At 46.2% G+C, this 142484-nt stretch overlaps 1 protein-coding gene and 1 long non-coding RNA gene across 9 annotated transcripts; one reads left to right on the top strand and one right to left on the bottom strand.

Moving 5' to 3' along the window:
- Nucleotides 1-28917: 28917 nt before the first annotated feature.
- LOC139039519 (uncharacterized) lies at nt 28918-33956 on the bottom strand. The gene is made up of 2 exons (XR_011492844.1): nt 33883-33956; nt 28918-29110 (listed from the first exon to the last, which is right to left on the bottom strand). It is a non-coding gene; the product is annotated as an uncharacterized lncRNA (long non-coding RNA).
- On the top strand, nt 33038-140660 carry RBM33 (RNA binding motif protein 33). 8 transcript variants are annotated; one of them, XM_070480328.1, is made up of 19 exons: nt 33038-33521; nt 45177-45255; nt 51877-51925; nt 55013-55089; nt 56400-56709; nt 60318-60434; nt 72454-72625; nt 77930-78138; nt 82342-82591; nt 87540-87598; nt 103985-104117; nt 104465-104808; nt 105989-106261; nt 107678-107965; nt 111310-111945; nt 125827-126036; nt 127952-128140; nt 134462-134550; nt 134683-140660. In XM_070480328.1, exons 1-19 carry the CDS (start codon nt 33479-33481, stop codon nt 134729-134731), a joined length of 3576 nt encoding a protein of 1191 aa, XP_070336429.1. In that variant the 5' UTR covers nt 33038-33478; the 3' UTR covers nt 134732-140660. The 8 variants fall into 8 exon arrangements, with proteins under 8 accessions (XP_070336429.1, XP_070336399.1, XP_070336469.1 ...); XM_070480298.1 differs by having other exon boundaries at nt 82309-82591; nt 125830-126036; XM_070480368.1 differs by having other exon boundaries at nt 82309-82591; nt 125827-125964.
- The last annotated feature ends 1824 nt before the right edge of the window (nt 140661-142484 follow it).

Below are 142484 nucleotides of genomic sequence, written 5' to 3'. Positions count from 1 at the left end.
CGGAGGCCTCCAACGTGGACAGACCCACCCCAGGAGCCCCCAAGCTGCCCTCCGTTGGGGTGTCACCCCTGCTTCCTCTGGTCCAGGTGAGGGACAGCTCTGAGCAGTGGAGGAGAGGCTGGCATCCTCTTTTCATCTCAGACTGTCTACCTGGACACCAGAGCATCACTTCTGCAGGGACATATTCCTGGATCTATTCCTGGCATCAATTCAGGGACATATTCCTGGCATTCAAACAGCCACCGGCCCTTCCGTTTCCACCTGTAGTGGCCTGATCGCTGAGTTCGTGGGGCTGGGTGTGGGCTGAGCCCTGGGAGCCGGTCCCTGGGGACTGCCCTGTCCACTCAATCTGCTCAGGAGTCAGACAAGCCAGGGCCCCGCCCTCAGACCTGCCATGAGACCCGACAGTCCTGGTTTAAACAGCAGAGTCTTCAGCTGAGCTGTGAGTTGAGTCCCTCCTTCTTCTGAACTTGATCAACTTTCCAGGATGCAAGGGCCTCACATGGAGCCTTCGGAGCCGTGACCCTGTCCTCGTATCACAGGGCGGGGCGTCTATCCAAGACGCTTCTACCTTTCCAGAGGGAGCGAAGGACCCATTCCGTGCACCAGGTCCTAGGGAGGCCTGCACGAAAAGGCGCAGCTCACAGGCTGCTTATCCACTGACCTCTCCTTGAGCCCTGAATCCCTGACTTGGTCTGTCATCTCCTGCCAAGAAGAGCGAACTCACACTGCCCTGTGGGTGAGCGGGCGATGGAGAAGGAGCCTCCCTCGTCGCCCTGGTCCGCAGTGAGTGCTGGAAGGGGACGCACTCCTGCTGCCTGGGTGCGTCTGGCTATACAGGCTGTCCTCCCTTCCCCCTCGTGCCGGGAAGAGGACCTCACGTGGCACCCTGGAGGTGTCACCGTGTTGTTCAGTCATGTCTGACTCTTTGCGACCCTGTGGACCGCAGCACGCCAGGCCTCCCTGTCCATTACCAACTCCAGGAGTTTGTTTCACGTCCACTGAGTCGGTGATGCCATCCCAGCATCTCATCCTCATAGGTGTCGCCTAGGCTGGGGGTAAAACCTACTCATGGTGCCATCTGCGTAAGTGCTGCTGGAGGAGGCGACAGGGGAACAGTGGAATTTTCCAAGGCATGGAGCATAATGTCTTAGGTCCCACTGGCTGAGTTCACGGCCTCCCCCAGCTCTGGGCAGCAAAGGCGATGGCCGATGCTGGAAAAGCTGGCAGGCACCAGACTGGGTCTTCCCTGCCTCCCTCTTCCCATCCTGAAAGCTGCTGCAAGCCTACAGTTCTGCCTCCAAAGGGGGTCAATGCCAGACAGCCATTTCCATTTAAAATCAGTATGTTCCATTTTAACTGGAGCCCTTCAACTAGTACCAAGATAGCATTTCACATTTAAAGGGTTTCTGTGACAAGATTGTGTTGAGAGTTGACCCTCAGGGCAAAAAAAGAATGAATAAGAGAAACCAGTGTCCTCCCCCCCCCCCCCAACCCCTGAGATTTAAGGTACCGTCTCATTTCCTGGGACAGATATTTCTCTTCCACTGAATTGTTTCATCTGTTTTACTTAGACTGGAAACCTCCTGGGTTGGCCTGCGTGACCCCTGCCCCCAAGCAGAGCAACAACCACCACCAGCTTTAAAGAAACACATGTGGGCCACGGGGGCCTTGCGCCTGATGGAGGCGGGAGACAGTGCGGGCAGCCCCCCGGCAGGGCCCCCCGCCCTGTGCAGATGCCTCGGGGTGTCCTGGGGACCCCTCGTCTGCACCTGCACAAGCTTCGGCTTCTAGAAAGCACCGTCCTTAAGCTTGGCAGGAAGCCACGGAGCCACAGTCCTGGAGAAGGGACTCAGCTGAGACGCCGAGGATTGTGCTTTCCGCTTTGGGCAGGAGAGAGGGCAGGAAGGGGCTCTCTCTCTAGCTCCTGTCTCCTCCACGCCTCCATCCCCTTCGCCTTTCTAAGATGCATTCACCCGAGAGGCTGAGGATTTGGATGGGGGCTGTTTTTTCCGGGAGAAATCCTGCTGACTCTGGAACCTGTCACAACAGAGTAGGTGAGCTAGGGACTGGAGATGCAGCTGGAAACTCAGTCCCCTTGGGAGCAGTGCCCAGGGGCCAAGTGAGGGGTCCCAGAGGAGCTGAGGGTTCAGGGGGCACGGTGGGGGGCAGTCACTCCAGGGCTGAGCTCCTATCCCCCCCCCACACCAGTGCTGGACCCAGGTTCCTCAGGAACCCCACAGTAAACACACAGCGGGGGAAACGGGGTGTCTCAGGGAGAGGTAATTGAATGGCTGGAGCAGAGCTTAGGCGAAGTGGGTTGGGGGATGTTGTAGCCACAGGGCTGTGACCAGCCCTGAACCCAAAGCGGGCAGCTGGAACTCAGGAGGGCATTTGTAGGGAACACAGCTATTGAAAGTGACGTTCAACACAGCCGAACTCGACCTTCAGCGGAGGACCGCCTGCGACCTGTACCAGCCTCGGAGAGGGCACAGGGCAAGCACCCACGCCGTGACGGCCGCCGTCCAGTAGAGGGCGCCACACGTGAGGCCACGCGGCTGCCGCTGACAGCTCATCAGTCGGTTCGGTTCAGTTCCGTCACTCAGTCGTGTCTGACTCTTTGCGACCCCATGGACCGCAGCACGCCAGGCCTCCCTGTCCATCACCAACTCCCAGAGTTTACTCAGACTCAGGTCCATTGAGTCAGTGATGCCGTCCAACCATCTCATCCAATATCCCCTTTTCCTCCTGCCCTCAACCTTTCCCAGCATCAGGGTCTTTTCAGATGAGTCAGTTCTTCACATCAGGTGGCCGAAGTATTGGAGTTTCAGCTTCAGCATCAGTCCTTCCAGTGAACACCCAGGACTGATCTCCTTTAGGATGGACTGGTTTGAGCTTCTTGCAGTCCAAGGGACTCTCAAGAGTCTTTTTCAACACTACAGTTCAAAAGCATCAGTTCTTCAGTGTTCAGCCTTCTTTATGGTCCAACTCTCACATCCACACATGACTACTGGAAAAACCATAGTTTTGACTAGATGGACCTTTGTCAGCAAAGTAATATCTCTGCTTTTTAATTTGCCGTCTGGACCGATCATAGCTTTTCTTCCAAGGAGCAAGTGTCTTTTAATTTCATGCTGCAGTCACCATCTGCAGTGATTTTGGACCCGAAAAAATGAAGTCTCTCACTCTTTCCACTGTTTCCCCATCTATTTGCATGAAGTGATGGTATCAGATGCCATGATCTTAGTTTTCTGAATGTTGAGTTTTAAACCAGCTTTTTTACTCTCCTCTTTCATCAGGAGGCTCTTTATTTTCTCTTCACTTTTGCCATAAGGGTGGTGTCATCTGCATATCTGAGGTTATTGATATTTCTCCTGGCAATATTGATTCCAGTTTGTGCTTCATCCAACCCGGTGTTTCTCATGATGTACTCTGCATATAAGTTAAGTAAGCAGGGTGACAATATACAGCCTTGACGTACTCCTTTCCCAATTTGGAACCAGTCTGTTGTTCCATGTCCAGTTCTAACTGGTGCTTCTTGACCTCTTAAAATGTTCTTTCAGTTAAAACAGTTGAGTGCCTCCCACATGCCAGGCAGTGTTGTAGGTTCTGAAGATTTGGCAGTGAGCAAAACTGACAAAGTCCCTCCCTCATGGGGCCTACGTTTTAGAAGGTCTCATCCACACTCGCCACGAGGTCCAGAGGGAAAGCAATCTGGCTTGAATGGCCATGTGTTTAAGCAATTCCTACATTGATGAAGGACAGTCAGCCTCCTTTGGGGTTACAGATGATTTCCAGAAGAACAGAGATGGAACACATAGAGAGCTCTTTTGTGTAGAGCTTTGAGAAAATGACCCAAACCTATGAAAAGTGGGACCCATGCTACTGATTTGACAGGAGAGAGGGTTTCCCTTGTGGTTTCAATCCATGTCAGAAAGATCTCCTGGAGAAGGGAATGGCACCCACTCCAGTATTCTCGCCTGAAGAATTCCATGGACAGAGGACACTACCAGCTAAAGAATGTTGTTTGAGGCACTCAGAGCCCCCCATGGAACCCCACTCCCCGGCACGGTCACACCATCGCCAGGGAACCTGTCTGTGGGGTCCCAGGCTCCTGGCACCCTCTGGACATCCTACTTTACATGTAACACCCTCCCCAGTAGCCCCCAAGACTGGATGCTGTGGAGTCTCTTTTTGAGACCATGTAAAGTTAAAGTATCTTGGTAAAGTATCTCAGTGGTAAAGAATCCACCTGCCAATGCAGGAGACGCAGGTTCGAGCCCTCACCCAGGAGGATCCCACATGCTGCAGGGCAAGTAAGCCTAGGTGCCTCGAGTACTGAGCCTGGGCCCCAGAGCCCGGGGCCGCAGCTGCTGAGCCCACGTGCCTGGAGCCGGGCTCTGCAACAGGAGAAGCCAGGCAGTAAGAAGCCCGTGCACCACAGCTAGGGGGTAGGCCCCGCTCCCCACAGCCAGAGAAGAGCCCATGAACCAACACAGACCCGGCCCAGCCAGAAAGAAGGAAAGAAGACCGCTGTCTTCTATCCAGTTCCGCAAAAATCAAGTCATTAAGCCACTGCGATGGCCAGCTTACAGAACACCCTGCGTGGAATTCAGGGCGGAGACCAGGATGGGGCCCTCTGGAATGAGGTCCTCTGCGCTCTGGGAGAACCGGCAGAACAGGCCTTCAGAGTGTTAGGTGTTTTCAGGAGGAAAGTTTATGAAGCAAGATTCTTGCATCGTCCCGTGCTTAGAAAAGCACCGCAATCAGTAACTGAACTTTCTTTTCCATGTGACTGACAGCGACCTTCTGCTGAGACGAGTGCTAAGTTGCATGGACCCCTTCTCCAAAACCACACACGCACTGACCCCCACCCCTTTCAGAGCCTGTTGCTCAGAGCTCTCTGAGAAGTTGTCTCCTGGGCCGTGGCCCTCGGTGAGACACCCCAGGTAGAGTTAAACTCACGACTTACACTTTGAGTGGGTTTTTTTTTTTTTTTCAGTTGGCAGCGCCAAACTGATGGTGATTCCCAGATTAAAGACCCTGATTCCCCCAGCGATGTCTGAATTTCCCTGAGGTCAATGCCCAGTCTCCTACAGGAGCGGACTCTCCCGCTTCTCTCTGCTGTTTCTGCCAGGCACCTACCACAAGTTTCCTGAATGCATCGTGCATCTTCAGACCTGTGCACCTCTGCCCTTCTGTCCGAGATGCTGATCCTCCTTCACATCTTTATTCACCCAGCTGCTCCTGGTCCTTCGAGACTTGATCCAAGTGTCACCTCCTCCAGGAAGCCTTCCCTGAGCACTCGCCTGCCCTCTGGTCTGAACCCAGCTTTGGCGCCCCCAGGGCGGCACCCCTCCCTCCCTGTGTCGTGACAGGGGAGCCCCCGGGGCAAGCCTGGCCTGTTCTGTGTGCCCCGGCTCTGGACGCCAGCACAGAGAGAGATAAAAGCAGGTAACTGGGAGCCGAAGCAGCTCACAGGACCCGACTTCCCCATCACAGAGGGAGGAAAGTGGAAGTGTTAGTCGCTCAGTTGTGTCCAGCTCTTTGTGACCCCATGGACTGTAGCCCGTCAAGCCCGCCAGGCTCCTCCATCCATGGGATTCTCCAGGCAGGAATACTGGAGTGGGTTGCCATCTCCTTCTCCAGGGGATCTTCCCGACCCAGGGATCGAACCTGGGTCTCCCACGTTGTAGGCAGACTCTTTACCATCTGAGCCACCAGGGAAGCCCTGGAGGGAGGGGACATTATTAAATGGACTCCGAGAGCATTTTCAGCTCCAACATTCCTTCAGTTGTCCTCACACTAAAATCTGTGAACCCAAAGCTTAACATAAGAGGTCTTTCCACGGACTGCTGGCTGCGCTCGGCATTTATCACCATCCGTGTGCCCCGGGACTGCGGGATTGGCAACCCGGGAAGACAGAGCTGACCTCACTCGTGAACCACGTGTCATCATCACCCCCCACCCCTGCCGCAGGCGCTGATCCTCAGACCTCAGTTCTGACCTCGGCTGTACCCGGAGTTGGGGACCAGATGTGCCTCCCCGCCCAGGGCCCCAGGGGCATGTGAAACCCCTCACACTAGGGAAATAACGTGCGGGCCCATCATGAACAATGCTGTGTTTGCATTTTGCACACTTTCCCTGTGTCCCTGTGTTAGGATCGTCCTTTCCAGAAGCACAGGGTCACTGAGCACATGGGGGAGAAGAAGGGGAGCGTTAATCCAAGGATCCCTGGGACTCGAGACCACGCCCGGGCGTGGCGGGGAGCGCCCGCCTCCTCCTCGCTGCTGGCCCACGGCATCCGCCACGGGGCCGCTTCCCCTGCTCCCCTCTCTGATTTCTCAGGCTGCACCTGGGTGTGAGCGTGTTCACACCGCGTTACTTATGTGTGCCTGGGGGGGGTGGGGCATTACATATTCTTTTAATGTTGATCAAAGCAGCCCATGTAGAGTTTAAATCAACAGCACGCCACTACATAACAGCTGGTACCGCTTTCGCTTGAAGTGTCAGTGTGACGCTCCCCAGACCGGCCGCTCTGGAAGGTGGGGACCCCTACGGGGTGATGGGCAGGTTGATGGCATTTCTGTTAAATCTGTGATTGGTGCTCCTTTCTGATGTGGGGAAGCTTTTGGCAGCCGAGTGGCAGTGTGAGACATCGTGTCCCCTTGCCGCATGGTTCTCCTGCCTTGTCAGTGGTTGATGTGCTTTGCAGTCACTCTGTTTCTGGGACCCACCTGGAACTCGCACCCAGAGTCCCCCATGGAACCCCACCGTTGCCAGGGACACTGTCTCTAGCTCCTGGCACCCTCTGGACATCCTGCTTTATGTGTAACACCCTCCCCAGTAGCCCCCAGGACAGAATACTGCGGAGTCTCTTTTTGAGACCTTGTAAAAATAAAGTATCTTTATTCAACTCACATAATCAACTAGTGACTTGATTGGGATTTGGGGTGCGAAGTCATTTTTCCCTCTGACTTCCTAAGGCTTTTCCCACTGAATTTCACCTTCCACTTTGTTGTTGAAAGTTGGGAGGCCGTGGAAATGCCTCCCCAGACCTCAGCTGCCCCAAGGCCTCCAGCCCCCACGCCCCCACCCCCATCGGGACCGACGCCGCATCCAGGGGCAGCACAGGTGGCCTGGTCCCAGCGGCTCTGCTCGGGGGCCCGTGACCGCGGGGCTGCAGCTCAGCCTCCTGGGGGCCCCTCCCACCATGGAGGGCATCCTTGAGAGGCGCGGGCCGCTCTGACAGCAGACCGGCCTGGGGACCCCGGCCCTGGGGAGCTGTCCTTGGCCACGTGGCTTCCCTGTCTTCCCTCCCCCTCCTCCACCCGCAGCCGGAGCTCCCCAGGTGACTCCCCTGTGAAATCCTTGTCTTGTCGGTCTGTCCATGGCCACTGTGGCGGCTTGTCTTCATCTTCATGTTTACGTCTTCTGAAAATCCTTACAGCAGGTTCCAGTGGGGCTCGAGTACCAGCGCAGATAACTCCTGCGACCAACCCGGTCCACTGGGAATCCTAAAATCGCAGTGTTAGGGTGACCCGTGAACACAGCTGGCCTAGCGGGGAGGCCGGGGGCTCCTCCCTGCCAGTGGGGACAGCAAGAGGACAGGGGGCCAGGGCCCGCAGTGGCCCGGGGTGTGCGCACATCACCCCTGACTGCCGTGACACCACGAGGGCGCCGCCGCCGTCAGGGGCCCGCCTGTCCTTTGGTCAGTGTCATTAGGAGCAACCCCTGCCGTGACGGGCGAGCCAGTAACATTTCCACAGTGAAGGATACTGGCCACAGACTCTGCCTGCCGGGGTCGGATTTCACTGCTTTGGAAGGGGCTCCTGTGTGTCAGGGTCCCAGGGATGTGAAGCAGAACTCACGGGAGCGGTACCGGCCGCAGCCGCTGCTGGACGGGGCGGGGCCGGGGGTGGGGGCAAACCCAGTTTGGAGATAAAGCGGGAACCCGTTACGGGGCAGAAGGCCCCAAACTTGGGCGCACAATGAACCTTGGTGGGGTGAGGCAACTTGAGGGGCTGAGCAACCTGGGTGCCGTGGTGGGGTTGGGGGGATAGAAAGGGGGCGTGGCCCCGCCTGGCGCTGGGGGATGGGGGAGGGGGTGTCCCAGCAGGAACGGGGTGGCGGTCACCCACACCGCTTGGGGGGCCTTCCCTTCCTGCTCCGGAGGTGTCCTCGCCATCAGTCGTGGGAACAGCCCTGCAGGGAGGCCTGGTTCCTCCTTCTGCCCCTGCGTTGACAGTCTTCACCCAGGATTGACAGTCCCTACGCTTCCCTGTGGGGCAGTGGGATCTGTTCACTTTGGGGATGCGTGTCCCTGAAGAGCAGACCCGGTGCCCCCCGGGGGGCTGTGGGTGGTGAGAGCCGCGCTGGTCCGAAGGGCACAGCCCAGACTCTGCCGCGCCGAGTGCCTCCCGCACAGACATGCCGGGCCTGGAAGGGCTGGGCCTACGCACGAAGGCGCTGGGGTTGCTGGGGACGCTGGGGACGCTGGGCCTGGAGTCACGGGGCGCGCAAAGCCCCTTCTGCCCTGGACCTCGGTCTCCTGCCCTGGGAAGTTGGCAGCAGGGGGCTGTCCCCATCAGATGTCCTCCCAGCTACCTTTCTCCTCCCTGGCAGTCTGTGGTTCATCGAAGCAGGCTCCAGACACATCAGCAGGGTCTGCCTGCAGACAGCAGGAGTCCACGCAGGCCCTCAGTGGGCATGAAGTCACCGTTCTTGCAATTTTGTTTTTTATAGAATTAGAGAAATGGCAAGTAGCTCAGAGACCATGCGTTCTAAACACCTGATTTTATATACCAGAGCGTCATGTGGCTTGTGAAAGGTCAGAGAAGTAGTTAGCGGTGAAACGGGACACACACACACACACACACACACACACAGACAATAGCCAGGCCAGGTATAAACACAGGGCCTGACCACACGTGCGGCAGCCAGGCCAGGCAGCTCCGAGGAAGTAGCATCTGCGGGCTCATCGGGGCCCTTCGTGAACCCCATAGCGCTGGACTGAACCTTACCGCACCTCCGGGCCCTCCCCTAAGCTCTCCCCAGCGTCTTACCACCCAGAAGCAGAACATGGGTGGCTTTCCCGAGGTAAGTCTTGGTCGCAGGTTGCCAGCTCCCAGGGCCACTGGGGGCCCAGCCAGCATTTAGAATCGCTCTCCTTGGGAACACTCATCTCCATGTCAAACAATCAACCTACCCCTCGACCTTCAGAGAATTAATTTTGAACTCAGCACTTCCAGACTGCAAGTAACCCGGACTCATCCATGTGTGCGCTTGGGGTCCCGTCTCTCACCTGTGTGTGTTACTTCTCACGGCTCTCACGCGTTACTTCTCAGGGCTCCTCGAAGCTGACAGGCCCATCCTCCCATCCCAAGGGGTGGCCAGCTCCCTTGTGGAGGCTCAGATGTCTAGGGAGTGCTTTGGTGTCCTGGTTGGGTGCCCTCAGGTGTGAAGAAGCCTTAATTTATATTCAAACAAGTGGGAGATGGTTGGAATATTTTTTCAGTCACTGTCCATGATGACAAAAAATGCAGGTCACACCCTATAATCAGAAACCTGTCATCATTTTTGCAGTAAAAATTTACTAGGTTTCCACAATATAGTCCACTGAAAATATTTTAAAGAAATAGTATTATTCATAAGCCTAAATTCAAATTCCTCCTAGAACCAAATATTTCAGTGAACAACCTCAGAGGAGGGAAAAAAACTACAAAACCCCAACAGTTAATGAGAAACAGTGCTAATTTTGTGAGAAATGAATCACCCTTGATTTGTGAGGGGGTGTTCTGCTCCGGGATCCGTCACTTTATCGTGAATGCTCCGTAAACCTCAAGTATAGGAAGTAAAGACCAGACTCCCCATGTGTGTTTTGACTGGTTCTTTGGCCTGTGCCTCACAATGGCCTTCTCAGCTCCTTATCAGGGGAGCTGGGCTTGCGGAGTGCTTTTCTCTGGTTGTACATATGCCCTGTGTTCCCCCAAGAGCCTGGGGGAGTCTGGCTGTGGCCGTGATACACGCCTTCTTCCCACACTGTGAGGAGAGCTAGGGGCCACCGATGTGTGTGCCAAGTGTGTTAGTCAGACAGTCATGTCCAACTCTGCGATCCCATGGACGGTAGCCCGCCAGGCTCCTCTGTCCATGGGATTCTCCAGGCCAGGATACTGGAGTGGGTTGCCATGCCCTCCTCCAGGGGATCTTCCCAAGCCAGGGATTCAACCTGAACCTGCGTCTCTTACATGTCCTGCGTTGGCAGGTGGGTTCTTTACTGACTGAGTCACGAGGGAAGCCCAAACTATGTAAATCCCAAGAATGACGTCTCTGGCTCTCTGGCCGAGGTCCTGAAGACCGGTGCTGCCGGCTCTGTAGAACCCAGACGCAGAAGCCACCCCCCGAACCCGAGCGGAGCGGGACAGGCAACTTGGAGCGGAGAGCCCTGCCCAAGTGTTCAGACTGGTTTCCCAGCAGGAAGTGTGGCTGGCATCCCTGGCTGCCTCCCTGCCTTCTAACCCCTGGGATGAGTCACAGGGCCAGGGCCTGAATAAGTCTCCTTCAGTTCAGTTCAGTTCAGTCACTCAGTCATGTCTGACTCTTTGCAACCCCATGGACTACAGCACGCCAGGCCTCCCTGTCCATCACCAACTCCTGGAGTTTACTCAAACTCATGTCCATTGAGTCAGTGATGCCATCCAACCATCTCATCCTCTGTCGTCCCCTTCTCTTCCCACCTTCAATCTTTCCCAGCATCAGGGCCTTTTCCAACGAGTAAGCTCTTCCCATCAGGTGGCCAAAGTATTGGAGTTTCAGCTTCGGCATCAGTCCTTCCAATGAACACCCAGGACTGATCTCAATTAGGATGGATTGGTTGGATCTCCTTTAAGTCCAAGAGACTCTCAAGAGTCTTCTCCAACACCACAGTTCAAAAGCAGCAGTTCTTCTGTGCTCAGCTTTCATTACAGTCCAACTCTCACATCCATACATGACCACTGGAAAAACCACAACTTTGACTAGATGGACCTTTGTTGGCAAAGTAATGTCTCTGCTTTTTAATATGCTGTCTAGATCGGTCATGTCATGACTTTTATTCCAAGGAGTGAGCGTCTTTTAGTTTCATGGCTGCATAAGTCTGCTCAGAACAAACTAAATGGGTGACATCAGGTTGGTTGACACCCAGGATGGCCTCAAACGGGACAGAGGTCACCCAGAAGCAGGAGCGGCTGGGTTGGCCTGGTCGCCGTTGGTGCCAGCCCCTGGTTCCCCTTGCTCAGCCCGGACCCCTCTGTGCTCAGCCTTCTCCTGCTCCCTCGGCTCCTGCCCCCTGCCCTGCTCACACGCATGATCTGAGCTCCTTTCCTAGACTGCAAGGAGGCTGGGACCCTTGGAACAACCCGTACCTGGACCCCAAATTGCATAGCACCTAAGAGAGACAGTCAGTCATGTGAAAGAAACCTCATACATTAAAGCAAGGTTGCGAACTTCCCTGAGGGTGCAGTGGATAAGAATCCACCTACCAGGGCAGGGGACACGGGTTCGATCCCTGGTCCGGGAAGATTCAACAAGCCGCGCAGCAACTATGCCTGTGAGCTGCAACTACTGAAGCCCGTGTAACCAGTGGTTCTCTGAAATGAGAACCACTGCAATGAGAAGCCTGTGAACCACAACCAGAGAAAGTCCTCACAGCAATGGAGACCCAACACAGCGACCCCCCAAAACCCCACAAGACTACAAAAAGGCAGGGAAGGAAACAGCCACAAGAATTCACTCTTGAGATTTTAAAATCACAGTTTCCTGACTCAGAACTGAGAAAAACCAGGGAACCCTGGAGAGGGGAGGTTCTGCCGGGATTCCCACACCCAGGACTACCTGTTTAGCCAAAAGTGCTTTTATTTGTCAAGTGTTTCAATCAGATCTTAAAGCCGCTTTACTCTTTACTGCCTGGAGACGAAAGCAGCGCTCGTCGGAGTACTTTTCATAGTTCTCCTCTTGTTGTCCAACGAGATCAATAAGCCAACCAGCTGCGTGGAAAGGAACCTCCTTCTGCTTCTGGAGGAGCTTCAAAAAGCGAGGGAGGGGCCAGACTCTTCTGGAATCCCCCAGATGCTTTTTGCAAGTAGACAGAGGTGTGTCCTCTACCCTCAAAGCCCTGACGAGACCGCAGCTCCTCTTTGCTGAGACGCCAGTCAGTGCCTCCCCTCCAGAAGACGGAAAGCGCTCTTTCCCCGCACCGGGCAGGCAGGAGTCCCGAGACTCACCGTCAGCCGTGAGCACCCCTCCCTCGCCAAGCTCTCCCTCGAGCCCACCTTGGTCTCTTGATCCCCACCCGGATAGATGTGCCACAGAGCAGTCACAGAGACGCACCCAGCCCCGGGGCTTCTTCAGCTCCACGACGGTGGACCCGCGGGTGCCCATCGCCACGGGGCAGCTGGGCGGAAACCTGCGTCTTGGGGTCCCTGGCATGACTGGCGACCAGGTCTTAACTGCTGGACAGGGCTCCTCCTGGGCTGAAAAGGCATAAACCCTGCAACGCCAGGCTTGCGTTGGCTCTTGGGTTCCCAGGGCTCATGTCTATCTTCTTTTAACATCCATCTGATGGACTGGGAGCTCCTAACGAGAGATAGCTCTAGACGAAATAGCTATTAGGTTGAGAACTTGGGTGTCTACACAGGCATATCTTTCTAAATTGCAAATGATTAGCTGGTTCACAGACTTTAGCTGTGACAAGCATAATGCATCGCCTAAGTGGCCTAAACGGGTTTGTTTTGCTCTCGCGTATCAGCCCCAATGCTCTCCCAGCAGGAAACTTAAGAGCAAAATAAATAAATAAATGAATAAAGTTGTGTTGACTGGAGAGGAAAAGAAACGTGGGCGTCTTTCACCAAATATTACAAGGCAAATAAACTGAGAAGTCACATTTCAGGCAGCAATCGACAGGTAAAATGTGTCTGCATTTGCTCCACTACCTCACTAGGGCACCTGCAAAGCTTATGTGAGAATTCAAGAGAACACAGGGTTGATACAATTTTGCGCTTCTAAGTCCTTTTAAGATACTGGTGTTGGTGGGCTGGCAAAATATGAATGATATGGAAAATGTGTCAACTCAGCTATTTTTAAATGAACAAAAAAAGCTGATACTTAAAACAAAAATTACAAAGTATACTTTTCCAAACTGGAAAATTCCTTTGTATGCAATCAGGCAAGGTCTAATTTTAAATTATCACCTCTTGCATTTGGGGTGCATGGGAAACCTTGTTTTCCTAAAGCAGAATATCCTACATGGCCTGCTTTGAACTCACCTGCTCCCCACCCCTGTTTCCCTTTGAGTAAATAGAAAAGGGAAAGTGCATAGGATTTAATGAGATAACTCATTCAGGAGTCTAAATTACTCAGCATTTTCTAAAGGACTATTCAAGGACCCTCTGTATAGTCAACAAGATCCTGAGATCTCCTCCTCCACCGTCACCATCACCATCTGCAAAGTGGTTACAATGTTTAGAAATGAAATAAGAGAAGCAGACTCTGGATCTGGTTGGCTTTGGAGAATTTACTCGATTGTTAATTCAATTAACTGGCCATCTTTAACCACTTACGTTTATCAAATGTCTCACATCTTACCCAGACGTATGAAACAGTCTTCAATCCTCAAACGCACTCTCATCCCACGGTCTAAAACCAGGTCCTTTCCTGGGGAACTGTCCACATGCCGTGCTGACGCCACCAGCGGGTGCGGTCACCAAGGCTTACACACGGCAGTCATCGAGAGGGGACTCCAGGCGGCGTGAGGCAGCTACAGTGGTCTTGTCAGGACATCGGAGAAGACAAATTACGTTCTCTCTTTGTTTTTCTTTCTAAACATATTTGACAATCGATCTTTTATTAACATTTGTGTTCTCTGAGATGATGCTTTTGTACATCACCTAAGCTATTTCAGCACAAGGTATCAATCACGGATTAAGGACAAGATCTTGTACAAAGAATATTTATGTCTTAATTGTCTTGAAAGCTTGGCATAGTAAGTGAAAATTCAAAGGTCAAAAATGCTCCTTTGTTTTTCCTATTTTTCAAGAAATCAAGAGGCCAACAACACAAAGATTGATAGAAATACATTTTCCTTGTCTCTTTGGCACATTATACTAAATGGAAAAAGGTGTCAGGCTGTCAAGACTTTGTGATGGTTCTCATCTAAAGGTGAATATGCCATTGAATGCCTACTAATAGAGATACTGCCTTAGAGGTAAAAAGACTAACCGATAAATCATGAAAGAAATCATTATGAAGGAACGTGAACATTGGAAGATACACTAAGCCCAATAGCAATCAAATATGAATGAAAGCCCAACCTAGATGCCATGATTCACCAATCAAATTATCACACATGAAAATGTATTAATCACAAGTATTGTATGAGATCCAATCTTTCTGGGGCTCTAACCGAAGGAAAGAATCTCAAATCGAAAGATACACAGAGTAAGTTGTTCATTCCAGCAGTACACATAATAGAAGAACACAGGACACATTCTAAATATCACCAACAGAATTGATAACTAGGTTATAAAATAGCCATATGATTATCTAGACTTAGTCAATAATATAATGACTGTATATCCTTTCAGTGAAAAGCATCAGAATAAGAGGTATATACTACTATGGATAAAATAAATAAGCTGTAAGGATATGTTGCATAGCACAGGGGATATTTTATAATAATGGCAAATGGAATACAATCTTTAAAAATTGTGAATCACTATGTTGTAGATCTGAAACTTATAAAATATTGTAAACAACTATACCTCAATAAAAAACAAATAAAAATATCATGAGAGAAAAAGAAATATGAACCCTGACCCATAACTTGCATCATAATAAAAATGAACTCAAAATGGATCACAGACTTAAATGGAAGACCTAAAATCATAAAACATCTATCTAGAAGAAGACATAGAAGAAAATCTTTGCAGCTTTGTCTAGGCAAAGATTATGTAGAACCCCAAAACCATAGCAAAAGGGAAATGACTGATAAATTGGACTTCATCAGAATTTAAAGCCTCTGCTTTTTGAAAGATACTAATGATTTTGAAAAAATAAGCCGCTGACTTGGAGGAGATATTTTTGAAACACACATGTGATAGAGATTTGCTTTCATGACATGAAAAGAATTCTCAACACTCAACAATATGAAACAAACAACCCAAACTTAAAATAAGCAAAAAGTTTGAATGAAGATATACGGGCGGCAAACAAACATGGGACAAGAGTTCAGTATCCTAAGTCACAGTAGGGAAGTGCAGACAGAACCATCGTGAAGTAGTACCATGGCACAGTCATTAGAAGGGTTAAAGCTTTCAAAAAACCCTGACAATGCCAAGTCTCTTGTGCCCTGCTGATGTGAATGCAGAATGGCACATTTGCTTTGGAAGCCAACTTGGCAGCTTCTTACAGGTAGATGTATATATTCCTCACATTTTCCAGAAATGTCACTCCTATTTATTCAAGGAAAATGAAGCTTATGTTCATTCAAAAACCTGTCTGTGAATGTTGACAGTGCTTCATTTCTAATCACCCAGAACTGAAAACAACTCAGATAAGCTGTGGGGTAAGCATAAGTAACCAGGCCCATCTTTACAGTGGAATCCAGCAGTGCATGAGACTCTCCCTGCACTCTGCTAGGAGACCTGAGACTACTTACTGCATGATGCATGTATGTGACTCCATGCACCTAACATTCTGGAACAAAGGTCCATATAGTCAAAGCTGTGGTTTTTCCAGTAGTCATGTACAGATGTGGGAGTGGGGTCACAAAGAAGGCTGAGTGCCGAAGAATCAATGCTTTCAAACTGGTGCTGGAGAAGACTCTTGAGACTTCCTTAGCCTGCAAGGAGATCAAACGAACCAATCCTAAAGGAAATCAACCCCGAATATTCATTGGAAGGACTGATGCTGAAGATGAAGCTCCAGTATTTTGGCCGTTTGATGCTAAGAGTCAATCTATTGGAAAAGACCTTGATGCTGGGAAAGATAGAAGGCAAAAGGAGACGGGGGAGGCAGAGGATGAGATGGTTGGATGGCATCACCAACTTAATGGACATGAATCTGAGCAAACTTTGGAAGGTAGTGGAGGACAGGGGCGCCTGACGTGCTGCAGCCCATGGGGTTGCAAAGAGTCTGACATAACTTATTGACTGAACAATAGCAACTAGAAAGAGCAAAATAAAATTTAAAAAGCACGTCAGTTGTTGCCAAGGACAGGTTGTGAGAGGCGTGACTGAAAAGGAACAGGAAGGAATTTGGAGAGATTTTAACTACTCTGTATCTGATTGAGGTGGTGGTTAGATAATTCTATGCATTTGTCAGAACTCAGAGACTTGTACACTAAACGCAGTGAATTTTGTTCTTTATTTTTATGAGTAAAATTTCGTAAATTGAAGGAAGATGACAGGTTATGGACATGGATGGTGCTGATGGTTGCATAACAATATGAATTCATTTAATGCTACTGAACTGTACATTTGAAAATGGTTACAATGGAAAATTATGTTTTGTACATTTTACCACTATAAAAACAAGATTTCATAATTACTAATTTCATTAATTTTTTAATATTCTATTTTACCTTTTGGTAATAGCAATTGTACTGTCGACTGAAAAAAGTGCATTACATGAGAGTTCTGAGTTAAGTTTTATTTGGGGCAAAATGAGGACTATCGCCTGAAAGACAGCATTTCAGATAGCTTTGAGCAACTGCTCCAATGAGGTAGGGGGGAAGGTCAGTATATACATGATTTTGGTGAAGGGGAGAGTATATGCGGTGAAGCACGGATATTTTGCAGAAAGTTTCTGCCAGTCACAAGTAGCAGATGTCACCATGAAAGATTTTAGTGCTTTTCTAGACATGAGGAGATGCAAGAATTGTCCTGAAAATATCTAAATATCTGAAGACCTGTTCGGCCAGTTTTTCCCAGAGTACAGAGCACCTCATTCTTGATCTCCACCCTGAACTCCTTTCAAGGAGTGTTGAAGGTCAGCAGCTGCAGTTGCGCATGATTTAATCCAACCACCAATTTGTAGTTGGTAGTACTTAAAGCACATTCATCTCTGTCATATTACTGATCCTATACCATCCCAGTGAAGCCCACTGAGATTCAAACGCTGCTCAGGCACTAAGCCATGTCCAACTCTTTGTGATCCCATGGACTGCAGCACGCCAGGCTCCTCTGTCCTCCACTGTCTCCCAGAGTTTGCTCAGACTCTTGTCCATTGAGTCGGTGATGCCATCCAACCAACTCACCCTCTGTTGTCCCCTTCTTCTCCTGCCCTCAATCTTTCCCAGCATCAGGGTCTTTTCCAGTGAGTCAGTTCTTCACATCAGGAGGCCAAAGTATTGGAGCTTCAGCTTCAGCATCAGTCCTTTCAATGACAATTCAGGGTTGATTTCCTTCAGGATGGACTGGTTTGGTCTGGCTTAGAATGACCCCCTTTAACTTATAAGGCGGGTCCCGGTAGGCAGTCTGATGAGGCAAGGCACGCTGCCTGCAAGTGGCACCCTTCCCCTCCAGGCTATCTGCCCCCATCTGGCTGGGTCATCTCCAGAAAGCTTAGGTGCTCCTTGCTTTTCCTTTGCTGAGTGACAGCAGGAGTATTTCTTGAAGTTGTATGTGGATTTTTGGAAAGAAGGACAGTTCAGTCGCTAATTAATTTTATTCAGTAACTGGAGCAGAGATCTGAGTCAATAAGATTCAAAATTCACTTATCAAATGCCTCTGTTCCCTTAACTTTCTGTGACACAGAAAACAAAAGTCTCATGAAACAGCTCTTTAGCCAGGTTCAGCGCTTTCTGATGGTTTGCATTCTGCTCTATACTAGATGACCGGTTATATTTTTAAAGCACTGTTCATGACCCACTAAAGTGACTTCATTACCCACCACTAAGTAGTGACCATGCTTTGAAAACACCCCTGGTGAGCTTGGCTACACATACTTTGCACGCATCCTAAGTTGCTTCAGTCGTGTCCAACTCTTTGTGACCCCAGGGACTGTAGCCCACCAGGCTCCTCTGTCCATGGGATTCTCCAGGGAAGAATTCTGGAGTGGGTTGCCATGCCCTCCTACAGGGGATCTTCCCAACCCAGAGATCAAACCCACATTTCTTGGGTCTCCTGCATTGGCAGGCTGATTCTTTTTTTTTCCAGGCAGATTCTTTACCACTAAAGCCACCTGGGGAGTCCACACTTTAGTGTCTCATTAACAACTTTTGTAGGGGAAAGACTGAAGGTCTTTTAACTATGTGTGTGAACTGAATATTTCTTAAAAGTTAAAAACTGTAGAAAAAAAAAAAAAGTCCTTACCTCTTAGACCCTCGTTTCCTACTCCTGTGACTAGCACCAACTCTGCTTCAACCCCAGGACCACCTCACTGTTCCTCACACCTCCATGCACCATCCTGCCTCAGGGCCTTTGCACTGGTTCTTCTTTCTGCCTGAAGCATCTTCCCCCAGATATCCTGTGACTAAGCCCTCACCTCCTCCAAGCCTCTGCTCCAGTGTTGCCTCAGGAAGGGCCTCCTTGATCACCGGTTGAAAGCCCTGCTCTTCATGTTCTAGGCATTTCACCTTCACTATTTAGTAAATTTATTTGTTGCTTATTGTCTGTTCGTCCAAGTGAGATCGAAACTCCAGAAAGGCTGGGGTCTTTCTGTCTCTTCACGAACACCTGGAATAGAGCAGCATCTGGAAGATACTTAACAGGCGCTGATGGAGTTTATTGACTATTCTCTATAGATTAGAGCGGATGGATGGAAGATTCACATCGTATCTAGTCTGGTGAAGAGAAGCCGGGCACGTGGCTCTGCTCTCACCCGTGCCCCCCACCCCCAGGTTCAGGCTGACAAGATGCTCCTCAAAGGGTGGGCCTGCAGCAGAATCACTCATCACACTTATCAAAAAGGTAGATTCCGGGACTCACCCCAGACCTGCTGACTTAGACCATCTAAAGGCAGGGCCCAGGAGTTTGTTTTGTAAATAAGCCCCAACCCCCACTAACTAGCTGTTTGGACTTTGCGGTTACCAGCACACCGTCCAACTAACGCAGACTGTGCACTCTGCCAGCAGTAACTGGGTTACTATGGCAACGGAAGGGGTGGCCATGGCGGTGGTGATGGCGGGCTGATGCTGGGATTGGGCGGAGGAGTAATCAGGCTGCAGGCTGGTTAATGCCCACCCCATGCCGAGCACCACCTAAGTGCAGTAGCTCATTTAATCCTCTCCACAGCCCCCGAGACCAGCATGTTATCACTCATCCTAAAAACGAGGAAGGGGCAGAGAGCAGGGACAATTTGTTTAAGGCCGTGGGCCAGTCCAAGGAAGCCACGTGTACTGATCTGGTTTCCTGAGTGTACTATTTCACTGCATACAATTTGATTCCAACTGCTACTTCTTTAAGATAAAAATAATGCGGAGAGGGGAGGAGAGGGTGAGATGTATGGACGGAGTAACATGGAAACTTACATTACCATATGTAAAACAGAGAGCCAACGCGAATTTGCTGTATGGATCAGGAAACTCAAACAGGGGCCCTGTATCAACTTAGAGGGGTGGGATGGAGAGGGGGATGGGAGGGAGATTCAAAAGAGAGGGGATATATGAATACCTATGGCTGATTCAGGTTGAGGTTTGACAGAAAACAACAAAATTCTGTAAAGCAATTATCTTTCAATTAAAAAATAAATTAATTTTAAAAAAGAAAGAAAGAAAAGAGAGAAACAAATTATCATATTTTTTGCAAAAAAAATAAAAATCTACAATGAGGTCAAATAAAATGGAGAAGGAACTGTTCAAAGAAGGCCAGTGCTTGTAAACTCCCACTGACCCACGAGAGGTGGTCTGGGTCTCCGGTCCTCCCTTGTCTGAGACAGTGCCGGTGGGCAGGAAGGTTGCCCCCCACACTCTCTGGGCCCTTGGCGGGTTCTTCACCAGCTGAACCACCAGGGAAGCCCAAGAATACCGGAGAGGGTAGCCTATCCCTGCTCCAGCAGATCTTCCCGACCCAGGAATCGAACCGGGGTCTTCTGCATTGCAGGCAGATTCTTCGCCACCTGGGCTATCAGGGAAGCCCTGGGAGACTGCAGGTTGCTTCAGTTCCACTGAGACGTGAGCTGACAGCTGGGATTCAAGTCTGAACAGGCTGTACCTGGACACCCCGGCCCGTCTCCGCACCTCACGGCCGCCTGGGAGCCCAGACCAGCACGGGCTCAGCCCCGAGGAGCAGCTATTCTAAACTCCCCAAGGGCGAGCTCTCCATGTGGGGTGCCGGGGGAGCGTCCCTGCTGCGCATGGGCTGCCTACCTCCCTCTGCTCGCCAGACCCCACCCCTGGGGCCTGGACTTCCCCAAGGGGCACTTTGAAAGCACTTAGGACAGCCGTAACCATCTCCCTTCAGCCTTCTGTTGAAGACTTCGTATCCACGCTCACGGTTTTATGTTTCAATAGGGCATGCGGCCTGTGGGCTGAGAGCTGTGTGAACAGCATGGAATCGTGAAAACGTGTGTCCAGATCGGGCAGAGGGTGAGGATGTCCCTGGCACTGACTACCACCCATCTATTTCTGTCATGCCACAGGAGAACTTCAAAGATAAAGAGATTTCTTCCGGAGCAGTTCCTCGCCTGTTTGGAGCAACCTCATGTCAACGGTCCAGCCAGCGAACTGCCCACCACAGCTTTCCCATCTCAGAGAATCCTCTGTGCTCCCACACAACACAACAGAAACAACGATCGAGGTGAGTTTCCAACGAAAACAGCTGAAGGAGCAGACCCCAGCTGTCACCTTCCCAAGGGGTGTAGGTGCCAGCGCTGCTGACAAGGCCCAGACGCTACATAACACGGAGCGCCAGCCCACGAGAAAGATGGAAATGGTGTGTGTGTCTATAGCGGAGATCCCTTGTCTAAGGACTAAGGATAAGGAAACATGCAAGTTGTCTGTTACAAAGTAGAAACCCAGAGACTATCGTAGAGGATGGTGAGTATGGGGTGCAAAAGATGGGGGGATATGAAGGGGTGTCAGGGATGGACAGTGATACCCTCTGATTATGCCCTTAGCAGGCTTAGGGTTAGAATCAAGGTAATGTCATCTCAATCAGTAAGAGTGGAGGGAGACCTCCCATGAGATATGAACAAACAAAAGGACCGAAAGGTGCGTTACAAACAAATAACCAAGCAACGCAGCAGACAAGGGACAAGAAAAGAGCTAAGACGAATGGTCTTCAGCTCATCTCGCTATCTTAGCAGAGCGGACCGCTATAATAAAGTACCGCCGACCTGGGCAGCTTGAAGAAAACATTTATTTCTCCCTAAGATCTGGAGGCTGGAGGTCCAAGATCAAAATCCGGCTGCGCGGGTTCTTCGTGAGGACGTTCTTCCGGCGGTCAGACGGCGCCGCCTTGCCGCGTGCTCACGTGGTAGAGACCGTGTGGGCCTGAGCGCCAGGGTCTCTTCTCGTGAGGATGCTGACCTGTCCTGAGGGATCCAGGCTCATGACCTCACCTAAACCTGATCGGCCCTCAAAGTCTCATCTCCTAACATCACCGCGATGCCACATAGGGTTTCAACACAGGGACTTGGGGGTGGACACAAGCGTTAGCTCTGGGACATGCTCTGAAGCTTAAGGTGGAAGGACACAGGGTACAACCCGAAGGGTTTTCGAATGGCCAAATCTGTGACAATTCCAGCAGGATGAGTCATGATAATAATAGATTATGATCCATAGAAGAGAATATGATTTCTTGTCTGTCCTGACATAAATAAATAAACAGCCAGTAGTGAAAGCTCTTCCTTACAAGGAATAAATGTAGAATGTGGAGTTAGAAAAGCATCCTTCAGCACCCAATGTCTTCAAAATCAATTCACCCAAGAAGGATCGATGAATGGGCAAGGTTTGAATAGAGACAGTACATGTCCATAGTCCCAGAGTGGCTCCCTCCAGGCAGTTATTAACTACAAAGGGAAGAGGAGCTACGGGAGAAACCTGGAGGACGCCTCTTAGGGGTGGACCAGCTGGGCCGTTTCCTGAGGTGTCAGTCTACATGGGACACACAGGTCAAAAAACCTCACTAAAAATGTACAGGTGGGCAAAAACTATGTTTGCTGGAATCCCACTGAAGAAGAAGAATACTGTTTGCAGCTAGAAATATATTCCAAGCCACTCCCTCCCTAATCCCAAAGACCAGCTAAGGCAGCCCCTAATGGGGAGGGGTAGGGTGGGTTTTGGGGATGAAGAGTAGGCTTCAGTTGAGTTCAGTTCAGTCACTCAGTCGTGTCTGACTCTTGGCAACCCCACGGATGACAGCACGCCAGGCCGCCCTGCCCAGAGTCCACTCAGACTCAGCTCCACTGAGGCGGTGATGCCGTCCAGCCATCTCCTCTCAGGGCTGCTCCACTCCCAGCCAAGAAGCTGAGTGGTCGCTCTCAGACCTTCATCCTGAAGACCTCAGCTCCTTCTCTCAATACGTTATTTTTAACCATGGAAAAGAAATGCAAAAAGGCAAAATGGTTGTCTGAGGAGGTCTTACAAACAGCTGAGAAAAGAAGAGAAGCTAAAAGCAAAGGAGAAAAGGAAAGATATTCTCATTTGAATGCAGAGTTCCAAAGAATAGCAAGGAGAGATAAGAAAGCCTTCCTCAGCGATCAATGCAAAGAAATAGAGGAAAAAAACACAATAGGAAAGACTAGAGATCTCTTCAAGAAAATTAGAGATAGCAAGGGAACATTTCATGCAAAGATGGGTTCAATAAAGGACAGAAATGGTATGGACCTAACAGAAGCAGAAGATGTTAAGAAGAGGTGGCAAGAATACACGGAAGAACTGTACAAAAAAGATCTTCATGACCCAGATAATCAGGATGGTGTGATCACTCACCTAGAGCCAGACATCCTGGAATATGAAGTCAAGTGGTCCTTAGGAAGCATCACTACGAACAAAGCTAGTGGAGGTGATGGAATTCCAATTGAGCTATTTCAAATCCTGAAAGATGATGCTGTGAAAGTGCTGCACTCAATATGCCAACAAATTGAGAAACCTCAGCAGTGGCCACAGGACTGGAAAAAGTCAGTTTTCATTCCAATCCCAAAGAAAGACAATGCCAAAGAATGCTCAAACTACTGCACAATTGCACTCATCTCTCACACTAGTAAAGTAATGCTCAAAATTCTCCAAGCCAGGCTGCAGCAATACGTGAATCATGAACTTCCAGATGTTCAAGCTGGTTTTAGAAAAGGCAGAGGAACCAGAGATCAAATTGCCAACACCCACTGGATCATCAAAAAAGCAAGAGAGTTCCAGAAAAACATCTATTTCTGCTTTATTGACTATGCCAAAGCCTTCGACTGTGTGGATCACAATAAACTGTGGAAGATTCTGAAAGAGATGGGAATACCAGACCACCTGACCTGCCTCTTGAGAAACCTATATGCAGGTCAGGAAGCAACAGTTAGAACTGGACATGGAACAATAAACTGGTTCCAAATAGGAAAAGGAGTACGTCAAGGCTGTATATTGTCATCCTGCTTATTTAACTTATATGCAGAGTACATCATGAGAAACGCTGGGCTGGAGGAAGCACAAGCTGGAATCAAGATTGCCAGGAGAAATATCAATAACCTCAGATATGCAGATGACACCACCCTTATGGCAGAAAGTGAAGAGGAACTAAAAAGCCTCTTGATGAAAGTGAAAGAGGAGAGTAAAAAAGTTGATTTAAAGCTCAACATTCAGAAAACTAAGATCATGGCATCTGGTCCCATCACTTCATGGGAAATAGATGGGGCGACAGTGGAAACAGTGTCAGACTTTATTTTTGGGGGCTCCAAAATCACTGCAGATGGTGATTGCAGCCATGAAATTAAAAGACGCTTACTCCTTGGAAGGAAAGTTATGACCAACCTAGATAGCATATTAAAAAGCAGAGACGTTACTTTGCCAACAAAGGTCCATCTAGTCAAGGCTATGGTTTTTCCAGTGGTCATGTATGGATGTGAGAGTTGGACTGTGAAGAAAGTTGAGTGCTGAAAAATTGATGCGTTTGAACTATGGTGTTTGAGAAGACTCTTGAGAGACCCTTGGATCAGTCCTTGGTGTTCACTGGGAGGACTGATGCTGAAGCTGAAACTCCAATACTTTGACCACCTCATGCGAAGAGTTGACTCATTGGAAAAGACCCTGATGCCTGGAGGGATTGGGGGCAGGAGGAGAAGGGGACGACAGAGGATGAGATGGCTGGATGGCATCACTGACTTGATGGACATGGGTTTGAGTAAACTCTGGGAGTTGGTGATGGACAGGGAGGCCTGGCATGCTGCGATTTATGGGGTTGCAAAGAGCCAGACACGACTGACTGAACTGAACTGAACGAAGCATTAAAAAAATATTGGCTCACACCTACTGTCCAGCACAAGGAACTATATACAGTATCTTGTAATACCCTATGATGGTATTCTTGGGTATTTCCTATAATGGCAAAGAATCTGAAAAAGAATACATATGTATGTATAATGAATCGCTTTGCTATATGGCTGAAACTAACACAACACTGTAAACTATATTTTAAGATGGTTTAAAAGTAATAAATTTTAAAAAAGTAAGCGAGGAAACTAAAAACAATTGGGTCACAGAGGCAGGAATGAGGACATTGTCCCCATCTGTCCCTGCATGAAAACCCCTTAAACCCCTCATCCGCCATCCTCATGAATTTCTGCAAAGCTTGGTTCCCAAGCGGGCTCCCCGGCAGCCCTGGTTTGGGTTGGAGTGTCCTGTTTCCACAGAGCTCTGCACACAACCCCTCAAACTTCTGACCCCTCATTTCCTCATCTGTCTTCTATTTGTCTATCTCCATGTGAACTTGGGTCTTCTCTACAGCAGGACAAGTTTCCACTCCCTTCCCACTTAACACCTATGCAGCTGCACCTATTTCACACCTAGTCACATAAACTCATGCTCAGCAGGTATGTAGGTGCACACTCCTTGCTGGTGGAAAAATATTTGGACCTTAATTTTTTTGATCATTTTTCCCGAGAAAAACCTAAATGCCCTCTTTTGGGGTTACTTCTGAGATGGAAGAACACTGAACAGATCTCTAGTTTAAAAAATAAGCTGGAAGACTCCGACAAAACTCAGGCCAACCTAGAGAATGTTCTTAGGCAGTTCTGATTCAATAAAACCTCTCTTTTTTGATGAGTTACATCTCAAATTAGCCTTAAAAAATCAGCATTTGGGTGAAAAATCAGCAGCTGACTTCATTATGTTTCTATATTTAACGCAAAAAACAATTTCTAATAGAACATTACTTTGATTTTCAAGTGTTAAAAGTTTCAGACTAGTAAATCTGAGGCTTTTGATATTTATAATGTCAAATGTTTACAAGTAAAATGGCTCAATGGAAAACAAAATATTGCAAGAAGAAAGAAGTCAGAGAATTCAGAGGATTATATTACCACATGAGTGTGTAACAAAAGCCTGATTTATTATGATGTGGTCCTTCAGATATTCAATACATTTTAGAGACTGAAGTTTGCAACATACCTAGCACAAAACACATGGAATTCGTTGTGACTGTGCAGCCTTCCCCTGTACCCTGCCCAGAATATTTGCCACATGTATGCATGTCTTTATACCTTGGCTTTATAGGAAAGTCTTCTCTATATGCACATTTTAATCTTTACTCTTTTTTTGTCCAACTCTCTGATCCATTTTGGCATGTGTAGCACTGGTTAATGACTTTCACTTCATGAATATATCACAATCTATTCATGCATTCTTTTTTTAAAAATGTGCATTTCACAGAGAACTATCATCAATATCTTGTAATCACCTATAATGGAAAATAATTTCAAAAACAATATATGTGTATATGTATAACTGAATCACCTTGCTGTGCACCCGTAACATGTTAAGCCAACTATACATCAATAAAATGTATATGTTAAGAAAAAATGTGCATTTGACCCTGTGCTTGTTTTGGATTTTTATTTGTTTGAGAGTGCTGTTTGTTTTTGCTATAATCAACAATGCTGCAAGCATGTTCTGGTTCTTAATGCACATGTGTGAACATCTCTTTAGGGTGTGTACCAGCAGGAATATTGCAGGGTAGAAGTGTATATTCTTTTCTTCACTAATTAATAACTTCACCAGATATTGTCAAATCATTCTAAAGAACGGTTGTTCTACCTTATACTTCTATCAGCACCATCAGTACTTGTTACTGTCACCTTTTAAATCTCTACCAATCTGGTGGGTATGAATTTGCTTCAATGTGTATACCTACTACGCAGAGTGAGGCTTCCCAACTTCTTGTATTGTCATTCGCTATTTCAGAATGCTCATCTGTCATCTGTGTGTTTATGCGCTCAGTCACTCAGTTGTGTCCGACTCTTTGCAATACCAGGGACAGTAGCCCACCAGGCTCCTCTGTCCACGGAATTCTCCAGACAAGAATATTGGAGGGGGTTGCCATGTCCTCCTGCAGGGGATCTTCCCAACCAAGGAACTGAACCCAGGTCAGCCTTTGCCCATTTTTCTAATGGGCTATTGGTTTTTATTATTATTGCCGATTAGTGTGTATGTATTCTGGGTACTAAAACTTTGTTAGTCATACACATTGCAAGTATTTTTTCCTAGTTTATTTTTTCTAGTGTCTTTTCACATTTAAGTGACATTTTTAGATAATGAAGCAGTTTCAAATTTTAATGAGCTCCAGTTTACCAATCTCTAGCTGCTTTTGTTTTGTTATATTGTTTTTTCAGTTCTTAAAAAAAAAACATTTACCCACTGAATTAATATAATTCTATGAGACTAACATTTATCAAAGCATTATTTTTTTTCTTTCTAATTTCCAATGTAGTTCAATGACAGAAATTTATTAGTGGCTTTTAGGGCTCCCCTGGTGGCTCAGACGGTAAAGAATTCGCCTGCAATGCAGGAGACCTGCATTTGATCCCTGGGTTGGGAAGTTCCCCTGGAGAAGGGAGTGGCAACCCACTCCAGTATTCCTGCCTGGAGAATCCCATGGACAGGTGAGCCTGGCGGGCTACAGTTCATGGGATCGCAGAGAATGGGACACAACTGAGTGACTAACACTTTCACTTACACACTTTGCCAATGGATGCACTTCGGTCATCTCCACAATCAGTCCTATAATGGTCTAAATGTCAGCACTCTTTCTAGCAGCAAACCTTTTTATAAGCATTTTTCAGTTCAAACAAGATACCCTATATATGAGTGATTATTGTAAAAAAAAAAAAAAGATCTTTGGGAAAAAAAAAAGATCTTTGAAGTGCTTAGGGACCTAATTCAATACTGAGACTTGAAAATTAATGATAGCTTAGTGTATGCTCTTAGATACGATGACAGCACAAACCAGGACCTGTTCCCCTGGATCCGGCTAGGCTGCTCTTCCCTGAAAGTCTCCCCCTCCCCTGGCTACTGGCACCACTTTTTGTTGCTTCACATCAATTTCTCTCTGGTCTGCTTAGTCTTGTTTAAAACTCCCTCTGGCCAGACGGAGCATAAACTGCTCTCCCTTCCAGCTCTTAGTGTTGGAGCTTGTAACTGGCAGGTGGGAACGAAAAATTGAACAAACATTTGGGTATGCCATTAGAACAGGGTTGTTTAGGCTTTCTACACCTGGTAAGTGTTTATCTATGGCACAGAAAGCATCGATCTACATTCCTTTCATTTTCTGCTGCTGAAGATTCCTTCCTTTGCATTGCATAATATGTTAGCCTGACTTTGAAGTGGCAAGAAGTTAGTTTTGGACTCTGTCATTCCTGTCTCTTCCTTCACATCTGAGCCCAAGGCTCAGAAGGACAGTCACTGGCATCTCTCAGGCCACCTTGTTCCAACCTTGTTGTGTGGAAGGACGAACCCCCACCCCAGGTTAAGTGCCCACCCCAGGGGGCAGTATGGAAGACAGAGGGAGTAGGAGACTGTGGCAGTGGCTTCTGTTCTCTACATTCCTATTATTCTAGAAGGAATGAGCCCAGCGTTCTGCCCTGTTTAAGCCCTTTGCAGGACACTGATCCTTCCTCCCATTTCAGAAGCTACAGGAACTTTGTGGCACATTTTCTGTGCTCCTGGTACAGCCCTCAATGCCATTTGTGCATAAAGGAGGAAATGAAAGTCCGGACATGTGCCTGCCACCAGGTTAGGCACCATAAAAGGCTCAGGGCTCAAAATGCTCAGGGCTCCCATGGAGGCGCGGCTTCACGAGATTTGTCACTAGTCAAAATGGTAAACAGCAATTTAATTTTTAGTTGTGATACACAATGACCATATTTCTTTTTCCAATCTGCAGGCAGTACTTGAGGATATTAGAATTAGTTGCCAGCTTTGCAACAGGGGGATGGATGTTTAATTGTGTTCAACAAGAACATGTTTTGATACTTTGGTCTTGTAGATTTGCTCCGGGACTGGGCTGTTCTTATGTGAACCGCCCAGAACTGTTGGTGACACCAGATGGGGACTCCTGGGGCAGGGCAGCATCACGGGCAGTTTTGCGCCTCCACTGTCCCATTCCATGCTGGCATGCCCCCTCACATGCTGGCTGGTGGGCAGCTAATGTTAACAGGAAGTGAATAAGCCAGAAATATAGGTCCTTCGTCCTCAGGAAGGTAACCCCGAAGGTGAGGAGGGCACACCCAAGTGACTACTTATCAGTCGCCACAATAGGACAGTGAATATAAGAATGATGGATATTCAGACAACACAAATCATTTGGACTTGGAAAGATTAAACAATGTTAGCAAGAAAAAAGAGGGGAGCTTGAACTCCCACTGAAAGCTAGGGTGTAACAGGGACCAGCAGGAAAAGATGAGTTCTATTCATTAGCTGCTAGAAGAATTAACTTAGAAAGTCAACATTCCCATTTTCAGGAGCACTGTTTTTCTCTTTGCTTTTACAAAGATCTGTTTTATTAGTCATATTGTACAGTAACTGCACAAACGTGGGGGAAGGATCAGACCGGAATGTCTCCACAACGTTCTCCACAAGGTGGGGAAAGGCTCAGACTGGAGTGTCTCCTGGGTGGACCGCTTGGGGAGTGGGGGAGCCTTGTGAGTTTCGTCTCATTCTCTGTTAAAACAACAAAGGAAGAAGGTAACAAGGTTGGGGGACCAGCCACTGCCAGCTGTGATGCCCACAAGCACTGTCCAGATTGATGTTTTAAACATGTTTCTGAAGAGCGATTGAACAACAACCAAAAAGTTGGGCTTTTTCTTTCTCTGTCCCGTTCCCACGGTGAAAATGAGTTCCCTACTGCCTCAAGGCAGTAGCTTTTGTTAGCTTATTTTTGAGGGAAGATGAGATGTGTGTGTGTGCGTGCGTGCGTGCGTGTGTGTGTGTGTGTGTGTGTGTGTGTGTGGTGGCTGTTCCCTTTCTCAGCCCACACAAGGGCTGCGCTTGGGACTTTGCCCATCTTTCTGGTCAATGCCTGATAGGGTTCATGGAGAAGCCTGCAGGATGGTGCAGGTCTTTCTGCCTCTGCAGCTCTGAGGGGCTTCATACTCTCATGTTAGCCCACATGTGGCCTTTAGATGTCATTGAACATTTTTAGCTGAATCTTAGCTCCAGCTTCTAAGATATCTGGACTTGTATGCTCCAGGTAAGCAAAGGCCCAGGTCCTGCTCCTCCTTGTAGATGTCTGTGTCTCCATTTCCTGCTGGCTGCTCTGGAACCTGTCAGTTCTCTGATGGACTGAGAAAATTGCCATTGATTGTAATTTTTTCTTGTCATGAGGTTGGCAGTGATGTTCTTTCCAGCTCTCTGTATCTCTGAGATGAAACTGGAAATTTCTAATCTGCTTTTGTTCCTCTCCACCGAATAATTTCAAATAATGCATTTTTCACCTCTAGAAGTTCCACTTCATATCTTCTCTGTCCTTCCTCATTAGGGTCCCATTTACCTTAAGTCTTTGAGCTTATTTATATCAAGTCTTAGAAATCCCTGGGCTGATAATTCTGTCTCTGTTATGTATGTTTGTTTATTAATTTTTCTCCTGGTATTGGTCATATATTCCTGCTTCTTCCTTTCATTAGTAATTTTTCTTTAAACATCGGCCTCTGTGAATTTTACTTTATTGAGGGCTAGGTTGGTTTTTCGTTAAAGAAAACTGAAGTTTGCTCTGGTGGGCCATTAAATTACATGATTAGCATAAACCATTTCAAGAGTTGTTTAGAAGCTTTGTTAGAAGATTCTAGTGCTTGTTTGTCCTAGATCTAATGCATTAACCCTTCTTGAGTCTTTCTGAATGTCCTGGGTGATCAGCCAGGGTTATCCTCTCTGGGTGGTTGAAGTTTAAAGGTTGCCCAGCTCTGCCAGAGCTCAGAGAATGGTTCCATTTATAGCTTTCTGGTTGTTCTGGTCCTTTGTTGATCTTCATGGGACTTCTCCCTGCAGCAGCACATTCAAGGTATCCCCATGTGGATTCCTGGAGTTCTTCCTAAGCATCGCTCCATCATCTGCACTGCCATCCCCCCACAATGCCCCATGTTAGCCCCTCTAAATTCTGGTCTGTCTCCTCAAGTCTTTAAGACAGTTGTGTTTTATTTGAATGTCCTCTCCTGCCTCATGGTCAGAAACTGTTTCCAGGTAGAAAGCTGGATGATTATAAGGTTTCTTTTCTCTCAGTGTCCACAGGCCTGTGCTGCCTGTGGCCCAATGTAGGAATGCAATTTTGTTTTTTCAAATTTGTCTTTGCAAGTTATGGAGTGAGTGCAGTTGTCCCCATGTCTCCATCATGACCAGAAGCAGTTTCTTTATGGCCATTTTAAGATCTCCTTTGTGGATGCTGTTCAGTTTTACCATATATGTCTAGGTGTGGCTTTATTTTTCTTGCTTGATATTTGTTATGCCTCTTGTATTTGTGGGTTTGTATCTTTCATCTCTTTTCAGCCATTGTCTCTCTTCTGTTCTCTTTTTTCTCTTTTTGCAATGCAATTTGTCATGAATTTGATTTTCTCATTCCAAGCTTCCAATTTTCAAACCTCTCCTTCATGTTGTCCCTCCACCCCCACCCCCCCTCTTTTTTGTGGCATATTCTGGGAAATCTTTTCCTACCTGTCTTTAATTTTCTCAAGTCTCTTTTCTGTTTAACTTCTCTTTTGCATGTTTTACTTCAACAATGAATTTTTTTTGCAGTTTTATTGATATACAAAATTCATACACAAAAAAATACATAAACTCGATGTATACAACTAGATACGTTTGGATATGTGTATATACCTGTAAGACCATCATCACAATTAAATGATGGCATTACTGTTTGGTTTTCTCATTAAATATTAACTTGGAGTATAATTGCTTTACAATGTTGTGCTATACTGTTTTGAAACAATTAGAATTTTCTAGAAAAGTTTCATATAGAGTAAAAGTAAAACCCTTTTATTCTGAACCATTTGAGAATAAATTTTTGACTTGATGTGCCATAAAGTACTTTCGTAAGAAGGAAGAACAAATCTGAGTCCATATCAGATCTGTTTCTTTTGATCTTTGTATTCTACTGTAGTTAAGAATGTTGCCTATAGCCTGGATATTCAGGACAGCCCATTCTCATGGCTCTGACCTTTAAGAGTATAGCACTTTTCCATTTGTGTAGAGATGAAAAAGTTGCAGAACAGAGAGTAACATTTCTCTTGCTGGGGTGTTTATAGGAACTGTGACCAGACCTTTGCAGAGAGCTGCAAGAACAAAGGATTCTAGCCCCAGTAAGTTTGTAAAAATCACTTCCTCCCCTTTAATATGAAAGAAGCCTGAATTCTAACTCACGGTTCTTTAGGATACTAGTCCATTATCTTCTTGGGTCTGTAGGCTTTCCAAATAAAGTGTTAGTCTTTGCCCCGACACCTTGCCTCTAGATTTACTGGCCTGCCAGGCAGCAAGAAGTACAAACTTGGACTCTGTAATAGTATTTCCAACATAGACTTTCTTCCTGCATAGTACCTGCAATCACCAAAATAAGGAAGTGAATTCTGCTACATAACTCCCATCTTATTTTCAGACTCCGATTTTTGCAAATTGTTCTAATAAGCGTGAAAGGATCCAGTTCCGAATCATGCATTGCATTCAGCTGTCATGTCTATTCTTTCTTCAATCTGAAAAAATTTCTGTCTTTTCTTGACTTTTGTGACTTCCAACACTTTGGAAGACTAAAGGCCAACTTCTTTGTGGTACGTCCCTCAACTTTTTTTGTTCTTATTTCTTCAAGTTTAGACTCAGTTACGTATCTGCGACTGGATTACCACTTAAGTGAGACTGTTTCTTCCTGTTGCATCCTTTAAGGTGGCACAAAATTCTGATTTACCCCGTTACGGGAAAACGTTTACTATCATCGGTTAAAGCGGAGTTTTCTAGGCTTTTCCACCATAAAGCATTCTTTTCTACTAATAGCGTCCACGAGTACTGCTTGAAAATTCATATGGAGTCTTTTGGCATCTCTGCGCCTACGTTCAGTCTTCTCTTCCTACCTAAAAAGACCCTTTTCCTTCTCCACATTCCTCACATTCTTTGTTCTTGCACCAGCGTCTGTAACTTGTTTGTACTTAAAGGCCTAGTTACATTCACCCCACCCACCCGCCCAGTTGGAAGTCGTCTTCAGACGCCTCCTCCCCAGTAGCCCTCAGCCTCCTCCGCACCCTGGTCCCCTTTCTGTCACTCGTTAGCACCTCACTCTCGACCCTGACCGCTCCTCAAGTGCAAACTCTAGCGCACTCGTTCAGCGCAGTCTAACAATCTCACGGCCCACCCATTCAGGGAAATCTGCCGCCGCCCGCAGCCCGCAGAGCGCCAGCCGAGCGTCATCCGGCCGGCCCCAGGCGCCCTCGCCCCCTACGTCGGGCCCCAGCGCCGTGGCTCCGCCCCCAGCCCGCGCCTCACAGTCCAAACACAGAAACCCGACTGCCGCTCCGTAGCGGGGCGCGGGGCCCGCCCCCTCCCACTTCCAAAGGGACTTCCGCCGGCCGTAAAGCTCGGCGCCAACTGCTGCAAAACGCCTTACGACAGAGCCCCGGGGCCCAACTACGGTCGGCAACCGCCTCCGGCCCCCGTGTTCAACACTGGGCTGTCTGGAAGCCCAGCGAGGTGGCCACTTGCGAGTTTGCCCTCTGCATTCGGCCTTCGTTTCCCCGGGGGCGGCCCAGATCCGCCGCGGCCGGCGGGAACGGCCTGCGCCGGCCCCTCCCGGCCGCCATCATCCCGGCGTGCACCGCGGCGGCGGGCCGAGCTGTCCGCCATGTTGCGATAGTTTGTTGTTTTCTTTCTGCGGAGGAGCAGGCCGGAGGGCCCCCACCCGCCGGCCGCGCCGCCTCCCGCACCCAGGCCCGGCCCGCCGCCCCCGTCCCCCGTCCTCCCCGCCCCGTGCCGCGAGTCCCCGGGCCCCGGCTGGCCCGGCGGCCCCCCCCAGCTGGCTTGGTGGGGCGAGGCTGAAGGCCGGGCCCAGCGAGGACCATGGCGGCCGCCCTGGGAGCGGGCGGAGGAGCGGGCGCCGGAGGTAAATGAACGGCCGCGCGCGGGAGGCGGCGGTGGCTGCGGCGGGGGGCGGGGGGGTGCCGGCGGCTGCGGGCCGCTCCCGGCCGTCGTAGTGCCCCCGGGAGGCTCGCGGGGTCGGGGTCTCTGGTGTCCTTGTCCTCGCGGCGCTGAGGCTTCAGGCCCACCTGAGGCGGCGGGCAGTCTGCGCTGGGGCTCTGGGGGAGGGTCGCGGCCCCGCTGGGGTCGTCCGGGTGGGCTCGGCGTGGTTTCCGGTCCCTCACTGGGCCTGGCTGAGGCGCACGCACCTGAGGGAAGGTGTTTGCGGGGCATTTCTGAGAGTAAGGAGTCTGAAAAAAGAACCTCCCGCCACTGCTCTAATTTACCTGAACTCCTTAGTTGTCTGAACGCGGACCCATTAGTGCTTGGTTGTCAGCATCTTACAGAGCGTGGAACTGGGGCACAAACGGTTTAGATACTGAAGCGTTTCCCTTGAGTGTTTTTTTTGTCTTACCTTCTAAACATAGATGAGTTTGACAGAGCACCTAACTCACACCTTACTTGATTTTTTCAGGTAAAATTACTTTCTGGTTGAAATCACATTGTTGACTGAGGTTTTTTATTTTTGTTTTTAATATGAGTAAAACACTTGGAAGTGAGTTTTCTGATCGTTCGGAAACTGACAAAGGGGACCCTTAGGTGGTAAAGGGTGAACACCACCCGCATTCGGGCGGAATTCTCATTCTTGAAACGTTAGGCCATTCTGCTGTATACTCTTCAGTAATGCTGATTTAAGACTACATTGCAGCAATCCTGTCTAGGAATTTTGGCTGAAGTATCAAAGCGTTCCTATGGCAAAATAGAAAAACCTAAGAGACTAGCGCTGAAATGTGACTTCAGGCAATATGGTTTGGTGCATGCCTTCTTTCTGTCACGTGGTTTCCCGGCCCACCCCCCCACCCCGGAGGCTTTCTAGTTAAGAGTTTGAAAATATTTGCTTTACTTTCCTTATTGATTACTTACTGGAGTTTTGTATCATTTTCAAAAGGTCTGGATACTCCTGGGTCAACAGGAAAACTATTTTCATTAGTAATACTAATGTAGCTTGGCATGTTTCACTCTTTCACTTGACTGTAGTGGAGTTTTCCAGAGGCTGCATGTATCACACTTGAAGACATTATTGTACTGATGGCTAATGGAATGTGTGCTTGCATATTTTTTCAAGTTTCTCGTGTTTTGAAAATGGCAAATAGCAATGAATGTAATTGACATAAAAGTTGGTTGGTGTCCTCTAATAAATTTGAATCCAGAAAGTTTTTGATAATTGCTGTTTTAGAGGATTAGGTTTTACCCTTGATGATTTGGGGTTTTTCCTTCCATTTTGTCTTGCATGTCTGTTCTCCCATTGTTCTTAGACTAAAACCAGGCTGCTTACCAAGGTTTGTGCATTGTGCATGGCTCAGCTCCCAGCCTCAGCAAACCCATCAGCCAGCTCCTAGGTTTCAGGCTGCCTGGAGCATTCTTCTTTGTGTCTCAAGTATGTCTGTCTCTTGCTTATGTGCCTCCTTCATCTTTGTTCTGTGGCAACCTTGTTTCTTTAGAACATTTGTCCCGGTTTGTGATTGTATTTGGTTATCTGTTAGCTTCTTTTTTTAATCTCTCCTCCCCAGCAGTTTGTAAGCCCCTTGAGGACAGTAATGCTGCCTGTTTTACCTGCTGTGTATTCCAGGTTCCTGGCATGTAGTATATGTTGAATAAATATTTGGCAGATACCCCTTTCTTTGCATTTGTAAGTGGCACATTTACTGCTCTGTAGCCTTTTATGGTGTGATGGAGTCATGTAGTGTTCCACAGTTTGCTTTGTTCACCTAATAGTTGATCTTGGCAATCTCTCTTGTGTCCGTAGGTGAGAGTTATATGGTTCCACCATTTATTGATTAACCGTATTATATTGATGGACATTTCAGTTATATGTCCTTTTTCACTACTGTGGAAAATTCTGCACTAAACATCTATAGACACAATCGTGATGTGCTGAAGCAAATATTTCTGGAGGATTGATAACTCTCGAAGTGGAAATATGCAGCTTACAGTGGTGTAAGCTGCATGTATTTTAAATTTTGGTAGCTCTTTTCAAGCTATCTCAAAAAAGTTGGTACCACTTTATCCTTCCAACAGTACTGTATGAAAAGACAGTGTAGCATGCTCTGAGAATCTTTGCTATAAGGCAGGATAATAATAGCCTCAGTGTTGTAATTTGTATTTTCCAGATCTGTTGAAATTACTCATCTTTTCATGTATTATATTTATTTTTCTGTGAATTGTTTACATAATTTGTCTTTTTTATTGAGTGGTTGACTTCTCATTTTAAAGAATTCTTTGTGTATTATGTTAGGATTATAGACTTTTTAAAAATTGTGCTTGCCCTATGAAAAGTGAAAGTGAAGTCTCTCAGTTGTGTCCAGCTCTCAGCAACCTCATGGACTGTAGCTTATCAGGTTCCTTCATCCATGGGATTTTCCAGGCAAGAATACTGGAGTGGATTGCCAATTCCTTTTTTTAAGCTTTTGATTATGGAAGCTTTAAAATTTTACCTTGTGAAAAATGTCACTTAAATTTTTGTTTGGCTCCTCCTCATGGCTTGTGTGATCTTAGTTACCTGACTGGGAATTGAACCTGAGGTCAAGGTAGTGAAAGCCTAGAATCACAACTACTAGGTCACCAGGGAATCTCTTCCCCCCTTCTGCCAAAGGTTTTTTTTATATCGACGTCTAGTTGATTTACAAAGTTGTGTTAGTTTCTGGTTTATAGCAAAGTGATTCATTTATATATGTATCTTGTTTAGATTTTTTTTCTTGTTACTTGTTTTCATAAATTTTTTTCCTAACGTTGTCCCCATGCCAAGAGTTCCCCTGTGCTTTTAACATTTTATGTCTGTGCTTTTTTATGTTTAGCTTTTATCCCATAGGGAATTTTATTGTGGATGTGGTGTGAATTTAGGGCTTCTAACAGTTGTAATACAATTTATTGAATTTTTTCTTTTCTATTTTATGATATATTTAAATTCTCATTCTTTCTTTTGTTGTTCATTAATCAAGTCGTGCCCGACTCTTTGTGATCCCATGGACTGCAGCACGTCAGGCTCCCCTGGCCTTCACTGCCTCCTGGAGTTTGCTCAGATTGATGCCCATTGAGTCGATGATGCTATCTATCTATCCCATCCTCTGCCGCCACCTCCTCCTTTTGCCTCTGTCTCTCCCAGCATCAAGGTCTTTTCCAGTGAGTTGGCTGTTCTCGTCAGATAGCCAAAGTATTATAGTGTCAGTGTCAGTCATTCCAGTGAATATTCAGGGTTGGTTTTCTTTAGGATTGACTGGCTTGATATTCTTGCAGTCCAAAGGATTCTCAAGACTCACCTCTAGCACCATGGTTCAGAAGCATCAATTCTTTGGTGATCATCCTTCTTTGTGGTCCAACTTTCACATCCGTCCATGACTACTGGAAAAACCATAGTTCTGACTATATGGACCTTTGTCAGCAAAGTGATGTCTCTGCTTTTTAATACACTATCTAGGTTTGTCATAGCTTACCTTATTCAGTTCTTTCTTTTCTATTTTATGATGTATTTAAATTCTCATAATTTTAGAAAATTACTGTTTCATAGTGTGTGTATGTCTATATACATTATAGGTTTTTTTCAGAAATTTCTTGATTAGCTCTGCATTAAAAAAAAAACTTCAGAATTGTCACATTCTACAAAGAATTTCGCTGAAATTCTTAGAGGTTGCATTGAGTTTATTAATGCAATTTGGGTTTCCAAGGTGTTAAAGAATCCACCTGCTAGTGCAGGAATTGCAAAAGACATGAGTTTGATCCCTGGGTCAGGAAGATCCTCTGGAGGAGGAAATGACACCCCACTCCATTATTCTTGCCTGGAGAATTCCATGGACAGAGGAGCCTGGTGGGCTATAGTCCATGGGGTTGCCAAGATTAGCAGACACGATTAGCACTCACACAATGCAACTTGGGGACGATGGATATTTTTACAATATGTATTTTTTCATCCAGCAATAAGAATGTCTTGCTGTCAAGCTCTTTTTTGTCCATCAGTCATCTACCACATTTTTGAGTATTTCCTCCGTGCTACGCACTGATCTAAGAGGTTGGGATATATAAATATTGGAATAGAAGAGATTGGAGATAGGAAGACAGTTTTACTAAGGTAACTTCCAGAGGAGAAGGGATCTCTGCCATCCGTCTAGTGAAAGCTATGGTTTTTTCAGAAGTCATGTATGGATGTGAGAGTTGGACCATAAAGAAAGCTGAGTGCCAAAGAATTGATGCTTTTGAACTGTGGTGCTGGAGAAGACTCTTGAGAGTCCCTTGGACAGCAAGGAGATCAAATCAGTCCATCCTAAAGGAAATCAACCCTGAATATTCATTGGAAGGACTGATGCTGAAGCTCCAATACTTTGGCCACGTGATGTGAAGCGCCGACTCATTGGAAAAGACCCTGATGCTGGGAGAGATTGAGGGCAGGAGAAGAGGGTGACAGAGGATGAGATGGTTGGATGGCATCATGGATCCAATGGACATGAGTTTCCATAAACTCTGGGAGATGGTGAAGAACAGGGAAACCAGATGCACTGCAGTCCATGGGGTTGCAAAGAGTCCGACAAGACTTAACAACTGAACAGCAGATGGAACTTAACTTAGTAAGATTCTCTTTGTGTAGCTCTTTTATGTTTCTGTGTTATTCCTAGATAGTTTGTATTTGTTGTTGTGGATGGTATGATTTTTTTAATCACACAGTATTCTGGAATTTTTTGCTGATTTACTATAGAAAAACTATTTTTTTGGTCATTATATATAACTGGCTTTTGGAATTTTGTTTTAATACTTGATGCTTTAGGTTTTCAGACTGTTGTATCTGCAGTCTCCCCTATTTCAGTATTTATGTCTCATTTCTTATACTTTTTTTTCTAGAAGTTTTCATTGTTAAGTCCTTCTGAATAATATTTGGTAGTAGGGTGATGACAGGCATCTATATCTTGCCTTCTTGTCAAGAGTTTAATGAATGTTTGTTTAATGTTTTACCAGTGTGTATGGTGTTTGCTGTGGGTTTCTGATAGTTATTGTTTGTTTAGCTAAAAAAGTTTGTATTTTGAATTAGAGTTTTGATTTTATCAGATGCTTTGTCTGCATCGTGATCATGAGGTCCCTTCTTTTTATTATTTATTTTTATTTATTTATCTGGCTGCACCAGGTTTTAGTTGCAGCACATGGGATTTTTGATATTCATTGTGGCATGTGGCATTTTAGTTGCAGCATGTGGGATCTAGTGGCCCAGGTGGCCGGTGGTAAAGAATCCTTCCCCCTGCCAAGCAGGAGATGCAAGTTCGATCCCTCGGTTGGGAAGATCTCCTGAAGAAGGAAATGGCAACCCACTCCAGTATTCTTGCCTGGAAAATCCATGGACAGAGGAGCCTGGCAGGGTACAATCTGTGGGGTTACAAAAGAGTTGGAAACGATTTAGCGACCAAGCAACGACATACGGGATCTAGTTTCCAGACTAAGGATCTAATCCTGCATTGGGAGTGGGTTGTCTTAGCCACTGGACCACAGGGAAGTCCCATGAGGCCCTTTCTTTAATACCTTATTGTAATGTATTGATAAATTTCCAGTGCCGAATCAGCCACACATTCTTGGGTTCACAATCTTCTGGTTCTTCAGGTTTTGTTCTTTTTGGTGTTTGGTTGCTTTTCACTTTAGGACTATCTATGATCGTAAGAGAGATTGGCTTATAGTTTTCTTTGTATTTGTGCCTGCACATGGTGCTCTTCTGTTTTTTATAAGATAGGCTAACTACCTAGAATGAGTTGTGAAATTTTCTGGACATTGTAAAAATCTCTTTGTTAAATGTTGAAAGAACTCTTATCTGCAAAGCCATTTGAGTCTGTTGCCTATTTAATTTTTGGTTTCTTCTTTCTATTATTGGTCTGTTAAACTTTTTTAAATCCACGGGTCAGTTTTGATAATTTTTTCTGGAAAAATTATTCTTTATGTTTATATTTTCAGTATAACAAATTATAGAGTTAAAGGTTTCAGCTTCCTAAGAGTGAGTGTGTTGAAGGTAAATTTTTTGAAAACCCACGCATGTCTGAATGAATTCTTACTTTATTTTCATACTTGATTGATATGGTCGAGTCTTCAAGTCTGGCTTTGACTTAGATTCCTTTTCCTTAGGGTTTTGGTGGTACTGCTGTGTTGTTTTCTGGCTTCTAGGTCTGCTCTTGAGAAGTCTGCGGATGTTCTGATTCCTTATCATTTGTGTGTGACCTTTTTTCTCTTCCTGGAAGGTTTTAACAGTTCCTCCTCATTGTTACAGAATTCATTAGCATAGGTCGTCTTATGTTTCTTGTGCTGCATTTGGTGGATACTTTGGTCTGGAAATGTGTGTCCTTCAGTTCTGGGAAATTATCTTGTGGTACTGTTTTACTCTCTTTTTCTCTGTTCTCACTTTCTGAAATTTTTGTTATTGAATTTTGATGCTACATTTATATACAAAACATAAGCATGATGAAGCAGTTCATAGAGAATCTTTTGGAAGGATAGGTACTTTGGTAGTTCACAGACTCAAAAAGAGTTGTACGGCTCGGACTGTAGAACATCAGACGTCAGGGTGGTCTGGGCCTTGAACAGGCTTGTGGCGGCTGGTGCCATTTCCTCTTCAGTTCCTTTTCTTACAGACACAGGAGTTTTGTTCCTGTTTGGCTGGGTGCTGCTCATCTTCGCTGATTTAGCTACAGCAAAGTGTGGGTCTACTTTCTAGATCTTTTGATAATATTTTTTTTGTTGTTTTTGAGAGAAGCTGTAACTCTGGTACTTACATATAGTTGCATTTTAAAAAGGTTGAGAATCAAATTGATTTAAAAAAAAAAAGACAACATAATTCAAAGATAGCATGTTCCTTATAGGCCACAGGATTCCAACCTGTAGGTTAATAGTTGATTTTGCCTTCATGATTTTGTAGATTCCATGGATTAATGATCTTTCTACCTAAAGATTGAGGAAGTTATGGCTCGCTACCTTTTAATATTTTTATGTATCAGAAGGTTTGTTACTATGTGAAGTGAAAGTCGCTTAATCGTGTCTGACTCTTTACAAGTCCATGGACTGTAGGACTATACAGTGCATGGAATTCTTATGGCCAGAATACTAGAATGGGTAGCCTTTCCCTCCTCCAGGGGATCTTCCCAACCCAGGGATCGAACCCAGGTCTCTCGCATTGCAGGTGGATTCTTTACTAGCTGAGCTACAAGGGAAGCCCAAGAATAATGGAGTGGGTAGCCTATCTCTTCTCCAGAGAATCTTCCCAACCCAGGAATTGAACCAGGGTCTTCTGCATTACAGGTGGATTCTTTACCAACTGAGCTATTAGGGAAGCCCCATTGTTAACTATAGTTGCTTCCTAAATAAACTCAAGAGCATTATACGTAGTATTTGGTAGACCTGAGTTTAAATCTGATTTTGCTATTTACTAATTTTTGGTTAGTCTTAGTTTTCACATCTATCAAATGAGAATGTGGGGATGGATTAAATGAGAAAATGAATATAGCTAGCTTGTTGAAGTACAATGAAGCCTCTCTTCAGTGCTTCAGTAGTGCTAGACTTATTTGAAGTTTTATTATTAATCTTATTTCAGTTAGGAAAGAACCCTTCCAAGTATGAAGGGTTTTAATACAGGGATTAGAGGCTTCTACAGCCCTTGGATAGCATCACCGACTCAATGGACATGAGTTAGAGCAAACTCTTGGAGGTAGTGAAGGGCAGGGGAGCCTGGTGCGCTCATGGACTCCTGGCAGGGAAGTCCGTGGGGTTGCAGAGTCTTGACATGACTGAGCGACTGAACAACATCATCCGCCCTTGGAAAGGCTGGGGGTGTGGTGGTCAGGAACACTTTAGTCTGAGGACCAGAGCCTGATGGTTAAGAGTTTGCCTGGAAGCTGTTGGAACTGAAGACTATTGTGGAAGCGCCAGTGGTCAGTCTCTGCCTCCAGCACTGGGTGCTGACTTCTGATGGTGTTGAGTCTCAAGAGGCCCCCTCTGACTGTCACAGCCCCTGCCAGCCCAGAGCCACGCATGGTTTTCAGGAGCCCGTTCTGACCTCTGAGGACCTCATATCTGTGAGGGGGTGGGTGTGTCTGTCTGTCCATCCTGCGCCTGTCTCATGAAAGTCACTGAGATCACTGTGCCTCAGCCTTCTTGCGCCTGCCTTGCCGTGCGTTCTCTAACCCAGATGCGCACAGGGACGGAGGCCCTGGGAAGTGTGTTTCTCGCATTGTCTGCCCTGTTGTGTAGAGTGACGGGGAGCACGGTCTCAGCACGGCTGTGGCTTCTCTCCGTGGGAGGAGGGGCAGCGGTTGCTGGAAGGACTTTCTCCCTTTCTGTGACATTTCTTCCTTACACTTCACGACATAGCAACTACCCATTAGCACTTTAGAGGGTTTCCCTTTTAGAAAGAGATTCTTGGGAAAAGAAACGGGGCGTCGTTTCCTCTAGATTCCAAGTCATGATGGGAACGTTCAGTTGGCTGAGCTCAGACCATTTTCCTCTTCCAGGTTCCTCAGGCTAACAGAGGACCCAAGGGTTTAGCTTTTATGGCTTGCATATCGGGAGCAGAGCCCTGTCGTCTTTCAGGACTCACTCTGATTGTTTCCCAAACACAGGAAGAGGAGATTAAGTTGTAAGACAGGCAAACAAATGGTCAGTGTGTACCACACTTCAGAAGCAAAGTACACAGTTTGTTTTAGGGAAGCCTGTCTAGGGTCCCATGCAAATAAGAGTTTTAAAACAAGACTACAAATTATTTTTCAAGCAACATGATATATGGGCTCTTTCTGAAAATTTGCCTGGTTACTCAGTTTGAGTTATTTTGTAGGACAAATAGCTTACTTTGAAAGTTCTTGAATGTTAGTTTGATTCTTTTTTTCTTGTTACTATAAAGTTTAAATAAATACTGTTTAAATAAAGGGTCTGGATTTCCTCACCTATAAAATACGGAATTTTGAGTCAGCGATTCAGAATACGAGATGTATACGTGAGGATGGTGCCGTGGCAAAAGAAAGAAGGTTGAGAGCCTTTGTACTAGGGCAAACCTGGTGAAGGGCCAGATGGTAAATACTTTAGATTGTGTAGGTCACAGGGCCTCTGTTGCAGTTCTCTGCTCTGCGCTTATAGCTTGAGAGCTGTGGACAGTTTGTGATTGAATTAGCATGTATGTTCCAGTAAAAGCTTATTTACATAAGTCTGGGCAGTAGCTAAATTTGGACTCAAACAGGTGGCAGAACCAACATACCAGGGGGACTGTAGTTTGCCGATTCTTGGATTAGACAGTTGGTAGAATCCTGTTCCAGACTAGTATTGTATAAAGTTTCTAATCTAAGTTCCAGGTTCCTGGAAAAGATGAGGAAGTAATAAGAATGCTAAGTAGAAGCCTTGTGTTCATTATAGAGACCTAATTGCTGTGTAATTGAAAGCTGTAAAAATTCCAGTAACTGTTTTTAGTCTTGCTGACAGGGAACACTGATTCCCTTAATAACATGTATGTCTAGCATAACGTTTGGCCTTGGGTTTCTAGATACGGATCACTCTTCCCCTTAGAATCCAGGGTTGTGCTTTCTTCCTTTAAAACTTTGGACTAGTGTGGGTACGTTTTGTTTTCTTGGTTCTGCTCAGTATGACAAACAGAAACTTAAAAAGGACTCGTCTGTATTCTCAATGAGAACAGAAGGAAAGTGATGCAGAAAATGTAAGAAGAATAAAAACAGGCCCACAGAGTTCAAGGTCTTAGTTTGTTTCTTAGGATTTTGAGTTAGGGTTCTTTTTTATCTTGTTTTTGCATTCCATAATCCAAGTGGAAAGAAAGTATGTTTTTGTTTTCTGCTTTATCAGATTTTTTTTTCCTTTGCTTATTGTGCTTTTGTCCAAGCACAAGGTTACTCACATTTGCAATCATTCTCGTCTCCTTTGGGGAATTACGGTGATTTTGCACTTTAGGTATTTAGTTTCTCTCAGCAGTGTTTCATAGTCCTTAGTTTACAGGTCTTTCTCATTTTTTTATTATGGGTATCCCTAGTATATATTTCATATTTTTATGTTATTGCAAGGATATGGTTTTTAATTTCCAATAGTTCATTCCTTGTATGTAAAAAAAAAATTTGTCGACTTTTTAAAACTGATCTCATATTTTGCAACCTAATTCAGTTCATTTATTAGTTTTTGTGCTTTTCCCCCGTAGATTCCGTGTGATTTTCTCCATAGCTGATGATGTTTGCTGTGAAGAATGGTGGTTTTTTTACTTCCTCCTTTTCAGTCTGAGTTCCTTTTGTTTTTCCTTGTCTGGTTGACTAGGTAGGACTTGCATCACAGTGCTGAATTGCAGTGTTGGGACTCAGCCCCAGTCTTGTTCCAGAGTCTAGAGGAAAGCATTCACTTGTGGTGGTTGCTGTCGTTTTTCCGTACAGATGCCCTTTGATCAAGTTGGGGAAAGTCTCTTCTATTCCTGATTTGTTCAGAGTTTTTAGGAATGTGGATATTTAGTTTTGATTAATTTTTAAATTGATTTTCCTCCTTATGTCGAGATGATAATGTAATTTTCTACTTTGTAATATGATCTATTATATTGATTTTTAAAAAGTACTGATTTTTGAATGTTAAATGAACCCTTCATTCCTGGGATAAATCTATGTGGTTGTGATGTAGGGTATTCTTTTAATATATTGTTGAGTTCTATATGCTAATTTTTTAAAAATAGTTTTTACAGTTTTATTTTTCTAGTCTGTTTCATGTGCCTCTGCTCTAATCTTTATTTTCTTTTGCAATCTTTTGGTTTAATTTCTTCTTCTTTGTCTAGTTCCTCAAGATTTAAAGTAAGGCTGTTGGTTTGAGATCTTTCTTCTTTGTTAGTGTAGGCAATAAAGTTCCTTCCATGTACTGCTTTTGCTGCATCCCGTAAACTTCGGTATGTTGTATTTTTGTGTTCATTTTTCTCAAAGTATATTCTTATTTCCCTGGTTCTTATTTCTTCTTTGACCTATTGGTTGGTGAAGTGTGTTGTTTAATTTCCATGTACTTGTGAATTTTCAGTTTTCTTTCTAGGATTGATTTTTAGCTTTATTATTACAGTTGACCCTTGAGCAATGCAGGGGTCAGTTGCACCCCTTTAACTGTTCTATCAGCGAGCTTTCATGCCTAAGAATGTTCAATAAATTGATTTTCTTTAGGTAGATATGTACTTTACAATTTTTTAATGATTAAAAATGGCTAAAGCATTTATGGGCTTCCCTGTAGGCTCAGTGGTAAAGAATCTGCCTGCCAATGCAGGAGACGTGGGTTTGATTTCTGGGTTGGGAAGATCCCCTGGAGAAGGAGGTGGTGACTCACTCCAATATTTTTGCCTGGGAAATGCCATGGACAGGGGAGCTTGGTGGACTGTAGTCCATGGGACCTGGCTTAGTGACTAAACAACAAACAAACAACATTTGAAATTGTTATATATATGAAAGTTTAGTGTTTTAAAAATGTCATATTGGGAATCCTTAGAAGAAACAAATTGTTTCAATGTTTGAATGTGTCTGTTTAAGTTGAGTAAGACTGACTCACGGCCTCTCCTTCGCAGATGATGACTTTGACCAGTTTGATAAGCCTGGTGCGGAGCGGTCCTGGAGGAGAAGAGCTGCGGACGAGGACTGGGACAGGTGCGGACTCCCCTGGTTGCGCGCAGGGCCCGAGCTGACTCATCTCCTTCTGTCACTGGGCCGCGCAGAGCTCTTTCACGAGAACGCTGTGTTAGTTGCCGATGCTCTTTCCTGAGTAGGTCTGTCCTGACCGGGCTGAAGAAGGGCAGGGGCGGGCATTGCAGCGGAAGGCTTTGTGGGGAGCCCCCTCCCGGGCTTGCGCCGCCTCCGGCTGCTGGCAGAGCTGTGTGTGTCTGCACAGCGCCGCGCTGAGGCGGTGGGGACTCGGCGCAGCTGGACTGATTCTGTGCCGCGACAGCAGTGGCAGCAGAGTGCCTCCACGCGCTGCGCCGCTGCGAGGCCTGCTCGCGGCGCGTGGGCTTCAGGCACTGTGTCCTGTGGGCTTGTGGCTGCTGCTCCTGGGCGCCAGGGCACGGGCTCAGCAGTTGTGGGGCTTGGGCTCAGCGGCTCTGCAGCGTGTGGGACCTTCCTGGACCAGGGGTTGAACCTGTTCCCCTGTGTTAGGTGGATTCTTTACCACTGAGCCGCCAGGCAAGCCAGGTATCTTGTAACTTAATTTTATATATTTCTGATGACTAGTAAAGATGGAAAATGTATTTGGAAATCATTTTCAAACTTACAGGAAGATGTAAGAGTAACACAGAAATTCTTACAAGGCCTCCTGTATCAGACTTAACGGTTGCTTTGTATCTTGCTTATGTTATCTTCCCCTCACTCATTACACACACACACACACACACGCAGAACACTTTTTTCTTTCCTGCACCATTTGACAGTAGTTTACAGGTATCATGCCACTTCTAAATCTGCAGTGGTTACCCAGGTTTTGTCAGTTGTCCAAATAATGTCCTTTTTAGCAAAAGTGAGTTTCTTTTTCTCCTCCTTGTTTCTTCATCTGGAAGAATTCTGTCTTTAAAGACTTCTGCAAAGGCTCTGTGAAGCCTTTGTGTTTAATGGCTTCTGACTTTTTTGAGGAGGGTGCACCATTTCCCTGTGGACCAGCCCTCAGTGTGGGTTTGCTGGTGTCTCCTCAGGACTAGGTTCAGGATGTGCTTTTGGCCAGGAGCGCCTTTTGGTAACGCTGTGACCTTCCTGAGGGCGTCTCTTCAGGAGGTGCATGATGTCAGTCTAGCTGCTTTCTGCCTTATGTTGGTAAGGAATTCTTCCTACTCTGTACTCTTTATGTTCCTAGGAAGGTTTTGAAGTGTGTGTATGTTTTTAATGGTTACATATATAACCTACCTGAAATTGATTGATTTTTCTTTTTAAACTTTGAAGTGTATATGAAAATAGAATAGTCTAGGTAATGTACCATCCTTCAGCTTCAGCAGTGTCACTATGTAGCACGGTTGTTTTATCTGTGATCTCTGTAATCCTTCTCAAATCACAGACATAATTTCATCTGAAAACATACTAGATTGTATCTCTCTAAAAAAAAAACGATTTACAAATACAGCCATTATAGAGTTATGTATGATTAAGTTGCTTAATATGAGTGTCTTATTAACGTTCACACTTCCCTGACTGTCTCACGTGTATATAGTTTACTGGTGGCTCAGACGGTAAAGAATCTGCCTGCCATGCGGGAGACCCGGGTTTGATCCTTGGGTCAGGAAGATCCCCTGGAGAAGGGAATGGCAACCCACTCCAGTATTCTTACCTGGAGAATCCCATGGGCAGAGGAGCCTGGTGGGCTATAGGCCATAAGGTCGCAAAGAGTCGGACACGACTGAGTGATTAACACTTTGACACTTTCATATATATTACAAATACATACACATGTGTAGTGTGGATATGTTTCTGTGTTCTCTCTTATAGTTTGATTTGGAGTGCAAACGATCCATATCCCATAAGTTAGGGGCTCTTCAGTGTTGTCATTGGCCATTTGTTCCTGCAGCAGGAGCTTCCCAGAGTCTTGTTAACTTCTTTTTGCCATGTTATCAACCATTAGATGGTCCAAGTGATGATATTCTCATTCTGTCAATCCTTCTTGTTTCTGTTAGTTGTGATAATTCTGTAATTATACTTGGTTCTTTTGAGGTATATTTTTGAGTATACTTGATTCTTTCCATTTATTTACCAGTTTTCAAAGTAATGGGTTAGTTCCTTAGCATCTTCCAGAGGTGTTTTGTTTTTGAACCATTTTGAATTCATAGATTTAAATACTGCATGTGTGTTTTTATAACCCATTATGATTGTTATCTTATTAATGCTTCAATTGCCCCAGTATTTGTTCAATGGGGATTTATTTTGGCTGTCATGACATTGGTTGGCTTCCTCTCTGAAGGAGCTGGGTTCTGTTTACAGTGTGAGGCAGGGCTCTGATTTTCCTTGCCCTTTCTAGGGTAAATAGCCCTTGACCCGTGTTGTTTCTGAACAGTCTTTTCTTTTCTTTACTCGTCTTCTGTGCATGTTTGCATATTGAGGTTCAGTATCTTGTGTATTTCTTTATTTGATATTGCTAAAGCATAAAACAACTTCTTCCATGTACTGGGTAATAGAGGGTGAATTTTGAAAGTTAAGAAGAAAGAGTCAGAAAATGTAACAGGCTGTATATCCAGATGGGAAAGAGCATGTTCAGAAGGTTTTAACTGAAGGTCATTTGATGAAGGGTTTTTTTTAATGGGGCAGCGTTAAATAAGCAGGAAGAGTCGATGAGGTGTTCCGAGTGTAGCAGCTGGCTCCTGGAGAAGTGATGTCCCAGGATCCAGCCGGAGCCGCTGTGGCAAGAGTGGGTGGTGCTGGAGCAGTGCAGGTGGGAGGGAGCGGCCGTCGCCTCTGCCTTGTGACGTTCTGCTGAGACCTCCATGGGCCAGGCCTATCCAGAAGAAGGGCCAGAGCTGGAAGCCCTTCTAGGGCCTGGAGCTGGCGGGGAGGGAGCCGCTGAGGGTGGCCTGGAGTGGGGAGGCACGTGGAGACTGCTCAGGTGCAGTGTTTGTTGTCACTTACATTTCTGATTTTGAAAGGCTGCAGCCAGGTGAAAAAAAGTGAAAGTGTTAGTTGCTCAGTCATGCCTGACTCTTTGCCACTCCATGGACTTTATACACCAGGCTTCTCTGTCCATGGGATTCTCCAGGCAAGAGTACCAACCTAGGGTTCAAGCCCTGGTCTCCTGCACTGCAGGTGGATTTTTACCATCTGAGCCATGACTGCCTGCAAAATACCTGTTTCCTGAGAAGTTTCCCATGTAATTCTGTCGGTTAGTAAACATATACCTGCTCCCAAAGATCTGATTGTCTTCCTCAACTAGTGGCTGCTGGTGAAGCCTCTCAGGTGCTGTGCAGTGGGACGCAGAATGCCACCTCATCCTTTTGGTACTCCTGTCACTTTCTAAGTACCTTTATTGTCTGCAAGCATTACTGCTCACCCCTTGGAAAAGAGGCGATTTGGGCCGCTCACTCCCATTAATTCGTTGATTCTGGTGACCATTGATGTCATTTTGGTAGTGTTTCATATTTTACAAATTTCTTCCCTTTTGTGTACCTCTTTATAAGGATCCTGCTTTATGATAACAGTGGAGAAGTACATTTAATTTTTGTGTGGTGTGTGGGTAGTAGGTAGGATTTGGACTCTGGTGCTAGACTGTCTCAACTCACCTGGTTTCTGACTTGGTAGCAAGGTGATCTTGGGCCAGTTATCTAACATCTTGAATCCTTGTTTTCACGTGTAAAAAGTGGAGAATGATGTGTGCTTGATGGGGTTATGGTCTGGTTACGGAGATGTATGTGTTGGGGGTCGGGCTGCTCGCCGCTCAGAAGTCAGTAAACAAGCCAGGCTGGTGGAAAGGCAAGTTTGCTTTATTTTAGGTGCTGGCAGCTGGGGTGGGAAGGGTGGCAGACGTCTGTCCAAAGGCGGACTCCTCCCTCTGCCCAAGAAGCAGCAAAGGAAAGCATTTATAGACAGAGTGGTGGTGAGGGGGGTTACGTGCAGAAACAGCACAGTCATCTCTAACAGTCATCTTCAGTTGGTCATCAGTCATCTGAGTAGCATCATCTTGGTTGTTTTAGGTACACTTAATCTTCAGTTCTGGGGTCTCAGTTCAGTTCAGTCACTCAGTTGTGTCCGACTCTGCAACCCCATGAACCGCAGCACACCAGGCCTCCCTGTCCATCACCAACTTCCGGAGTCCACCCAAACCCATGTCCATTGAGTCAGTGATGCCATCCAACCATCTCATCCTCTGTTGTCCCCTTCTCCTCCTGCCCTCAATCTTTCATTCCCATTTCTTTGCGGTCGATTCTCAGAATTATGGCAGCTCAGGTCCTGGGTACAGTCTGGTCATCGTGTAGTTAACTTCTCCACCTGGGCTTTTGGTATCTATAAGACAGAGCCATTACAAGATATGGCTCAGAATATTATCTATAACCCCTGAGAAAGATTCCCCGGTGGCTCAGACCATGAAGAGTATGCCTGCAATGCAGGAGACCTGGGTTCAGTCCCTGGGTTGGGATGATTCCTCTGGAGAAGGAGTTGGCAACCCACTCCAGTATCCTTGCCTGGAAAATCCCATGGATGGAGGAGCCTGGCAGGCTGCAGTCCCTGGGGTCACAAAGAGCCTTGACTGAGTGAGTTCACTTGCCTTGAGAAAGAACTAAAGGTCCTTGACCATGCTTAGTGACTGCCTTGTTCTTATTCATCTCCTTTGACTGTTTTCCTTTGTTTCAGCGTTTCTCACTTCTCTGATTAAACTTGCTCTTTCACTAAAGCTTTCCACAGGCAAAAGGCGGGCAGAGGACATGGTAGGGGAAAGGGCCGCACGGTCCTGCTCCGTTTCAGTAAGTCAGCAAAAGACCTGTGTACAACACCTAGAGTGATTCTTGCCACGTAGTATATGGAATGGACGTTAGTGATTGCTTGAGCTGCAGTTGATGCATATTGCTGTTTGTGTGGTTAATCTCTCCTCTTGCTTTCTTATTTAATGCTCTCTTACTACCTTTGTTAGTCATGGAAGCAACTATTCATCTCTGTACACTCTTCATTTACAGCTGATAAAATTTTCATTTATCTTTGAAAAAATGCTCTTGTTTAGGAAAAATAGTCATCAAAGTCATTGATTGCTTATTTCCATCTATTTGTCAGCAAAAGGCACAAACACTTTCTGGATTTTTGCCTGTGTGATGACCAGCACCTGTTCATACTATGGTTTTTAAGAGTTCTTCCCAGTTAGTATCCCCTGGGCAAATGATATTACCTTCTGATTTCAGTTATTTAGAGTGATGCTCCAGAGGGGTGCTTATCCTCAAAGACGTGCTTATATTTTTTGGATCATCTAGAATCAAATTCTCAAAAGCAGTTGTTGTAAATATTGTGACTAGCAAGTGTTTCTTTCCTCACCATTGGAGAATGAATGTAACAATGAAGATACAGAAATTGTATCTGAAAGATAATTAGATGATTTGAGGATTGAAAATGTTGAAAGAAGTTATACATTGTTCTCTGATAACTTGTATTTATGCAGGTCCAGGAAAGGTTTTTATCTGTTGTCCCTGTTTTATCTATCTATAAAATGATGGTATAGGATTTATGTAGGGTAACTTAAAATAATAAAAGAGATATTCAGTGCATGAATGAAGTAATTTGTTTCTAGTTTTAAAAGATAGTACATTGAATTTCTGTTGTAACTTCATATGTGCATTCCAGGATATTCTGTCATTCTGCAGAGTAGCACACTAGACATAAACATGGGTTTTGGGTAAAATAGTGCTCAAAACCTATAGAACCTATAGAAATTTGTAACCAGAACCCTTATGAAGAAAGTAACGATTGTAATAACATTGGTCCAGTTGAGTCTCCATTGGCATTTGTACCTAGAATCATAATCTAATTGTGTTTGCTTCTTCTAGATGTTAGTCCTTAGACATTTGCTTTAAAAAGACATAACTTAATAAGAATAAATACAAAAGTAAGGAAAAAAGGACATAATTTAGTGGTAGCTATCTTCCATCAGTTCAAAAATTAAAAAGGAAGCAGTGGGAAATGTCTCTAGGTTTCTCATCTGCTAAGAATTTCTGTTTTAATTATGAGAAAACCTGCTTTTGATCATTTCAAAACATAAGCATGCTGACCAGAAATTGCAGACAGCTGACATGACTTCATTGTCATACGAAAATAATTCCTTTAGTTTTTATGATAAACTTGAATGTTCTCATAAGCATTGATTTTTCATTTTTTAAGTTTTTACAGTTGATGAGTGTTAAATGGTCTCCCAGTGGTTTTGGTTTTAATTTTCCTAGTTAATGATATTGGGGCATCTGTCTTTTCCTGTTTCATCATATGTTTTGAAAGATAAGAGAAAGCATAGATATTACATATGGTTTCTTCTTTTGCTCATTAATGAACAAGTCCAAAGAAGTGAAGATCTTGTATTGAGGTGAAAAACTAAGAAGTCTAGTGAGAGCCACTAGTTACACCAAAAACTCCCGTACTTAAGGGATCAGATGTTCCCTGTGTATTTGAAAATGTGTTTTCATTATTAATAAAGATAAAGGAAAAGATAGCAAAATTAATGTGAAAGCACCCAAACCGTAAAGTCCTGGGTAAATGTCCCCAGTGGTCTGCAAACTTTCCAGCGTTTAGTAGGAATAAAACATTGTCATGTCTTTTTTTTTTTTTCCCCCACAGTGAACTTGATGATGACTTACTTGGAGAGGATTTGCTCTCTGGCAAAAAGGTAACAATACAGGTCTTTCTGAAATTAAGTGATATTTAATTGCATTTAAAATAAGAAATACGTCTTATGCATGGGATGTGTTACTGGAAAGTTGGGTATAGATTAAAATTTTGTGGAATGATTACTTTTTATATGCAAAGAGTTGACTATCCGTAAATTCTCTGATAACTTGTAATTCAGGCAGTAAATTCTTTGAAGCAGATGTTTTAGTTTCTGGCATGTCAAGGCATTTTAGCAGGTATTGAGTGTATGAAAGTTGTAATAAAACTACCACTTGCCTTGAAGGAACTTAACATTTGGTGGTTAATATTTTGAATGCTGAATCTGAAATTTGCTTTTTGGGATTCAGATATAAGGATAAAATTATCCTGAAATATGAACTTCTTTGATCAAGTAGAAACTGGGAAGCTGTTATCTCCAATGTGTATATTTATGTATCATGTATTTGTATGTATAACATAACTCTGCCAATATATTTTGAACATTATGAAACATACATTAAAAATAAAAATGAAAAGCCAAATATTAAAGTGAAAAACTAATTTTTTTTTTTTACTTATTAACAATTTAAAGACACTTGTTAGTCTCACTGAATATCAAGCTCGTGGTATGCTTAGTAGTTTTAAAGTCTTCACAGACTGTGACGGCTCCTTACTGTCAGCAGTTACACTCAAGCTCGTTGTTCTCTTAGGTGATTGGGTCAGATCAGTTGTCTGATTGTCAGATCTGATGAGATTTTCCCTTTCATCTCATTTATAATTCGCTTGATGAAGGTCCAGTCCTGGCGGGGGTGCCAGCCCCGCCCCTTTCCTGCCTCTCACTCCGCTGCGTCCCCATCTTCTCTAGTACACTGGTGGCTGTAGCTGCTCTCCTTTCGTGTCCTGCCCTCGAGGCCTGCACTGTCCTGGCTCTGGCTTCCCTCAGCCTTTCCTCTCTCATCCCGTTACTCTAAAGAAGAATTTGTTCTGTTATCTGTAAGCCTGCGTGGTCAGAATGACTGCAAGGGAAGAAGCCGTGAGCGTGCCCCTCAGCCCACCCATTTGTGAGCTCGGGCAGCCTTGGGATGCCTGTGTGTGTGTGATTGGGGCGGGGCAGGCCCGGGGCCACTCCTCAGCGTGGGGTGGTCACAGAGGAAGTGGGGACTGTTGTCTGCCTCTGGCTTAGTTTGCACCGCCTTGCCGTGCACTCCCTGTATTTGGGAGTTCACTTCCCTAAGGTAAACACGTGTTTTCCTTTGTAAGTATTTAAAATGCTTTCGTGCGGGATACCAGTTAGAGGTTAAAATGTTTAAATGTAGTCAAACAATTTTACCCGCGGTTGGATTTCTGCTCTTGGGCAAGCCTGATGTAGTTTGCCCTGTGTTTCTGTCAGGGAGCCCACCTGGCCCTCATGATCACAAGCGTTGGTGGCTAGTTTCTCACTCTTCCCACCCTGCTTTCCTGCCCACCACCCTGAGCAGGGTCCACCCTCGCTGTTCCCCTCTTGCCTGAGGAGGCGTCACTCCAGGTCATCCCAACAGAGTAGTTGTGGCCTCAGGGCTTAGTGTGGCCCGCCATTCCCGCTTTTCGAGTAACGTGGGTGTTTTGGTCATTTTGATCATTATTTTGTGCCTCCTGTGTCTATTACTCATCAAGTTCAGAACCAACGTAGAAAGTTGAATCCTCAGAACTCAAAAAAGTGAGATTTGATTACCATCAGGGCCTACTGCAACATACATGCAACATACCAAACATACATGTTTGGTGTGTAATTTATTTTCGACCAGTATTTAGAAGTTTAACTAAAAACCTGAAGGAAACAGCCTGTTATTGAATGAAATTTGGCTTTATTGAATTGTTATTTTTTAAAGATTTCTTGTGGTTTTATTTAGTGGTCCTGGGCAGCTAAACTTGAGTTCTCCCAAAGCAGGCCCGGGCTTCCCAGGTGGTGCTCGTGGTAAAGAGCCCACCTGCCAATGCAGGGAACATAAGAGACTTGAGTTCAGCTCTTGGGTCGGGAAGATCCCCTGGGGGAGGGCCTGGCGACCCGTTTCAGCATTCTTGCCTGGACACTCCCATGGACAGAGGTGCCTGACAGGCTACAGTCTGTGGGGTTGCAGAGTTGGACATGACTGAAGCAACTTAGCATGCACACATGCATAGCAGGCCTGGCTCATCCCTGTTAATGGATGACAGATTCCAGGGCAACTAATAAAAACTACAAATAAGATGGATTTTTTTTGGCTTATATCAAAACTACCTTAATGAAGAGTAAATAGAGATATGTTTGAGAAGCCTAGGTTTATAATCTATAAAATGGCAGGAGAAGATTGCTGGTTTATTTCTTTCATCGTTAGGTAGAAAATCAAGTCCCCCCCGCCCCTTGTGTGCATGTTGTGGAAGAGTAGTAATTTATATATACCATAGAAATAATTTTAATAAGGTAGGAAAGTGTGTGGTTCTCCATCTTAAATCTAAGATACTGGTATGTATTTAGCTTAACAAAACCTGTAACTTTAGAAATTTGACCAGTTGGCACACTCGCTAGACTGCCTCTGCTTAACTCGTAATATGAGTAGACAAACCTGTCAGGAACAGGAGAGAGAATCCGAGTTGTGCTTATTTTCATGTATCCGTCTACTGGACAAACCAGAGTTTTATTTTAGTCTCTTACCATTTCAGTTGGGCAGTCTAGTTATCTAAAATCTGCTTTTTTCTAAAATTCCACTAATTTTTTCCTTTGTTTATGTTAAATTTAATCAAATCTTAAGGATACCATTTTTTTGGTATAAGAAAAAATTGTTTATATCATACTACCAAAGGACTTGTTCTTTTTTGTCTCCTTTGTTAGACTTATAATATGATCCTTATGCTTGCTTCTGCTATACTTACTTGACTGAGCATCTAAAAATTAGTCTGGGGGAGTTAGCTAGTATGCCATGTGTAGAACCTTGACTGTCACTGGTTATATCAAACTGAGAAAACTTTGTGAATGGCAAATGTTTTAATAACAAGGTTAGAAATAATCCAGTCAACGTAATTTTGGACTTTTGTAACAAGTTTTCTTATGGAAGTGACATGCATTAATTAGATTTCTTGCTTTAATTAGAATCAATCGGATTTGTCAGATGAAGAGCTAAATGATGATCTCCTACAGAGTGATAATGAAGACGAAGAAAATTTCTGGTACCGAATATTATCTCATTAAAAATGTTCTTTGTTTAAATTTCTAGTAACTGATTTATAATTATAGCGGGATATAAAAGATAATGTAGTGTATCTTTACTGTATGATTATATTCTAATATAATTATATTAATAAACTAATTACTATATTAAAGGTATTTACTCTTGTTAAGTGAAATAATTCTTTTCAATTTTATGAGGAAACATTTACTGTGAAAATAAAGACACTTGTTTATAAATGTAATTAACAAATAGATGCTATTTGTTATTGAGCTATAGACGTGTAATAGATACTTTTTAACATAAAGTAATTTTTATGGGTAACAGTAAGTTTTAAATTATTTATTCTACCAGTTATTTGTTTCCCAATTTCATTCTCTGGTATCATTATTAGACTTTGATCTTTTGAATTACATTGCCCTTGAAGTATACTTTTCAGGAGTTTTTAGCCATGTAGTATCTTCACGTGTGTGTGGAATGTTCAGTTTTTTTGTTAGGATTGTATACTTAATGGGTGCAAACTTAGATTTAGCCCTAAAACCTTGCCCTTTAAATGTTGTTATTATGCATCTTAATTGTTTGACATTTGTCTGTTGTGATTTAACAGGTGGAATATATTTTTTTTTTCAGTTTTAAAATTGCCTTTGTTTATTTCACTCAGAAATTAACTATTTTAAACAAATTTGAGGTTAGTATAAACTTGATTTAGATAAACACTGAAATGTATTTACATGCTGACTTTTAATGTTTTGATTTTTTAAAATACGAGTTTATGGTTGGCATCATAGATGTAAGAAAACTCTTAAAATTCCATCAGTGTGGGGAGGATGTATATAGACTTATGGCTGATTCATGTTGTATGGCAGATAACCGGCGCAACGTTGTAAAGCGCTTATCCTCCCAATTAAAAAATTCAACCTGTGCTTTCCAGTTTAGAGAGCAGTACTCCTAGTGTTACTTGGGTGTCTTAGAAAATGGACGCCACCCTTTTCATTCTGAAAGGTAGAGTGAAACGTGGTCTGTTTTCGGTCCTGGACTTTGGCTGGGTAGACCTGTTTCTCACGGTTGGCCTGATTCTCCTGCTCAGGTCGCGGGAGTGATGATGGTGCGGGCGCTCCGTGCGGCAGGAGTCTGGCGCGGGCTGAGTGTGGCACATGCGTCTCACGTGTGGCCACTCTTGTGGTCTGTGTGCATTCCCCAGTTGCTGAGTCGGCTTCTCGCTGGCCTCTGATAGCCATTAACTCTTGTGATGGTTTAGTTTTGCGCTCCACCCCAGCTGCCTGCCTTTCTTTGTGTTTCTGTCCTCTGTAGTGCTCAGGATGTCACGATCAGTCTGACGGCCACGTCAGACATGGTCACGTCGTTCGAGATGTCTGACACTAATGACCAGTCTGCAGAGCAGGAGTCCGAGTATGAGCAAGGCGAGGATGAGCTCGTCTATCACAAGTCGGGTGGGTCTGAGCTGTATGCTCACGAGTACCCAGAAGAGGGGCCGTACGAGGGCCCCGACGCCGAGCTCCCGGAGGACCACATAGAGTACGTGGAGGGGCCCGAGGAGGAGCCGCTGTTCAACGACGAGGTCCTGGACATCGAGATCAATGAGCCCTTAGACGAGTTCACAGTGAGTCGCTCTCCTTTGTGGCCGAAGATCGCGTGGCTGCCTGGGCACGGGTTTCTAGACTGATTTGAAATCTATTTCCCTCCCCTGGGAGGGAGGGAAATTAGACCTTATTATCGCTGGCTGCCAGTTTCTTTATCTGAGCTCTGACAAAGTTTGTGTTGACAGCTTGTTTGGCCAGAGCGAATGCTCCTTTGTCATTGTGGAAGGCTGCACAGAATTGTGACCTTGAGGATTGCACCCTAAGGAAGAAAACAGCTTTGTGTGGTGGAGATACACTGTCAATTGTTAGAAGTACTTAATGCAGAGCTTTTATCCAGGCTTTAGACAAGATCTGATAAAGTCCTTCTAAGGTGAAAAGATTATTGACCTGCTAAAGACATCTTTAAGGTGCTAATATTCCAGAGTGATTGATGTCCTGCTCATTCATCCTTTTTTGTAACTGAGAACTGTCTAAACATGAATAAAGAGATTGGAGGTTAGTTTAGGAAATGTCACACACAATTTGTTATCTGTAATCAGGAAGCAGAGATTGTGCTGATTTTTATTTCAGAAAGGTGCTTTTGGTAGGTAGGGTTTTTTTTTTTTTTTAAGGTTGAATAGTCAAAAAGAAAAAGGTATTAGTGAAAGATCATCTGTCTTAATGATTCCTTATTGGGAGAGATTTGTTTATGAAATGAACACTTAGTGAACTTTCTGTTGTAAGGGCGAGATTTCCATAGATGCAGTAGAATCTTAGGGTTTTCAGCATGCTGGGCTCCTGTGGTGCCATGTTGGGGGCTGCTGGGATGGGGTGGAGGTCAGCAGGTTTAGGGCAAGAATTCTGCCTTTATGTTTTCATTCAGAGTAAATGACTTTTTATTTCAGAAAAAAATGTGTGTGTGTGTAGTTTTGAAAGAGATTGTTTATATGGAGCCTTAGAATATTTAGTTCCAGACATGGTTGTGTTTCCATATCTCAGTAGTTACTTTTAAGGTTTGATTCTTTCTGAGTGCTTTCTCTTTAGTAGACGTAATCACGGAAAGAGGTGTGTAGTTTTGGTAAACAGAGCCGTGTAAGAGGAACGGTGAGCCCTTGTTCTTTTGGTAACTCTCTAATGGTTTGTTTTGGTGATAAATGCTGCAGTGGTGTGGACTGGTGGTCTCTGGTTTATAGTGTGTTCATGGACCGTGTTAAAGTGAGACACTGTGGCTTAAAATGGTCCTCAAAAATTAGGCCAGAATCTTTTAAAACTGTGCCCAAGTATCTGCTAGTTAGTGTTGTGTTATTTCTACTACTCATCACTAAGATGAGGTGATTGGTCAGTCGTATCCCTTGTAAGTTCAGCATTTCAACAGATCTTTACCAGTGTGGAAGCAGTGGGGACACGAGCACTGCTGAAACATGAAGCATGGCCCCTGCCTTCTGAGGGCTTAGGATTTAGTGGAGCGGTCACTGTGTGGGCAGTGCTTGGTAGTGCCTACACATGGTCACGGAAGAGGCCCCTCTCACTGGTGTTCTCGCAGACTTTGTTGTAAAGAGGGTTTCTAGTAAGTGAGGAATTTCTCTCTCTTGTTTTCCAAACTTGGAGTTACATTTAGGCTCCTCATTGTATAAAATTCACCTTAAACCATCTGACATCTTGTGCCAAAGATTCAGGTATTGAAAAAAAATGCAAATTCAATACAGTCACAGTACTTATCTACATTAAAATTAATTTTTTCAGAATTAAAAAATCTGGAAGTTTACTTAAGAATTCTGAATGTCTCTAAATATTTTTATACAGAGTTGTCAAGTTTAAAGGTGAGGTGAAGGTCAGTATCTTTCTGGAGCAGTGTCAGCCCCCCTCAGTATATCCAGGTTTATGTCCTTGCTCTTTCTTTTCTTCCCAGTTTAAAATTTCCGGTTTCTTCTTGATAGTTGTCACAGTAGACTCAGGCACTGCCTCCTCTTTGCGTGGGGAGGGAAGAGCGCACTCCAGCTGTGAAATGCTTCCCCAGCTCTGTGGTGAAGGCCTCTTCCTGTGTTCTTAGGCTGTCACTGGGGCACGGGTTGGTTAGTTATTCATCATTAGACTAATGGACACATGAGTCGGTTGCGTCCCTGAATGTCCCAGAGGTATTTTAGTTTTTAAACGGTGTATTTAACTGTGGTTCGTGTCCTGGTTAGGCTGTGCTGGCTCATACACTGGAGCTGGAATTGAGCTCTCTGCTGATCCCGAGTGTGTTCTGTTTGAGCTCACGCAGGCCAGATGGAGGGATTCCGTAACTGGGAGTAGAATTATAATATTGCAGAATGTTACAACTAGAAGGGACACTTACCTGAAAAGTTGATAGCAAACTGTAGTGTTCTTTCCTGTCATACTCAAAAGCAGGTTTTTTTTTTTTGACTTTTGCTGTCCTGATCTTGAGAAGGTGAGTTGAGATTTGATATAAAAACTCGTGTTCTTGTATTAGGAAGAGATGTGAATTCTTTATTATTCAATAGGATATTAGAACATTGTCAGGTGCTGCTGAGCATAACTAGATTTAGTGCCTTTAAAGTTAGCATAGATTGAGATTTTGTAAAGCAGTGTTCTGTAAAAACAGCTTTAGATTGGGAATTTGTGTAACAGGTAGCAGATTTTTGTTTCCCCGTGAGAATTCTGTGGTGTGGACTGTGCTCCCTTGTCTGTTCGCTTGCTTGCTTCTTACGGCCTTTTTGAAATCTGAACAGTCCTGCTCTCAGTGGGTCGTGGGTAGTGATGGTCGCCCTTTGAGGTGGAACGGTAGCAGTTTCCTTGGGGAAGTAAAATGCAGTATGTAGGGGCAGCCTTGAGAGACAGCTGGGGGCCTCAGGCGGTCCCCACCTTGTGTGCTGCTGCAGTTCTCTGCGGCGAGACTGCTGGGCCCCGAGCAGTGGGCTGTGCAGGTCCCGCGGCTCCTCTGCTCTTCCCCCGCCTTATAACTGTCGATGGTTCACTGTAGCTGGTGGCTAGGGACGCAGGTAAGTTCAGCTCCCCTGGAGGGGAGCCGTTACACGTAGTAAGTAATACCTGTTGGAGCCCTTCTTTCCTTGCAGTTTGCCGGCTTCCTCCGCTGTGTTTTTAAGAGCTGCCTGCCTGCTGCCATGCTCCTTACATTCCATGCAAACCTGAGATCGTCCTTCTAATTCAAAGGAGTTGGCTGATGGAGAAACTAGTTCTAACGTGCAATTTTAATACAGCGCCTGTGTTGAATTGAATTGCCCATACTTTTGTTGTCTTCTATTGTTGTAAAAATAGTTCAAGTTGGGTGTGATTCCAGCTCCAGTGCTGCTGCTGAGCTGCTCTGTGCAAGCACACGCACATTTTCTTTTTTAAGATTACGTCTCCTTGGTGTTGATTTTGAGAAGAAATGTGTGTCGGGGTCCCTGGAGGTTGAGGCAGAGTCCATGCCACCCCCCGTACCGACCAGGCTGGCATACGGCGCTTTGCTCTCATTGACGCTCAGGGGAGGTCCCATTCTGGTTTTGTGCTGAGTGCTTTTTGCTCAGATGGTCATTGGCATAGTACAGTTTGCTAACATAGCTAAGCATGAGTCGTGAAGATGAAAAGTGCTTACAAGCCCCACAGCAATATGAGAAAAACTTATTTTCTGTTTAATGGCTGTTAGGATGAAGAATACTTGCAGGCTTGTGGGCAACAAGGGATGAAAGAGCAGGAAGACTGTGTTGCTGAAGAGGAATTAGATGAGATTACTGATTCCCAGGTTGATCCTGAAACCGAAGAGGTATTTGTTCATCTTTAGTCCAAAAGTTTGCTAGTTTTTTTTTTCCTTCCGTATTTATGATGAGCATCTTTTTAATGTTGGTGAAAAGTTAATACATCTCCTCTTTGAAGTATGAGTGTAGTTAAAAAAAGCAGAAACCAAAATCCCTGAGCTTGCAAGAATCTTTGGACAGTGACTTCTGGTGAGCTGTGTTCTCCGGATAGATGCCTGCCCTTTGAGTGTTGGAATGTCTTACCTTTTTAATGGGGTGTGGGTAGGAATCTTTTGAAATGCGCAGTATATGTTGGTGCTTTGAAAGAAGTACTGGGATTATTTTAAGTTAATTAGCATCAGTTAAATTTGACCATTATTCAGAAGATACTGCAGAGTTCCCTGGATTGAGGTGCTGTGTTAGGTATCAAAGAAGCGGATGATTGAGAGGCTTGGTTCTTGCGCTCACAGAACTTGCAGTCTGAAACGGGGGAGAGAAGACGAGGGCACACTCCAGTGAGGGCAGGGTAGCAGGCCTGCTGGCAGAGAGGCTCAGGGCCTGCTCTGAGAGCCCGCACCGGGGCCTGTCTGGTTGGGCGTGTGTCTTGAGGGTGGGTTGGGGTGTTGAGACTTTATGGAAGAGGTAACCTTTTGTGAAGCACATCTGGAGAACTCCGTGTTGTCGGGACAGATTGGGGTGTGCTGTGAGATGGAGGCCGGTGAGTTCTATTTTCCATCCTTAGAACATGACCCATGGGTCAAGTGTGTAAGCCATGAAGTCATTCTGTAGTCTTAGAACGTGTTGGTTTAAGATTTTTTTTTCTTCTTAATGTTTTTTTCTCAGTTATTTTCCTTAATACTTTCCCCCTTTTCCCCAAGAGGTCATGAAAAAGTGATATTTCACTGGCTTAGGTCATTTACATTAGGTCTTACAGCAGTGTTTTATGAACTCAGTATACAAAGCATTACCCTTTGTTTTCCCATGACAGTGTGTGTGGACATGTACAGACACATTCTGGGATACATCCTTGCTCTTCCCCAATAAGCTATATTTGATTTTTCTTTTTGTGCTTTCTCTCTGTTTTGCTCTTTGAAATAATTTGAAACTTAGAGAAAAGATAGAAGAATAGTAGATCGCTTTGCCCGGATTCTTCAATTGTAGACAGATATATTTAGCCAAAGGAACCAAAGCTAAAGAAAATGTTAAGAAGTGGTTCTCCTATTGATAACTGCTCTGTTCTGAGTAATGAGCCCCCGCCCCGAGGTTCAGGGAGACTGATTTATGTGGGTCATGCTTAGCACCGCATCCTATGTACTCATTGCCCAGTACAAGGCCATTATGAGCCTCGATTAGGTCTGAGAGAGAGCTAAAAGCTTGTTAAAGGATTGTGTGTGGGTAGGGGCCTGACGGAGGTGGCTGTGGGGATCGTTCTGAGGGTGAGTCGTTGAGAGGGAAACTGAGGGACCCAGTGCCTATCAGTTAGTTCATGTCCTCTTCATTAATTTGTAAGACTCTGTCGTGGAAAAATTAAGTCCACTGATTTTTTTCCCTTGTAACTTACTCTTTCAGTATTCTAGGTAGTACTTCTCCTTACTCTTACTACACAATAACATGTTGTGTTTGTAGTATGTTTTAGAGTGAGAAAAGGTTTTGCAGGTTTTAATCTTTAGATGATCTCTGGAAATATAAACTATTTTATTGTAAAGCAGTTAAATAAGACTTCTAATAGGTGTTACACTTTAGCTTGAATGCCTTCTGGAACTGACAGAGGGTATGACTTGTATGACTTGTAGATTTAGATATTTCAAGCTTTGGTTCCTGAGCTATATTCATTGAAATATTTAAGCAGGAGTGGGTTATTATTTAAAAATGGTAATCGTTCCTTCCATTTTCATGTCTTCTGAACAGAGAGATTCAGGGAGAGAGATAGGTGTCTTTGGAGGAACATTAATGATCAGTCCCAGCCCATAAAGTATATGAACTTGTGACATGTATGAATTAATATGATAATATCTCAGACATATTACTACTTAGGAATGCTTAATCACTGGGGCAGAAGTTAGACCCGTTCCTTGAACCTTCTGCCAGTATTGATCTGAGATTAGTTAATACCAGATTTTACATGTATTCAAAGAAAATGTTTTAATAATAGTGTGCCAGCTTTAGGCTCACCTGCGAAACAGAAAACTCACCGAATAGTACAAGTTTATTTCTCACTAACGTCAAACAATTCCCCAAAGCATTTCAGATCTGGTGTTGGCCTCACCAGGCAGCCTGGTGCCCAGGCTTCTTCCAGACTTCCATGCAGTTCCAGGGCTCTGTGCTTGCCGTGGTCCACATCCAGGAAGTGGATTGCAGTGAGGTTGAACAGGCCCGCCATTTGAGGAGACATCCCAGAGTTCTCAAATAGCACTTCATAAACATCTCATTAATTACTCATTAGTCACATGGCTGTACCTCACAGCAAAGGAGGCTGGCGAATATAGTGTTTTATTAGGTGACAGCATGTTCAGCCAATGTTGGGAGTTCCGTGATTAAGGACATCATAGAGAACGGGGAAAAAATGCACACCAAGTTGTTTTGGTTTTACTCTACTGTTCTTGGTATTACGCCTTTTTAAGCCATAAAGGAAAAGAATGATTTTATCATACACAAATACCCCAAAACAGTATAAACAAGTTCAGAGTAATGTATTTAGTAAAGTTAATGTATTTGGTGTGTTCTGTATATACAGATGAGCACTCCTGTAAAAAGAAGGGCAAAAAAATGTGAGAAGATAATACAAAAATAAGACAGATGATTACTAAGTGTATAAAATATATTTAATAAAGTTAAGGCAGTTGTGAATTCTAACCTATCTTAATATTGGCAAAAATAAAAATTCTGGTCAGGTATTTATTCTACTGGAGGACTACCTTGAAGATGGGAAACAGTCTTCCACAGTTCTCTCATGTCTGTGCATGTTTGGGGAGCAGGGCACTGACTGCCCTTTGTTCCTGTCTTTTCAAGGAAAGGTGTGTCTTTCTCTGGAGCAAGGGGCAGGCCCGCTTTCTGCTCATGATAACAGTCCCCTGAACTCAGGTCCCCCCATAACATGGCTCCCTTTGTGCAGGGTCACCTGGCCCTCTTCGTCTGAGAGCCCGCTGAGAACTGGGTCTCAGGGAGCTGGCCCCCAGATGACATTGCTGTCGTTAAGAGTAGTAAATTGTCCTAGTCTGTGACTAGGAGTGTTGTGCCTTCTCACAGCCTCCATGAAACAGTGGCAGGCTTACCTTATTAGCCTGCAAGAAGGGTAAAATTGCAAACCCTTCACTGTTTGTGACAGTATCAAAAGCCTGAAAGTCCTTTGGCTCAGTAGTTCCAGGTTGATGAAGTTATCCAAGGGTTAACCTAAGATGTGCTCAAGGATACATGTACCAGCTGTTTGTCTGCAGCCTTGAAAACAGGTGGACCCAGGGTAGATTTTTCTGCAGGGTTAAATGAATGATGGTCAGGGGACTACACGTTCCTAAAGGATGCCCTTGCCCTCTTGGACATGAAAAGAGACTTGTGATGTGTGACATGAAAAGAGCAAGCTAGTGGAGTTCCTCCTCTAGGTCCTCCATAGCTATGTATGTCTAAATGTGTGTGTGTATATGTGTGTGTGTCTCAACATGTATCTGGGAGGATCAAGACAAATGGTGATAGCGGTCACCTCTGGATGGTGGGATTATTATCTGTTTTATACTTTAAAATTTTTGCCGTGAATAAGATAACTTTTGTGAACAGGGAAATACAGAGTGGTTAAAATTTGACCCTTGGTAATTTGGAAGGCAAAGAACTTGAATGTGTTTGTTTAATTCCTGTAATTTCTAGTTGATATTAACCCTAACTTGAAATATCTTAATGGTGATTTTCTGTATGTACGTTTTTATAGAGAAAGGAGTAAACTCTCAGCCAGATTACATAGTTTATCTTTTTTTATACTGTCTATTAAGACATATATTATTTGCTTTTTCTTCTAAGATGTATGTCCCATGGTTTTAAACAAAAGATTTCAAAAACTTTTTTTAAAAGTTACACATTTTTCTTATGCTCTGCCCTTGACTGCTGGTTTGTTTACCTTGTTTGTGTTTCTTGGTTTTGTATTGATGGAAACTTCTTCGTATTGCTCTTTGCTCTCAGGTCTTAGTAGTCCTTCTTGGAGGCAGGTAATATGCTGGACTTCATCCTGGCAACACATGTTTTGGTGGTGTTTTCTTCCTCATACTGGTATCACTGAATGTCCGTCAGAGAGATCATTGTTGAGAACTTGTATGAGTGGTACTTTTGTAGGTGCTGGGAGTGAGTGTTACATATTATTTCAGTAACTTTTGGTAAGCTTTGCTTTTGGAGGGCTGTCCTGCTGTCTTTTTTAGACATATAAATCAATGAAATAATCCTCATGGGAGAGCAGCAGTTTTATTTTGCCACATACACCTGTGTTCTGGTGTCTTTCTAGTTTTTTGACTCATTTTCTTGGAATTAACTGCAGGGTGTTGCTGAACCAAACCTTTGCACTCCACCTTGTGTTGCAGTGTGCATGCTCTGGGTTGCTTAAAATGGAGGTGGAAGGCATATTGCAATTTTTCAGGTAACTTCTTTCTCAGAGTTATATTTAAGTACACATTAGAATCCGAATTATGGAACTAAAAAGTAATTTCTGTTGAAAAGTCTATTTTTGGTGACTCCTTTTATTTAACTAATGTTCCTTCTTGGTTAATAGAAAAAAAAAATCACTGTACAAGTTAGAAAGATCTAATTATGAAAACTAACTCTTGAGCTTTTCTAATTATACAGTCTTGTCAGTGCCAGTGATGCTTCTGTCTTCAAATGTGGTTACAAAGGTTTGCTATTTGATAGTTGTGGCTTGAACAAGTGAGAAGTTTAAATAACATCTTTGCACCATTTAAATTTGAAATACTTTAAAAATTGTGGTAACATTTGCATTCAGTAGTATTTACATCTGAGGTAAACAGTTTAGTGTATACTCAAAGATCAAAAAAGATCTTCACGACCCAGATAATCATGATGCTGTGATCACCAGCCTTGAGCCAGACATCCTGGAATGTGAAGTCAAGTGGGCCTTAGGAAGCATCACTACGAACAAAGCTAGTGGAGGTGATGGAATTCCAGTTGAGGTATTTCAAATCCAAAAAGATGATGTCGTGAAAGTGCTGCTCTCAATATGTCAGGAAATTTGGAAAACTCAGCAGTGGCCACAGGACTGGCAAAGGTCAGTTTTCATTCCAAAAGAATTCCTAAAGAGCCTCTTGATGAAAGTGAAAGAGGAGAGTGAAAAAGTTGGCTTCAAACTCAACATTCAGAAAACTTAAGATCATGACATCAGGTCCCATCACTTCATGGCAAATAGATGGGGAAACAGTGGAAACAGTGTTAGACTTTGTTTTTTGGGCTCCAAAATCAGTGCAGATGGCGACTGCATCCATGAAATTAAGACACTTGCTCCTTGGAAGAAAAGTTATGACCAATCTAGACAGCATATTAAAAAGTGGAGACATTACTTGGCTGACAAAGGTCCGTCTAGTCAAAGCTGTGGTTTTTCCAGTGGTCATGTATGGATGTGAGAGTTGGACTATAAAGAAAGCTGAGTGCCAAAGAATTGATACTTTTGAACTGTGGTGTTGGAGAAGACTCTTGAGAGTCCTTTGGACTGCAAGGGGATCCAACCAGCCCATCCTAAAGGAAATCAGTCCTGAATACTCATTGGGAGGACTGATGGTGAAGCTGAAACTCCAATACTTTGGCTATCTGATGCGAAGAACTGACTCATTTGAAAAGACCTTGATGCTGGGACAGATTGAAGGCGGGAGGAGAAGAGGACGACAGAGGATGAGATGGTTGGATGGCATCACCGACTCAATGGATATGAGTCTGAATAAACTCCAGGAGTTGGCAATGGACAGGGAGGCCTGGCATGCTGCGGTTCATGGGGTCGCAGAGAGTTGGACGCAACTGAGTGACTGAACTGAACTGACAGTTCAGTGATTTGATAGATGTGTACACCCAAGTATCCTCATTATCCCCGAAGATTCCCCCTTGTTTGTTTCTCCTCAGTCTTGTCTCCTCTCAGAGGTGAGCCATGTCCTTAGTTCTGTTTATTTAGTCTTTCCTAGTCTAGAACTAGCATTGCTGACTCAACAGATGAGAATTTGAGCAAACTTCAGGATATAGTGGAGGACAAAGGAGCCTGGGGTCTCGCAGTCCCTGGGGTCGCCAAGAGTCAGACAGAACTTAGCGCCTGAGCAGTAGCAGTCTGGAGCTTCACGTGCATGTGGTCAGTGATGGTGTGCTGTGTGTCTAGCTTCTTTTGGCCACCATAATGTATTTTGAGGTTCATTCAAATAGTTGTTTATGTCCGTAATCAACAGTTCATTCCATTTGATGGACATACCTTATTTGTTTTCTCTTGATAATAGGTAATATTTGGGTTGTTTTCAGTTTCTCTTATCATGAATAACTAAAAGAGCTTATTTACATATGGTTTTGTGGATATATCTTTTTTTTTTCCTGTAGTTTTATTAAGTAGAAGTGGTACTACTGAAACAGGGTAGAAGTATGTTTAATGACATAAGAAACAGCCAAATGGTTTTCTTAAGTGTTTGTACTGTTTATCCTTCCGCCGGTCATATATGAGAGTCTCAGTTCTCCCACGTGTCTGTCTGTGTTTGTGCCATTATTCGTCCAAAGGCTCTCCTTCCCGGCTGAGTTCCTTAGTGCTCACGTGAGAATCGGTTGCCCGTTGGAGCCTGAGTCTCTCTCTGGAATCCCCGTTTTGCCCCATCGCCAGCACTGCGCTGTCTTGGTTACTGTGGTGTGAAATCAGGTAGTGTGGTCCACTGGTTGTGCTGCCTTTTCAGGGTTGTTTTGGCAATCTAAGTCCTTTGAGTTCTGTATATAAATTCTGTAATTGACTTGTCAGTGTCTATTAAAAATCTGGTTGGGGTCTTTTTTGAACATTGCATTGTATTTTTAGTCAAATTGGGGGAAAACTAGCATCTTTATAATCACATTGCCTGTTACTAACCACGGGCTTCCCTGGGGGCTCAGCTGGTAAAGAGTCTGCTTGCAGTGGGTTCCATGCGTGAGTTGGGAAGATCCTCTGGAGAGGGGAAAGGCTGCCCACTTCAGTATTCTGGCCTAGAGAATTCCATGGACTGTGTAGGCCATGGGGTCACAGAGAGACATGACTGAGCGACCTTCACTTTCAGTCACTTAACTGATGTTTGGCATTGGGCAGGTCACTTAATACTCCCTTGCCTTAGTTTCCTTTTCTGGAAAAGTTATAACCAGTCAGTACAGTTCAGTGATTTGATACATACGTACGCACGTCCAAGTTACCCTCATCATCCCCGAAGATTCCTGCCTGTTTTCTTTGGTCAGTCCTGACTCCTCTCAGGGGCGAGCAGTGTCCTTAGTTCTGTTTACTTAAGTTCGTCTTTCCTGGTCTAGAATAGGAAAGTGAATAATCACAGTCTAATGGTTCTCACTTGTCTTTTTATTTCATTCTTTTTGCTTTGTTGACCTCCAGTACTGTGTAGAATAGAAACATTGAGGGCGTTTGTTTTTGGTTCATTCTTCATGGTACGGGTAAAATACTTAGTATTTCATCAAGTAAGTAATATAAGCTGCCTGGAGGTTTTTCAGTCAGATTGAAGAAATTCTTTTCTATGTCTAGTTTGCTGAGTTTTTGTTTTAATCAGAAATGAGTGCTGAATTTTGTCAGTGCTTTTTCGGCTCCTATTGAGATAATCTTGTGACTTTCATCCCTTGTTTTTTTAATGTGCGTTAAATTGACTTTAAAAACTATTAACTATATTCTGGACTTAATTTCTGTTTTGCAGATTTTTCCATTAATGTCCTCTTTCTATTCTGGGATCCAGTCCAGGGTACCACATTGTTGTCCTGTCTCCTCTGGTCTGTGGTGGTTTGTAGGTCTTCCCTTGAGTTCCACAACCTGAACAGTCTAAAGAAGTGTACTGCCCAGGTGTCCCGTGGAATGTCTTCTAACTGGCCTTGTCTGGTGCTTTTCTCGTGGTGAGACTGGGGTGATGGAGTTTTTGGAAAGAATGCCGTGGAGGTTAGGTGTCCTCACCCCTTTTGCAGCTAGCTGTGTGCAGGACCTCCCTGGCAGTGTGAGCCTTGGTCAAGTGCTGAGATAGCCTTGGTGGCCAGGTGAAGATGGTAATTCCCTGACGTTCTTTCACTTTCTTTACTCTACTTTAGCACCCAAGGTGAGCAAGAGGGACTTAAGCGCCACCTCTGGAGAAGGAGAGTGTGTACATATATTTAGAATTCTTCTTGAAGGGAGATTTGTTAAATTGACTGATTTTTGGATGTTAAATCAACCTTATGCTTCTGGCTAATCCTTCACTTGGTCATGACATGTTTTCCTGTTTTGTTGGATTCCATGTGGACAGAGAAGCCTGGGGTGCTAGAGTCCATGGGTCCCAAACAGTCGGACACTACTTAGCGATGGACCAACAACATGTAGTTTTATTTTATTAAGCAATTTTGTGTCTGTGTTCATGAACAAGATTGGTCTGCAATTTTCTTCTCTTGTAATTTTTGCACAATTTATTAATAATTGCTAGTCTTTTTAGTTTGTAAGTTTTAACTCTCGGTGGAATTAGAATTGATTTTTATTTATGATATAGAATTATTCTCTATCAAATATTTTATAAGCTTTAAAAACTTTTGGAAAGTTTTTAGAAGCAGTGTTCTGTATAGCTTTCTATTTCAGAGAACTACCCAGTCCCCGCCCCTCAGATTTGGGATGGAATTTTGAATTTTCTTTCAAAACTGAGATCACAAGTTCATTTCAGAGTTAGCTAGAGAATGTAACTAAATATGTAAGTCGGTGTCTTGCTGCCTCTTAGAGTTTCTAATTATGTATGTATGTTCAGACTTTGGTGGGCTTGTCTATTTTGTAAAGAACTTTCATGATGATTTTCATATGCATTAAGTATTACAAATACATCTTTCAGGTTTTTAAGATAATTAAATAGCTAAAAGTCAAATCTTTTGAATATTTTTGGCAGTGTCTATATAAATGAAGTCAGAATCAGGGTAACTTAATTTTTATATTGTTACCCAGCACTGCCCTTCAGTGGAATTTTACTTGTGAATGGAATATTGTGAATATTTGTGAATATTCCATTCATAAGTATTTCTCTGCAGAGAAAGTCAGCATTATGGCAGATAGGTAAGTTAATTCTAAGTACACGGTCAAAGAAGATGCCCTTTTTTTGAGACTAGTATTTAGAGTAAGAGGTAGTGACCAGTGGCTGAAAGAGTGAGTCTCACTCAGTGTTGCCAGGTGACCTATATCTGAGGCAGCCGAAGCCAGCAGTTTTTCAGTTTCAGCTCAGGGCTTGTGTAATCCTTGATGAAGTTCAAATGGACCTGGACCCTGAGCGTGAACCAGAAGTTTGCATCCCAGGATATTCCGTCTCTCCAAAAGTTGACCTTGTGCCATCCTTTTTGTGGTCAGGCCCTCCCTCCATTCCTAATCCTCGGTAACCAGTGCAGCTTTGTCTCTTGGAGAGTGTCATATGTGGAATTGTCGCCATGTGTCCCCTTTTGAGTGACTTATTGTTCCTTTTGACTTCTGTCATACGGCATGATGCCTTTGTGATTTCATCCCAGTGTTTGTATCGTTCCTTCCTCTTTTATTGCTGAAAGAGCGTTCCATAGTTTGGATGTACAACAGTTTGTGTATCCATTCACTGTTGTTTCTATTTTTGGTCATCCAAAATAGAACTGTAAAACTTTCCCTGCAGGTTTTTACATGAACATAAATGTTCATTTTTCCTGAGTAAATATCTAGCAGTGGTAATGCTGGGTCATAGACTTGAATTGTTCGTTGATTTATTTCTGGTAGCCTGTAGTGTTTGTTCCAGAGAAACAGTTTTCAGCTTGTCTTTGTTAGATTTCTTAGATGGAGATTGTATGTAGAATAAACTATATTAGTTTCAGTACTGTCATGTTTTACATTAAACTTGCTTGTAAAGTGTTTGAACTGTAACTACTGTTAATGATTGAATTAAAAATGACTACTGTAATAAAATCTTTGCTTTGTTGGTAGTGATTTCTTTTCCTCCTCGCTGGCCTTGCCGCTTATAGTGTGGTCTGTGGACCTGCATGTTGGCTTCACCTGGAGCTTGTTGGAAATGCAGAATTTTAGACCCCCACCTGCAGAATCAGAATCTGCATGTTGGCAGGATTCCCAGTGATGAGTATAAACCTTCAGTTTGAGAAGCACTGTTCTGGAGCACTAAGAGGTGGAGAAGAAGAATGTTTTGTAATGAGCTGACTCTTTGCTCTGTTTAAGCGTAGTGCAGGATGAACATAGCTGGGCCCATCTCACATGTCATTCCTGTGTGGTTTCAGATGTTCAGTCAGACAGAAGTAATGGTGTCAAACCAGCAAAACAACAGAATGCCAGCATTCTGGTGCTTTAAAGTTCTACAGTATACTGAGTATCAGAATACTGAAAGGTGGTTTTGCAATCATTAGGCTAAAAGTTATAGTTTACATTCAGTATTTTATTTTCAGGCATTGATTTTCTACTATAGGTTTTAATAGCAACGAATGTGCATTTTTTACACAGAAAATGTTGGAGAAAGAGTCCAAAATGATTGTATCATTTTCTTTCTCTTGCACATTTTCTAGTGAAGTGGTTCATTTTTGTTTCTATTAAGAGTAAAGGACATGTAAGAATTATGAGTGATGAGAGTAAAGTACATGTAAGAATTATGAGTGATGAGAGTAAAGGAGCAGTTTTTTTTTTTTTTAAGTTTGCAAAAAGCATAAATGAATGTAGCAGTTGGTAGGTACCTATCTTATTACCTGACAGTAGGTCACTAAGATCTAACATGAGATGAAAGTGATTAGTGTCAGAAGGAACATGAGTTAATACAGTAAGCATTGTTGATGAAGAAATTACTGTAGTTTGGGACTAGATTAAACAAAATTTTTGTAGGAATACTGCTATAATGAAGTACAAGATAAAAACTGGTTTTAAGGACTCGGCTGGTGGCACAGTGGATAAGAAGCCGCCTGCCAATGTAGGGCACACAAGTTGGAAACCACCTGCTGCTGGTCAGTTAAGCCCACGCGCCACAACTGCTGAGCCTGTGCTGTAGGACCTGCGAGCTGCAGCTGCGGAAGCCCGGTGCCCTGGAGCCCGTGCTCCGTAACGGGACGGAGAGGAGCCCTGCTCGCCACAGCTGAGGGAGGCCTGTGCGCGGCAGTGCTGACCAGCACAGCCATAGATCAGTGAATGGAAAAAACAACCCCAAATGGGCTTTAGTCTGAAGCGAATGAAAAAATAATAGCTTTGTGGTTAATAGTCTGAACCAGAGGTAGAAACTCACAAACCTGGTCAGTGGGATGAAGTAGAAAGGGGTGAGAAATGATGCAGGAACGACTATACAGGCTGAGAGAACCAGAGAAGCCAAGCAACCCAACAGTGGATTTGGAGCACTTGGCTGCATCAAAAGTCAGAGTAGACGGGGTCAGGAGTGCCAGGAAACGTGGCGCCTGTTTGGTGGGAAGGAATGTGCTGTCATTTAACGGGAGCTGCAGGCGGGTTCTATGCTGGAATCAGGCTCAGGGACTCTAGGGTTAGTTTAATTAACATACTGAGCTTTGTTTAGACCTGAATTAGAGTCTAGGCCTGCAGGGGTGTTTGGAATTCATGTTTGTTCTCTCTTAGAAGTATAAGTAGTTACAATGTATAAGACTTTGGTATATTAACTAGGAGTAGAAATTTGAATTTTTTCTAACATTGTTAATTTTTAATATTAAAGGTTTTGTCTTCTGGGATCAGTTTAATGTTTCACATGGCTTTATAAATGGGGCATTGTGCTATATTTTTACATCTTTATTATAAGAGCTTTTATGTGTGTGTGCACATATGTGTATGCATAGCCGTTGTTCAGGATTTAATTCAGAAGAGTATGAGCTCACTTTCCCTCCGTGCTCTTTTGTCTGTCTGCCATGTAGGGAGGCATGGAGACTTTGGAGCTGCAGAAGGACATCAAAGAAGAGTCAGATGAAGAAGACGATGATGATGAAGAATCTGGACGATTACGTTTCAAAACTGAAAGGAAAGAAGGAACAATTATTAGGCTCTCAGATGTAACTAGAGAGAGAAGGAACATTCCAGAAACTTTGGGTAACATTTTTTACCTGTCTCCCATCCTCCTTCATTCCCATTTCAACTTCCTCTATAGTGCTGTTATGATTAATGAAGTAGATAAAAAACAGTTGACTTTATAGACTGTTATGCATGGTGTCCAGAAGCTGGATGGTCTGTATGAGGTGAGAACTGAGTTAATGGTGCTATAAAAGTCATTCTATAAAAATGACTTGTCTTCCGGATTAAAAAATGTTTGAATAAAATGTTTTTTTTAATAGTTTTCCTTTTGTAGTCCGTGACTTAGACTTGCTCTCATGCATGCTGTGTGGTTCCTGGCTGGCTCTGGGAACGTGACGTCGGGGTGGTGCAGGGTCGTCTCACCCTTCCCAGGTTGCCAGGGCTCCTTTTGGACCAGACTGGTTTTATTTTGTGCCTTTTTTGTCATCATAGCCTTGTCTTTTGTGTGTGTCTCCCTCTGTGCCATTCCTCTGGGCGTTCAGTGAGACAAGGTGGCTTGTTTGTCGCACCGTCAGTTGCACATGTTCCTGTCGCAGACCCACAGCAGGCTGTTGCTGATGAACAGAGCCTTTGCCAGTGTTACCCTGCCCCCGCTCTCCTGGAGTTCTTTCCAGTGCCCACTGCAAGGAGTAAAGCAGTGGTCCTCAAATTTGAGCAACAGAATCCCCCAGAAGACTTGTTAAGACACATACTTCTGGATGCACTCTCAGCTGCTCTGATTCAATAGGTTTAGGGTAAGGCCCAAGAAAGTTGAATTTCTGATGAGTTTGCAGGTAGTGTTGTTCCTGTTGCTCCAATGTTCACACTTGCAGAACCACTCAGGTACTGTCTCATATTCCAAGGAGTAGGGTGGGAGGGTGGAAGAACAGAGGGTTATACCTGTTCTCCGGTCTTGGTCAAAGTAAAATGAAGAAACCATCAGTAACTACCTTTATTACTTCATAAAACCGTTACCTGCAGCCACTTGCCATTGGAAGCCTGAGCATGTGTCTGCAGTGCAGGAATGAGAACACCAGGCCCTCAAGGTGCCCGCCGTAACAGTGTGAGCCCGTCTTACCATGCCACATCCCTCGGTGAGGTTTGTGGAGAGATTGACCTGGAATCTTAGCGTTCTCTATGCCTTTCCCTTTCGCTTTCCTGCTTCTAGCTTTTGGCCCAGGCTCTTCCCTGGACTTTGCTCAGGTTATGGTATTAAGTTGTTTGTTGGGTGAATCAGTACAGCATAGGCTTCTAAGAAGGAGCTGAGAAGTTGGCCTTGGGTAAAAGGAGATGGAGCAAGCTTAGGTCTTAAAACAAGGGGATGGGAAAAAAGGAAAAGTATCGTCAGCAGGAGTGATTGACAGCGTTACATACCAAGCATACTGGAATAGACATCTCAGTCTTGGACTGGGTAAGACAGACAAGGGAAAGATGGCGCCCCGGCTGCTCACAGACAGCGGTGGGCGGTGGCTTGTTAGGCAAGGAGAGTGCCGTCTCGGGGTGGGGTGCGGTGAAGCCTCCCTTCTGCTTCTGTGTAGCTGGGCTGTGGCTTTATTACATAAATCTGGGAGCCGTACGTTATATCTTAATAACAGTGTTAGCTGCACGTTCTAAGGGTGTGAAGTCAGCTCTCAGACACCGTTAGGAATGGTGGCCTTTGCTCTCTGCAGCCAGCTGCTTATGGGCTCTGGTGCACTCTATAGATCACCCCCTCTGCACCCCCAGAGCCCCCGCTCCTCCCGTCCCCTGATCCTCAGCTACGGTTATCTCGCCTCTGTTCGCTTGAACTTGACCCAAGCACTGACAAGTTCTGAAGTGTCCGACTTGCCTGTGTTCATAATTTGTATTTGTTTTATTCCTACATTGCTTTTTTTTCAGGATCTTTGCCTCATTTGGTTCTTCACAGGGTCATTTGTACTTCTTTTATTAAAGAATTTGTGTTGCATTTTTTTTTTTAGTCATTTCTTAGTTCTGTAGTCATGTCATCCTGAGACAAGAGGCTGGAAAGGGTTAGTAATGGGCAGGTTGGCCCTTTAAATATGGGTGGAGAGGCAAGAGTGGTTGAAGCATAAACAGTTCGATCATTTACCGTTGTTTTAAACATTAAGAAAAAAGCCTTTAAATGTATTTGTGCAGAATGTGATTCTTTGGCTAGATAATAGGGCAATAAAATTGATTATAAGAAGTATCTTTCTCTGTTCCCTATTTGTAAGCCCAGTGTAGGAAAGCTACGTTTAAAAACAGGTTTTCATTTTTCTAGAAAAATTAGGATTATTCCTAGTATAGAAATGATTTTTCTATCCATCTTAGAGTTTGGTTTCCTAAAACAGTGAGCACCCTTGTTTCCTTAACACCCCTCACCCCCACAAAAAGTTAATTTTATACAGAAGAAAAATACTCATTGAGAAAGAGAAGCTCCTGTAGTATTTGGTATACTAGAAATTCACATGAATTTTTACTCATCACTTTGTGTGCTCCTGGTGATAGAAATACCAGTTTCAGGTTTTGTATACAGATGCTTGCATTGATTTGACTGTATAAAGCTGCTCACATACTCTTTGTAATGGGATTAAAATATCTTGGTACCAGAGTATGTATATCATCTCCTATGATGGATTTTTCTTGACAGTTGATATCTTTTAACATTCTGAATACAAATAAAGGCAGTTATTTTGTGATACCATTGATTACTTTTGAGAACACTCCACTCTACAAAGAAGAATGAAATAATGTTCTGGCCTGGGAATAGTGAGTTCTCTTCAGAATCTGGTAGGGCATTCAGTCACTTTTAGTCTTACTCACATTCAGATGTATGATGTCATCCTTAAGTAATTCATGTTTGTGACAGTCTTGACCGTTATGGAGCCTGAGACACAGATGTTGATCTTTATTTTCAGTCCATATTGGATTAGGCATAGAATTTTGGGCTTTTATTTGAGTTACGATGTTAAGTACTGAGCTTTTGTCCTCAACCAGGATTCTGGGAATTAAATACCTTAGAGAAAATGTTACATTATCAGTTTTCCCAAGGATGGTACAAAGCTATATACTTAGGAGACAAGTTTTTCATTATATAAAAAGGATCCCATAGGATATGAGGGTTTAATTCTCTCACAGAATAGAGTTGAAAAGGGGTTCTAGAAGATGCATGTGTAAGAGAAAGATTTATTTTGAATGGCAAAGTCTAAAGCCATCTCTAAAACATGGGTGTCACTGGCCAGTTACCCTGAAGTGTCAGCACAGAGGTTCAGAGGGGCCAGTTCTTTTGCCCTAGGAGGTGGACCTCAGATTCTCTCTGGAAGCAGTACCAGCGGAAAATGAAAGACTGTGCTTATTTTAGTTAGGCTTTTATAATTTGTAATCTGTGAGTAAGCTTCTAGGTTTTGCCATATTCCAAGTTTCATTAGGCACAGGCAATACGTTAAATTATGTTTCATTGCTTTAGCCTGAAGAACATTGTTGTTAGGCCCACGTAATGTTCTCTTGAAATAATATCCTTGGTTAATTTTGCTTAAGGCAGATGATCTTTGAGGAAAACATTTTTTTTAATTGATATACAAATTGTGTATTTATACAGCAGAATACTCCAATAGAGAGAAGAAATAAACATCTGCAATAACATACAATTTTTTCATCTGTTAATAAACAATTTAAGATCACTAGTGCCATCAGTAAGATGACTACCTTCAGTTTACACAATGGTCCTTGCATTTGCAAGGTTTTCAGAAATTTCTTGATTCAATTATCTTGTTTATTAAAAAAAAACAAAAAACCACAACCAAAAATAAAAACCTCAGAATGTCATTTGTTGTTTCTATTTTGCCAAATAAACGGTATTTTATAGATATTCATTATGTATTTTTATGTACATATGTTTTTCTTAAGCACATTTTAGAAAGGGACAACACAACGTAAAACTTTGTTACATTACACTCTTATCTCTTTACTTTGGAATATGGACCTAGTTCAGAAAACACTTAAGCGGAAATTAACATTTCAGTTGAAGTTACAAATGTAATTTCCATCCTGTCATATTTTGGTGACCTTTTGTGACAGCTTGTCTCAATTGGAGGAATGCATTTTTACTTGCTGATTAAAGATGTCATTTGAAACCATTTTATTACTGGGGATAGTGAAATTAATCTTGACACTTAGAACCACTAGAAAAATAATTGCTGATTCACCGCATAAAATGTGTATGTGAACCTATCATGTAGTCAAGATTAGAATAAAAGTCTGTGCTTGTTAAGAGGAGATTAAATTTTCTTTGGAATGGAGTCTAGATCCTTTTGAAGGGAAGGGGGATACCTTAGAAACAATTTCAAGAAAATGAAATGTGGCTTAGAGATTTTGGAAAAGTTTGGAGATGATTATGGAATCCAAGGTAGGGGAAAAACTGGTTATATTCAAAATTTACCCTTTGCTGTGGAAGAAGTCATGGGAATGCTTCTTAGTAGAATTCAATGAAATCTTTGAAAGGTGTTTACTAATAGAGCATATATTATCATAATTTAGAACTGTATTTGAATAAGTTAGCCTTTTTCTTCTAAGAATTCAGAATAATGTGCCTACTGAAGTTTTGTAGGGCCAGAAATTTTGATTGTTGCCCCATAGCTTTGGTCAGAGAGGAGAGCACCATTTTGTGTCTTTGCTGTCATTTGCTGTAGCTTCCCTGTCAGGCGGCATGAATGTATGTCTGTCTTCACAGAGTAACGTTGTTGTTGTTTTTAAATAAATCAGAAAATCTGACTTGGTGTAGTACTAAATGAGTTTCCGTTCTTTATGAAATTTAAGTATTTTGCTTGAGAGTGATCTTATTAGTAGTTTTGCTTTTAAAGCAGGAACAATCAGCAATTTGTAATTTTTGAGTCTCTGTGCCACTGTGAATTAATCAATACTTCTACTGGATTCGCATAGATGAGTGTCCTGGTTTAGGACTGGGGTAGCCAGGTGTTAACCAACATCATCTACCATCAGTGAAAGAACGTGATACCTAGCAGATGAGGAGTGGTGGTTGGGTTGAACTTCTTCAGCTCCTCGTTTTTAGCTTTCCTCAGCACATTTTAGTGGTCTCAAATGAAAATTCAAATTTACAGGTGGTACTTGTATTTTAAGGAAGAAGCGTGTCTTCAGGTAACAGGTCTCACTCACGGGGTCCGGGTGTGTCTGATTGTATCCTGCCCCTCGCTACTTACTGCCGCTAGTGGAATTGTTTGTTGCTGGTGAAGCACCGGCTGTTCCTGAGTTTCCTTGTCACATACTTCTTGTTTTGGTTTGTTTCTCCCTATAGATCTGATTTCACCTCCTTGAAGGTATCTAACACATATGCATCTTTTCAAATAGAGCTTTCAGCAGAAGCCAAAGCTGCGTTGCTTGAATTTGAAGAGAGGGAGCGACAGCACAAACAGGGCCGCTACGGCTCCAGGCGGGGAGGAAGGAGAGGAGGCTCGTCCGTGTGCCGTGGTGTCGGAGACCAGAGGAGAGAGAGCAGCGAGCGGGGGCGCGCCAAGGACCACAGGCCCGCCCTGCTGCCCGCACAGCCGCCTGTGGTGGTGAGTTGCGCAGCTCCATCCTGGGAGCCTGCACGCAGAGAGCAAGTGAAAGTTCTCTCTGGTATGGGTTTCGTGTTTTGCATTTGCCTTAGTCTGAGATGAGAATTTAGTGAAAGGCGTCACGGCTCAAGTTTCTTTATAGCCTGTGGTATGATTTCGTTGTTGTTGTTCAGTTGCCAAGTCATGCCTGACTCTTTGTGACCCCATTCACTACAGCACTCCAGGCTTCCCTGTCCCTCACCATCTCACACAGTTTGCCCAGGTTCATGTCCATTGAATCGGTGATACCATCCAACCATCTCATCTTCTGTTGTTCCCTTCTCCTCCTGACTTCAATCTTTGTCAGCATCAGGGTGTTTTCCAGTGAGTCAGCTCTTTGCATCACGTGGCCAGAGCTTCAGCGTCAGTCCCTCCAATGAGTGTTCAGGGTTGGTTTCCTTTTAGGTTTGACTGGTTTGATCTCCTTGCAGCTGAAGGGACTCTCAAGAGTCTTCTTCAGCACCATAGTTCAAAAGCACCTTTTCTTTGGTGCTCAGCTTTCTTTATTGTCCAGCTCTCACATCTGTTCATGACTACTGGAAAGATCATAGCCTTGACTATACGGAAGCCTTGACCATACAGACCTTTGTCAGCAAGATACTCTTTGCTTTTAACACACCGTCTCGGTTTGTCATAGCTTTCCTGCCAAGAAGCAATTGTCTTCTAATTTCATGGCTGCAATCACCATCTGCAGTGATTTTAGAGCCCAAGAAGAGGAAATCTGTCACTGCTTCCACTTTTTCCCATTCTATTTGCCATGAAATGATGGGACCAGATGCCAAAAAATCCTAGTTTTTTAATATTGAGTATTAAGTCAGCTTTTTTTCACTCTCCTCCTTCATTCTCATCAAGAGAGTCTAGTTCCACTTCACTTTCTTCAATTAGAGTGGTATCATCCGTATCTCTGAGGTTGTTGATGTTTCTTCTGGCAATCTTGATTCCAGCTTGTAGCTCATCCAGTATATGGTCTTAAAAATCCAGTCTTCTAGTATTGAGGTAGTGAAGACTAATTCTTTGCCATTACTGATGAAGAAAGAAGCAGTGAGAGAGCTGATGTCTTCCAGGGGTCGAACCACAGAGGAACCTTGCTCATCTCTTCTGCTATGGAGGGGCACTGCTCCTGTGAGCACCATTTCTCTGTTACATGGAGAATCTAGCCATAATGATGTATTTCATAAAATATTTTTTCTTATATACTGCTTGCCATAGGTTTTTCCTTAAATGTAGAAGTTTCTCTTATAAATAACTGTCATATCCTCTCCATAGAAATGGAGGTTGTCATAGCCATAAAAAGTTTTCATAATTTAAGAGTAAATTATGTAATTGTAATTTCAGATTAGTTTGAATTTCTCCGTATTTCAAAGGTGAGACATCGCAGGAACAAAGACGGGAAGTGTAGTGGTTTTTCTGGTGGTGGTTCTTTCAGTTAACTTTAGTATTTTATAGTTTTTCCTTCAGAAGTTAGTCTTCAGGGACAGATTTATTTAATGTAAATAAATAGTTTGCACTGTCTACCCTCCTGCATTATTCCGTGAGTGTAGGGGAAAATGACACCTGACCTCGGTGTAGAAAATTGTGTTTTAGGAGGCATTCATTTGTGAAATAACAAAGTAGAGAAGGTGATTTACTGTTTTCGCATGAGAATTCTGATTTCAGTGAACAGGGAAGAAAGGCAGGTGGGTTGATCGCGGCATAAAGAGATTGGTGATATTGATAGCTGCTCCCTGCTCACACAGCCATTTGTGTTTAAGCTTTTCTGATATTAGCAGGAAGATTGGCGCTTCAGTTTTTCCCTTTTCTTCCCCATCTTGTCTCCTTGTCCCCAACTTCCATTGTGTGTGTCCAATAGCCAGCTCCATGGTTTTGGCTTCCGAAGGGGGAAACAGCCAGTAGGTGACCATGGTCCTGGAAAAGTAACTGAACTCCCTACTTTCTTACACATACGGAGAGGCTCAGCTGGGAGCCCTGAGTGCTTTAAAAGTGTAGCTCAAGTGTCAGTTGACCCAAGTCCCTCTTGACAGCAGCATCGTGTCTGGAATTCTCTAGGTGCCAGGGCTTTTCTAGGTGCCAGCGGGCTCACCCACTGCTGGCCCAACTCAGCCTGCCGGGGCCTTGGCCTGTGAGCTGTTCGCACGTCTTTGCTAGCAGTGGTATTTTAAAGCTATGGGTTGCTGACGCAGTCACAGCTTTCTGACCTGGCCTGACCTTGCTCCCCTCGTGTCCACCTTGGTCCTGGTCACCCCCCACCCCAGAGCTGTCTGTGCCTTTCGATCCCTTTTCTGCCGTGGCTTTCCTTGTGTCTGTTTTCTCCTTGGTCCATCTGTTGGTGCTGGCACTGTGCTCCTTCCACTGCCGAGTGCTCTGAGAGTGGCCTCCTCACCTCTGCAGTCTGTCCTGGTGGACTGCTCTCTGGGGCCTTGGATGTCACCTGTGAGCTCCTCTTTCTTGAGCCTTTCTTGAGTGTCTGAGGTTGGGGTGTAGTCCCTGCTCTCCCAGCAGGGCCCCTTCTCTCTCTCCTGTCTCTCTGGCTGTGTTGTTCTCAGGCCGGTTTCTGATCGGAACTCGCACTCGGCAGCACTGTCCTCCCTGCCATCTGCTGTCTCTGCGTGAGTCTGCTCTCTAGCCTGTGCCACTTGCCAGTGCAGTCTCTTCATTTCCTAGCTGCCCTGGGCGTCTCTGCATGGCTGTTGCCCAGCCCTAAACTCCCCTTGTTTGGGACATGTGGTTTCCTTAAAAGTCCTTCACGCTGTCGAGTGAGTGGCCCCGCGCTGTGCGCTTTCCCAGTTGAGTTCAGGTTTAGTTTAGCTGTCCCTCTGTCAGTGCGGTGTCCGTGCGGATTCAGTGCTGAACGGGGTAGAAGAGACTGCTTCACGCACAGCTGTGCACGTTACAGATACCAAGTGTCAGAGGAGGGAACAGACTAGTCTCTGGGAGCTGGTGTACCACGGATAGAGAAGTCCTCCCTGAGGAAGAATAGGTTAGACAAGGTCGTCTACACTTGGGTTTCAGAATTCTCAGACCACGGCTGTTTCTTTCATTCAGCTCCCGGCGTCCATAGCCTGTTAAATGGGCCGTCTTCTTCTGTCTCCTTTCCCCTTGTCTGTCGCACACTGTTAGTCGTCGTCATCGTCAGACACTGTAGAGCCTCCGGAACTGAATTCAGAAGCCTCTGAAGTCTGGCATCATCCTGGGCAGTCAGTGCACAGGATGCCCTGGCTGGTAGTAGCCTGCTGCCTCTGCCGCTGTGTGCGGCAGAGGATGAGTTCTTACAAGCAGGGCTTGTGGAACCAGGTTCTCTGCTCCTCTGCTTGATCTTGTAAGAGGAGGGTCACGACAAGGGCCGGCTTCATAGGCTTGTTGAGGGTGAGTTACTCCACATACAGACCTTTCAGCGCATGCTTAAGACACCGGCGGAGGGGAGGAGGCCCGGTACTCTTGAGGTTGCTGCTCTGGTGGGGGTCTCCTTCTCTCAAGACTGTTGCGCTGAGTAACCCCGAGATCCTTGACCGCATCCAGGGTGTGTGTTCCCACTCCTGCGCCCTCCGGTCTTCAAATGCGGCTGCAGCCGTGCTGGTCCCCATGTGCGCCTCCTGGCGTGTGTTCCGCCTCTGCTGCTCTCAAGTGATGCCATTCCACTCCTTGCCTAGCTCCTTCCTCTCCTTCCTGGTTCAGAGGCCACCCTCTCAGAAACTGCCCCTCCCCTCTGGGAGCCCTTCACCCTCTCTGCAGCCTGCTTTCTAGTGGGGTTGCTCCTGCACTGCCCGCCCATCTCATAGGCTTTCTGGAGGAGGAGTGAGCCAGCCCAGGCAGCTTGTGCTCCGCCTGTAGCTCTTGGCTCGTGGTGGGCAGTTCTGATGGTTGACTTGCAGTTTTTCCCTTTTGGAATCCACGCATCGTGTTTGGGGGCTGCGGTCTTCCCTCCTTGTCCTGATGTTGGCTCACGTCGCTAGACAGTAGCCCTAACCGTGAGCAGGCGGAGCAGCTCATTTATCCTGCTGTTGTATACAAGTTGTTAAAATAAACTTACTTCTGAGTCAACTCTTACAGTGCAGTCAGTGTAAAATCTGTCAGGCGCTGGCATTTTTCCTTGTGAGCGTTGATTGCTGTGACTTTCTCTCTTGGTGGTTTTAGACGTACTCTCCAAGATTAATTCCTCCTCCACAGCCTCAGCCACCGCCGCCGCCGCCGCCGCCTCCACAGCAGCCGATCCGCAGTCTGTTCCAGCAGCAGCAGCTCCAGCCTCTGCTGCCCCTGCAGCACCCGCACCACCCCTCCCCTCCACAGGGGATGCACATGCCGCCCCAGATCGAGGCCCCCCGGGTGATGATGACCCCTCCTCCTGTGACCCCGCAGCAGCCCAAGAACATACACATCAACCCTCACTTCAAAGGGGCCGTGGTGACGCCCGTTCAAGGTACGTGTCTCCTTTGCTGTGGTCAAGTTCCAGGAGACTATGGCCAGACCGTCTCACTTGCAGGTCCGTAAGGAAGCTGTGGGCTCCCGAGTCTTTCCCCACCGCTCAGATGCACACCAGCTGGCGAGCCAGGCCCCTTTCTCAGCTGTGTGTCTCCTGCCGCGTTCCGTGGGGGTACCGAGAATACACGCAAAGGTGCAGCGTGTCAGAGGCCACTGTGGTGGTGTCTGCCTGGCGTTCCTCGTCAGCTCCTGGTGGGGCTGAGTGCGAAGGGCCTGGCCCCTCAGCTTCCACTCATGGTGCTTCCTTTGAGTTCTAGAGGGACACACCCGTCTTTTCGTGGTCAGTTCTGATGGCATGATCACGGACGCACGTTCCTGAAGCGAGACGCTGCTCTCCGTGGTGTTGGAGATCTGTCGGTGGGCACGGTGGTCAGCGCTTGCTGTGGGTGTTGTCTAGCACCTTAGCAGCGACAGTGAGCAGTGAACGTGATAGATGAGAGCCCCGTGTGGCGCGTTGGGGAACGAAAGTGCCGTGCTGAGGAGAGCAGGGGGAGCCTCTGTGGCAGCGGGGGCCAGCTGCACTGCGAAGGGAAGACCAGAGGGACAGGAGCTGCTGGCGTGCCTGTCAGGGGAAGCGTCTTCCAGGTGGGATCAGCTGGTGCACAGGCGCCTCTTTTGATGAGGGCTGTGCCTTTTGTATTCCGGTAACTAAAGACAAACCAGGAGACAGTTAGTGGAGTGCAGCGGTGGAGAGAAATGTGGAACCTTGTCATGTGAGACCTGGGAGCCGTCCTGAGAGCTTTGCTTTTGTTCCAAATGAGCTGGGCTGTGAGTAGAGGAGTCTGAGCACAGGAGTAACATCGTCACTGTGTGTTTGGCAAGGATTGTTCTTGCTGCTGTGTTGAGAATGGGCTTGTGAGGGTGGCAGGAGTGGAAACCAGGTATTCAGCTGGGAGCTAAGTGCAGTGATCACGGTAGCCTGGTAGAGGCTTGGCTCAGGGTGGCGGCGTGATCAGGAGTCAGAAGCCGGGTGTGACTCAGGACGGAGCTGATGGCTGAGCTGTGTGTGGGTGGGAGAGAAGAGACTGAGCTTTGCTGAAGGGGCTTGCCGTCACTGGAGAGCGCTTGAGGCCGAGCAGGCTTCAGGGGAAGACCACGGGCTCTGTGCTGGAGCTGCGCCTAGGCGCGAGGCGCGCGGGTCTAGGGCGAGGCCCCTGCAGAGTGTGCAGGGGGGGCCTGGTGCGAGGCGCAGGCGGGACTCTGCTGGCGCCTGGGTGGCCCTGGAGCCCGCGCGCAAGACATCCTGTGTCGCCGTGGCGAGCAGCCTGGGGCACGTGCCCTGCCAGGTGGAGGTCTGGAGAGGCCGGAGGACGGGGGCCGGCGGGGCCGGTGCTTGGGTGGCTGGGGACGGCCGGGCTGCAGGTCGAGGGCCGGGCCCACAGCTGCGGGGTCTGTGGGGTTCTGACAGTTCTGTGGTTTTGGTGATGTGGAGGCGGCACATGCCTCACTGAGGTGGGCTTTAGAGGGAAGGGGGTGCAGGCGTGGGAGACGATTGTATCGACAGGGATGAAGAGTGTCTTGCCAAGATGGAAGTTGGGGAGCAGGAGAATGGGAGTGCTGGGCAGCCCCAACACCCCTTGGAGCTGTCAGTCATGAGCTTGGAGAGACATGCCCGCCTGCACATTTTTCTCCAGCCACACTCACCTTTCTGCGTCAGGTGTCGCCTCGACAGCGTTGGGTTTGCTGGAGTCAGGCTGTTGGCGAAGCAGTAGAGGAGGTGTCTTGCTCACGCAGGAGGCTGTGGAGTGTATGATGACAAGGGGCCAGGAGGCGTTTGTGGGGTCCTGCCGTCGGGAGGTTAGGGTCATGGAGGGAGTGAGGCGGGAAGGTCGAGATGGCGTCGGGTCATGGAGAATGTGCAGGTCTTGGGGGCTGGGGCAGCTTTGGAAGCAGCAGCATCTCGCCCAAGACCTCAGATGGGGCTGGTGTGGGGGACGGTGAGTGGGGAGCTCAGCCAGAGATCCAAGAGCAGCTGTGTGACCGGGCCGTGGACCGCACCCTGGGGCCCTGGGCCTGGCTGTCTGATGACCCGAGATCCACGTCTGGGGTCTGGAAACAGCAGTGAGGACAAGAAGGGGGTCCCATCCCTGCTCCAGAGCCAGCAGGGAGGCGGCTGAGGGAGGGAGACAGTCTCATCCTCTGGGAGAGTTAGGTCTCCATTAGACCAGGGAGGGGAAGAGGGGGCCGTCATGAGTCTGCTGGTGGTGAACTTGCAGTTCCAAATGGTTGAGCCATTCCAGAGGTTGAGAAGAGGCCTGAGATAGGACTTGGAGTTTGGGAGAAAGCCAGGGTGTGGAGTCACCGTGAAATTGTGGCTTTGAAGTAGTTCAGACAGTATAGCACCCACCTGCAATGCAGGAGACCTGGGTTCAACCCTGGGTCGGGAAGATCCCCTGGAGAAGGAAACAGCAACCCACTGCAGTGTTCCTGCCTGGAGAATCCCATGGACAAAGGAGCCTGGTGGGCTGCAGTCCGTGGGGTCGCACAGTGCTGGACACGACCGAGCGACTGACACTTGGAGCAGAGGGCCACGGGGCAGTAGGCTGGCCGTGGGCGACAGTGTCCGCGTGTGGCTCTAGGAGGTTGCTCTTGTTTTATATGTGCAGGAGCGTCAGAGTCGGGTCCGTGCAGGTTCCTTGACTGCCTTTTGTGTGTCCCTCCTGTGCTAGAATCACTCGCTGGCCTTGCCCTGCTCTGAGCTCCAAGGGCAGGCGGCATGGTGGCTGCGTGTACCTTTGCTGTCTCCGCAGCTGACGCACTGGTGGCCCGTCTCCTTCAGCAGCTGTGGGTGAAGGGGGAGCACGACTCAGTATGTGGCCCCTTCCTGAGCCGTGCCCCCACACTGCATCTCATTTGTGGAAACAGTGTTATGATGTCAGCATCTGTTATTGTGAATTTCCTTCTAAAATTGAATGGGAAACTGGCAGTTGATATGGTGCACAGATTTTCTTTAGCTTAGTGAAAATAAACTGTGTTAGAACCACACTGTGGGAAAACTGTAAGGAGACTCCAAGCTGTCCTCCAGGCAGGAAAACAGTGGGCCTTGCTGCTCAGTTGCCACATGGGTGCAGAATGCCAGCCTGGCACCCTGACACTTCTGCCTGACTCAGCACATCCAAGGTCAGTGTTCTGACGAGAGTCTCCAGCTCGTAGAACCCACTCAGTGTGCTCTCCTCTCAGAGCCAGGCCCCTCAGTGCCCTGTGTCCCTCCTCTCTAAAGTGCCTTTGATCTTGAGGACCCTGACGCCTCTGCTGGGTATACACTCAACACCACCGTTGAAGCAATTGTTTTTCAATACTAAGTGAATGAGCTTAGTTAAATAGAAAGCCACTGTTGTTTTTGAGAGAGACTGCTTGTCTAGTTGTCTCCTGAATGCAAAAGATAGAGTAACCCAGTGATTCTCAGCTTCACACAGTCAAAAGGTGTTTTAAAAAATTAAAAAGATGTATGCACACCTTTGTCTGATAGTACCTGCTTTCTTTCCAAGGATGAAGAGTGTTTTATCATATTGTAATCAACCAGTTTTGTTGGAAATTTAACTTGTTTTCCAGGTTTTCAGTATTAAAATTGAAAACTTAGTCCATTAATTCATGGGACAGTGTGGGATATAAACATTAAATGTAAAGAGTTCAAGGTTCAGCTGGAATGGTCTCTTAGCATTACAGGTTGTAAGTTGTCACTTGTTCACAGTGGAGGAGGAAGCAGGTAGGTAGAAATGTGATCTTAATTAGAAGTCTAATGTACTGATCTTTTGCTTCATCATAGTAAAAAATAGTTTGTCTTAGTGCTCTATTTTAAAAATAATTCTGATTGACTTTTAAGCTGTATTACTTCTGTGGTGCTGATTTACCAGAACTTTTTCAAATTAAAATTAAATGCTGTTATATTGTTCTTGCTGAGTTCTCCATGATTATCCCTTTGTGTCTGTGTTTGATCTTCTCTTGTAAGCACATTGGTCATGTCGGATCAGGGCCCCCCCCCCCCCCCCACCTCATTTTCCCTCGATCTTTTCTTTAAAGGTGCATTTCCACATGACCTTCCAAAGTCCTCGTGATGAGGACTCCGGGGTGTGAAGTTGAGAGGGGGCTGCAGTTCAGCCCTTGGCACCTGGCCGTCCGAGATCTTCTTGGACGTGTCTGGCAGGACATTTTAGTGGAGGGAGTCGCGTGCAGCCATAGTGGTCACTCTTGTGAGGGTGTTTTTTTACCTCCCAAATCAGAATCAGTATAAGGCTCATGTATGAAACAGCTTAAACATGCAGGGTGTGAAACTAGCACCTGGCTTTTTCCCTATTTTTGAAATTATTTGACTACTGTTCTTCTGGTAAGTTGATGGAAATTGTGCTTCTTAAAGATGACACATCTCGGCTTAGCAGGTTGTCGAGTAGATTATTCTGTGTTACAGCACAGAATAACCAGCACAAATAGCCAACACAGTGTATGTGCATTTTCTTTTCTCTGCCCCCTTCACTTCGTCTCCCGCCTCTCTTCCTCATGATCCTAGAGGATTTGGATATAAATTTGTGTTTTATTGGCATCGGAAAATGTAACTCGGATTACATAACCTGGATCACCTGCATATAGATGTCAAAAAGATTTCTTACTGTAGAGGGATTAATATCTTCTTTGGTGTGAAGTTTTTTATTTCTAATTAAGAATTTGCCGTTGAAATGGAAGCGTCTGCTTGTGCTATTGTGCACTGAGGACAAAAGTTCTCTCCCCTGTCCCTTTATGGAATTGTATCAGTGCACACATGCAGCCTTTGCTGAAGTGTAAACTGAATGTATTGTGTGTATTGAGCACATGGTGTGTATTCCGTGTGATGTGCTCCTCTCCAGGCGGGTTCTGGGTGAAGTCAAGTGTAACGAGTGGTGTTTTCCTCACAGTGCCCTTGCTGCCAGTCCCGAGCCAGCCGAGACCTGCGGTGGGACCCCAGAGATTCCCAGTGAGTAGCAGCTGCTCCTCCTGCTCTCGTAGGGATGAGCACACGTTTACCAGGAAATATTAATACGGCAAATACAAGTGGTTCCAGCCAAATATAAGTTTAAGGATTTGTAAATATTGACAATAATTTTTGCAGTGGAAAATATTTGTTAAAAGCTTAAGGTCAATGGATTTTTGAGAATAGAATTAATTTTGTTTAACTGTAAAATTGTTGAATCAGGATCATCAGTAGACTGCCTTTTGTCTTAAAGAATATGAATTTTGATTTTATTATTGCCTTATGTTAGGTGAGGAAGGGCCTTTATTATCTGTGTGTGTGGAGCCATGTGTGCACTTGGCTAAGTGTGAGTGTGTGTATGCAGTTTTAGGGAGTAATAATGAGATGTCTACTTGTTTAAAAAAAAACTCTCAAAGGTCTTCATGAGCCATTGGTTTTATATGTTAAAAATGCAGGTTTTCTTTTTAAAGCATCTTTAAGACACCCCTCCCCCCACTCTCTTATTGTTTCCATAATTTTATCCATTCTTCTGATAATGTTTTAATTAGAAGAAAAATGTCCATTAAATAGTTATCTGTTTAAATAAGTAAATTTCATTTTATTTGACTTTTTGGTTTGATTTGTAGTTAGTTCATGGTTTTATTAAATCAGTGAGAATGTGTTCTAAGAACAATTTGAGGGAAAAAAAGGACCAGACCATAACATTTTAGTTTGTATATAAAACAGATGTAGTTTTGTTGATGCTAAATAATCTGATTTCCTGGGAATATCTAAATGACCTGTTTGACCCTAGCTTTGATCCTCAGTAGCTACTGTGTTTATGTGGGTCATAAATGAAAGATCTCAATGTGTAGTGATTATTATGATTATTCAAAAAGACAGTATTGGATTTAAAGGTTCAGAGTATTTTTTAGGAGCCTTCTTCATTTGTAGTTAATCTTTATGACATAATATTGTTTCTAGAACTGATTCTTACTGGTTTCTTATGCTTTATTAGCTAATTTTTAAAAATTAACCGATCAAGTTCTAAAAACTAGTTATTTTAAAAATTAGATGACATTTATTGAGTACACATCCTTATTTGAAATAGTTGTCTAAATAGTTAAGATTTATTACTTGAATTACTCAAGGATAAGTATGTGTGATTTTAATTTAACTGCTAGTTATTATAAAGCACTAACATTTTAAAAATGTACTTTTTCTTATTTTCAGGGTTGTGAGATTTTGCATTAGAATCATAATTGATTTTTTGTTTATATTTTATTAGAAATGCAAAGATAAAATTTGATGAAAGCAAATGTAGTTTAAAATTACAGAGGTTGTGTGTAAATATGAAATTAGAATAATCATTTGCAGTTTTCATCTACTTATAATTTCAGTTGTGCAAACAATTATATCTGATACTAAAAGAAACCTTGTATTACTTGAGGACATTACAAAGAGGATAATAAAATAATTTCTCTGTGAGAAATTAAACTAAAAGTTACATAATACCCTGAGGGTGGTAAATATTACTGAACTGCTCTTGGAGCAGTTTTTGCAAGGTGTAATGTTTTGTTATTTTTAAGGTGGGTTATGTGTATAGGTGATGGGAAATAGGCTTGAGATCAGTCACATGTATGATATAATTTGAGAAATAGTTACTGCCATTTAACATGTATCTTTAAGCCCCCAGTACTGGTTCTTAAACTGCGTGCTCAGTCGCTCAGTTGTGTCTGACTCTTTGCGCCCCATGGACTATAGTCCGCCAGGCCCCTCTGTCTATGGAATTCTCCAGGCCAGAATACTGAAATGGGTAGCAATTCCCTTCTCCAGGGGATCATCCCAATCCAGGGATCGAACCTGCATCTCCTGCATTGGCAGGCAGATTAAGTTATAATAAAGGTTTTTTGTTAAAGTTCATCAAAATATTATTGGGAAGGAGACTAACCCTAGGCTGGCTCCTATTGTTTTATGTACACCAGATTTTTTTTTAATTTTAAAATATCTTTATGAGTATTAATTTTTTTATAATTTTGAAGGTTATTTTTCTTTTACAGTTATTACAGAATTTTGGCTATATTCCCCATGTTGTGCAATACATCCTTGAACCTATATTACACCCAGCGGTTTGTATCTCCCACTCTCCCACCCTTATTCCATCCCCGCCGCCCCCTGCCTTGTAACCACTGGCTTATTCTCCATATTTGTGAGTCTGCTGCTTTTTTGTTCTATTCACTAGTCTGTTGTGTTTTTTAGATTCCACATATATGTGATTTCATACAGTGTTTGTCTTTCCCTGTCTGATTTATTTCACTTAGCATAATAGTCTCCACATCCACCTATATTGCTGCAGATGGCAGAATGCTGTTTTTTTTTAATGGCAAAGTACTGTTCCATTGTGTGTGTATGTATACACATCTTCTTTATCCATTCATCTGTTGATGGACATTTAGACTGCTTCCAGTCTCGGCAACTGTAAATACTGCTGCTATGAACATTGGGGTGCATTTATCTATTTTGAGTAACATTGTTTGTTTCCTTTTCTACTAATAGATTCTACTTTGTTTTTAATCAGTGTAGATGAGGTTTCGTGACCGTTCAGTGAGTCTCTCACGTGCTGAATGTTCTGCATAGTGCTAGTCCTTGAGCCATAAAGTGCATGAGCACGGCCCACGCAGCCCGGCTGTGTCCTGAAGAGCGAGCCCTGCTGGGGCTTAAGGAGGCGCCGTGGCGATCTTGTCCTGGTGGCGGTGTGCCCTGCGCACTCTTCCTTGCTGCTTTTCAGTAGGCGAGCTTACTCTTTATTTGTTAAACTCAATTTTGCTTTGTAAAGTGGCCATACACACACCAACTGATAAAACAAATGTCAGGCAACCTAGTTTCAGTTTCATCATAGGGTCTGTTTGAATCATTGTGCTTTCTTGGTACACAGAGAAGATTAGAATTACAGAATGTGTCAGGGGAAGCAGAGTTCATTTTGATCTCATCTTTTCCCCCGCCTAAACCCCTTTCGTAAGTTTCCATTGCTCTGCTCCTGGACAGCTTCGTACGCTTACTCGTGTTGTGTGAGAAGTGGATTCTTGTCTCTACAGAGGCCCGGTCATCCTGCACTCGGTGGAACCAGCCTGACCCCAGACCTTGTGTGCTCAAGTCCAGATAATAGTTGTTCATCAACTATAGTTGGTGTGTGCAGGGATGTGACTGTGAGCTGCCTTGCTGTTTGTTAGGCACCTGCGTGAAAAGAGTATAGAGAAGGGGTGTATCCTTTAAGTTTTTACCTTTGGTTATTTTCAGGGACATACATGAATTTGCACAGTAGGATTCCATAATCCACATTTAATTGTACAAGAATTCAGGTCTACTCAGATGACTAGAGAGTAAAAAAGGGAGACAGTAGTTGCAAGTAGCTCTAGGTTTCAGATTTTAACAGGATTAGGATACAGTTGGTATTAATGTGAAGGTATTCCTTCTCTTGTCTCTCAACACTAGTAAACTTTACTTTCTTTTGTTCTTAAAAATACTTGTTTTTGGCTGAGTCTTTGATGGTACGCACAGGCTTTCTCTAGTTGCGGTGAGTAGAGGCTTCTCGTTGCAGTGGCTTCTCTTGTTTCGTAGCGCGAGCTCTGGGCACACAGGATTAGTAGTTGCAGCGTGCAGGCTCAGTAGTTGTGGCCTCAGGCTCTAGAGCAGGGGCTCACTCGTTGTGGCACATGGGCTTCCCTGCGGCTTGTGGGATCTTCCCAGACCAGGGATCGAGCCCACGTCCCCTGCATTGGCAGGGAGAGTTTTAACTCCTGCGCCACCAGGGAAGTCCTCAACTTTACTTTCTTAATAGTCTTTTTTGTTGGACAATTTTGTAAAAACTTGAGAATTCTCAATTTAGAACTAGTGTGCCTAGAAACTGTAGTAAGTGATGATATCTCCAGTCTTATGATTAAACAATTATGGAGAACTCTAGGCGCCTGGCGTGCTACAGCCCGTGAGGTCGAGGAGCTGGACGTGACTGAGAGAGCACACACAGCTATGCTTAATGTAGCAGTACTGGTATCTTAACTTCCTGTTAATGGATTCTATTTATAGAATTGAATAAGTATTTTCTAAAAACAAAGATTTGAATGTCAGAGTAATATCATAAGAGAAGGATTCCTTACTTTTGATCATTTTAGAACTTACTACTTAAGCTCTCAGCAGTGAGCTGGCACTTCTTTTGTCATGTTAGTCTCTGCGTCCAGATGGGATTTTTCCTTCATTCCTTCATTTATGGAATTTAGTGAAGTGCTTTGTAATTTGGGTTTCTGTCTAAAAATTAGATTCATGTATTTAATTTTAGTTACAGATATAGCCATTAGTTCTTTCTTCTCACTTAAGCTTTTATTCCCAGGAATATTTTATTTTTCAGATCAGAATTGTGAGTCTTTTTTTAAGCTATAATGTATCTCAGTTGATAGCACACATCAGAGAATGAATCTTTTTCATGCTTACTTTCATATCAGAATATTAATCTGCTGAATGTAAAATGTACCTTAGAAATAATGACTGCTTACAAGAGCGGACAGACACAGGAAGAAAGCATGTGCTCAGGAATTCAGAGAGCCTGTCGGTCCCTCCTCCATTTCAGCTCCTTCTGTTCTGTCCAGTCCTGCCACCTAGCCACCTACCATCCCCCAGTCCACTCCAGAAGCATTTCCTTTCCTGCCACGGCCTTTGAGTGGAATTTCACAGGACACTGGTGGTTTTCTGTTTTGTTTTTGCAGGGGAGTGGCGCTGGGGAGACTGGTTTACCTTTCTGCAAGTAGGCTTCTGTTTTTGTGCCTATTGGAATTCTGTTTTAAGTCCCATTGTCTTTGTTTTACACATTAGTTTAATAAGTTTCTCTTTCCACCGAGGCTGTTTCTGATGTTTTTGTGGTTATTAAGTCTTTTCCTTATCCATAAGTATGGCTATCCATTTATGTATTTGTCCTCAGATTTATTTTTAAAAGTTTGTCCACTTAAAAAAGTAACACTGAAGTGTTGATTAATATTTTCAAAAGTGTTGCTTTGAGATTTTGCTAATGTAATTTGTTTTCAGTGTCAGATAAAGCATACGGATAAATTTTACGTAACTCACATTGTGAAGATTCTTGACCTAGGCTATTTTAAAACCTATTCATTCATTCATTTTGCATTGGTGTTTCTGTCAGTGCTGGTATTTCAGGGTAGCTAGTTAAATAGTGAGTAATTTGGCTGCTGAATAATTTCCTAGAGATCTTTGTTTAAATTGAAAGTAAGTTATGTTTAGAAAGGACTAGCATGTGGATGTGAATTAGTCTTCTTAGTGATTCCTTTGTGAGGTAGACCTGATGCCTGAGGTGTTTCAATTTGTGTCTCCTGTGTGATTACAGCACCTCACAGGTAGGTCTGACTGCACTGTGTTTCCATGGAGCAGGGGGCCTGGTATCGGGTGGTGGTGATTGACACTTCTGGATGTGTTTTATATGGCGTTTCATGCAAATCATGTTTGATGAGACTGCTGCATCAAATTACATTTCTCTCTGATTACAGCCCTTGCAGACGCGAATCCAGACTTTCTTCCATCTAGGAAAAAGAAGTCTTTCTTTTGAACCCTCACTGTTTTTACAACTTGCCTTCAGTGCCCTGTAATTACTAGCACTTATGATGGGGAAGTCATGATGGGCATTTTTTCTGATCAGATCTGTGAGTAGTAGCAGGCAGCTGTGGGAGGAGACTCTTCCCACTGTCAGACATTGTCAGGCTTGCAGTGCGAGAATGCATTTTAAAATGCAGGTGACATAATACCCAACATTCTCCATTTGCTAGTGGGTTTCTGATTAATCATGATTACCATACATTATCATACCATCAAATTTAATCATATCAGTGAATTCCCATCTGCAGCAGTAACAGGAGCAGCTTAGCACTGTGGTAACAGCTATTAAATATGGTGGCTATAAAACTGAGCGCCCTGTTGACTTGACTTTCGTGTCCTGTCAGCGTGCATTGTGTGTGTTGGGTGGAGAGCTGGTGATGGGAGTCCACACCCATAACTCGAAGGCAGGGAATACTCAGGTGTGCTCAGTCTGAACTCCTTGTGACCCCATGGACTGTAGCCCATTTCCCAGGCAAGACTACCACATTGGGGTGCCATTTCCTTCTCCAGAGGGTCTTCCTGAAGCAAGAATTGAACCCTCATCTCTTGCATCTCCTGCACTGCGCAACCTGAGAATCCCACAGGAATACCCAGAGATCGCCAAGTCAAGCCATTAAGTCTCAGTGCAAAAACCGCACTGTTAAAGTGTGATACACTATTTTATTTAGTTTTGGGCTAAGTAAGACTGTAATGTTGAGTTGAATACCTTCCATAAATCCTCTGAGATATGTAGTTCCATTGTAGAGTAGACTTAAGCTTTGAGTATGACTTGCCTATCTGTGATTTAATAATTAAGCCAATGAAATACAATAGCACAAATTTTCAAAGTCTTAGAATGACTTCTGTGCAAAGAAAATCTCTGTCCTATTTTTACTGATTTGTCCTGCAAAGCATACCATTTTTTAAATTAATGTTATTTTTCCTGGAGTCCTTGAAGAGCCATAGTTCTGTTCAGATAAATTTCGAAAGTGACCTTATTTTAAAGTACATGAAAGTGCTTCTTAGAAAAGATTAGAGGTTTTTTTTTTAAACTTGTAAAATTTAGTCCTTTTGATGCACAGTCTGATCTTTCACAGCTACACAAGGGAGTGCCATCACTGCCATTGACAGCAGTTCCGTCACCCCAGACGACATCGTGTGCTGCCCCTTGTAGACAGCCCTCTCCCCGCCCAGCCCCTGGCTGACCCTCATCTGGCTTCTCCTCCTGAGAATGTGGGTGCGTGGAACCACATGCCTGGCTTCATTGTGGGTCTTGCTTCCTGCATGCAGCGCAGTGCATTTGAGACTTGTTTACCCTTCAGTCACAACAGCAAGGGGCCGTCCTTTCGTACGGACCAGCAGTATTCCCCTGTGCAGATGTACCCCCGCTAGTCTGCCCAGTTGATCTTCCTGGGGCATGTACTAGTGACCGGACAGTTAGTGGAAAATGAAGAATATCATTGAGTAATTAAAGTATTCCAGATTTTGCGCAAAGCTTGCATTCCCCAACCATAAGAGGGTATCATTTTCTCCACTTTACAGATAGAGAAACTGAGTCTTGGCAAGGGTAAAAGGCTCAAGTTCACATAACTGGTGCAGGAGCTAGGATTGGAACCAGGTCAGTGTGAGTCTCTTGATCGTGCTGAACCTTCTCCTTTTCTCTGTAAATATTAAAACACAGCTCAGTAAACCGGAGAAGAATAATTGCATCTGGTAAGTCGAGTCATAACCATAATGCGTGAGACTGTACTTGGCAGGAGTGCTGCAGTGGAGGCTGTACTGTGTATGGTAGGGCCTGTCCTTGGCTGAGCTTGTAAAGGAGGGGTGAGATGCAGGGGTAAAGAGTTTTTCATTTTATGAAAAAGAGTAGCAAATAGTCTTCAGTAGTTCCTCAGAAGCAGTATTTTGTACTGAAGTTATAACTGTGTTGTAACTTGTGCTGCCTGCTCCTGCTTGAACCAGTAATGTTACCATGGCGCATACAAGTTCCTGTGGTGGCCCCTCACCCCAGTAGGAAACCTAGGGCTGGCTGCTGGGGTATGGTGCTTCAGGATGTTTAGAATGCATCTGCAAATAAGCAACTACCTTCTAGGAAAATGAATGTAGACATTCAAACAAGGTATAACCTGAAAGAAAAAAGAAATCGATGGCAGATACTGAAATAAGAGGATTAACATTGTGACAGTGGGCTCTAATTTTAATTGTGTTGGGGGTCACCAGTGGTCTCTATTGCTTGCATTTAACCCATTTAATCAGAATTAACTGAGAGGCATTATTTAGTATCTGTTGGTTTCTTATATAGTTCTTTGCATTTTAAGTGAGATTAATAAATGAAAACACGATGTAGCAGCAGGCTGTAATTTATTGAAAGATTCATGAAGTTTCAATGACATTGTTAAGGTATTCAATTAGTCTTACTAAAATATACCAACTGACCCTTTCAGGGAAGCTGATAAGTCACATAATAGCTGTTAGAACCTCTTTATTCTTTGCATTATACGATTAACTTTGTGCTAAGCAATTTATGCAAAGTTTTCATCTTTTTTTCTTTTTTTGTAACCGAAGTTATCAGTTCTTCCTGAATAGGATTAACGTAGATAACATCATATAATTAACAAGAGATGCAAAAAGGAAGTACAATTTGTATAAGAATTATATGAGGGAGAATGATAATTTCTTACCTTGGACTTTTAGAGGGATATAAGAGAAAGCAGAACAGAGCAGTTATTTGAAAAGATTAAGGTAGCTTTTTCTTTCAGTTGGTCAAATGACAATAGTACTAGAAATTCTGTTAAGTGAGGTATTTACAACTCCTTAACAGTCTTAAAATAATTCTGCATTTGCTAGAGAGAATTTATTATCCTTTTTACTTGTGAAATGATAGACATTATTGAATGAATATTCACATCAAGAGAATGCCCGCCTTGGGAACCATGGTATCCGAGGGATGGGTCCCAGGAGAAGCAGTGTGTGAGAGGAGAAAGCACTTTAAAGCCAGGAGTCTGACAATGTGGGTTCATGTCGTATTTATTGACGGTGTTGTTGTTATTCATTTGCTCAGTTGTGTCTGACTGTTTGTGACCCCATGGACTGCAGCAAGCCAGGCTTCCCTGTCCTTCACCATCTCCTGGAGCTTGCTCAAACTCATGTCCATTGAGTTAGCGATGCCATCCAACATCTCATCCTGTCGTCCCTTTCTCTTGCCCTCAATCTTTCCCAGCATCAGGGTCTTTTCTAGTGAGCTGGCTCTTGGCATCAGGTGGCCAAGGTATTGGAGCTTCAGCTTCATATATTAGTCCTTCCAGTGAATATTCAGAACTGATTTCCTTTAGCATTGACTAGTTTGATCTCCTTGCAGTCCAGGGGACTCTGGAGTCTTCTCCAGCACCACAGTTCAAAGGCATCAGTTCTTTAGCACTCAGCTTTCTTTATAGTCCAACTCTCACATCTGTACAGGACTACTGGAAAAACCACAGCTTTGACTGTACAGACCTTTGTGGGCAAAGTAATGTCTCTGCTTTTTAATATGCTGTCTAGGTTGGTCGTAGCTTTTTTTCCAAGGAGTAAGCGTCTTTTACTTTCGTGGCTGCAGTCAACCATCCACAGTGATTTTGGAGTCCAAGAAAATGAAGTCTGTCATTGCTTCCACTGTTTCCCCATCTATTTGCCATGAAGTGATAGGACCGGATGCCATGACCATGATCTTCATTTTTTGAATGTTGAGTTTTAAACCAGCGTTTCACTCTCCTCTTTCACCTTCATCAGGAGGTTCTTTAGTTCCTCTTCGCTTTCTGCCATTGACAGTGTAACTTTGGCTAATTCAGTTTAGTGCTGTAAACCTGAGTTTCTTCATCCCTTAAAGGAAAAGTGATTGGTTCTGCTGTATTTATGAAAAATACAGTTGGTACTAGATTTATCAGCCAGGATGTGAATGAGGCTGCATGTAACAGACAACTCAGTTAATAGTGGCTTAGCAAACCTGGTGTCATATTTTTGACATAAAAGAGAAAGTTCTTCTGGGTTGGTGTAGAAGTTCTTTATTGTTACCTCTGTTGGTATCAGTTCTGTGTTGTCATTTTTTCCCCTACCCAAGTTTCAGGCTGAAAGAGGAGAAGGGGCAGGCGGCAAAGACGTGTGTCCGCTGAGGCTGCCCCACCCAGCAGCCAGCTTGTCTTGTCTCAAGGCGGGTCTGGTGATCTTGCAGCTGGGCACCCTGTTGTCCTTCCGTTACTGAGCTCGAGGTGAGAATTTATACTAGGGAAGCAACTCACAGGCTTTTCCACATGGATAAAATTCATGGCCAGAATTTAAGATGTATAAATAGAGAAAAAGAAAGTGACATGTGTATTCAAAACAGAACAGAAAACAAGTGAGGGAAAAATGGCATTGTGAGCTTAATGATACCTATTTGTTAAAGTATTTTATAAAGCCGATACTGGTGACAGTCAGCAGCTTTTGGGACCTCTGAGCTGAAAATGTTTCTGTTTAAATACCCAGACTCCAGTTCTGTGGGCCTTTTGAGGCGAATGGAGGCAGTTAGGGGCCTGCATGTCTTCCCAGCTCGTCTCTCCCTCCTGTCCAGCACCGGCTGACATCGCCAGAGAGGGAGCCCTTGTCCCTGTGGTGTGTGTTGAGTATCAGCCATTGTCTGTCTTTCTGAATCATCTCTTCCCAATTCTGCTTCCACCTGGCTCTCCTGCAGGTGTTTGTCGTCCTGAAAATGGGCTTCTTCCTGGTTGGACACAACTCATTTCTCGTTAAGCTGGCCCTGTCCAGGGGTGGCCTCCCTCGTTTGTCCTCCTCAGGGCGGCTTCCTCCCCTCTGGGGCCTGTGTGTGACCTGCCATGACCTTCCCTGGCACCCGCTGCCCCCACTGGCTGTCCTAGGCTCCCACACATTGCCAGTGTCCCTTAGTTTCAAGGTTAAGCCCACATAACCCGTTTCCATTGTTACTCTGTTGAGCCTCTTCCAAAGGCAGAGATTTCCTTGTTTACTCAGCTTGAGTCAGCTGTTTCTTTCTAAGCTGTAGATCGCATCTGTGGCCTTCTCTCCTTTTATCAGTCTCTCAGGTTGAACAGATAAGCACCACTAATTTGTTTCGCCTGTTCAGGCCGGCAGTGGAATCTCCATGGCTGTCTGACTTTTGCCTTTAGTACTTACTGTTTTTCCTGACTCTAAAGCATGCACGCATTCTCCCTCGATTACATGCCCGTATGTGACTGTGAGACAGTGAGACAGAGAAGGGGTTAAGAATGGAGGTCCGTGCCCTTGCTGCTCACAGCCAGCAGTCGGCAGCATCGTGGCTGAGTGTCCGTGTCTGTCCCTGGGGTGAGGCCCAGCTCCCGTGTGTTCCCGCCTCGTGCTCTGTGCCGGGTGGGTGAACGTTCAGAAGAGCTTCATGACAGAGCCCTCTGTAGTGTGGGCAGCAGAGCCTGGGGGGGTGAGGGGCTGGGAAGGGCACAGGGGTGCGGCACAGGAGCGGTGCAGCCAGGCTGACATGGTTTCGGGTCAGAGGCCCCCGCCCTGGCCTGACCTCCAGGGGTGGGGCTGCGCAGTGTGAGTCCGACCTGAGTTGTCCATCCTGGGCAGAGTGTATGGCTATGGCCGGGAACCCTCGGTGACTCCACCATCTGCCAGGGTGGCCCGGAGTGCCCAGCATGGGAGCGTCAGCTGGAGTGGGCTGACTCCACAGCCCTGAGCCCTCAGTGGCTCACCTCGGGCAGCCCCTTTCTCACTCAGGTCCCCCTCTGGGCATCTTCCTCCGGCCCCTGGGTCTCTCTCTCCAGCCCCGGCAGGTGGGGAGAGAGGGAGGGTTATCTGTGGGAGGTTGTCTTTGACTGAGCGGGCCTGCAGCCAGCCCCCATCACCTGTGCGCATGCGTCATCTGCCAGAACGTGGCCGCGGGGCCATGTGGCTCCAGGATCGTCATGTGCCTTCCAGGGGCCTGGTTCTACGCTGGCTCTGCAGCCGGGAGGAGGGCGCTGGCCTGGGCCCTGCTCCTTCACGGCCGTGTTGGAGAGTACCCACCCACCTCCCACCTCCGTCTCTTTCTGCAGGGAAGGGTCTTCTTTTCTAACCGTAGGGAGGTGGTTGCAGGGTGAGGATGTGCGTCTCCAGGTTCATCTCACCTTCTCTCTAACCGTACTACATCATACGTGCGGGTCACAGCACGTTTCTCTCCTGAAGTTAGGTTGGAGGTGCAGGGGCTGGCGGTCTTGGCTCTCTGTTCCGACTGCCCTGTCTCTGCTCCGGATACACCAGGCTCAGGAACCTTGGGGCCGCTTGCTGGCTCCTCGGCCAGCATGGTCTGCCTGCCTTTCTCTCCTTCCTGAGGCTCTCAGCCGTCCCCTGACTGTGCTTCCTGGCACCAGGTGTTCGGTGTGCTGTGGTGTTCTCGATGGGCTGTGGGCTTGGCTTCCCTCACATTAGAGGGAAGCTCATCCCTTGAGCTTCTTGCCAGGTGGTTCAGCACCTGGGAAGGGCCCGCCTGTCAGTGCAGGAGACGGAAGCTCCATCCCTGGGTCAGAGAGATGCCCTGGAGGAGGAAATGGCAACCCAGTCCAGTGTTCTTGCCTGGGAAATGCCATGGACAGAGGACCCTGGTGGGCTGCAGTCCATGGGGCCACAAGAGTCTGGCATGACTGACCAACTAAGCACAGCACACTGTGATTGTTAACTATATTTATAATAAGCTAATACAACTCTAATGCATTTGTTTATGGTGGAGTGCTGTCTGTAGAAGTGCCATGGAAGGGTGAAAATGACAGGCATGATGAGCTTTTGCTGCTTGCTGGGTACTCCTAAGTGCTTGCATGTACTTCGTCTTCCCCCTGTCCTGTAGATGAGGAAACCAAGGCCCAGAGCGGTTTGATGGTGGGTGCTGGGCTGTGAGTGTGATTGTAATGGGAGGGCTGGGAGACACGGGCCGAGACTGTCAGTCCAGCACTGGAGTCCACTTTCTCCGTCACTGATGCTTTAGGCTGGAGGATCATTGGAAGTTAAAGTTCCAGGTGACACTACTGATGCAGAAAGAATTGTGGGGCTTTGTTCCGTATTGCTAAAGAACACCTGAATGCTTCTGTATATGCTGTTAGCGTAGGGATGGTTAGTAAAAGGGAAGGAGGTTTGGGAGGGAGATGGAAATCACAACTTGAAGATTCCAAGGGGGGCCAGATTTATGACCCAATGTGTGTTCAGTTTAATATCAAAAGTTGTCCTTTGAAGTTAGAAATATTCAAAATAATCTCCCAGGAAATCTGAAAGTGCTTAGAGACCCTCAGGCAGCTTGAAATTTTTTGTGAAAACTAGCCACATCAGTCTCCTCTGAGCTCATTCTTGTAACTCCATAACTGCTTCCTTTTAAGAAAGGCTGAAGGGGCTGAGGAGAGCATGTGTGCGCTGATCTCCGCCTCTGCAAAGTGAAAGTAAAAAAGTAGCAAGCTTCCTACTTACTTACAGTGGGGAAAGCCAGTGTGTTTGTCCACCAGCACTTTGCCTAATCTCTGTCATGAGAGAACCTGTTGGGCAGACTTGAAATGACCTGTGTAATGGAAGGAGAGAGAAGGCTATAAAAGCCCTGTTGTAGCAGCCACATGATCAGTGTGTTCAGAGCTTCATCTGCAGGGGTGAGGCTTGTGGCTCTAAGATGCATTTGCAAACAAAATGCAGAATTTATAAATAACCGCAGATGTCCGAGGAAGCCTGAGTGTTTTCCCAGCATGATGCGAGCCTGATAAGAGAAGTGGTGTGAAGTATTGGGACTTCACTGTCAGGACAGAAAAGTTAGGAACTTCTTCAAGATTCTCTGAACTGTGAGCAGAATCAGGGAAGCAAGACAGAATATGCCATTGCTGGCCTCTGGGGAGCTGAGCGGAGGCGGCAGCTCTGGAGTGATTCTTCTGCATGTGGGGCTGAGTTCCGCCTTCCTGGTGTTGACGGTACAGCCAGCAACACTGCAGACCTCGTGTGAAGTGAGCTGGGCTAGGTGGGGTGCGGGAAGCCCTGGATGAGGGACTCTGAGAACAGTGCTTCTGAACAATGGAAGTTAAGCTTTGTCTTACTTCTAGTGGGGACCAGTGAGAGTTTTAAGTTAGTAATAAGTTCCCATGAGTGATGCTGCTTTCCAGTGATTCATCCGAAACAGCACTGAAGGGGTGAGTGGAAATAGCCTTACAGGACTGTCTCTGTGTCAGAGAATGCTTTTTACTTTTCCCATTCTTCTTTCTGATACATCTCTCTGTCCTCTTTTGTCAACTCACTAGCATAACAGTGACTGATACAGCTAATGAGATGTGAGTCCTGAAGTAGTTCAGATCGAAAGCTTGTCAGCAAATCAGTAGTGTAATAGTTCCAACTGCTGTTGTAGTTCAGCATGTTGTTCCTATTTTTTATGTGAAAACTGGCCAAACGCAGTAACAGAATGAGAATGAAAATTTCTAACAAGTAGACTGCTGCTAAAAGTTAGCCTTGAGCACATGATTCATGGCAGAAAATTCTCTGGATGGAGGTGCAGCTGGGGAGGAATCCTGAGGGGTGGGAGGATGGGAGAGTATTCCGGGCAGTGGGAGGGCTGGCCAGGAGCAGGGAAGCTGTGAGGGACGCTGCTGGGCCCGTCAAGAGGAAGTGGAAGCTTAGAGGGGGTCTGACGAGGTGTGTGTAGAGCTCCACCCAGCAGTGCTGGGGGGTCTGTGGGGATGTGGGCTTGGGGGCTTGCCTTGGCCCAGGTGCACACAGTGTCTCCTGGAACAGTGTGGCCCCAGGACAGACCACTGGCAGGAGAATGAAGGAGGGACAGGGAAAAGGAAGTTTCTGAATCAGGGGCTTCTGACAGGGCTCACATTTTGGCTTAAACAGAAGCACAGAGTGAACGTTTTCCTGAAGAAATCAGGATGTGGACGTTTGTATAGAATGCGATGGTTTCCAGAATTCATGTTTTGCATAAAAATTGTAAACTGTGATTTTCATGTCTGAGTTGGGAAAGTGTCATTTTTAGAATCCCCAGATTTAGTCATTTTGATGACTTTTATGCGTTGAAACTTCCCCTACTACATTTTAATTTGTTTTTCTTGGGTGCTGAAATCTATGATTTAAAAATAAAATAGAATGGTGTCACGTGATTGGATTTCCTTGGCTGTGAAGCAGGGCACGTCCCTCCCCTCTCACCGTGTGTTGGTGAGCTCAGGCGGGCAGGGCTCCGCACGGGGCCCGACGGGCAGTGCGGGAGCCGGGGCAGTGAGGCCGTGGCCGTCACATCCGTTCCCTGCATGTCCTGCCTGCGAAGCAGATACTCAGGTTGGCTTCACAGAGTGACTTGACCCCTGTGTAGATCTCTGTGGCCGCCGCCGCTGCACGGCAGGAGTGTGCTGGGAGTGCTGGGAAGTAGGGGGGGTTCTCTCTCCCTCGTGATGGCGCCCAGATGCGAGCCTTGGTGCTGACTCCGGTGGGCCTCACTCGGTGGCCGGCTCTCCCACCACGCGCCCTTGGGGCTGTCAGACCAGCTGGGGAGGCAGGGCATTGACCCCAGGTCCCAGTGACAGCCCCAGGAAGCCCCCCAGGTCCAGCCCAGGTGTCTCACGCCCCCTTCTCAGCACACAGGTGGGCCAGCCCGAGTGAGGGCCTTTCCTGGCACGGCAGTCCCCCTGCCAACTACGGCACTTCCACATCCACGTGGCTTTCCTGAAGGCCTCTCGTGCTGTCTGCCCCGCCAGACCTGCATCCAGGCAGACCCTGCCCTGGTGACCTGATGCAGGCCACATACACCGGCTTATACGTGATCCCACATTTAGAAAGACTAGCTAGTTGTATTAGTAATAAAAGGACAGGAAAATCATTAGAATTTCAAGTTTATGGAAAAATGTGATGTTTTTTAAGTTGAGAAATAATAAAATGTTATTAAATGAAAGTTATCTTGATGATAGTATATATAATTAATGAATTTCTGGAAAAATAAGTAGGAAAAAATGTGGGGCTTTCTCAAGTAAATGTAGTTTTTTAAAACTCTGTAAATATTTGAAAAACCAACTGAAAAATGACTTTTTAAGAATCGAGATATAGTTGATTTACAGTATTCTGGGTGTATAATACAGTGATTCAAAATTCTTATAGATATTTCACTTAAAGTTATTATAAAATACTGGCTGAAAAAGAAGTAATTTTAGTTTTTGTTTTTTTGGTAGAGTTCTACTAGTAACATGTTGTTCTTGAAAAATGGTAATCTGCAAGAGTTTAGAATTATTTAGCCAGTGGAATCTGACTGTAGTATTTCTTTTGTAGTAATGTGGTTTCTTAAACATTTTCACATTTTCCTGTTTCATCAGAGGTGGCTGGTTTTTGTTACAGTACACATTGAATTTCTTTTTCTTTTGAGGTGATAGCTGTGGCTTATGGTTGTGTCGGAAAGGTAGCAGAGAATAGCACATTTGAGAAGATAAATGTCAGGAACGCTGGAAGTAGACATTTAGTCTTTCAGATTAATGGGCAAGAAGGTCAATAATTGTGTGGATTTCAGTAAGCTTAAAAATAATATTCTGCTGGTTCTGTAGTACTGTGCAAACATTGAATTAATTTTTAGGTGTTGCATTTTGATGGTTGACTGTTTAATTATGGCAGAGATATACAGAATACACCTATTTTGTAATATGAGGTTATACATAGATGGGAATGGGGCTGCAGGAGATCAGTTACTTGGTGTTTTCAGAGGAAAACTGGAAACACATTGACCTTTTTGAACATGACCGTTTATTTCCCCGCCTTCCGTCCTGTTTTCCTGTTGTTCCTTAGGGCCCTCCGGAGTTCCCGCAGCACACGCCCGGCCCCGTCCCTGGCAGCTTCAGCCAGCCGCCCCGGCTCCCCCTTCAGGACCAGTGGAGGGCCCCGCCCCCACCCCAGGAGCGAGACCCGTTCTTCCTGGGAGGTAACGAAGGGGTGGGGGCGGGGCCGGGCCGCGCGGGGCTGTGCTTTCAGCCCTGCTCAGCTCCCAGGCGGGCGCTCACACCATAGCCCTGCCTGTCATGTCAGATGCCAAAAGGGGACATGAGTGCATCTGAAAGGTGCAGATTTCCTGTGAAGGAGGACATCATCTGTAGAAAGTAACTAAGGAAGCAGTTCTAGAAACACATAAGCAAAATACAGAATTCTTTTCAGACGCTCACCCCCAGGCACCACTGGTTAACTTTGGTCCTTAGTAGGACAGTACATAAAGCTGATGTCTGCAGAGTGTTCTGTGTAACTAGAGGTAATTAATGTTGCAACTCCCCTCAGTTTCAGGTGAGCCAAGGTTCCCGAGCCATCTCTTCCTGGAGCAACGAAGTCCCCCCCCACCGCCGCCTCCTCCCACGCTCCTCAGCAGTGGTCACCCTGTGCCCACGCCCAGCCCCTTGCCCTTCACCCAGCCCGGCCCAGCGTTCAGTCAGCAGGGGCAGCAGCCTGTGTTCCCCAGAGAGAGGCCCGTGAGGCCAGCCCTCCAGCCGCCGGGGCCAGTGGGGCTCCTGCACTTCAGCCAGCCGGGGTCCGCAGCCACACGGCCCTTCATCCCTCCTCGCCAGCCCTTCCTGCCGGGCCCCGGACAGCCCTTCCTGCCCACCCACACGCAGCCCAGTCTGCAGGTGAGTGACTTGTGTTTCAGAATCCGAAGGACAGGCTCCACATTGTCATTCTAGTCTACTGAGATGTGGAAAGTGTTTAAAGAAAAAGGCTATTAAACTTAATGTACTCTTGATTAAGACAGCTTTCTTAATGTTGCTTATTTTCTTAACCATAGGAAAAATGGAGGTAGTGATTGTCATTTTTGGGGGAAAGGAAAAAATTCAGTATTAAGATTTTGTAAAGGATGTTCCATATACTACTAATAAAATTAGGACATGTTTTGATAATACCTTTGCTTATCACTGCGAGATTCTCAGAAGGTTAATAGGAAGTCAGCTTCTTTGTCAGATCACGTTCCTGCAGTGTGTAGTGGGGAGAAACCGGTTGCTGCTGCCTCATTATTTGAGAGATTTGAGTGCCCTCTGCTGGTGGGTTTTTTCATCAGCTGCTGGAGTCTGCTCTTACCCAGAAGGTTTCATCTCATATTTTAAGTTTACTGTTAAGGTGTGTAATGATGATATGCTTGAACCAATTATATAGAAACCACATAGAATATGTACCTAAAATAAAAATAGGTAAATGGTTATTTCTTAAGATGTTAAAGTAAGATAAAATGTTTCTTCCTAAATTATTTTATTAAAAAAATATACTTTGGGAATTCCTTGGTGGACCAGTGATTAGGACTCCTCTATTTTACCGCCACAGGCATGGGTTCACTTTGGTTCCACCATCTAGAAACCTGACGTTAGGGTGACGCATTTCTCAGTCTTCTGGTGCTTGCATCCTCGTGATGCTTTCTTTCCCCAGTTAGCTCCTTATTGCCATCTCTCGTGGTGGTGAACATTACCTGGCTGGTCCTAGCTCAGGCGCTCATTGATTGCTTTCAGCACTTGGGTGTTAGAAACAGTGTTGCCGAGAACATCCTTGAGACTGTGTTTCCTTCCTTCTTAGTTGTTTCCTTAGGATACATTCCTGGAATTTCAGAATTTGAGGGGTTAGAGCAAATGTAAAATGCCAGATAGTAGCTTTTGGCTTATTACTGCCTTTAAGGTATCATTCACCTTCATCAACCAATCTAAAATGAAATTTGAGTGCCACTTGAAGTTTCTTCTGGTGTTGGGATTTTTAGGGAAGTGGCTGCACTGGAAGGTGAATAGTTCACACGTGGTAAACTGTCCTCTCTCTCTTTTGCCCGGGAAGGGGCCGCTGCACCCCCCGCTGCCCCCGCCACACCAGCCGCAGCCACAGCCGCAGCCGCAGCCCCCGCTGCAGCCCCCGCTGCAGCCCCCGCTGCAGCCGCCCCCGCCGCACCAGCCTCCACACCAGCCGCAGCAGCACCACCACCACCTCTCCGTGCCGCCCCCGCCGCTGATGCCCGTGGCTCAGCCCCAGTTCAGGCCTCACATGCCGGCGGCCCAGCCTCAGCCCAGCAACAGCCGGATGCAGTGCCCCCAGCGCCCGGGGCTGCGGCACGTAAGTGTCCCGTGTCCTCAGCCGGCTCCGGGGACAGCTGTTCTGGCACAGGACTTTGGTGTATCTGCCAGTTTCTGTGGTGATAGATGAGGTTATTGATTGACACATAACTTTAGAAAATATTCTTGGGTGATAGTCATCCTACCTTTGCTAGTGGTTTATTACTTGGTACCAAGATTCTCTCTAACTCCTTGGGCAACTAATGCAAATGTAAGTGCATTCAGAAAGAATTTATTGAATATCTTTTGTTGTCAGGTGTTACTCTAGTTCCTGGCAATAGAGCAGTGCACAAAAGAGACACATTTCCTGCCTTCGTGGAGCTTAATCATGGGGGAGAGCCGCATTGATTCAAGTGCTGTCAGCAGATGTGTGGCTTGTCAGGCATTGAAAGAGGCTAGAAAATGCGTGTTGCTTTGAAATTCAAAGATTAGTCATCATTACTATCTTGTCCCCCATTAGATGCACGCATGCTAAGTCACTTCAGTCATGTCCGACTCTTTGTGACCCCATGGACTGTAGCCCACAGGCTCCTCTGTCCATGAGATTTTCCAGGCAAGAATACTGGAGCGGGTTGCCATTTTCTTCTCCAGGGGATCTTCCCCACTCAGGGATCGAACCCAGGTTGCTTCCATTGCAGGTGGATTCTTTACTGTCTGAACCACCAGGGAAGCAACGCTGTGTTTTTCTTTGAGTAACATTGAGACTAAAGTGATATAAGAAATTGGAAAGGATTTCTAGATCTGGAAAGAGGGTGCTTTGCCACCTGGACTTCATCTTACGAGGTTAGTGGCAGACGATGCCCCCGGCCTTGAGCCGTGCCACCTGGGGTACCCCCTCCTTGGCCTCTGCGGATCTGCACGCTCCTCCAGGTGTGGGGTCTGTTGAGAATCTGGAGAGCGAACGTGACTGACAAGTGTCCTCTTTGATGAAACCTTTGGGCCTCTTTCTCCTCCAGAGTGTAGTTTTTTTTAGGGCACTAGCTTAATGTTTTGTTCCTTGTTCTACCTGGAATTTAGGGCCCTGTTGACCGTGGGGGTCAACAGTACTGGCACCGTGGTCAGTACCGGGGTGCCAGTAACCCAGCTGACTCCTCATGCAGGAGGGTCCTTGTTGCTCTGTTGATTCTGTTAAAAATGTCCCAGTCCTGTAAGGCACCTACTGCAGTCATCTGGTGTAATGTCCATAAAGAGGAAACTGTCCGCCTGCCGGCATGACGCCTTTCCCAGCCCCAGGGCTTAGCTGTAGGGTATGCTGCTACATGGAGCAAGAAACATTTATGTAGGAGGAGAATGTTTACCAGTGGGACAGTGTCTGCCTCCCAAAAGAGAAGTCACTTACTCAGTCAGAATTAATCTAATGTGCCCAGTTTCTTCTCCTGAGTTTCCAGTTGTAATTACAATTTTTTTCTTGTGACAGAACACTACTTCTCAGAATGTAACCAAGCGACCAATGCAGCAAATGCAGCCAACTGCTCCGAGAAATAGTAATTTGCGTGAATTACCGATCGCGCCGTCGCACGTTATAGAGATGAGTACCAGTCGCTGCTCCTCCACACCTGCAGCTCAAGTGAAACCCATCACGAGCACGTCTCCGCCCTCGAGGCCCGGGGTGGGGCCCAGGAACACGCAGGGGAAGACTGAAGGGAGAGTCAAGCCGCTTAGCCCTGTGGGTCAGCCTAAAGAGGAAGCAAAGACAGAACCAGAGGTGGGGCTTTTTTTTTTCTTTTTAATTAAAAAACAATACTTGGTCTCAAACAGGGAGATCTTATAATCAACCTTTACTTCTTAGGTAGAAGGTAAGTACTTATAACCTGCTTAGAACACACTTAGCATCCAGTGTGTTCTTCCCAGAATCTTCCCACTTTGTTTTCACCGGCTCCTCCTTGTAATCTAACCACCATATTCATAGAAGATAGTTTCATTCTCACTGGCCCTGTCTTAGATTGTGTTTATGTATTTATATAGTTGCAGCTGTATGTTGCAGAATCTGCAACAGAATATCAGGATCTGATACAGATCTGATACAGAATATCAGGAATCTTAGCAGACTGCTTCTCTAAAAGGCCCAGAGGATAAATATTTCTGGCTTTACAGTCCGGATGGTCGCTCAGAATGACTCAGCTCTGCAGGTTTAGCACAGAAGCGGTTGTAGACAGTTCCTACATGGACGGGCACGGCTGTGTGCTGTGAGCACTGGGCCGAATGTGGCTCATGGCCTGAGTTAGCTGACCTCTGACATGCACTCTTACGTTCCTGCGACTTGTTCTGCTTTTACACTGTGAACTACCAGAAGGTAGGACCAGTTTTACTTTGGACCTTTAGGTAAGTTGGGGGTGGGCGTATTTTGTTTGAATTGTCTATATTATTGCTGATTTCAAAGTAGGTATAAATATGTAAGAATAAATAAAAATGCAAGTCAGTATTCTATGTGATTTCCTATTGAGATGTTATTTGATATAGTTTTGACTGCTTGGTTGTGTTTTGCTTAGAGGCAGCTCAGTATTAATGCAGTATTAGTCATGAAGCTTAAAATTTTTAGAAAATTTCTTTACATTAGTAAAATTTATTAGTTTACTCCTCAGACGAGCCCCTTCTGTCCATTGGTCTCCTGTCCAGGTGTTGAGTGCGCTTGTCTAGTGCTTACCTGCAGCTGGGGTCCCCTCTGGGCTCCCCCTAGAGTTGTAGACAGGGAGGCTGGGTGCTGTCTCCCCAGTGCGATGCAGCTCTCACAAAGCCGGGGTGTTCAGTGCGATGCGGGCCAGGGCACACCCCTGAACAGCCCGCTGCCGTGGCCAGCAGAGCGGCTCTGAGCCTGTTAGCTCACGTGTCCCGCGCTGTTGGGCGCATGAGTCAGACACGGCAGAAGACCTGTATGTGAGAGTCATGCTAGTTCTGTGGCAGTGTTAGAATGTGAGAAATGAGCGTGTGTGGTAACTCAGTGTATGAAAGAGCAGTGGCACAGAGGGTTTCCTCAGGTAAGAATGCAAGCAAGTCGTGTCTTACTAGATTGTCTTCTAATAAGTTACGATAGCAGCTGTTAAGGTAATACTTCTAAATCAGAAGTGTAAGTATAAGGTAAAAATACTGAGTTAACATTTAAAAACATCTTATTAGAGCAAGGGTGACATTATGGTTTTAAAATCAATATATAAAAGAATAATGTAGATTTACAAAGTGGACCGAGATAATTTAGAAATCTTTGCTAACAGTTTTTATCTTGCTTTTAGTTTATGTAGGTAGTTCCTAACTCATGTATAAACAGATATGGCTCAGAAAAGTGAGGTCACATACACTTTTATAATGACAGTGGCTAAAATGAGAAGAGTGGCTTTTTAGGCATAGTGTTGGCCACACCTGTCCATCCCTTCCATAGTAGTTGGTTCAGGCAGGCTTCTGAAGACGCCTTCTCTAGAGGAAAATGGGCACTTTGTGCATAAAATGGAACTTGCAGGTGGCGACAGTGTAAGTGGAGTGGAACCAGGAGTAGTTTTTTGTGTGGTGGTTTTTTTTTTTTTTTTTTTCCGCTTTCTAAAGTCTTCTATTTATTTTGCTTAGGCAAATGTGAAATGTGATTTCTCTTATATTCACTCAGTTGATAATGACATAATAAAGGACAGGTCTATTTTGAAATATTTCTACCTATATTCTTGAACACACTTTAACTGTTGTTCGATTCCTTGGGGGAGAAACCCGAGCGGGTGTTAACTCCCTGCCTCTGAAGCAGTGGGCCCTCTGCTCCTGTTACTGCTGTCCCAGAATGGCCTGGCTCTTGGGCTTTTTGAATGTCTGTTTTTCTCTCTTCCCCTAGTGTCACTTCCAGCTCCGTGTAGCCCTCATCTAGCTTCAGATTTGCTGTTTGAAGTTAGATGACGGAGTTGTCAGAGCTGCTCCTGAGATGTAGGGAGTGAGGCCCTGGCTCTGTGTCTTGTAGGTCCAGTGCGTGGGCCCTGGGGGCGCCAGGCAACTCTTGAGCGACGTTTCAGTCTTGGGTGGTGGTTTAGTTGCTAAGTTGTGTCTGATTCTTGCAGCCTCATGGAACTGTAGCCTGCCAAGCTCCTCTGTCCATGGGATTCTCCAAGCAAGAATACTAGAGTGGGTTGCTATTCCCTTTTCCAGGGGATCTTTCCAACCCAGGGATCAAACCCTGGAGTTGATCTTGGAGTGCAGGCAAATTCTTTACCGAATGAGTTATGAGGGAAGCTTTGGTCTCTTAATTCCAAACTTGTAAGGTTTATTTGTTAACAGTGAATTCTGGGTAGATTAAACCCTATTACATTCTCTTGGAAAGGGTCTGTGAGTGATGATATCTAAGATTTTTTGAAAGAAAATTATTACAATTTTAAACATGCTTAACTTCTAATAAAGTTTCCTCTCTGAATGCATTTTTTTTTTTGAAAATTATTGGACTTTATAAAGATTCTTTTGATAGAATGGTTTGAGGATGGCATATTAAAGGCATCCCTTATATACCATTAATATTCCAATACTGCAGTTGGCAGCATTTTGATTCTGAGGAGAGTGCATGAGTTCAAGGTCAGAGAGATTGACTTGGCTGTTCATTATAAGCAATTATTCTGTGACAAATGAGTTTGAGATCAGACTGAAAATTCTGTACAAAAAATCAATAGTTCTAATCAGGCCCTTTCAGGTCATTTACACCCCACCTTTTGTTGGTTCATCTGAGAAGAGCCAGATAAAGCCTGTGTGACAGCAGGGCCTCCCTGCTGTTGCAGTTTCCATTTCAAACGTATTTTGATATCATAAATGAATAGTTTAATTGATTTAAAGTTGTAAATGAGTGGAAATTTACATTATTTCATTTTTAATATTCTGATAAGATTTTCCAAATTAGCTTCAGCTGTGTAAATTTTTTTTCCCCTCCCCCGGGAGAAGGAGTTCCACTTAAAGTCTATAGGCAGATTTGAATGGTTTCTTTCAGATCCTGAATTAAAGGGTTTTTAGAAAGTGCTTTTTCTTAAGTTTGTTGACGCAGACTGGAACTGTAGCTCGCCTCGTACTCGAGAGTAAAGCACGTGTCTCTGGTTGCAGTCTCCTGATGAAGATGAGGAGACGCGGCTGTACCGCCTGAAGATAGAGGAGCAGAAGCGCCTGCGGGAGGAGATCCTGAAGCAGAAGGAGCTGCGGCGGCAGCAGCAGGCGGGCGCCCGGAAGAAGGAGCTGCTCCAGAGGCTGGCCCAGCAGCAGCAGCTCTGCGCCCCGCCCGCCCCCGCCGCCCCCGCGGAGCAGACGCCCGCCCTGCCGCCCGCCAACGGTAGCCCGCTGCTCCCCTTCCCGGGGCCTCCGGTCAGACCCAACGTGAAAAACAGACTGCTCGTGAAAAATCAGGATGCGGCCGTTGCAAACGTTCTGCCCAAAGCATCGGGGTTTGTGCCGTCTGGTGCTCACACACAGTATCCAGGACAACAGCTGAAACCACTGAAACACTTGAGACAGGCCAGAACCATACCTCAGAGTCCAGCTCAGCACAAAGTCCTGCAGGTAAAGCCCGCCGACGGGGAGGGCCTGCCGCCCTCCTCGCAGACCGCTCGAGCCGCATCCCTCCAGGGCCGGCCCCCGGAGGCCAAGCCTGGCACCAAGAGGACTGTCATGCACCGGGCCAACAGTGGCGGCGGAGATGGGCCGCACGTCAGCTCCAAGGTCAGGGTGATTAAGTTGTCAGGCGGGGTAAGTTGACGAGGTCACCAGGGCCTCTTGGACTCTGTGTTTCTCTGAGTGTGTCCCAGCTCCCAGAGAGTCTGTGAAGGGGAGGTCAGGTCACCCTCTGCAGTCCCCTGGGCAGCCCTTGTCCCCTGAAGTGCTGTGGGAGGGTCCTTGAGATGCTGCTTCCCGCTGGGACCCCTGCTTCGGATCTCTTGAATCTTAGTGGAAAATCAGTGTGACAGTTCCTAAAGTCCTGATTTAGGAGTTTTGTAGAATTTTTAACCTCTTTTTGTAGATAATTTATAGTACAATCCTCAATTTTGTTTTAAAAATTAAATTTCCTTTACCACAGAACAGATAATCTATTGTGTGTAGCTTTAGATTCAGTGAGCGTCAGTGGGTGGGGAGGGGGCAGTGTGTGTTGCTTTTAAGCAGCTTTGTCCCAGACACCATTTCCCTGTCTTCCAGTTCAGGCTGGTTGCTCCATCCCCCCATCCCCATTTGAGGAAAAAGGGGATCGACAGTCCTAACGTGAGATCATGGGGGATCTTCCCACGGCCTCCTTCAGAAGCGGGGCGCACCTCGCTCCCCTCTTCACCTTAGCTCGGCGCCCGTCTTGGCGCGTCTGTAGTGAAGCACAGCAGCTGCAGCCTGCCTTTGCAGTCTGGATAATCCCAGCCCTTAAAGTGAGCAGACAGAATGCAGATAGACCCCGCTGTAGGAGATCCTCTTGTCAACCCGCTAGAATGCTGATGTTGTTCAGTCACTCGGTCGTGTCCGACTCTGCGATCCCATGGGCTGTGTATCCTGCCAGGCTCTTTTGTCCATAAAATTTCCCAGGCAGGAATACTGGAGTGGGTTGTCATTTCCTTCTCCAGGGGATCTTCCCGATCCAGGGATCGAACCTGCGTTGTCTTCATTGCAGGTGATTCTTTACCACTGAACCACCTGGTGCTTTCTTAACCCTGGCGTGTAGTCTTTACTTTCTTAACCCTGCTGTGTAGTCTTTACTTACTATAGAAAGTACGCCCATCTTTTGCTTTAATTGTAATGAATTAACCACAGATTATTTATAGTAGGAAAAGTGCGTGCATGCTAAGTTGCTTCAGTTGTGTCTGACTCTGTGTGACCCCATGGACTGCAGCCCACCAGGCTCCTCTGTCCATGATACTCTCCAAACAAGAATACCGGCGTGGGTTGCCATTCCCTCCTCTAGGGGATCTTTCCAACCCAGGGAAAGATGTCCAACCCACGTCTCTTATGTCTCCTGCGTTGGCAGGCAAGTTCTTTACCTCTAGTGCCACCTGGGATCCTGTAGGAAAAGGAAAGGACCTCAGATTCTCAGTACCTCCAGGGAAGCAGGACCACTAGGAAGTGCAAGGAGTGCGGAGTCATTTGCCTTATGAATTAGGGGCACCTTGTCCTTAGCCTTTTAATCAGACGAGTTTCCATTGCTTTTGTTTCTTAGCTTGTATGCTAAAGATGGAAGTGTTTCAAATACCATAAGAACATTTTTGATAGACCAAATCTGTTTTTTCTCACCTCCATTCGTTGTCATTCAGAATGTCGATAAATAGCTGGCCTATGTTGTATCAGATTGTTTTACCTCTAGATGAAAACCCAAGTGTTCATCAGTTTCCAGCGCCTTTGTGGCCCCTTGCTTCTGACCTTGTTTTAATCCTAGTCTTTGTCAGTGTCTCCTGTTTTTCCTGGAGTCATAAACTTAAGAGGATGGGCCCTGGGGCTGAGGCTGGGAGCGGGCCTTTTGCCCCGGCAGTCAGCTGGCGCCCTGTGGGCCAGTGCGCTCTGGGCTTTGAGGGGCTAGGAGGTGCAGGGCACGGCTCTGCTGTTGTGGGCAGCCTTCCGCTGATGAGCACCTTGTCTTCAGAAGAGTTTATCTGCTTCCATTTTTGCTCTGCTGGAAAACGTGTTTTTTATATCAGATCATATTCTAAAATCATGCTGTATGATTTTACAATACACAGGAAAACAAAAGAGGAATTTTACATGCAAGTAGTTATCTGCCAAACATTGAAGTTGTTTTTTAGTTCTTCTTAATCCTTAAGTTTTAAGTTACCAACATGTTCTGTGAATTAAGATTTTTTATTCTAGTAATGCCTCCATATTGGCAACTTCCACCTTTTCAGAGGATAGTGGTCTCTTGTTTGTATCTCTCTGGAGTAGAACAGTGTTTCCCTCACGTCCTGGGTTTTTGCTGCTGTGTAGGTGTGTGTGTGTGTATTTTGGTGGGTAGGAACTGTTTATGAGAGAACATGCCCATTGTGCAAAAAGGAAGCAGTTTAAGTGCTAAGCATGCTGTCATTTCCCTCTCAGTCTGCCCCTGCTGGTCTTGGTCCCCTCGCGGGGACTGTGGTGCTCATGCCCAGGACTGTGCTGTGCTGTGTACTGGAGCTGGTGAGGGCCCCGCAGGGGCTTCCTCTCCGGGAGGACTGACTCGTATATGTATCTATGGAGAATGCTCTTCATGCATTTCAGGTTTATAATTACTTGTTTAATAAAAGCATCTCACTGTGAGTCCATGTTCTTGTATTTTGCTGATTCCAGGCCGCCTTCACCTTCTGTTAGTGCAAAAATATATGTTTTGTTTATAAGATTTCCTAGAGAAATTTACTCTTTAGAGGGTTTTATTTCCTTCACTTTTTTTTTTTAACTTAAACTGGCATCTAGTGTATTAATTAAATTACTCTTTGCATTCATTGGTCTCCATACAGGACACTGAACTATCATGGTACATAAAACTGTTTAGAAATTATGTGCTGGTGGTGATCAGAGTCAAAATATGCATCTACAGACTTGTTAGGAAAATAGAATTTTCTTGGCAGTCTTATTCTGATATACAAATTGAAAATACATTACAACTTAAATTAGGTTTCTCTAGGCGAGCTTTTACCTGTGAGGCAATGGTGAATCAACAAGAACTTCTCTTTTTGTCATTTTCCATATTTCATTATCTCTAATTAAATAATTTATCTAAGTTGAGTTTTTTGAAAGGTGAAAGAGCCTGAGTCTTAAGATGAGGTTTTTCAGTCTGCCCTTTCATTAATCATGTTGTTTTTAAAGTGATTTTCATTCATATTGGTCATCCAAGGAGACTCTGGTCTTTCTGTCTTGTTCCTCTTTGTTAGAGCTAATACGTTGTGGACATGGGAATCGTTTGCAGGAAGGGTGGAACAAAGAGTCTTTCTTGATGTTGGCAGTCAGGTGAGCAGGGTTGTGGTCTGGGTTGAAGGCTCGCAGAGCTGTCCCTCACTTTCTTCGAGGGCAGTCTTGGCATTGTGTGTGTTGTTGGCCGTCCTGAAGTTATGTGTTTGGAGCTTGGAGATTGAGGTTCTTGTCACCAGGGCAGAGTGCACACGTGTGTACACGAGGGCGGGGCGAGGTGAAAATGACAGGGCTGTGGATGAGAGAGACCCATGGCTGGATGCTGGTCTCTTATTTATTTCTTTGGGACCTTTCTGACACAGAGAAGTTACTTTATAAATGTCCATTTTCTTTTCAGAATGCTCCTAAGGCCCCGTCTAGAAACACATTCCCTGATTTTATGCCATATAATAAGTGGTGGCTGCTTATCAAGTATTATCAAGCATACTGCTTATCAAGCACAGTTGCTGCTTAGCATGCAGTCACAGCAGCCTTACAGGTTAGCTCTATCATTTACCTTTTACAGTTAAGTAAGTTGAGTGTCGGAGAGGTTATATTAGTTGCCCAGGGCCACTCAGCTACTAACTAGTAGAGTGAGGCCTCTGAATCTTGTGCTTTTTACTGCTATTTATAATAGTTGTTTTTGCTGTTCCTTTTCCCCATGTGTTCCTTAGTTCTAAGTTAGGGAGACTAGTCTACTGTTTCCAGTGAGTATATGGTAATCAGAGTTGATTCAGAACATCTTTAGGGACTGATTGTGTTTCATGTCGCTTGCCAACCCCGGTTGGTGGCGACCAGCCCTGAGAATTTTGGGAAGTGTTTGGAGGTACAACACAGCACCCTGAGTGGTGAGTGGTGTCAGGGCTGGAGGGTTGGCGTGGAGTGGCCTGGTACCACCTGGCCGATAGCCTGGTATGTTGAAGTGGATGGCGGTGTACCCCGGTGGAGGGTGGCTGGGACTTGCTCTGTGCTATAAATGTGTCTTAGAACATTTCTGTATGAATCAGAGTGGGATTTTTATTTAAAACTTTGCGTTGAAATCATGAAGGGAACTTGAAATTTAAAGAGACCTTTTGTTATTAGGCACATGAAATGTCTCTGTGAATTTTCGTTTTCCCCCACTTATATTTTATTGTCTGGATTTGTTAGGTGAGACTTAAACACATTAACACTGCTTTTAAAGAGTGTTACGTATTGTTAACTGTTGCTTCTAAAATTTAATGTGCCTCCCTGAATATTGTAATCAACTTGAAGAATTGCATTTGATGGAATGGTTCTATTTTTATTACTTAAAACATAGGAATATTCTCCATTTGCTCACTTCTCAGAAAGCTACTTTAAAGTATTTAATTCTCAGAAACCAAAAGAGAGAAATCTTGTTAAATCATAACTGCAGACATCCCTCGGTGGACCAGTGGTTAGGACTCCACCCTCGCTGCTGAGGGCCTGGCTTCCGTCCCTGGTTGGGGAGCTAAGATCCTGTAAGCCCCGTGGCATGCCACTCCTCCCGTCGTCATAACTGTTCATAACCAGCACACAGTCCAGAGAAGCTCCTCAGGTACTGACCGAGCATATATAAAAATACAGACTGTTCAGTGTAACTTACTGTAGTCCCCCCCAGCCATGATTTGTGATTCAACACCAGAGAAAAGAAAGAACAGGCGTGTGCCAGGCGAAATTCAGGAGTTTGCTTAGGCCCGCAGCTCTGTCTTTCAGTTTAAGGGAACCAGGGAGCCTGTGCGGTGTGTGTGTCGGGTCAGCTGGCCTGCACGAGCACCGGTGTGGCCCGGGGAGGCGAGTGCCCGTGCCCAGCCCCGGGCGCTGGTCAGTCCTGCGTCATTCCTGAGACCTGGGTTCTCGGTGTCACTGGTGCTGAGGTGCTTTCCTGTGTTACTCAGGGATGCTCAGTGCTACTGCCTTCTCCTCTAGTTAAGGGCTGGAAGAATGCGTTCTTCCACTGTTCTTCACTGGAGGAGGACATGGCGACCCACTCCATATTCTTGCCTGGGAAGTCCCATGGACAGAGGAGCCTGGCGAGCTACAGACCACGGGGTTGCAGAGTCGGACACGACTATTCTTTAAGAAAGTGAAAGCAAATTTGGGCATTCAGCTGCTTTATTCTGATTGAGGTAATGAAAATGTGAAGAATTTGCAGCAAATTAAGTGAGGAGCCCTTTGCTCTGCTGGCCACACAGAGGGAGAGAAGAAGCACGCAGTGCCCCAGCAGCCCAGCCAGCTGTCTGGGCTGGAGACTGCGTTTTATTTTTCAGAGGCTGTCAGAATGCTTCACGTCGAAGGGCCCAGTTTGTGTGGGGCTCTTGGCTTGCAGGGGGTTGCCCTGCATTTGTAGATTTTTCCTTCCTTGAAAGTTATTGTCAGATTTTCTTTAGAGGTGGTACAAGAAGTAAAATATGTACAATCCTGATCCCTTTTTGTGGAGTAGAGGCATTTTATTTTGATAAAATATAATCTCAATTTAAGAGATGTTGCAAAAATAGTGTAAAATTTACTAGACTTACTAGAGATAGCAGTGTTGGCTCAGGCTTTGGGGACTCTGGTCTGAGGGGGAGTCGCCAGCAGAGGTGAAAGCGGCCCCGCCCGCTGCCTGCCGGTGGCCGGTGGCCGGTGGTCACTGTGGTCCTGCGGTTGGCTGCTGCTCCTGCAGCGCGCTCTCTCTCTGCCCGGCCCACAGGCACATGCCCGGGCTCCCGATGCAGCCTCTGTGCACCCCCGGCCCTGCCCTCCCTCGGAGCCGTGTCCCGGTCAGTGCTCCTGACTGGGGCTGGGTTTCCTCCTCGGTTCATTTTTTATCTCTGAATTTAATTTAGGACAGTTTCAAATGTGTTATTTAAGAAGCATCTGTTGATGACAACACATAGGTTGTTGCTGACAACACAAGGTTGCTATGTGTGTGTGCTCAGTCGAATCCCAGCTCTCTGTGACACATGGGCTGTAGCAGGCCCCTCTGTCCATGGGATTCTCAGGCAAGAATGCCAGAGTAGGTTGCCATTTCCTCCTCCAGGGGATCTTCCCAACCCAGGGATCAAATGCAGTCTGTTTGACAGGTGGAGCCACCAGGGAAGCCCTCTAGTAAGCAAAGTTAACGCCAAAAGTAGCGCTAATCCTTGTTAGTTCTTCTGGCCGCCTTTTCGTGCTGAAGTTTACAGTCTGCTCCCACCCTCCTCCTCTGCTCCGTTTACAAGGCGGGGTTGTGTCCGCATCTCATTCGCCTGCTGTTCGGTGAGTCGGTGGTAAGGACTCATTCTCAGGGAGCCCCAGGCCGAGGCAGGGCAAGTCTGACCGTGCGGGCGTCATTCCATCAAGCAGCCAGCTGCCCGACCAGGGCTGGAGGGCTCCGCTGAGCAGCTCACTGGTTTCTGGCAGAAGCTGACTTGATGTCACGGTTTCGCGCAGTACCCGGGAGCCGAGAACATTCTAGAGGAGCAGGATAAAGCAGGTCTGGTGGAAGCGCATCAGAAACGAGGCAATCAAGGACAGGACTGCAGTGGGCTTGTGACTGGGAGGCCGAGCTTGGGAAACCATGCTGACACGAGGAGAGCCAGGAGACGCCCTGCCTAGGCAGACGGGGCGGGGGGAGTGGCCTGGCTCCCGGCTCGGGGACCACGGCCCCCTCACCCTGCCGTCCGTCCCTCTCCGGTAGGCAGAGTGGTCTCTTGTGTCTCCTGATCATTTCCCTGTTAGAGGCACTGGTGAGCACAGATGGTGGGAAGGCAGAAACATAGGCCCAAGGAAGAATGGGTCATGTGTCTTGAACGGTCACTTGTTTGGTAAGATGTGTATTCTAGACTTTTCTTGGAGGAGAAGCCTCTGTATGGTAATATTTTAAGAACTTTGAAATACTTTAGTGGGAAGAACTGATAACTTCTAGAGACATGACTTTTTAATCATTCTTAAACACGTGACCTCTTCATTTGGGCGAAGTGGATTGCAGTTCATTAGAGGACAGAAATCAGTCTTAGTGAATCAAGATGTCTGCACATTCATTTATAGGTGTTTTTATGCATATAGTGTTTCCAAGTGAGATGAGTGGTTAAATCAGAAATAGTTCATCTGTAATTAGGAATCAGGATTTGCTCACCCACCTTCTCCAGCAGAGAAGGAATCTGCTTCCTCCAGTGACCTGGGTACTTTCCCTGTCCTCATGTCGAGCAGCTGGCTAGACCGTGAGGCAGGTCCTCTGCACAGGGAAGTCGCCCCGCACTCTGAAGGAGGTCCTTCTCCGCTGCCCGTCCTGGGAAACTGGAGACGCCTTGTCGGCCCAGCACCTTGCTTGTTTCTCCAAAGGCCAGTTAATTTCACTTTTGAGCGGTTTCCCCAAACCTGCCTAGTCTCAGAAAGGTAGGATGTTGAGAGCGAGAGCACTTGCGTCAGTGGGCTGTGGTATCGCCCTACGGAGAGGTCGGTGTACCTGCCGCTGGGGTCCTTTTCCTTTCTCCAGGAAGCCAAGCCCTTGGGCGGTGCCTTCAGTCTTAACAGGTTTTGTTTCAGTTCAGCTGATGTAGACCTTTTACTGGAATTAGTAAGCATTTTAGGTTTAAGTTGCTGCTTACATGTTTTGCATGCTTGCCGTATGTAAGGATAATTTATTGCAGAGACTAGGTGAACACTGCACATGTGAATTGTTCTCACCTTGTATCATACTGCGGCAGTTTAAGTAGGGGATTGACCCAGGAGCCTGGAGAGGAACATTATTTCTATTCTCTTCTCCTTTAAACAGTAGTCTCAAAGACAAAATAGAGCCTTAAATGCATTGGTGTTGAGAAACTTTGCGTAGCATGCAGATCATTTATTGTCCAGATTCTGAGTGAGCTTTCTAAAGATCACAGGCTAGACCCAGTATTGTTGCAGTTAATAGGAACCTGTTCCGTGAGGTCTGTGGGCTGCAGATCAGTAGCGTTGTGACAGTGAAGTAGGCCTTATCAGCAGGAGAATTCATAAGAGGCTGCCCTGGGACCCCAACCACTGTCCTTCCGTGTGTCCCGACAATGTTATCTGTCCTCTCAGCGCGGAGTATCACATGTCTGTCATGAGTACAGAAATTAATTTAATGTCACCTGAAGACATGCAATTAATCTTTTAGAGGTTTTCATAATACCTTTACAGAAAGAGTTGCCAGTTTGGCGGATTTGGATTTTGGGGTTTAGAAGAAGATAAGGAAAATTAATTTTTCATCAGGGTTAATACAAGCTAGCAGGGCCACAAAGGCTGAGAAAAATGGTTGGGGAATTTGTCAAGTGTTGTCACTCTAGAATAATGCTGCTTAACGTCTGATAGGTGTAATCAAGAGTCGAGATTTCTATAGAGAGGGATTAATCAATTTGCTCACCGTGAATGCAAGTCAGTGATATCACTTCTTCATGGGATTTAAGAATGAAAATAAGATTTGATCTGTCAAACTGCAGGGCACCCTGACAGTATCAGTCGGCATTTTTATCTATACATTTAAGCCATTTGTTATAAGTATATTTGTCCTGCTAATGTTGGTGGCTACAGACCTCATTTTTGGGTAACGATGAAGCTGATAAAAAGTATTTCTTAAGCTTACTTAATTCAGGAAGTGCCTCTTATATTTAAGAAAAACTACTCTCAAAAGGCACTTTTTACAGTATTCATTAAAAGATAAATCATTTGTGGGGAAAAACCAACAAAATATTTCCAGTTTGGTCTAAGATGGGCCAAACTTCTTTTCTCCTCATCTGTTCTGGAGGAAGTAAAAGAAATTTAAGGTCATGTCTAAACACACTAGTGTGTAAGGAATTTCAAAGGGAACTGTGCTGCCCTAGAGAAATTCGTTTACAAGGTGGATTTCCTTTCTTTGAGTGGATGGAATCTGCCATCCACAGATGACTAGTGATTTCCTTAAATTAAGGCAGGATGTTTCTAAAAGTCCCCATTTGACTTGATGGTATTTTTAAGTTTACATAACTGAGTACTAACAATTTGGGGATGTCTTTTCAGTGCTGTTAACTATTATGTGTAAGTTGTAGAAGACTTCTAAATAAATGGGTGGGTTCCGTTTGGGTTGGTTCTGAACTTTCATCTTTTTTCTTCTGTGTCTGTGTGTCAGAATAGGTGTAAAAATATGTTTCTGGCCACAGCCTAGAAATTAGTAGGTTGACTGTTTCCTAGTGTTAACTGGAGTAACTCTGGGATTTAGAATTTTCCCGAGAATAGCTTTTCCTAGTGTTGTTTTGAAAGAAAATAATTGTTCTCGCAATTGGAAGAAAAGCAGCACTGTTTCTTACAAAATAAAAAAACTTTTTACTTATTTAAGGCTTGAGTCCTCAGCATGATTTTCAGGAAAAAGTCAAAGCAGCGTATTACAGTAACCATTTATTTAAAATGATGCGACTGAGTGATGGTCAGTTCCTTTGTTTCCAGCCCTGCTGAAAATCATTAGGTTGGATGTTAAGAGTAAGCTCCTGCCTACGAGGCCGTGTGAAGTTCATGCTTTAGACCCCCCAGGATGGGAAGTCCTGGAAGCAGCACTCCGTGTGTGACTAGTGAGAACAGTGATGTTTACCTTGAGGGAGATCGAGGGAAACAGACCTGGTGTACTTCTTGTCAGCTGGGAGACATTCCAGAACAGCTCTGTCATCCTCCCTGGGTAGGACATGGTGAATGATACCAAGACTCTGGTGATTAAGAACCTGGGGTGCCTTGGACATTGCTGTTTTGAAGTGTGTTCCCTCATTTGTAGCTATAGGGGGTATAAATGCTGTCCCGTTGTGAACCTAAGTGACTCTAGAGCCTGCTCGGGCCTTCCCCCCCACTTGTGTGAGCAGATGGTAGCAGTGTTTCCTAAAAGTTGGGCTTCTGTCCTAATCCCTGCCTGCACCGGAATCATGCCCTGTATCACCCTCCTCGTTGACTCAGGAAGTGCTCGTCCTCTGCCTGCTCTGTGCGGGTCCTCTGCAGTCTGTCTCCCATCCTGAGGCTGCTTGGTGGCCGGGGCCCGTGTGGGGCTCCCCTTCTCGCGAGTGTTGCAGGACTGTGAGCGCCGATTAACGCTGAAGAAGAGGAGCACCGTTCCATGCTGGGCAGCCTTAGGACTGGAGGTGCTCCCCACGAGGGCGGAGTCGGGGTGCTTGCCGCCCTGCGAGATGCAGGCACCGCGCTGCGAGATGCAGGCACCGCGAGGAGGCCCGTGTGGAGGAAGCAGCACCCGAGGCGCGGCCCAGACCCTCAGGAGCGCAGCTCTCAGACTCGGCTCCTGTGTCCTTTCAGGCGGTCTCAGAGAGTCCTGAACAGAGAGGCATTTGTGATACTCGTTACCTGTGTTTATGAGCTTTAGATGGAAAAACAAGCCTCCTTTAAACTCTTTCTTGAAAGGACAATAAAAATTTAGAAATTGGTTTTTCAGGGTTTTTATGTGACCTAATGTTGTCAGCCATGAATTTTCATCAGTCTCTTACTCAAAATAGCAGTAAAGAGGATTTTTATTACTTGCAATGTTTATTGACTAAATGTTTATGTTCTCAATTCCTAGTTTAAAAATCATCGGGTCACTACAATATTATATATTTATCACCCAAACACATATACAGTGTATATCTTAAAACATACACACCCTACTTTTGGTACAAGCTCTTCATTTTAAATAAAAGTTACTTTTGGGTTGCTAAAGATACATTCTATGACAGTACTCCTCATTGTCCATCATATGTATGGACATCACTCCTTTTAGGCCACTTGTACTAGCTAATGATCGATTTCTGCAGCATGGCAGAATGTTTTCTGGTGCATACAACCTCTCTGCACTAAGTGACGAGTGGCTCTGCCCTGGTATGCTGATGGTACAGGCTTTTTTCATAGCACATTCAGAACCACTTCGTGTTTAGATGCCGGGTGTGCCGTTTATTGTTTTTATTCAGTAAACATCTCAGTGCCATCTACACGCGCCGGAAATTTTGGCTTGGTGAACAAAAGCAGATTCAGCAAAGTGTAAATCACTGGTTTCTCTAGACGCTTACAGAACGGCACATGCTTTAGTTGTCCACAGGCTTCAGCCTCCTGTCTTAAGCTTCCAGGGAGTCCGTAAATGGAGGACTTTCCCATAGAGGTGACCATTCACAGCCAGTTCATTTATCCACATTTGTGAGAAAGGCGGAAGTTGGAGGAGAATCGGTCAGTAGACTGTTAGGGAGCTGAGCTGTGTGGAGAATTTAGTGGCCCAGTGCCTCTTGTGTGTGTGACATAGCCTCTGGTGGGACCTGGGGGCTAGTGTGCTGTGTCCGCCCCTGTAAAAAAATATATATATATATGTTTTAAAAAACAGCAAAACTTAACCCTTGCAGAGTGAATTTATGAACCGTATACTAACATAATTTTAATCTGATTTTAGGTAAATTAATAAGTAATGGATTACTGGCTCTTAACGATTAGGAGTATGTGTATATATCCTAAAAATTTTCAGCTTTTTAGTATAGAAAAATTTCAAGTGTATGCAGAACTGGAGAGACTTCACACAGCTTTTCCAGACTTCCCATTAACTTTACGTGGATTGTGGTCCCACAGAAAGGCCTGGCCCACCTTTCTATAGGGCTTCCATTTATCCTTTGGGGGTGCTTCTCCATCAGGCTGGAGTAACTCTCCACAGGATCGCATTTTAGGCAGTTCCTGCTGACAGAATGCAGGGGCACCCTCCCCTTCAGCTGTCCTTAGCCCTGGCTGGATGTCCCTGGAAGGAGCCTTAAGATATGTTCCTGTCTGGGCTCCAGCTCAGGACAGTCTGACTGAGTGGCTCTGGACTAAAGCCCAGGAACAGTAACATCTGAAAGCTGCCCAGGTGACGGACGTGCAGGTCGAGACCCTTTACCAGTCTCAGGCCAGGGGTGGTGTGAGCTCTCGGTTTTGGCAGATGTCCTTTTCAGGTTGACAAAAGACCTTCTGTTCCTAGTTCATCAAGAATTTTCATTATGAATGCTTTTCCTGTATCAGTGCAGATGGTCATATGGTCTTTTCCTCCACTGATGTGGTCTGTAAATTGGTTTTTGAGTGTTAAACCAACCTTGCATTCCTGGGATAAATCTTACTTGGCTATGGTGTATGATCCTTTTCTGTTGTTGAATTTAGCTTGCTGACATTTTAGTGAGGATTTTTTTCATATATATACATACATATTTATTATGAGGGATATTCTTCTGTGGCTTTTGTTTCTTTTCTGTCTTTGACTTTTGTATCCCAGAAAAACAGGCTTCAAAAATGAGTCGGAAAGTTGTTTCTCCCCTTCTGCCTTCTGAGTGTGTAGAATTGGTAGTCTTTCTGTCTTAAATGTTTGATAGAATTCACCAGAGAATCCATTTGGGCCTGGGTTTTTCTTTGTGGAAGGTTTTTAATGACTGATTCATTGTCTTAGATTTCCAGATTTTCTCTTTCTTCTTGAATCAGTTTTGGTATCTTGCATCTTGCCTGGAAAATCCCGTGGACAGAGGAGCCTGGCAGGCTGCAGTTCATGGGGTCTCAGAGCTGGACGTGACTGAGCACACAGCACATCTTTTAAGAAATTTGTCCATTTCATCTAAGTTCCCTGATTTTGTTGATACAAAGTTGTTCAAAAGATTATTTTACATTTTGAAGTGCCACTTTTGATAATCCCTCTTTTATTCCTGATTTTGGCAATTTGTGTCTTCTCTTTTCCTTAGTTTAGTTAAAGATTATCAGTTTTATTGGTCTCAGGAATACAACTTTTGGAGTGATTGACTTTTCCTGGTTATTTCTCTGTTTACTATGTCCTTGTTTTTCTCTGTGATCTTATTTCCTTCTGTTCAATTTTGGGTTTGGTTTCCTAGTTTCTTGTGGTAACAGGTCAAGTTGTTGACTGTAGATCTCTTTTCCTTCCTGATGTCACTGCTTTAGTTGCAGCCCCTTGATTCTGATGTGCTGTATTTTTACTTTCATTCAGAATGCCTTCTGTTCAGGGTCTGTTCTCCTTTCCATCTCCGAGCCCGATTTCTGGGCCAGCGGCCGTGGCACCCCCAGCTCAGTGACTGGCCTCGGCCCTGCGGTCCCCACTCTGTGGTGCTCAGCTTTTCTCCCTGCTTCCCCCTCGGTTCCCTGTCTGCCGAGGGGGGCTTGTGTAGGCCTCCAGTGACTCTTGATTTCTAGAATTTCCTCACACCGTTTTGTGGATTCCCAGCTGGTCTGTTTTTGTCCCGAACAGGACTGAGCCAGAGGCCAGCACGCATGTGGGGACTTGTGACTCAGAGGGGAGGGGTGACTGGGTGCTGTCAGCCTGTGGGTGCTGTGGAGAGCCCCATGGTTGAGGGTTGTCTCTGCAGGGGGGACGGGCTGGGGTGCACCCGGGGGCGGTCAGGAAGATGATCCACTTCCATGAGGTTTGAAGGGGGGTTAAAAGTTTAAAGCAACTGCTGATGTATACTGTCAGATTTTCACAAGGATGCTCCTGACAATGGAAGAGGCATGTCAAGTATGAACTGTTTTTAAAGTTAAGCAGTATTTCATTGAACTAAAGAGGACCTACTTTAATAATTACAGACCTCTTGAGTGGATCCACTAATTAAAAGTCTTAGACTTAAACTTGATAAAGACTCTTTAACCCTAACACCTGTCAGGTGAGAATGTCCTTTCCTTAGGCCCTCATGAGATGGCAGGTGGGTGGTCTCGCCCTTTGGTTGAGCACTAATCGAGGTGGACCCCGATGCTGGGGAGGGAGACTTGCGTGTGCAGACACTGACCAGCGTGCTGCCTTGTCTGTTTCAGCAGGGAGGAGAGAGCGATGGCTTTTTTCACCCGGAGGGCCAGCCTCAGCGGCTCCCTCAGGCCCCAGAAGTGAGGCAGCAGCCCGCCCGCAAGGTGACGCTGACCAAGGGGGCCCTCCAGCAGCCCCAGCACCCTGCGGTAGGTGCCCACATGCACGCAGCTGGCCCGCCAGGCATCAAGAGCATCCAGGGGATCCACCCGGCCAAGAAGGTGCGGCCCAGCCCCGCCCCTGGGAGTGCTCTGGTGGGGGTGCCTGACGAGGCTGGGTCGAGGAGCAGGGCTTCCCCCGTCCCTGGGTCTGAAAGTGCCATGCTCACAGGCGCGCGTCCCTCCCTGACTTCACAGCGCGGTTCTGGGCGTGCACCAGGAGCCGGGTGCGGCGTCTCTGCAGCTTGGCGCGCACTTGGTGCAGCCCTGCATGGCCCCTGCCCTCCCAGCTGCTCCCCCAGGGGCTCCTCAGGTGTTTCCTCCTTGGCACCTTGCTCACAGACGGGAAGCCTTCGGGGTGAAGCTCCCTGCCCGAGAGAGTGCCTCTCGCGCGGTTCTCTCTGCACTGAGGCATGCCTTGTCCCAACTCCATGAGATGAGAGCCGTGGCCACCTTTCTGGGAGAGGAGTGTGCGCCATGCCCCATCATGTCCCGTGCTGGCACCCCTCCCTGCACCTTCTAGTGGGGAGCGTCTTCATGGCCCTCCCCAGGCGCTCCTCTCTGCCCGAAAGCCGCACACGGGAGCAGAGGAGCACAGACGCCTGCTCTGAGTTCTCCTGGAAGCACTCGACCCTGCCAGTCCCTCCTCTGCCGGTCTTGCTGCTGACACTAAGGAGTAATGTTAGTGTGAAGACAAGCCTAGGTCTTTGAAAGGTTTAAATCCCTTAGCGTGTATTATCTCATAAATACCGTATGGTGCAGGAGCAAGCAGAACTGTCTGTCTGTGCTGCGAGAGGCACCCACATGGTCATACTCATCATACCTTTGGGGCAAAGCTTTAAAGAATGTTCCAAAAAAAAAAAAAAGAGAATGTTCCAGTCTGAGTTTCCTTAAGTTGGGTGTTATCCCTGGATACATGATGAGAAAGACCTGAGGAAAGGCCCCCCCACTGTAGCTGTACGCACAGATAGTGCACTTGAGGGTCTTTAGTTGCTGTAGTTAGGGTTTTGGTTTTGCTTTGAAAGCCCTGCCAAGGAGTGTTGTGTGGGGTGGGGTGGGGTGGGGGTGGGTGGGGACCCTTGCTGCAGAATCTGCCTTTCAGGATGGATACTGCCGTGGCCGGCAGTGGTGGGGAGCTGGCCGGGGGCGGTGCCACACAAGTTCACTGACCCTGCACACTGCGCGCGCGCACACACACACACACACACACACACACACACACACAGCCCCCGCAAGGAGCACAGCCAGCGGGGGCGGTGCCACACAAGTTCACTGACCCTGCACCCTGCACACTGCGCGCGCACACGCGCACACACACACACACACACCCGCCAGGAGCACAGCCAGCGGGGGCTGTGCCACACAAGTTCACTGACCCTGCACACTGCGCACACACACACACCCCGCCAGGAGCACAGCCAGCGGGGGCGGTGCCACACAAGTTCACTGACCCTGCACACTGCGCGCGCACACACACACACACACACACACACACCCCGCCAGGAGCACAGCCAGCGGGGGCGGTGCCACACAAGTTCACTGACCCTGCACACTGCGCGCGCGCACGCGCACACACACACACACACACACACACACACACACACACCTGCCAGGAGCACAGCCAGCCTTTGTGTCAGCCGAGCGTGTTTCTGGAGCCTGTGATCCTGCTGCTTTGTGTCTGGGGTGCCCGTGTGAGCAGGTCGATAGTGGCATGTAAGGTGCCCAGCTGGCACCGTGCTTGATGCCCAGGCTGACCAAGCCTGCACCGCTCCCTCTCCCCCTCTCCACGCGAGCGTGCTGGGTGCCATGGTCCTGTTCGGACATTCAAGCCTTTTCTGACAGTAGATAAAAGCTACAGAGAATCCTGTAGCTCGTGGTGTATTTTAGTGGACTCTGACTGACTTGCTCACTCTGTGTCTTGGTAGCTGTGAGAAGACCCAGAGTGTAACACCTGAACGGTTCCTTCTGTCGTTGCCAGGTCCTCATGCACGGGAGAGGCCGGGGCCTGGCAGGAGCGATGGGCCGGGGACGCCTGATGCCCAACAAGCAGAACCTGCGGGTGGTGGAGTGCAAGCCTCAGCCCTGCGTCGTGTCTGTGGAGGGGCTCTCCTCGTCCACCACTGACGCCCAGCTGAAGAGCCTGCTGACGTCGGTGGGGCCCATCCAGGTGCGCCTCCCTGCGCGTGTGGTCTGTGCCCTCCATCTTTCCCTCCCAAGACTCAGTTCTTTAAAATCCCTGAGAAGAAAGCCGAATGTTTTCTCATTGTGCACACTTGGTACCAGAACTTTTTCCCTGAGGATTAGTGTTTGGAGTTTTTCACGTGTTCAGAAACTTCATGAACTATTTATTCCAGCTGAACAAATTATCCTTTGAAGTCCTCAGATTATCCTTGAGTTCTTGAGGAGCGGCTTGTCGGTCATCAGACGCGATAAACTTGTGTCTACGGGGAGCTGTTCTTGGACAGTCCATCATAGAATGGGTTAATCCGCAGGAACACAGCTGGCGTCAGAGAGCTTACGATGCTTTTAAAAATACAGGTCTCCTGAGTGGAGATTCTCCAACAAGTGGTAGTTGAAAACCGGGGATCAGATCACAGTACCGTAGTGAGCCTGGGACCCCGGGGTGGGGTGGGTGGTGAGTCCAGGCTGTGCCCTGGGCCCCTGCTCCTGGCTGGCTCCCGTCCCGTGTCTGGGCGGGAGGCGTGGTGCCATTGCTCTCCATGTGTGACCTCTGGCCGTCTGGGCTGTGCTCCTGCCCCACGGTCATGATGGTTCTCCTGTGCGTCCTTGAGTGCGAGTCTGTGATCAGGATCAGCGTGTGATGGCAGAGCCGTTGCTGCTCACAGCACTGCACAACGCACCTGCAGAAGTTAGCTTGGCTACATTGCCGAAGCACTTCCCCTTGGTTACATCCATCTTAAAGTTGAAATTTGAGTTCTGCATTTTGGGGGTCATCTTTCCATTTGCCTTTTATTTATTTATTTTTTCTCCTTCTCCTGTTCTGGAAAGGATGATTAGCGAATCATTGTGTTAAAGTTTAATGGAGGGCACTTTATTGAAGTGGAGCAAAACTGATACTGGGTATTGGGTATTTAAAGCTGCTTTTTATTAGAGAAGAAGGCAGGAAGATAAGAGTGGTTACATCAGGTGCCCTTAGAATGCCACCGGAATTCACTGGGTCACAAGGGTGACCCACTGGGGCCTGTGGGCCATCCCAAGGGTCCCAAGGAGCCAGCACCCCTCTCTCCTTGCCAGTCTTAGTCCCGAGGGATGGTGTTGAGGGGCGTTCACAGGTCTGTAAGCACTGTGTTCACAGAGTGCTAATGTAACATTTTGCCAGCATTAGATAGCTGAAGACTGATATTGGTGAGTTTAAATTGTGAGAAGATGCTTATAACAAGACTCGGATGTGGTTTAACTGTAAATACACTTCAAGGGGGTGGTAAGGAGATCCAGGTCTCCTGGCTGCAGGAGAGGCAGATGTCAAGCCTCTGGTGGGTTGGGCTATGGCGCCACCTGGCACCGGTGTGCCCTGAAAGCACGCGGTGGTGCCTGCACCAGAAGGCCCTGCCTGGTGCCCGCTAGCAGTGGTATGGGAAGAAGCAGAGAGAAGAGCCTGTCTGCCCCTCCACCATGCCAGGGCTCCTGCTCTGAGGGAAGGGACAGGCAGACCGGGGCGGAGTGAGACTGCACGGCTGGCTTAATGTGGTGGGGGTGGGGGTGGTGGTGGTTGGGGACTCTGTGGACAGGTGAACCTCATCAGCTGCCGGGCCCTCCAGGACGCAGCGGGGCAGTGGGCGTTTGAGAAGGATTCTGTCTCGGTTCTAAGTTTGCCATTTCTTGGGGTGTGGCTCCCCAGCCAAGGACTTCCCCCAGGACCCACACAGTAATGCACGTATTGTCTCTGCCTCTGCCTCCGCCCCCGCCCCTGGAGTTACTGCGGATGTGGGGTGAAGGAAACATGGGGCCTCCAGGCGCCATAGAGGGACAGCGTGTGCTCTCGAAAGGGGCCCGTCGTCCCAGCGCGAGGTCTCTGGGGTCACTTCAGGCTGTCAGCACTGCTGTTCCGGGGTGCACGTACTGGGGATGTCCTTGTTCTGGGGGTATCATGGGTTACCCGGTGAGGAGGAGCCCCTTGGAGCCATCGTGTGAGGTGGGATTGTGTTGGAGTTTCTCAGCTCTTGTGAGGAGCCCTCCTGCCTGCCTTCTGGTTTTGATGGACCAGGAGTGTCTGGGGTGACCTGGAGGAAGTCAGGATCTCAGTGGAAGAAGTTCAGTCATTCTGAAGTTGAGTACGTTTGGGAAAGAAAACACTAGGTGTAGTTAAATGTTGCTGTTCAGTCCCTCAGTCGTGTCCAGCTCTTTGCGGCCCCATTGACCACAGCACGCCAGTCCTCCCTGTCCATCACCAACTCCTAGAGCTTGCTCAGACTCATGTCCATTGAGTCAGTGATGCCATCCAACCATGTCATTCTCTGTCGTACCCTTCTCTTCCGCCTTCAAGCTTTCCTAGCATCAGGGTCTTTTCTAGTGAGTCAGTTCTTCATATGAGCCGGCCAGAGTGTTGGAGCTTCAGCCTCAGCATCACTCCTTCCAGTGACTATTCAGAAGTGTAGACGTTCCCCACACTGATGTTTTGAGCTTTAAAGAAAACCCGTGTGGCCACATGATCTGAAACTTTGATGGGAAAATTGTTAACCAGAGGCTCCCACACAGAGTTCTGAAAATACTATTGTAAGTAATTCTCCCAAAAAAGAGGATTCCAGGCAGAGTGCGTGGTAACCTGAGGGCTGTGATATGTAGGGTAAGTTTGTACAAGAGGGAGATGAGAGCAGAAGGGGAGCCTCAGTGTCTCTCAACTGTGTCAGAGCAGAAGGAATAGCGCTTATGCTTTGGGTGAGAGGAAGCCCAGACATTGGAACTGAGGAAAAGACACAGACTCGGCATCGAGACCACATCTCGTGTGAATGTGAAGAGGAAGCAGCATGTGGCTGAGCTGTCTGAGACCAGAGTCGCTGTTCCAAACGCCCATTGCCAGCGAGAGGGCCAGGCGACCCATGCAGAATGAAGAGGGCGCTGTCCCTGCACTCCAGCCCAGCTGCGGCCCTGGGGAGGAGAGCTGGAATGGGAGCAGGCCCGCCGCCCCGGCACATTCCGGGGGGCCCCCAGCTGCCCGTGAGGCCCGGCCTGCCCAGGGACCATTGTCAGTATAAATTTGGTGATTATACCTGGAGCTCTGTTTGAGCACTTTCGTGTGTGTCTAAAACACCAAATATCACCATCAGTTTTGGCTTCAGGTCAGTTCCTGAAGGTACTGGGAACTGTTGGCTAGACTAGAGAGAGTAGTTTAAGTGATTTTCAGGATGGCGGGTTCACTTCAGCGTCCCCCCAGCATTGTCATTTATTTATATGCACAGACACGAACTCAGGCTCTTCCTGGAAAGAGGAGGAACTTTCCCTAAACAGGGAAAAGAGGCCCAGAACAGCATGGACAATTTTCTGGCCTTAAACTCTCTGCTGTCCCTGCAGTGCTTGTGGCAGCTCAGTCCAGGGGTCACTGAATACACACGCAGGAAGCCGCCACGAGAAGGGCATCATGGCGTGTGTTCTCGGGACTTGTCTGCAGGCGTCTCTGTGAAATGAAAGTGGACCTGGGTGGGCTGGGCAAGTCAGCCTGTCTCCATGGGCCAGTCAGGTGCTTGTGGGGCAGCTGCGCAGGGTCAGAGAGTATTGAATGGAGACAGACTTTAGCTCTCAGTTTGTTCTGGGTGAATTAAAGTGCTTACTTATTTGGAAATGGGCTGCTGATTTGCGGGACGTATTTTCAGAGTGGAAGCTGGTGGTCATAATACATGCCTTTTAGTTTATAGTACACAGTATCTTTTTCCCTCTTCCCAGTAGAGTGATCACTAATATTTGTCATTTTGGTAGGTCAGAAATGGTTAAATATTGACAGTTTTGGCAGTTTATTAATCTTTTATCTGAAAATAGCCTCTGTATTTGGGGAAAGCACAGAAATGCCAATAAAGGGAGCAGAAAGCAGATTTTCAGGTGGTGTTCTTACTGCTGGCGTTGACTGCTGAGAAGCGCTCACTCCTGTGATTTAAGAATTTCATTGAAAGTTTAGCTCTTTCGATTGATATTTTCTCAGTCAAATTGAGCTTTAAACCAGGTAGATACAGAGAAACAAATCTTCTTAGCTCAGATACCATTTTATATAATAAGTGATAAACAGGAAGCATCATACTTCATTCCACATTGTGAAGTCACCCAGAGGAAATACAGTCTCAGCATGCTTTTTCTCAGAAGAGGAGCATGGTGTTTTCAAAATCCAGATTCCATCTCTGAATCGGAGAATGCGAATAATTATTTGTGCCATCATAACAAATTAGTTTTCCTTGTCTGTTGCAAATTGAGTGATTTTTGTAGTTTTCAATAGAATAAGTCTAGGTAAGCTGTGGTTCTTGTGCGGAGAACTGCTGTGGTGCTGGCAGCAGTTGGCACAACGCTGTGCCCATGTGCCCGGTGCCCTTGAGCACTGCAGCTGCGTGGCGTGAGTCAGGAGGCGGGCCTGGCGGGGCGTCTGCTGCGATGCGGGGCTGTCCTCGTGACCGGAGGATAGCTCCTACCACGCTGCCCTCGGGGCTCCACGGGTCCCGGGACAGCACGGTGCTTCCTCTTGCCTCTTGTCTTCGGAGGCAGTTCTAGAGTGTCAGCAGGTGGAGGTGCTTGGAGGAGAAGACAGAGTGGGTGTGTGCTGAAAGCTGGGCCGGCAGGTCTCTGTCGAGTAATTCAGGTGGGTTTCAGAAGCCAGGAAGGCTGTGTGCTCCCAGTGTGTCCCAGTGAAGTTAGTTGATGGCACTGATTAAAGACCAGGCTGTTGAGCTTCACTTGTCCAGCTTTACTTGGAGAAGGAAATGGCTACCCACTCCAGCATCCTTGCCTGGAGAATCCCATGGACAGAGGAGTCTGGCAGGCTACAGTTGACAGGGTCGCGAAGATGGGACGCAACTGAGCGACTTCACTTTGTCCAGTGAACTTAGTGATCAGTGAAATTTTCAAGAAAATTCTTCTGCTCCTGGGTTTTGTATCTGACAGAAGAGGTAAATCTGGTATTTGCTCAGCTGGTGTCAGAAGACCAGGCAGGTGAGCCTGCCGGTGGCCACCCTGCCTCCCGGGGTCCTGGTCCTGGTGCTGGTCAGCGTCGCCTGGTGGCATGCTGGGTGAGCTGACCGCCCCTCCACGGGGCTGGTGTGAACCTTGGTGCCGCGTCAGCTGAACACTGGAGACTTCATTTCTGGGTAAGCACCGAAGAGCAACGTTTTGGAAAAAGTGTTTCCTTGGTGCTCTCCTCATTGTGCTTACTCGTGGAAGTTCTGTGCTTATGAGAATGGAGAGTGCCACAGCATATCTTTTTGAATGTATTTCAGAGAATTGATGTTTTGGCTAGGTACTTCTGTTGGAAGTCTTTGAAGAAGTGCTTTAAAATGAAACCACCACATGTGTAAACCCTTGTAAAGGGTGGTGTGTTACTGTTGGTTGTTTCTGGCTGCTGTACTTCACTGGACAGTAGCCCAGACACAGCAGACAGTTCTCAGCCACCGAGTCCCGTGCGGCTTCCTCGGGTCGGGTCCTCCAGGGAGCAAGGTCTCCGCCGCCCCCTCCTCACCGGACACTTCGCTCACTGCCCCAGACACACGTGGCAAGTCACCAAAATGCTTGAGAAGGATCAGACTCTGGAGAGCGGGCTAGCTGAGAAATCCGAGTCCTCCTTCGGCATGTCCCTCCCAAATTCTAGAGTACTCTGTCCGCAGGCCCCCGGGGAGCACAGAGCTGCCCTCATCCTTGGGGCAGGCATGAGGACCAGCTGTCCGTTCACGGTCCTGGCACTGGTCTCCTCGCTAGACAGATCCATCCGCTCCACACATGCCTCTGGTCTTCACTCCGGAGAGTAGCCTCGGAAATGGTGTTTCACATCCTAGGATTCAGTTTAAGGTTCCACTTCATGCCCCCCGACATTGTAAAGTGCAGACTGAGCAGACGGGGCCGAGGGCTGCCCCAGTCCCAGCCCCCCGGCTGGCAGCCCTGTTCTGTGCAAGGACCTGGGTCTGCCCCAGTGGTCCTCGGGGGAGCGCCGCCCCTCCGCCCCGGGCCCCTGGCTGGCTGTGTCTCCTGTGTGAGCAGGGCCCGGGGAACGTCGCCTGATGGGAAGGGAGTCTCCAAGGACTGCCCCAGGTCTGCGTGAGCAGGTGGAGGGAAGCAGGGGCAGCTGACGGGCGAACAAAGGAAGGTCTTCACACCAGGCCTGGAGGGTGCTGAGTGCTGCTTACGGCAGGCATGGGGCCATCTGGACAGGGAGCTCGGATTAGCTGGTTTGTTTCAGGGACCTGCCGTCTGCGTGGACTGGAACCTCGTGTTAACCCCAATGGACCGGCATGTACGTTGGTGCACAGCTTGGCTCTGATGCGCTTCTGTCCTCTTCCTTCAGAGCTTGCAGATGCTCCCCCAGCAGCGGAAAGCCATAGCGAAGTTCAAGGAGCCAGCACACGCGTTGGCGTTCCAGCAGAAGTTCCACAGGTAGCGTGGAGTCCCTGGGGCCAGAGGGGGGCAGGCCGGCTGCAGGAAGTGTTGCGGAGTGTGCCGTGGGCGGCCCCCCGGGTCCGCGGGGGGCGGGGGGGCTTCATGTGCGCGCTGTGCCACCTCCCGCAGGCACATGATAGACCTGTCCCACATAAACGTGGCCCTGATTGTCGAGTGACCACTGCGGACGGGCTGACCGGGACGCCGCACACACACTGTGGAACTCCTCCGGAGCTGCGCGCAGAGGCCCCACGAGCCGTCTCTCCGTCCACAGCCCTGCCAGGCCGTTGTCCAAGGCGCCCGACGGCCCAGCACCGATTCCAGAAGAGCTGGACTTGCGGGACGTGGCAGACTCGAGTCGCTGTTAGAGCGTTCACGTTCTGTTGGCACCACAAAGAACTACAGTTCCATTTTCTTTTGTTTTCCAAGTGCTTACAATGCATGTAGACGTTGTTCTTTGTGATCTTACTGTATGATCGAGTCCAGTGACCTAGGGTCAGGAGAGACCATCACCGTCACAGATTCTCAGCATTTTTCACAGCAAAGAACATTTGATAATGGTTGCACTTATCTTCAGTGCAGGCTAGACGAGTGTCTCCTCACCCGCCTCCACGCGCGTTCCTTTCTCAGAAGGCCCGCCAGGGCTCTTGTGAACATGCAGAGGCAAATTCGGGTGGTGATATCCTGGGAAGCAGGGTATGCGGGTGGCTGGGAGTGGTGTCAGTGGTGCAGCAGATTCTGCTTCTTGTAAATATTCCCAGAGCGCCAGCTGTAATACGCCCAGTTCCAGAGAGAACGCCCCTTTCTCCACACTGCCCAGATAGCATGGAGATGCTGGTGGGTACCGGTGTGAGCCCGCCCAGGCTGAGCGCAGGCTAGGGGCCCCACTGAGTGAGGGTAGGCCAGCCAGAAGCTTGAAAGGGCGTGTTTGGTTTTTTCCCCTTTTTAGACACAGCCCCAAGAGGCATAGTCACGTCACTGGCTCTGTGATACATACGTGACTGTTGGGAAACCTGGTTATCGCTGCTGTGACGAGCGTTTTCTTCTTTGAAGGCCTTTTGAGCAGGGCTGCGTTGTCCTTCAGTGGACCCCAGAGCAGGGGGCTGTTTGCACGGGCGTGTGGGCGGGCGGCTCGGGGATGCGGGTTAGCTTCATTCAGGTGAGATGCTCGCTCCCTGTAAAGTCATCTTCAGTAAAATTCGTTCTGGGCAAACGATGACAAAAGTGCCTTAAAGTATTTGTGCTCGTGAAGGAGTCTCACTGTTTGGGTTTATTCTAACATGGCCTGAACTATTGGAGCAAATGGCAACTGGGGCATACTCAGACTTTTTAGCTGAATTTTATACCTAAGATTTCCTGTCACATTTATTAGTAGAATTAAGGGAAACAGACGCCTGTTGCTGGTTAGCGCCCCTAGTCAGCACAGTGAGACCCCTCAGCGGGGCGCCCCTTTCTCAGCTTTCTCGTGGGGAGCTGAGACACAGGTCATGTGATTTTGTATCTTCTTGTTTTCACAGTTGAAATTTTATGTTTTTCAAATTAAGTCACCAGAACTGGAGGGGAGTATTGAGACCCGTGAGCCTCTGTAGCGCTGACTCCACAGTGCTCCACGTGCTAGGAGGGAGCCTGCAACGTGAAGGTGGGTGCTGATGGCCGCTGCTCAAAGGCTGCACGAAGAGTGCACACGAAGCTGTAGGCACTTGTAGATTACCTCTCGCTGGGGGCGCCTGGCCACCCGCGCTCCAGAAAGCCCTGCCTCACCCGTGGGGGCTGGTGGTTGTACCTGCCTGGCCCCAGGTGCTCTAGTGGAGCGTCTGGCGACTGGCGCGCCCGCCCCTCTGCCCGTCTTTACAAGTAGATGCAGGTGTGTTCACCTCGTGTGGCTCAGTCCACAGAGAGCTGGGTTGAAGCTGCAAGTAGGGTACTGCAGGTGCCATGCGGGGGGTCCAGGCCACCTCCCCTCCCTGGGCGGCAGGAGGCTCACAGTTAAGGGGCTTGCTGAAGGCTTGATGACGCAGTGAGCCTACCGATTTTACCACCGTTGGAAACAGTCTGAGCGTGCTGTGACTTGGAAGCTAAAAATCTGCTCGTTGTCTCCATAATGTAGCTAGGCATACTTTTTTCTAGTTAGTGATAACACACAAATCCTGTTTGTGCACCTTTGTTCACGGCGGACCTCATAGCTACCCTAAGGTCTGCTTCTGTGTTGTCTGAGCCCGACATGGTGCCCTGGGACATGTGTGCATCTGTAACTGTCTGCACACACCCGGAACACGCTTTCTCTGGATGGAATGTTCTTGAATGGCTGTTGGCTAAGTCAGCCAGGCCTTCTGTCAAGGCCTGGTTAGATAGGCTCCCCATGGTCGCCTCCTGACACACACAGCCCGTGGGCATGGGCTGTCAGAGCCGGCCAGGCCTGGGGACGCAGCTTCGGTTTCCTTGAGGAAACTGGGAAAGGAAGGAAGCAGAATTAGAAGGGAGCGCCGTTCCCATCCTGTGCACCTCGTGCAGTGCAGTGCGATCAGCCCACCGCACGCTGAACCCTCTGGGAAGATCTGTTGCAACCATTATCTTTGTTCTTTATTTATCATGCATTTAAAGTGAGATGCAGAAGCAGTTAACACACTATGTAAATATGGACCTTTTAAAATTAAAACGTTATTGGAAGTGCTTTCAATTCAGCAACATCGTAGCTATTTGTTAGTTCTTTTGTGTTGTCTTATCAAAGTTTAATGGATACAGTTCCATAATGTTGATGTGTTTGTGTGTATATTCGATTTTTATAAAGATGGTAGTAAGTCAATACATTTATCCTGATCTGTGTATTATTTGTTCACAAATTCAAGAAGCCAGTAAATATCATTATATCTCATAAGGTAAAGACAGCGATTATGTGGAGCTCAGGTACCCTTTCTTTTCGCATTATCTTGTTTTGATTTTAATGCTGTAATATAAGTTCACTTAGCTACTTACTGAGCATAATCTTGCATTTCCGTTGGTCTGGCCACATCTGTTAAGTCTTACATGATACTCTTCTAAAGGAGAAATACCAGCTCTTTTTTTTCCGAAAGCATTGTTGAGGGTTCCGCCTTTTCTGGCCGGGCAGCACCCTCAGTAGGGCCTGTGCCTTCTCCGCAGTGGGGGTGGGGAGCGGGGCGGGGGGCTTCATCGTAACTGTTTCTGGCTGGGGTCTCCTCATGATTTGTAAAAGGTCCTGAATGAACAATTGTTTGTGCTTAGTTCTGTAGCATTTCTGAATTGTGACAGAGCTGTAGATTCTGCACTCAGGGATCTCTCTTTTTTTTTTAAGGGCGTTTTGCTAAATGATGCAAGTAGACTTTGTTGCTGAGGGAGGCTGGGAGAGGCGACCAGGGTGAATAAGGACAGGATGGAGTGAAGGGAGCTGGAGCACGCAGGGTTGGCCAGGAGCCTGGTCCTGATGCCCGGCGCTGAGGAGGAGTCAGCTGGGGCGGGCGGGCAGCCGTGGGCAGGCGGGTGGTGGTCACGGCGACCGCCACGCCAGGGCCGCACCTTGCACGCAGTGGACCGCTGAGCTGGTGGGCTAGAGGAGGCCTGGCTGGCTGGTCTGGAGAGTAGAGGAGACTTAGGGCCAAGTTGTCCTGAGAACCTGTCACTTCCTTCCTTTTTTTTTTTTTTTTTTTTCTTTTGTAGTTTTTGTTGTTGTTTGTGTTTTAATTTCTCTGTTGTTTAATTGAAGGTAAGCTCAGTGTGCTTATGGACCATTGGCTGCCAGGGACCCTGATGAGGACAGTCAGGTTTTGGTCGAGGTCTGTGCAGAGCGCCTAGAGCCACGCGTGAGGTGTGGAGCCCCCGAGTGCCCTGGCTTCCGGCCCCCAGACCTTGGAGTGGCAGCGTGGCCCCCCGCCCCCGGCTGCACCCCACCGGGAGCCCTACTTCTACCCGCGTGTTCAGACAGGCCACGCCCCCGCCTGCGTGCTCTCCCGCCCCCCCGCCCCCCAGCTCCTTTGTCTATGTTGGTTGGGAGGGGGTGGGGTGCTTGAAAGGCATGGTTGATTTTTTTACAGGTTTTTCTAAGTGACAGTATTCTGAAAGGGGATTAACTAATGGAAGGGGTGGATGATACCAGATGGGACCAGGAGATACCCCTCTCCCCTTGGAGGAAGCCATAGGAATTACATCCGTTACAGGGAGAATGTAGATATTCTGCTGTACTTAATGAGCATTTAAATTAGCCTTTTCACCTCCTTTTAAATCATGTGAATGATGTGTTGTTTTGGACATCGGTAAATATGAACTCTGCAAAGGCAGTGAGCCTTGACTTACTATTAAATCCTAAGGATTTTGTGTAAGGTTTTTCTGCAACCTGTTTAATTTTCCTCATTTAAAGGGCCCATGGTTCTTTGTCCTGGAACCAAGCAACTCAGTGATTCATATTGGATCCCGGGTATACCTGCTGGTAGTGTTTGGTGGGGAACGGTCTTTGGTTTTACACGTGTAAAAACCTGCTCTTTTTAGAAAATGTGCAAAAAAATCTTAGCTCTCTTTTCTGTGCTGTATTTTTGTTAGGAAGTCTTTTCATTAAGGTGAGCAGGCAGAACAGGTATTTTTAGTGAGAAGTTGCTGCTTGCTTTCACTTTTAGCCAACTAAAATGTAAAAAGGCCTTCATGTTGGTGCTTTACCTTACTAATTTTGAAAGGTATGTAGAAAAATACAGGCCTTTAAAAAGAAATATGATTGTAGTCTTTGAATTTTAATAACTTTCCACAGAGTAGACAAACAGATGTACTGTTTTAATATATATTCTGTATTTAGTAGTTTAATATACTCTAGAAAGTAGACCTCTTGACATTCTTCTAGCATGATTTTCTTTTAAACTATTTTTCATTTTAAGGGCACGTAATGGAACCTGATTTTTAAAGGACTGTCTTAAGTTCTGTGCTCTCTGCAGTATTGTCTCAGGGTATATAATTTATGTTTTTAAAGCAGCATTTATACGACACACATTTATAACTATTGACCGAAGAGCAAATAACCGCTTGTTTTGATAACTTAGCTTTGCTTTTCACAGGCGTGGGATCCAGAATTGTTTTTTCCTCTGTGAGGATTTTAACTCTAAGGCTTTAATTCTGCTGTTTAATTTTCAGGTTCACCAGCAACACAGCCTGAAATCTGATTTTTTTTTTTTTTTTCCCCTTTCATTTCTGAGCTGGTTCTCTTTGCTGGGCTCCCAGTCTGGCCTCGCTCCTGCTGCTGAGTGTCTGGGCCCCGTCAGCCAAGCCTCCCGCGCACCCCTTTCTTCCCTCGGGGCTCCCTGCCACGCCCACCCCCACCGTCCTCAGAAGCATGCCCTTCTCTCACTTGCATTGCCGGCTGACCATTCTCTCCTCCCGCCGCTGCTGGTGACTCCGTCTTGGCCATGCTGTCCCGTGTTGGCGTTCAGAGTTCCGCTCGCGAGTTGCCTGTGCTGCGTCGTCTCAACCTTTGCTTTGACAGGTCTGACTCTCGGTTTGTTCCCCCAGGTCTCCGGCTGGCGAGAGTAACCTCTGGGTTCTGTTGTTTGCAGTCTCCCCCGGGGGCGGCGCCCCGTGGAGGCCGGGCCATGCCCGGCGCACTAACCAGCCCTCTGTTCCTTCCCCTCTCCTTTTGCAGGACCTCTCTTGCATGCGTCAGTGTTAGTGGTAGCGCGCCTCTTCTGCTGGGAGGCGACGGCCCGTTGGGCTCTGTCGCCGCTCTGGCTGGCTGTGATCCTTCTTAAGCGTATTGCTAAGTGCCGCGAGCTAGCCTGGGCCGGCTCGGCGTGGCGTCTGCAGCTGTGTTTGTGGGGCGCACACTGGGATTGAGAAATCAAGAGCTGAGCGAGTGGCTTTCTTCTGGGTGATCTGCTCCATGTCTCCACCCAGCGCACCACTCACGTTTGTGGGCGGGGATGTTGCCTTGTTTTACCCCGTTTTCCACTTTGTGCTAATCACTGTGACAGCTTTATCAGGAATATGTGTGAAGAACAGTTGTGACATAGTTGGAAAAAATGTATCTGTGTGTATCATCTGTGTGATTCCATGCCAAGAAATGTGTTTTGAACTGTATTGTAATTTGAAAGATATGTTAATAAATACCTTGCACTTTCTGCTTTTGTCTATAGCTTTTATTCCCTCTCCCACTCGGGTTCAGTCCGTTCCACGTCTTCCCCACACGGGCAGAGAGCACATGGGCCATCCCTCAGTGGACAGGGGTTGTCCTCAGGCCCCCCAGGTCCGCCCCCTCTGGTCGGCTCTTGCCTTGAACAGATGTCCAGTTAATGGAAGGTCAGGGTGACCGACTTGCTCACAGTCCAGGTCTCATGCGTCTACACTGACCAGGCAGGCAGGCTCACTGTGTTTTGTTAGTTGGAAGTGGGAGAGTTATATCGTTGTTTTAAGTTTTTTGAAGCATCAGAACTAACTGCTAGCAGTTTTTCAGAGGAAGTCGGTGATCGTGACACCGAAAGTGGGGAAGGTCAGTTGCCGTCGCCCGGTGACCTCCGTGTCTGTCACGGGCATGCAGCCTGTTTGAGAAGCCGCACGCACACATGTACGCACGCTGCGGGCCCGGCTTCCCGTTCAGGCACCCTTGGCCCTTCCCGAGTTGCTGCAAGCTGCTCATGATTCATGGTCTTTCTTGAAAATACTTTAAAAAGTGACCCCCAAAAAAACATTGTTAAAGGAAAAGCTTGAGGAAAAAACCCAGGGGTTTTCCCCCCCCCCCCCCCCCCCCCCACACACACACACACACACTGCCACTCCCCCTGCGCTGTGCAGACCGGGAACCTGGGCTGCATCCACATGCACCTGCCTCACCAAGGACAGAAGGGAGATCTGTCCCTAAAGGTAGCCTGCATCTTAGCGCCGTTCTCCCCAAGGTGCGAATGAGGAGAAGGGTCCCAGGTTTCACATAAGGAAGAAAGGTCAGAAAAGAGGCTGGTTTGGGGGGACAGAGAAAAGGGGTGTCTCACAGAGGTCGGTTCATCTGTTTTAATGGAGTTTTAAAGCCTCAGTCAGAATCTGAAAGTTCCTAGTGATTCAAGTCAAGACCTTCTTTCTTCTATTTTAATCCATATTCCAGGGATAAGTCATTGTTTTTCTACAACCCGGCCTTTGCTTGGAGTGATGGGAATCTCAAGAAGATGGACCGAAAACACCCGGAGATGTAAGGTGGAAAGTGGGTTTCTCTGCTTGGGGGAATTCCTTATGAGCAGAGCCTCTGCACCGTTTTGCCCCCACGCCCGGGTCCTGGACAGGGCCGCAGGAGGGAGAGTGTGTGTCCCGGCGCGGGAGCCTCCTTTCGCACCCGAGGTGCGTAGTGCGCGTGCGTCCTTTACGCCTGTGGAAAGGCTGTTCTGGTGCAGTTCTCGTCTAACAGGCGCTTCAACAGCGTATCTCATTTTCCAGGGAATTATTTATAGTCAAGTCTGAAGGGAAAAGCACGTCAAGTTCTCTAGGTGAGTGCAGTGCTTTCAAGTCGTGGCTCCAACGAGGAAGAGCTCAGAAAGGAACTTGTCTGCAGCTTGAGCGTGGCTTCTAGACTCAGAAAGACGTGGTGATGCTCGAAGACCATGTTTCTAGGCTGTACTTCCGGTGTTGCCTGGAGGGATGAGAGGCAGAGACGTTGAAGTTAGATCCAAATCAGGAAACAGATGCTGAGCCAGTCGTGCAGCCCCCTTCTCCCCCCAAGTACCCACCTAACCCGGGGGCACACCTGTGCCTGGGTGATAAAGGGGGCTTGCGGGCGTGGCGTGGCGTGGCGTGGCGTGAGAAGCCCCGCCCCCAAGCCTCTAGGTGAGGTGGGTGGGCCTAGCCTCCAGCGCCTGAACAAGGTCCAAGATCCGGGTGGGGTGGGGGGCGCAGGTGGGTGAGGAGGGCAGCGGTTTGGGCGGAGAGCAGCCCACCTGGGCTTGATCCCCGGCTTGGGTCCC

Source organism: Odocoileus virginianus, chromosome 1 (assembly GCF_023699985.2).
Source record: "Odocoileus virginianus isolate 20LAN1187 ecotype Illinois chromosome 1, Ovbor_1.2, whole genome shotgun sequence".
Taxonomy (NCBI): domain Eukaryota; kingdom Metazoa; phylum Chordata; class Mammalia; order Artiodactyla; family Cervidae; genus Odocoileus; species Odocoileus virginianus.
Note: the sequence above shows the minus strand (reverse complement) of the source record. Positions and strands in the feature narration are given on the sequence as shown.

What these genes read in the sequence shown, in the direction of transcription:
- RBM33 (XM_070480261.1), top strand. Translation starts at nt 33,479, where the DNA reads ATGGCGGCCGCCCTGGGAGCGGGCGGAGGAGCGGGCGCCGGAG. An exon ending in TGATTAAGTTGTCAGGCGGG is followed by an intron (nt 111,946 to 125,826) that starts GTAAGTTGACGA and finishes TGTCTGTTTCAG; the next exon opens with CAGGGAGGAGAGAGCGATGG. An exon ending in TTCCAGCAGAAGTTCCACAG is followed by an intron (nt 134,551 to 134,682) that starts GTAGCGTGGAGT and finishes CACCTCCCGCAG; the next exon opens with GCACATGATAGACCTGTCCC.